Source organism: Podarcis gaigeae (genome assembly GCF_964106915.1).
Source record: "Podarcis gaigeae genome assembly, chromosome: 14".
NCBI lineage: Eukaryota > Metazoa > Chordata > Lepidosauria > Squamata > Lacertidae > Podarcis > Podarcis gaigeae.
The window spans coordinates 49,423,470-49,532,231 of record NC_139690.1 but is presented as its reverse complement, the minus strand read 5'-3'; the positions used below and the strand labels follow the sequence as shown (position 1 = coordinate 49,532,231).

Here is a 108,762-nt window from a genome sequence, read left to right as displayed (position 1 = left end):
CTCTGCCTGGTTCCCTGTAACCTCGCTTCTCGCAGTGAGGGAACTGCCAGAAGGCCCTCGGCGCTGGACCTCAGTGTCCTGGCTGAGCGATGGGGGTGGAGACGCTCCTTCAGGTTATGAACCTTTATTATATATCTAAGACCTTAAAATTCTTATCACAATAGCAAGGGGACCTCAGTCCTTGGGTGCCAGTTTACCTGCAAGAACGTCTTACCCTGTATGTGCCCACTCGGCTGCTTCAGTTGGTGGAGCTGGCACTCTTACAGGTGCCATATAATTGTTGTTCTAGAACAGTGGCTCCCAATTAGGGGCCCGGGGACCCCCGCAGAGCAAGCCCAGGGGAGTCTGCAGCACCATCCCCTGCCAGACACTCACTTATCTTGTTAACAGCCTGGTGAAAGCCACAATGATGATCCTGGGATCACCGAGCCTCTGCTAAACATGTGAAAGAGTTGCTGGATGGTAAGTGAGCTGGGACTGGGCAAAAACCTCACCGTTTCTTTGGGCTTTTGCAATTGGAGAGTCAGACACGACTAAATGACTAAACAACAACAACAATTGCAGAAAGAGAGAGAATGGCTTGCTCCACGGGGTAGATTCACATGCTTATCATTTAAAAAAATGTAAGGGGTCCCTTCTCTTTTTTAACTGTCTACTTTTTAACTAAAAAGAACTTCTAATTGCTTTCTAATTTTGAATTATGGTGCTGGAGGAGACTCTTGAGAGTCTCATGGACTGCAAGAAGATCAAACCTCTCCATTCTGAAGGAAATCACCCCTGAGTGCTCACTGGAAGGACAGATCCTGAAGCTGAGGCTCCAACACTTTGGCCACCTAATGAGAAGAGAAGACTCCCTGGAAAAGACCCTGATGTTGAGAAAGATGGAGGGCACAAGGAGAAGGGGAAGACAGAGGATGAGATGGTTGGACAGTGTTCTTGAAGTGACTAACATGAGTTTGACCAAACTGCGGGAGGCAGTGGAAGACAGGAGTGCCTGGCATGCTCTGGTCCATGGGGTCACGAAGAGTCAGACACGACTAAACGACTAAACAACAACAAATTGCTTTCAACAGCTCTCAACTTTGGAGGACTCTCCCACTGCTTGTAGGTAGGGTTTTCAGTGAATCTCAGCTGTTGAGTTTGGGATCCATGTCTCATCTTGGAGGTCCAACAGGGGAAATAGCTAAGCAAATTGCCACCATGATTAGCACAACAGCTCATCCTCTAATGATTTAGTTTAATGCTAGGGCTGGGCGATACTTTCATTTCAACATCATCATCTATCAGCAGCTAAATACTGGTTTATGCCGATCTATCACAAGGACTGGAATTTATCTCGGCTGCTTCTTCTGAGATGCATGACCCAGCCCTAAACGGTGACCGAGTCTTGGTGTCTCTTGGGCTCAAGTGACAGTTGAGGAGCATCGGAGGCTTTGCTGAACTGCTCAACTGGGGGGTGGAAGAGGCCCCCCCAGCTGAACAGCTCCAGTGCATCAGAAAGCATCCTGACCCCCAAGACTTCTCCAACTTGCACACGAATAGAAGTGTCAGGACTCCCTATAGCTGGGGGGTGGGAGCACTTTAATGGAGCACTTTAATGGTTCGCTTGGGCCAGCAGTGGCTTGGTGCTCCGTTAACTGCTTGATTCAGGGGAGCAGCATCCGCACACCCCTCAGCAGAGCAGTTTCACAGAGCCCCCAACCCGCTGCTGGCTTGTGAGAACTGTTGATGAAATGAGGGCTCTTGTTTTCTGTGGGAAGCTATGTGGCTACATTTTGGAGTAGGATGAAACAGAAGTATGGCAGAATCCTTATAAACTCAAAAGCTGGTTGTTCCTATTGGGTAATCAGCAAGAATAAATTATTATTATTATTATTATTATTATTATTATTATTATTATTATTATCCCACCCATCTGACTGGGTTTCCCCAGCTACTCTCCGAATATGTAATGCATCTCACTCACTAATCTCTTTAAACCAGGGATGAAATTTGTAGCTCCTGTTGCTCGGTCCCTGCTCCTGCCAACCTAGCAGTTCGAAAGCATGTCAAAGTGCAAGTAGATAAATAGGTACCACTCTGGTGGGAAGGTAAACAGCGTTTCCATGCACTGCTCTGGTTTGCCAGAAGTGGCTTAGTCATGCTGGCCACATGACCCAGAAGCTGTACACCGGGTCCCTCAGCCAATAAAGCAAGATGAGCGCCGCAACCCCAGAGTCAACCACAACTGGACCTAATGGTCAGGGGTCCCTTTACCTTTACCTTTACAATCATCTTGTGAAGCTTAGACCACATAACAGCGGTCTTGAAAGACCTACATTGTCTCCCAGAACACTTCTGAGCACAATTCAAAGTTTTGGTGCTGACCTTGAAAGACCTAAACGGCCTCGGCCCAGAATACCTGAAGGAGCATCTCCACCCCCATCGCTCAGCCAGGACACTGAGGTCCAGTGCCAAGGGCCTTCTGGCAGTTCCCTCCCTGCAAGAAGCAAAGCTACAGGGAACCAGGCAGAGGGCCTTCTCGGTAGTGGCACCCACCCTGTGGAATGCCCTCCCACCAGATGTCAAGGAAATAAACAATTCCCTGACGTTTAGAAGACATCTGAAGGCAGCCCTGTTTAGGGAAGTTTTTAATGACTGATGTTTTAACGTATTTTTAATCTTTTGTTGGAAGTCGCCCAGAGTGGCTGGGGCAGGGTATAAATAATAAATTATTATGATTATTACTTAGGTGGACATCCTATCATACTGAGCAACGCGAAGAGCAGAGATGCCAGATAAAATCATAGTGTTAGAAGGGACCCTGGGTATCAGCTAGTTCAACCCCTTGCAATGCAGTGGCACAAATGCCCAGGTCAAAGGCGGTTTCACCACCAGCTTAATTAATATGCAGTCCATGCAAACATCCACTAGGTTGTTTCTTCCCTACTATCCCAGCACATATGCATCAAAAAAGAATATATACTTTTAAAAAAATCCATTGCTTTTCTTACCACCCCCGGAAGCTTTCCCCTTCCCATCTCACTACTAAAACATTCGGTTTTTTTCTTATTTAAACTGGCTTTTTTTTTTAACGCCCTCCTTTTAGTCTAAGCCCATTATCTCCAGCCTTATCAGTTGCTAATTAAGGAGAACAATTACTTCTGTGCCTCATTTGCACATTCTTTTATGAGCTTTTATCTCAGGATTGTATCCCCTCTAGCCTGGGCTTTCTTCAGCCAGCAAGGATTTTAATTCTCTTAATCTTCCCTGTAGTCACTCATACTGCCTACATCCTTCCGCCACTCACCTCTCCATTACAGGGCCCCTAAACTGCTTTGAGCAATCGGCTTCGCAAAGAGAAAAGAAAATGATCTCCGGCGCCTTAAACGCAAGTCAAAAATCATTGTACTTCCCTCGGATTGCTCTCCGTTTTGACAAATGTTCTTTTGCCAAGCACACTTGCTTAATTCATTGGGCCCATATTGGTGCTCTACAGCAATCTATTTATTATGTTGCACACCACCCCGATTTCCAAGCAGTGTGAAACTCCAGCCGTTTGCCCAGGGTTTGCATCTCCTTTGGAGTGAGGCACAGCAGAGATTGTGGTGTCTTTAGGATATATGGTTTATTGACACATATATGCAACCTGAGCCGACGATGGAGGGGTTCACAGCATCAACACCCCATTCATTCTCCTATAGCATGGGTAGGCAAACTAAGGCCCGGGGGCCAGATCCGGCCCAATCACATTCTAAATCCGGCCCATGGACTGTCCAGGAATCAGCGTGTTTTTACATGAGTAGAATGTGTGCTTTTATTTCAAATGCACCTCTGGGTTATTTGTGGGGCATAGGAATTCATTCTTTCCCCCCGAAAAATATAGTCTGGCCCCCCACAAGGTCTGAGGGACAGTGGACCGGCCCCCTGCTGAAAAAGTTTGCTGACCCCTGTTCTATAGCCGCGGCCTTGGATTCAAACAGAAATCAGGCATCCCTCTGTCTCTCTGGCTCCCCAACCCGTTCCTTTCCCACTTCCAGCTTCTAGCTCACATCACTCAACTCTCTGGCTTTATGTTAGGAGCCCAGGTTCCCAGCTTGATAACACAGTAAATTAATTATCTAAATAATAGATAATTAAAAAGGAGGTTTATTGCAAAAACAAACAGATAACTCCGGACGGCTCTAACAAAGACTCCAGCATCATTACTCAAGATGACCCTTCTGAAGACTCCTTCCAGCGTCGACAGAAGATATTGAACTTACGACCCTTACATCTCTTGTTTTGCTTCCTATCTAGCAGCTCTCCCATTCGCCAACTCTTTAGACTTAGTGGATCATCTCCAATCTCTTCCTGTTCAGAGAGGATGCCTCTGGGTTTGTTTGCGCCATTTTGTGCTTCCCGTGAGCTTTGACCGTGTTCTAGCCTGCTCTCAGCTACTGCCTTATCTCAGCCTGCCTGTCAAGGTCAGGAAGAGCCAAAGTCTGCAGCTGCCAGCTCTGCTCTGCCTGACTAACATCAAAGCCTCTCTGTTCCTGGCTGCTTTCTGCTGTTGGCTGCAAACCTTTGCTTGGAGCTGGCTCATTCCTGACACTTTGTCTTTCTCACAGCTTGCAAATTAGGGAGGGGCAATTCCCTCCCCCTCAACAACTTCAAGTTGCCCCCCCCAAAAAAGGGGTGCTGGGCAGATCTTTGCACCCTGGGGGCGCACATACCAAAGACGGCCTGGTGGTAAGGCCAAAGGGGAGGAGCTAGACCAAAAATGATCCAAAAAGTCCTCAGTGGAAGATAACAAACAGTATGTTACAACGGCTCTAAAGGCAGATGAAGGCTGCAGCAGATAAGAATCTACCGGTCGTCATGATTTACTCCTGCCATCGGAATAGAGCCTTGCTGCGAAGACTGTGCATTGGTCAATGTGCACTGATCTACACACAAAAAACAAATTCATGCACAGGCGTCTTCCAAAAACCCATCCCAACCGTGTTTATGGAAGACAATCTTACTCAGCTATGAGTGATTGCCCAAGAAGAAGGAGATGAGATGACAGTGAGTGGTCAGAGAGAGAAGAGGGACAAGACTGAGAAGAGGAAGTGCTGGAAGCTGGAGAGGTAACAGGGTATAGTGAGCAGGAAGAGGCTGTGGTAGAAGGCAGTTCAGACTGAGAAGCAGTAGAGGAACAGGGCCAGGAGACAGAGATGAGAAAAATCCAGTGTGCTGAACCCGGGGGGGGGGGGGTTTACCGAGAGGCATGGTCAGAGTCCAGTCCTGGGTCGAGGGTCTGTAGACTGTCCACCACGGGCGAAGCGGGGTCCAAAGCAGGAAGCCAGGCGTGGTCAGGAACTCCGGAAGAACAGGTCTGGGTGCTGGCCGAAAGAGCTCTTCAACGACGTTGCTCCCGCAACCCGGGCTGGGACCGGGCTGACTGGCCTTTATCTTCTCTGAGGCCAGGAGCGTCCCGGCCCCCAGGAGACCTGCCTCTCCTGGCCTTAAGGCGAGCACTCCTCCTGGGAGAAACCAGTTCCCTCCGCCTCTCTGCCCTGAGCCTCTGCAGTTCAGGAGAGGCTGGAGGGTTACTGGACCCAGGGGGAGACTCACCTTCCCCTGACAGGGCTAGGAGAGGCACACCTGTAGGCAATGGGTCCTCAATCACCTCCGGAGCCAGAGTGGATTCATCTGGTGTCTGCTCCTGAGGATCCGGCACAGGTGCAGGCGCTTCAGATTCAAGGCCCTGCCCCGGCTCAGCCGACCCTGGAGGCGGGGACTCCTGTGCAGGCTGGGATTCCTCTGGTTCAGCCTCTGAATCAGACTCCCAGGCCATCACATCCAGGGAGTCTGTCTCCGGTGTTGCTACCAGCTTCCCTTCCCTTGGTCTCCCAGAAGAGGTATGAAGAGTGTGGAGCAAAGAAAGACAAGATAAAGGAGCCTTAGGCTGCTGTGAAAGAAACCAAGGAAACCAAGGAAGGAGCCTTAGAGAGCCGAGGGAAAGCGGGGAACTTCAGAGTGCTGATAACACCAAGGTTGCAGGTTCGATCCCTGTATGGACCAGCTGCATATTCCTGCATTGCAGGGGGTTGGACTAGATGATCCTCAGGGACCCTTCCAACTCTACAGTTCTATGATTCAGCCCTGCAACTGCCTCATTGGGGCAAGATCCAGTACTTTTTTCCTAAAAAACAAATGTTTAGGGGTACTCTCATTTTCCTACTCATATTGAACTACTGCCCCTCAATGAGGCCAAACTTAGATTCACAAAATGTTTAGGGGTATGCGTATCCCTGCGTCCCCCCAGGAAAAAAAGCACTGGCAAGACCTACTGGGAAGAGTTGTTGTGACCCCTAGAATTGAGCTGTTTTGTTTCTTTGAATAAAGACTTTGAATAAATAAAGGATGGTCAGTGGACACCATCCTTTTTCAAGGCTCACTCCCCTCTCGTGGGAGAAGGTGAATCTTGGCTCTTTCTGGTCGGGTTTCTCATATCCTCCCTCAGAGGATCTTGAGAAAAGGGGCAGGCAGAAAGTGGGTGATGGCATTTGATAGGCCTGTGGGCAATTTGTGGGCAATTCACAGAAGGTTCTGACTCTGGGTGGCTTAATAAAAGCAGCAACGAGGAGCAAATGCTCTAAATAAATTTGGCAGCTTCCTGGGAGGAGGGGTTGACGGCTAAACTGCACCGGAAATTTGTAGCTCTGTAGGGGGGAAGGAGAGGGACACGGGTGGCGCAGTGGGTTAAACCAGAGCCTAGGACTTGCCAATCAGAAGATCGGCAGTTCGAATCCCCGCAACGGGGTGAGCTCCCGTTACTCGGTCCCAGCTCCTGCCAACCTAGCAGTTCGAAAGCACAAAAGTGCAAGTAGATAAATAAGTACCACTCCGGCGGGAAGGTAAACAGTGTTTCCGTTCGCTGCTCTGGTGTGCCAGAAGCGGCTTAGTCATGCTGGCCACATGACCCGGAAGCTGTACGCCGGCTCCTTCGGCCAATAAAGCGAGATGAGCACCGCAACCCCAGAGTCGGCCACGACTAGACCTAATGGTCAGGGGTCCCTTTACCTTTAGGGGAGAAGGAGGGGGGCCTCTGAACCGCTTTCGGCACCCGTCACAAATGACAGTTCCCAGAATCCTTTGGGGGAAGCCATGGCCGTTCAAAGTTCTCCCATGCTGCTTTAAATGTGTGGTGTGATTGTGTCCAGCGAGGGCCTACGGTGGCATCTCAGCGCCTTTGTCCTCTATGATTGTTCGACAGAAGGGTCCCCTCCCTCCAGCTGTGAAGCTGGGCTCTAACAGGATTGGGGAAAGGGCATCCATTGAAGGCCACACTCCGAGTTGAGTCTTTACACCCCACCCACCCACCCCAATAAAACCCCCAGTTTGGCTGTGCCATGCATTACATCGCGGATACCATTATCGCTACGCAACAAGAACGGCTTATTACTCTTAATTAGGTTTGCAAAAGAAAGGATCCTTTCCGCTCGGGCTGGGTGGACACTGCTAAGCCAGCCTGCAAAAGCCGGATAAGCCTCATTAGTGAGCGTCTGGCAGCCGGGGTGATAAGCAAGTTGCGCTTTTCAGAAAGCAAAGCAATTTAGGAAGAATACCAGCCCAGGAGAGAACCAGCTTTCTGAGCCACTGAAACAGAACTTTGGGGCTGTCTTCGGCTGCCCATCACCGTGATGGGCAATTACTGCTATTACAAGTCAACATGAATGAGCCCGTCTTGATCTGAAGGCAGGAGAAAGGCTTGTGTGCTTCCTCTGCATGCTCTTCTGGAAATCAAAGATCAAGGAGCCCTTGCAGAAGCCAAGAACTGGGGCTCTCCCCCTGTTTAGACCCAACCAAATGGAAATTTTATTTTATTTTATTGCGTTTCTATCTCCAAGTTCCTCAAGGTGGTGGCATATATCATTCTTCTCCTTCTCCTCATTTAATCCCCGCAACAAACCTGTGAGGTAGGCAAGGCTGAAAGGCAGCGACTGGTCCCCAGTCACCCAGTGAGATTCATCATGACCGAGTGAGGATTCGAACGCAGGTCTCCCCGGTCCCAGGCCAACACCCTAACCACTGCACCACACTCTCTTGCTCTCAGCTGCTTGGCAGCTAGCTCTATGAAACATCTCCTTCTCTCTCCTAGCTTGTAGCCTCTCTCCCGGAATACACTGGAAAGTGTAAACGTGAATGCAAAAATAAAATAAAATGATTAAGTCTGAGGCTGTCTGTGTATGAAAAGGGATAACTGGGGCAGTGAGTTACATAATAATTTGTATTTATTCTTTCATGAGTGGTAGACAGGGGTTGCTTTATGAGGAGAGTGGCAATCAATGGCAGGTGACTGTTCCTTTGCCCTAATCCGAGCCTCGCAGCCAAGACAATTCGTGGGCCTTCTCTGTAGTTCGATATCATAGCACCATAGAATTGGAGAGTTGGAAGGGAACCCCAAGTGCAGTGCAGGAATGTCTACAGAGAGATATCTCCCCATATCAGCAACATTAATCCTCTTATTTGCCTGCCACATTTTGTAAACCCCCAACTACCGTATTTTTCGCTCCATGAGACGCACCTGACCATAAGACGCACCTAGTTTTTAGAGGAGGAAAACAAGAAAAATATATATATTCTGAACGAAACAGTGGATGTATGATTTTTGTGGTTCATACTGTGGCCACAGACATGTGTGTTTGGGGTATCCCAATGCAAAAATCCTGAGGATCCATGTGGATCCGTGCTTTGTAACCAAGTTTTTGCACCATTGTGGCCCCAGGAAACAGTGGATGCATGATTTTTTTGGTGCAGGCTACAGCCATGGACATGCTATGTGATCTGATGGTGAATTTGGGGTGACCCAATGCAAAAATCCTCAGGATCCATGGGCTTTTACCTCCCCCTTCCCAGGCAGCCTCCTTTATCACTAGTGTCCCTTATCTCCCTCCCAATCGCTTGCCGATCAGCTGCTCAGCGACTTTGTTTCAACACCCCTTCCCTCTTTCTAAAAAAATTAAAAAGCACGATCTGCTTTTCACCCCTGGGCAATTCAGCTCCAGGGACCACGCATTCGCTCCATAAGACGCACAGACATTTCCCCTTACTTTTTAGGAGGAAAAAGGTGCGTCTTATGGAGCAAAAAATAGGGTGATTCTCTGTTTCCCGGGTGTGGCGGGGGGGGGGGGATCTCCTTTTAAAAATCTCAAAAACATGGCAAGCTTTTGAGTTCTCCAGAGTTCTTCATCAGGCAAGATGTTACACCAGTTAGGGAGTGGTTCAATGAGGAAAAATAATTCTCTCTCTCTCTTTCTCTCTCTATATCCATTAAACCCCCAAGCTTCTGGTCCTCATGTTATGCTGGCTGGTGCCAAACATATTGCTCTGCTTTCCTTTGGGCCGCATCAGCAAGGTCAAGATAGGGACAGGTCTTGCTGTATGGGCAGCCCAGGACATCCATGCGCACTGCCCAGGCTTGTGAGCCGGGGAGGTCATTTCAGGGCTACTAATGCAGCGGTTTGACTACACCCCCCGGAGGTGAACTCAGTGCCGGATTTACGTATAAGCTAAACAAGCTATAGCTTAGGGCCCCACTCTCGGGGGGGGGGGGGGATTTAAAGGGGGAAAAACAGGATGTACATGAAGGAATGACCGCCAGGTGTGAAGCACACTTTGACCCACAGACAAGCCACAGCTGTCTGAATACCATGCCCTCCATCTAACCTTTTGCTTTCTTAGTAGTCTGCCGTGCCCTGTCTGTGACATTTGTCTCCTTCGTTTAAACATTGTTCAGGGGGAAAGTGACACGGTGGAAACAGGTGCCAAAATAACTTTGTACCACCCACGATCTTGTGATTGGAAGACGTGTAAAGGGCACAGTCCAAAATGTACCTGACTGGTTTTGCATATTGTGCTAATAAAAAGAGCCTCCGCAGAGCTAGCTGGCAGCTTGCCTGTGCACAGCTCACCTGCATCATCAACACCTGTCTCATGTCCTTCACTTCATATACATTTCCAAAATATAAGATAAAACACAAATAAAATGAAACCTACATACAGCAACAGTGTTTTGTGTTGTGTCTGGACCTATTAGGGTCATAAATTACCATATAGCGTATATTCAACACACAAAAACAAAGGACAGCTGGACATATAACGGGCCCCATTACCTTCAGTAGCTTAGGGCCTCATTAAACCTAAATCCGGCCCTGGGTGAACTCCATTGTCTCTTGAGACAGACGGATGCCAACACAAGACAGAGGAATGAAAATATGGTAATGGTATCTCCTGCAGATGCAGAATACAGCCAGCTCCTTAAGGAGAAATTCCTTCCTGCAGATAAGGAAGGGGTATTAAGAGTCATCTTTTTATCTGTGGATGTGCAGAAATCTGTGCTGCCCGAGAGCAGAATGGGTCGTCAAGGAGCTGCATTTGTGAGCGGAGTCAAGGGTTAGCACTGAAGTGGCCATATCTGAATGTGATGAATCTTTGTTCTGATCCGGCTGGCCTCTTCCACAACCAGATCCTTCTTAGACTTAAAGCTCCTTACGTCTAGACTTCTTTCATCACGTGGACTGTCACATCAAAATGAACTTTTCTTGGGTTTTTGAAAAAGAGCTTCATGCTAATCAGTCCCCACCGTGCCTTTGCATTCATCGACCAGACTGCAGAAAAAGGCAGGAACAAGTTTCTGTCTTGCTCTGCAATTCATAGAACCATAGAACTGTAGAGCTGGAAGGGACCTTATAGTGCTTTACAGGTAATAAATAGCCAGCCCCTTGAATTGTGCCCAGAAACATGTGGGAAATTGCAGTAAAACATAACTATATATAAGTGCTAGTTAGTGCATGAAGGGGTTAAGACCAGAGATGTCTGTTCCTAGACTCAGCTAAATCACACCCCTTTACCTCCTTGAGGGAAGAAGTGAAGCTGCTTTTCTTCCTTTCTCTCTCTCTTCCAGCCATGCAACCAAGAGTTATCTACCTGTGTTCTCCTTGCAGCTGCGTGGAATAACACATGAACCAGACCTTGGGATTTAGTAAGTAAATCATTTTTTAAACTTACATAACAGTGTGTGGTCTGTTCATTGCTAGAGGGGTAGAGAGGTGGAACAGCATTTTAAGGCGGACTAAATGGGATATGAAAGAGTTTAACAGCCTATATTCCACGCTATGTTTCTAGTTAACTCTGAGAGTGTTTTTAACTCTGCTGGGGGCTCTCTCCCACAGGAGAGTGCGTTCAGACTTGTGTTTTGATTCTAGGCAGTCATTATTACTGTCAGTTTATTATTACTGACCCACACGTGGCTCAGATCTATTCCCCCCCCCCATAAAACGGACCAGTAGCCAGTGAAGCTGTTTAAACAGGGGACTAGCACGGTCCCTGTGACTGGTTCCAGTCAGCAGTTTGGCTTCAACACGTTGAGCAGCCCCCCAAAGAGTCTGTTATGATAGCCCAACCAAGACAGAACTAAAGCATAAGTCACAGAGATCATCTTGAAGCAGCACCAGTGACCCCCCCCCAAAGGACATCAAGTCTGACCCGCATCAACGCAGCAATCCTTGACATGGGTCCATCCAACCTCTGTTTAAAAAACCTCCGGTGAAGGAGAGCTGTGACTTTGAAAAACCTTTGGCACATTCACAGATCTTTCCATGTGCGTACCCAGCTCCAGCTGACCCGGTGTGCCTCTGAAGAGCATACATAGCCAAGCAGTTAATCTGGGCAATGGGGTGGAGAGGGAGAAAACCTGTGAAGTTGGCATTCACCCTGTGAATGCTCTATAAATGCTGCTGCCCTGGCCTTTGAGAAGAGAGATACTTGATGTTATTTTGGAATAAAGTGGGAGATGTAAATAGCAGTGGCGACCTTCCAGCATCAAAAATAACCGCCTCCGATCGAGCGCAAGGATAGCCATTCAGAGAGAGGGCATTTTGCAAAAAGCACCAAAATCCGCTAAAAGGTTCCCTTCAAAACAAGGAGCTGGTTCACGACGACGGCGACATGGACCCCGTCGCCTCTTCAAGCTCATTTGGAGGAAAAGGGAGGCAGCCAGCATCTCGCTGCTCATTTCCGCCTCTTCAAATTCGGTCCCCCTGGGGAGAGGTGGGAAGGTTGGGATCATTAAAGTTTCTGCAGCCTCTGACAGGTTGAAAAAGGAGAAGGGAAGCAATTTGGAAAGTTTGAACACAAATCCCTGGTTGATGAGTTTAAAATCCACGGCGCGTCCTTATTTTCTTGCCATCAATTGCCAGGTCGAAAAATCGGATTCGCTTCTTCTGTCACTCTTGTTTAACTCTCGAGGTAGGAGTCGAGACAGCCACCTGACCATCGTTCATCAATCGGCTGCCCATGGACTTAAGGACAGGGGTATTGCTAGGAAGGGACCCAGAGTGTTTCTGGGTGAATTTGGGGGGCAGAGACAGGAGGCAGGGTGTGAGATTGGTTACTGAGTAGGCTATTAATCTGGGGGAATAAATTAAGCTGATTTTTATTTTAAATTACCATTAGGCTGAGTACTAAAAGGAGTAATTAAAGGGGATTTGAAAGAGGATCTCTTGGGAAATTACTAGGGGGTAAATGAATTGAATCGAGGTGATCTGGGGCAGGGCGGAAACTAAGCCAAGAACCGACCTGGTGCGATTTAGATGGGGAAATCTGTTGGCTTGGGCTTCTGTGCCATCAAAGTCTCAAACTGTTCCCACACAGTTCCTCAAAGCTCTTGGAAATCTATATCCAAAAGATGGAACCTCCACACCCAGGGGCAGTCTATCTCTGAGCACTGGATACCGCAGTAAAGGAGCACAAGAAAGACATCACTTTCAGATGCTGCTTTTAGTCTTCCAAGCCATGTTTGCCTGGGCTCCTTCTGGGAGAACACACAAGATGCTGGAGGAGCTTGGCCCTCTGATCTGCTTCTGCTGGGCTGTTCTGGCCTGCCCACGAAAAGGAAATAAACAAAGCCAAGCCCTGTAATAGTCATATAAGCACAGCAACAACAGCAGCAATGGGTAGTTAAGAGACCTGGCTCATAATTCCTCGGGTAGCCCCTGGTTCTTAAAAGTGCAAATGAACTGCCGCACGTGATCTGGAGTCAGAATGGGCCGTGTTCCATCTTTCGGCACAACGGCAATTAAGAAGTCATCATGTCCGGAATGCAAATGGGGCCCTGGTATTTGGCCCAGCTGATGCAGGGCCCTGATTGCTTTGGGAGCCCCCGAGCGAATCTCCGCTTGATTCAGGCAGCAGGAACAGCTCGCTGCGCATCGTAGTGGTGTAAATATCTCAGAATCAGTGGCTTTGGAGAGGGAGAATCTCCATCTTTATCGGTGTGCCCCAAACAACATTGTTACCCTCTCCGCAAAAAAGAAGAAGCAGAGTCATCATTCCACCTGTGTTAGCTCCGGAGGTCTTGTTCCTTGCAGTGGAAACGCTGGATCATTGAAATTTCTGTTCATTTGCAAAGCATCGCAGGGAAGCTTTCAACTCAAGAAGGCAGCACGTCATGCTCTCGTGGGATGTATCATCACTGGAGCAGTCAAGTGCAACGTATCCTGTTGCCTAGAATGGTGGACACACAAGGGAATGTGGCTCCAGCCAGGAGCACTTCCTGGCATACCTGTTCTGGAGCCTCCTCCCCTTGTGTGTGACCAGGTAGACGGGCATGACCCTAGCTGACCCTGTAAAAGGGCTGGCCATGCAGCTGAAATAAATATATATATAGTGGTACCTCAGGTTACATACGCTTCAGGTTACATATGCTTCAGGTTACAGACTCCGCTAACCCAGAAATCGTGCTTCAGGTTAAGAACTTTGCTTCAAGATGAGAACAGAAATCATGCTCCGGCGGTGCGGCCGGAAAGAATGGATCTCCGGAATGAATTAAGTACTTAACCCTAGGTACCACTGTATATATATAAAATGTTCATAACTGCATATATAAACCACATGTCTGAAACCCCACCAAAAAAGTCCTGAGACCATTTTGTCCTTCCCAAATTGACCTCAAATATTTCTCTGCAAGGTCGAAGGAAAATGGAAAAGCCTCCCCATTGTCTTTTCATTCACAAATCCTGTCTTAAGGGTATGTCTGTGTAGGAATAGGGTGAGCCTGTGACCTGGCTCAGGAACCAAGTATTTATCATTACAAAAGACTGGCCAGGCTCCCCAGGGTATCCAATCAAGTGACAATTAACAGGTAACCTGCCAGACAGGAGATAAACAACGCACTCAGATTTCTGTTGTAGACTGCCTTTTCTGTAATGTAGATATGATGTTTGTGGGGGGTGGTCTTGAGCTCCAGGGAAGGCAATTTAAAATGTCTATATAAGGGCGGACACACCTCGGTTCGGGCTCCTCCTCCTCCTGCGTGTGAAGGGGGCACCCTGTTGCAACAGTTCAATAAAGATTGTCTTTCCTGGTAGTCTGACCATTCCTTTGAGATGGTGATTACCCAATTTCTGAGACAATGGGAAGGTTTTTGCAGAGAAACATTTGGTCAGCTTGGGAGTCAAAATGGTTTCAGGACTGTCTTCCTGTGCTGCTTCCGACACGCGGTTTATATATTTATGTACGTGTTTGTTTGGTACATTTATGAACATTTATTATATATCTAAGACCTTAAAATTCTTATAACAACGCCAACAATGCTCTTGGTTTTCTGCTGATGTTAAACACACACACACACACACACACACACACACACACACCAGTTCTTTATGGGAAAGAGAAAGCAAGCTTACAAATTAGAAGCATACTACAACCAGCCCATGCCTCCTGGCACCGCCAAAGCCCCTCTTGGCCTTCCTGACTCAATTTGCAAACACGGAGTCGCTTTTTAATCACCTTCATTATTATTTTTGTTGTCGGAAGCAGACTGGGGGGGGTGTAGGTAGGTGTGGAGCTCCCTCTCCCCTTGAATCTTTCACAAACTCACGCCCTAGAAAAATGCTGTGATCATGGGCGGGTGCGTCGGAGAGAATCACAGATAATAAACCGTGTTGTGGCAGCATGTAGAAGCTCAAGGAGAACCTACAGATGTGGAAGCCCCACCAGCAGAAGTGGCTGGTCCATTTGGGCAAGGGAGCCATTGCCCCATCAATCTCCCCCTGCCCTCCGCCAGCCCCCTCCTGCCTGCCTTCTTGGCTACAACAAGTCCAGGGAGTGGCATGCTTTTGGGAGCTTTGGTTTAGCCTCCCAAGAATAAAGAATCTAACATCCTGGCATCAAAACCCTGCTCTTTAAAAAGTATTTTTTGTATTAAACATTTTCCTTATTGTGGCATCATTCTTGCTGTTTAGTAACTCTAGGGATTAACAACCACAGAGCTAGAGAGACAAAAAGCAACGGAATTGGCAGAAACAGAGCTCTGTGTGATGTCACTTCCCTTGAGTTTTCTGGTGGGGAAAAGGCAAAAAGGTTTTAATCTTTTCTACTTTCTCTTGCCTCAGAATTCAGCCTCTTTCCCACTGAGCTTCTGTCTGGTCTCTGCTCCAGCAGAGACGCCATTTTCATCATCATCATCATCACTTTTTAAATTGTATACCATCTTTCTATCTTACAATACCCAAGGCGGTTTACAAGCTGAAGAAACAAAGAATGTACACCTTATAACAATCTAATGCAATACAAAAATGTGATAATAAAACATTGCTTTAAAATAAGCAACCTACATCAAATAAAGTAACATTCAACAATCATTAGCATAGTATAGAATAATAATATCAGCATATAAAAATTTAACAGAAATCAACTCTTAACAATTACAATAAATAATTTCTAAACTACAATCAATAAAACAACTCTACTTTTGAACTCTATTTTGTGATCTGGAAGTAGAATTTGCCTGCCTTGCATTCGTTACTGCTATGCTGGAATCAGGTGCAATACTTTTATGTAAGTAAACACTGTTTTATGCTTACTTTACGGTCTGCTGTGGGATTCTTTTTTTAAGAGGGGAAAAGGGGGGATCCAGTCTGCTACCTCTGCCTGGATAAATAGAACAAAGTGTATGCAAGAAGCCAAGTTACAGGGAACCAGGCAGAGGGCCTTCTCGGTAGTGGCGCCTGCCCTGTGGAACACCCTCCCACCAGATGTCAAAGAGAACAACTACCACCAGCCTTTTAGAAGACATCTGAAGGCAGCCCTGTTTCGGGAAACTTTTAATATTTGATGGATTGCTGTATGTTAATATTTGTATGGTGTTGTTGTTATCTCAAAGTTTCCTGATTAATGCTGCAAGGGATGGTTTTTTAAACTGTGCTAAGTGTATAAAGTCTAAATGCTAAACTGATTATTTTAAATTTTCTGCTCACACACGTGAATAGCAGAAAGGATAAACTGTTTCTTAACCTGAAACTGTTCTTAACCTGAAGCACCACTTTAGCTAATGGGGCCTCCTGCTGGCGCCGCGCCGCCGGAGCACGATTTCTGTTCTCATCCTGAAGCAAAGTTCTTAACCCGAGGTACTATTTCTGGGTTAGCGGAGTCTGTAACCTGAAGCATTTGTAATCTGAAGTGTATGTAACCCGAGGTACCACTGTATCCTATATACTACCTACAAATCCATCCAACACCTTTAATGCAAATAACAAAATAGATTTTCCTGAGACCAACATCGGAGGCACCTGGTATTACAAAGAGCAGGTTTAATTGAGATTGTAGCTGTCCTCCTAAATCTGATTCCCTTTCTCTCTCTCCCATCTCCCCACTCAGGCCCGGTACACTGAGGACTAGAGTGTTGCTTCCCATCATGCTTGCTTCTCATCTATGAAGAAGACATATCCTTTAGGAAATCTGGGCAGATAGATGCAGGATGGCAAACGTTTGAGAACTTGCCTCATACGAGGGGAAATGATCTGGGACTTGCTAGGCAGTTGTGGTGGGGGTCCGGCTCTCACCAAAGAATATTAAACTTTTCCATCTTCATCTTAGCAGATGGGGAAAGGAGGCACTGGTAGCGTCGGCGCGAAGCCGGGAAATGAAATTACTGCAATTTAGACAATGCCAGCGAGGGGAAAGAGAAAGCTAAACACAAAAACACATTAAATGGGTTTCTGCGTTCGCCTCTGCTGCGGGCTGCGCAAGTCCGCCGGGACTCCGGCAGACCCAGCTGAGCAGAGGCATTTGCCCTCCGTCTACGTGGGCAAGCATCTGATTTCTTACTGGGAAGAACTTAGCGCCGGTCTCCTGTGGGCTGTTCGACTGAGATTCCCGTGATTGAGTTACTGCTTTCTATCCCTAAGGGCTCCCTTCCCTCCCCCCATCACCTCCATCCTTTGATTCTCTTTTAATGAATCTTTTGATTAAATAAAAATGGCATAAACCTGTTTTTAATATGGAGAAGATCAGGGAGAGGAAGCAGAGCTGGGTGGGAAGAGAAGAACTGTAGAGGAAATGAATCAGCTACGCTGTACTCCATGCAGACCGGATCGGACAGGATTGGGTCCCGTGGGAAGGGTGGAAACCCCCCACAAGTTTTCAAAGGGGCATTCAGCTTCAGAAGCTCCTCTGGTCGCTGCCCGAGGCCCCGTCTACACTGTACATTTAAAACCATTTCATGCCACTTCAAACAGCCATGACCTTCCCGCAAAGATCCTTGGGAACTGTAGTTTGCAAAGGGAGCTGTTAGAACCCTTACAGAACTACAAGTCCCATAGAGGTTTAACAGTCGGCCTCTCTTCCTGGGGAACTGTGGGAATTGTAGTTCTGCAAGGGGAACAGGGGCCTCCTACCAAACACTCAGCACCCTTAACAAACTACAGTTCCCAAGATTCTTTGGGGGAAACAATGATTCTTTTAAAGTGGTATGAATCCTCTTTAAATGTATGGTGAAGCTGGGGCCTGACCCACTCCAAGCAGGCTCTGGCAGGCATTGGCAACTCAGCCCATGTCCTAGAAGATGGAGGAATGTGACTTTGACAACCTGGGAAGTGTGTGATGAACCAGTTGTCAATGGCATGGCAGCTTTTTAATCTTTCTTTGCTTGTTTGTTGTGTGTCCACATCAGAGATTTCCAGAGGCGCCAGTCACATTTTGGATGGCCTTTCTTCTGCTGTACAAACACATCCCAGGCTCAGCTTCCAATCGGCAAAAAACAAGGAATTAAATCTCCAAGACCTGTGGAAGATGCTCCATTAGGAAAAATAGGGCAACACCCCACTAACCTCAGAGATGAGTCCAGCTGGTGAAGAGGCACTGGTGTCTCTCCCTCTTACTGTGACAAGCTCCCCTCCGTCTACGTGGCAGGCATCGGATTTCCTACTGGGTCTCCCACCTGACTTGAGAGCAGTACATGTGATAAGGATCTAGGAGTCTTGGTTGACCACAAACTTGACATGAGCCAACAGTGTGACGCGGCAGCTAAAAAAGCCAATGTAATTCTGAGTATAGCATCTAGATCAAGGGAAGTAATAGTGCCACTGTATTCTGCTCTGGTCAGACCTCACCTGGAGTACTGTGTCCAGTTCTGGGCACCACAGTTCAAGAAGGACACTGACAAACTGGAACGTGTCCAGAGGAGGGCAACCAAAATGATCAAAGGCCTGGAAACGATGCCTTGTGAGGAACGGCTAAGGGAGCTGGGCATGTTTAGCCTGGAGAATGTCCCATTAAACTTTAATTAGTTTAATGTAAATGCCCAGTGCGCTTCCATCGTCACAAGTCCCACTACAGCAGAGTATTTCGCACAGCAGTTGAAGAAGGGCAGGAGAGGCAGTATCTTTTCAAAGAGGAGTCTTGGAGCATGCGGTTTGTAACTCAAAGATAAGGTTTATTTACAAAACAAAAAAACAACCCTGGCGAAGAACCACACATCTCAGCAAACACGCCCAAAAAGGGGGAGAAAGGGGAAGAACACACACACAGGAGACTATTTATACAAACTCATGTTCCTGGAAGCCTAATGACCTCCAGCTGCTCAGTGATTAGAGCGTTTCTGCTACCCTTTAACCCTTTGATAGCAACACCCCCTCTCGCTCGTAACACTGAGCTGTACCAACCTTAACTCAAATTTAAACCTGAACAGAAACATTTATGAGATTGCGGACCCAAAGCTTTCGTAAAACCGTCTGCGAGATTTTCTTGGCTTGGACAATACTTTAGTTCAATTAAACCTTGTTTTACACTTTGGCATACATTTTGATAACGGATATCCAAGTGTTTTGTGTGTGCCTTGAATTGACCTGATTTAGCTAGTTTAATACAAGGTTGATTGTCTTCCCACACTCTGATAGGTAGGGAACATTCTCCAAACAATTCTTGTACCAGTTGCTTATAAAATTCCAGTTCTCTACATACATCTGATAATGCATTAAACTCAGATTCAGTTGAACTTAAAGCTATAAGTGACTGCTTTCTTGATCTCCAACCAATTAGTGCATTTCCAAATTTTATCGCCATTCCTGACACTGATTTTCTATCTGGTCCAGCATCTGCCCAACTGCTGTCGGCCCAACATTCAAGTTGTGTGCTGCCCTCTGCTGATAGTTTTAAGCGAAACCTTTTGGTAGTTTGGAGATACCTTAAAACTCTTTTTACTCCTTGCCAAGCATGCATTGATGGTTTTTCAGCTTGTCTACACAGCATGTTGACAGCATATGTTATATCGGGCCGAGTCCACTGTGCAATGTGGAGTAGACTGCCTATCGCTGACTGGTAAACCCCGGGATTACTGAACTCTGTCTGTTGCTCGGCTTGAGCATCCTTTGTGTAACTTAATTCCATTGGGGTTTTAACACCAGCACAGTTGTCCATTTTAAACCTTTCCAGCAACTGCTGGATCTTAGCTTCTTGGCTGAGCCAATAGTTCCCATTTTCATCTTGCTGAATTTTAACTCCTAGATAAACAGATACATTGCCTAGTGATTTTATCTGAAACCTTTCTCCAAGCTTTGTGGCAAATTGTTGTGCAAGTTTATCATCCTTTCCACTGTATAATAAATCGTCAACGAATATCAAGACTGCTTCTTGTTCACATCCCGAGCCTTTTAGATAAAGACACGCATCTGCTGCGCTCTTTCTGAACCCCATGCTCTCTAGAGCATCGTTTAAGCAGGAATTCCAATTACGGGCGGACTGTTTCAACCCATAAATGGATTTGTGTAGGCGCCAGACCTGGTTTGGCTTGTCTCCTTCAAAACCTGGTGGTGGTGTCATATAGACTTCCTCCTGTAAGTCTGCATTTAAATAAGCCACATTGACATCAAAATGAAACAGCTTGTTTCCCTTCGGAAGCTCTGTACTTGTAAACACACCGAGAGACTTCATTGAAGCCATCTCTTTTTCCATTGCTTCCTGCCACTTAACGGCTTCTGAGCTTGGAAGCTGTTGTACCTCCATATAGCTATCTGGCTCACACTGTGCCATATTTACGTATACACTTGTCACCTTAAACCGCTCTGGTGGCTTGCCCTTTGTGGCACGATTTGACCTGCGCAATTGTTCCTCTTGTGCCCCCTCTGACCGTGGGCTGTCAGAATCTGTCTCAGACTTTATACCTGGATGTGCCTCTAGGGATAAAGACCTCCGTTTGGATACCTCCCTTGGGCTTGGTGTTGCAGGCGACCTGCTTCGCTTTTGCTGTCTGCTAGGCCTACTGACTGGCGATGTTGGAACACCCCTAGATTTTGGCTTTTCTACCTTAGGAGAAGAACCTTGTGCCTGGTCAGAATCTGCATCTGAACCATGTGCACCATCCCCTTCTGGCTCACTACTCTCTGGACTTTCATTTTCAGCATAAATGCCTAAATCATCTCTCAAAATGTCAGGGTTAGCATGTAAGTGAGTCCATCCAGATTGCTCACAAAATTCAGCGCTCCTACTGAGGACCACTCTTATAGTATCCCCATTTGGGTTCACGAACCTCCAAGATTTGGCGTGTGGTTCGTACCCACAAAAGATGAGTTTCCTAGCCCTTGGACCTCCCTTTTTCCTTAACGCTTTTGGGATAAGTACATAGGCTGGACATCCAAACACCCGAAAGTAATTAATTTTGGGCTTCTTCCCATATAAAGCAAAATAAGGGGTAGTGCCAATTACAGAATTATATACTCGGTTCAAAATATGAGTAGCCGCCTGCCAGGCTTCCGCCCAGTAACTTTGAGGGAGTTTAGCATCAAACAACATAGAGTTTGCCAACTCTTGCAGAACCCTGTTTTTACGTTCGGCCACGCCTCCTTCTTGGGGGGAATAAGGTGTAGACAGACGATGCTTAATTCCCTTTTTCTTAAAGAAATTCTGCAACACAGACCCGGTAAATTCTGACCCTCTGTCTGTCTGAAAAGCAAGTACTCTAGTACCGAATTCAAGTTCTACTGCATGAACCCAATTTTTAACTGTTTCTGCAGTATCTGCTTTTGTTTTGAGAGGAAAAAACCATGTAACCTTTGTTTTGTCATCCGAGAGACACAGTGCATACCTCGAACCTCCCATGCTAGCAACAGGCATTGGGCCACATAGGTCCATATGCACAAGCTGGAATACTTTGTCAGATTTCCTATCTGAACTGGGATAGCTGCATCTATGAACCTTCGCCCTTTTGCATGCAGTACAATCCAAATACTTAGTACATTTGTTCATTTTGCACCCTTCTGATAATTCAGGTTGCCTTTTAACATACTGAAAATTAATATGTCCCAGACGGCGGTGCCATAAATGGACACAAGAATTATGGGTAGGCGTGTTCACACAACCAGCATGAACCTGTTCAACTTCATCTGGACTTGTCTCAAAATAATATAACCCATCTCTGCATTCCACCTGCAAAAGAGATACGTTATTCTTTGAAATAGTGCAAACCCCATTTTCAAACACAGTTTTAAACCCATTTCTATCAAGTTCTGACACAGACAAAATACACCCCTTCAATCCCTTTAGCACGTAGGCATCAATTTCTGTTTGCAAACATTTCAAGAACACTGTGCCTACGGTCTCTAAGGAACGTTTAGTTGAATCTGCCATTGTCACAACTTTAAGGGTTTGCAAATGTCTGCAATTCTGCAAACGGACACTAGATGGCGCCACCAGGTGGTGAGATGCACCACTGTCGATCAACCAGCGTAGATTGCTGCCTTGGCCACGCCCTTGCATCAACGCCATTACTGAAGCCATGTGCTGTGTGCTGTGGGAGTAGCCACGACCTCCTCCTCTTCTTCGACGTCCCCTGGAACTCCTTGTCTGGTAACTAGGGGTAACGGCCTTGGTGCTGTCTTGACCAGGTTCACGTGTGCAATTCCTAATTAAATGGGAAGGGGAACCACAGCGAAAACAGTGTCTAGCTGCAAAAGCATTTACTGTGTGCTCGAACTCAGCATCAACACTCTTAGGCACAGCATAACTCCCCTTTAAAGACAAACCTCTTTCTCTTTGCCTTTTATCCTGTTCATCTGCAAGCCGAGATGAAATGTATTCAAGGGTTAATTCAGTTGAAGGCATAGCTTCCAAAGTTAGAGCTAGAGTCTCATAGCTTTTATCAAGAGAAGACAACAATATGTATGACTGCTGCTCCATAGAGAAAGGAATGCCCAGCTGTCTTAGTTGATTAAAGGCAGACACCATTTTGGCAATATGTTCTTTCACACACGCTCCCGGTTGGAGACGTAAATCAAACAAACATCTTGTAGCATGGATCTTGGCCCCCGCAGTGTTTCTGGAATTTAGCCGCTGCAGAACCGTCCAGACCTCATGCGTGTTCTTTAACTCAGAAACATAAGGCATTTGCTCTGGTCCCACTGCCAAAACTAGTAGACCTTGGGCTTTCCTGTCACGTTTCTGTGAAGCTGCTGCTGTTGCTTTGTCTTCTGCAGACGCGTCTGCAGCTGCCTGTAAAGGCGGTGCTTCAGTACAACTCCACAACTCTTTTGCTTGCAACCAAACCCTTACTCTAGCCTTCCAATCTTGCCAATTTTTCCCATTGAGTCGCGTAAACGGGACAGAAAAACTTTCCTGGGACTCTGCCATCCTCCCTGGGGCTTAGGAACGATACTCACACACCTGTAGACCGTCTCCCAGCTGCTGAGGTGGCTCCTTGAGGAATAAGACGTCTTCCAGCGAGTACAAACTGCGCAGTGCCTGTTTAAAACTTTTTCTAGGCACGTTGCAGGACTCAAGCTGCTTTGAAGGCTTTCGTTGTCGGCAACCGCTTCTGACTTCGCTCCATTCCTTTCATAAATCACTCTGAACTGCACTCCTTAGCTCCTTCTTGACGTACAAACATCCATAACCTGTCCCATTAAACTTTAATTAGTTTAATGTAAATGCCCAGTGCGCTTCCATCGTCACAAGTCCCACTACAGCAGAGTATTTCGCACAGCAGTTGAAGAAGGGCAGGAGAGGCAGTATCTTTTCAAAGAGGAGTCTTGGAGCATGCGGTTTGTAACTCAAAGATAAGGTTTATTTACAAAAACAAAAAACAAGCCTGGCGAAGAACCACACATCTCAGCAAACACGCCCAAAAAGGGGGAGAAAGGGGAAGAACACACACACAGGAGACTATTTATACAAACTCATGTTCCTGGAAGCCTAATGACCTCCAGCTGCTCAGTGATTAGAGCGTTTCTGCTACCCTTTAACCCTTTGATAGCAACAGAGAAGAGGGGGTTAAGGGGTGATATGATAGCCATGTTCAAATATATAAAAGGATGTCACATAGAAGGGGGAGAAAGGTTGTTTTCTGCTGCTCCAGAGAAGCGGACACGGAGCAATGGTTCCAAACTACAAGAAAGAAGATTCCACCTAAACATTAGGAAGAACTTCCTGCAGTAAGAGCTGTTCGACAGTGGAATTTGCTGCCAAGGAGTGTGGTGGAGTCTCCTTCTTTGGAGGTCTTTAAGCAGAGACTTGACAACCATATGTCAGGAGTGCTCTGATGGTGTTTCCTGTTTGGCAGGGGGTTGGACTCGATGGCCCTTGTGGTCTCTTCCAACTCTATGATTCTATGATTCTAACCAGAAGAGGCATGAAGAAGGTGGAGGAGAAGTCAGCTTCAAGCAGGCAGAGTCTCAGATTGCTTGGGAAAGAAGAAGAAGAGTTTGGATTTGATATCCCGCTTTATCACTACCCAAAGAAGTCTCAAAGCGGCTAACATTCGCCTTTCCCTTCCTCCTCCACAACAAACACTCTGTGAGGTGAGTGGGGCTGAGAGACTTCAGAGAAGTCTGACTAGCCTAAGGTCACCCAGCAGCTGCATGTGGAGGAGCGGGGAATCGAACCCGGTTCAGCAGATTACGAGTCTGCTGCTCTGAACCACTACACCACACTGGTGGTCTTGGAGAGGAGATGACTTAAACAGCTGTGGGGAGACGGGGACCTTCAGTCTCAGCAACTGCTTCGTAGAGGCAAGGCCTACCGGAGACAAATTGCTGTACTCATTAGGCCAGACACTCCTGCGCAGAATGTGGTTTTGCTAATAAAGAGTTAACTCCAACTTGCAGGGTGTGATTTACTGGTTTCGCCAGAAGTGGCTTAGTCATGCTGACCACATGACCTCGAAGCTGTACGCCGGCTCCCTCGGCCAATAAAGTGAGATGAGCGTTGCAACCCCAGAGTCGGTCACGACTGGGCCTAATGGTCGGGGGTCCCTTTACCTTTACCTGCTCCTCCTGGCTCTTAGTTATGTAGACGCCAACGCAGGCACAAGCAGACAGCTCAGGTCCAGCCCTCCAGAAGGAGTTCTTGTTTGCTTGCCCAGTCCAAAAGACAACTCCTGCTTTGCTGCACTGAAGTTGTGCTGAAATATACTCAGAGTCAAGAGTGGATTTCATGCTCTTTATTCAGCTCATAGTGGTGAGGAGGAATGGAAGTTCCCCCAGAATGTCTGCTTTATATACATTATTTACACAATGGGCCCCACGTGATTGGCTAATTCCGGGATTCTCCTGTAGGCCAATCTGGTTGCGGATTCCCTTCCACCTGGAGCTGGATTGGGTGGCTCCTGTGGACCAATCAGACTGCTGCATTCTGAATTCTATTGTTCTAGGACCAATCAGACTGCTGCCTTTTGGATCCTATTCAACTCAATTCATAACATGTGCCTGCCCCATTCCCACATAGCCGGACTCGAGAGGGGATGTTGCTTGTTGGATCAGCCTCTTCACTGTTGCACTCTTGATCCTCGTTTTGCTTATGTCCCGTGTCAGGGAACTGCCATCGGAGCCAAGGGTGGTGGTAAGGCTCCCTAATGACGCTGGCGAGGGAACCAGCAAGGAGAGAGGGAGAGCTTCCGCTGGGGAAGGAAATAGACGTGACGCCAGGGAGAAAAGGGAGGCTGAGGGAGCTTCGGAGGGAAGGCTCCAGGACTCTTCCAAGTGAGACCAGCGGGGAGAGCACAGGACCTCCCCTTGGGACGCCCACTCTGCGCAGAAAGCTTCCGCGCAGAGAAGCTAGGCGGCGACTTAGTGTCAAAGAACTTTTATGTTGGAAGAAATTCAGGAAACGCCCACTGACGGATCCTGCCAATGATTGAGACAGTCACAGAGTACTGACTGTCCAGCCAGGGGAAAGTTTTACCCAAACTACTCAGCTTGGAGCAATTTGCGTCTTACGCACAAGCAACCCCAAACCCCATTACATCCCGTATCTATTTGAGCACCACAACTTTCAGCAGAAAACACAATCCAAATTGGAATTCTTCGTCCTGCAGATCCCCAGCTCTTACAGCTCCTGGCAATGTGGAGATCTGCTGGGGGGGTCTTGCTTGGTTTCCTCCTCGTCTCAGGAGGCTTCAGCTTCAAGGTCTGGGCAGGGCAGAACCATGATAAGAGGGCTGGGCTAGGAGGTCCTCCCTTCGTCCAACTGTGGCTGCTTTGTTTAGCCTCTCACTGCAGCTGCAGCTATAACATCCATTTCTCATCCAGACCGGGAGATGAGCCGCTTCCCTTTCCCCTCAGAGGACACCTGCCAGAACGAACCCCTCTTGGGACCTGTCACCTTGATCCACCTGACAAAGGCACCACCGGCGGGAGACTCCCTGGGGTACGCTCTGCAAAGGAGGCTGGAGTCCCGGAAGGCATTTAAGGACACCCATTCGCTTCATTTAAGGACACGCATTCCCCACCAGAGGGTTCTTCTTCGTGCTGCCTCCATGAGGATTCAAAGGTGCTCTTTCCCCCTGAGCTGTCTGCCAGGAGAGAGCCTACACATGGTTCCTCAAGGAGCAGTGGGACTCCCTTGACACTGCGTGCAAGAGCTGGAAAGGAAAGGAAAGGGAAAGGAAAGGTGTTTCTGGGAGCAGGGAAAAGCTGGCTCATCAAGGACATAAGGTCACTGTGGAGGTAATGCTGAGGCACACCTCACACCTGGAATGCAACAGTGTGCCAATTAGCCTTGCGCCCATGCTCCTTGAACCTTTGCCTCTTGGCTAGAAAACAGGGTTTTCCCCTTACCGTTTGTCCTCTCACAGATTTGGTTACTAGCCATAACACTTGGCTGGAGCATGAAGAAGAAGAAGAGTTTGGATTTGATATCCCACTTTATCACTACCCGAAGGAGTCTCAAAGCAGCTAACATTCTCCTTTCCCTTCCTCCCCCAAAACAAACACTCTGTGAGGCGAGTGGGGCTGAGAGACTTCAGAGAAGTGTGACTAGCCCAAGGTCACCCAGCAGCTGCATGTGGAGGAGCAGAGACGTGAACCCGGTTCCCCAGATTACGAGTGCTCTTAACCCCTACACCACACTGGCTCTCCGAGGACGCAGATGTAATCAAGTGTCGGGGAAGATTTTAGGGAAATACCTGCTAACACATGTATTCGCTAATGCTGGAAATGTGCTTAGATGGAAATACGTCATGTTCAGAGTGGTTTCACTACTGTTTCCAGTTGTTGACTTGTGTTAATAAAAGGAGCCTCTGCAGAACTAGCTGGCAGCTTGTTTTGGAGCATGCTTGCCAGCTTGCTCCTGCACATCTCACTGCATCCAGCCTTCCATTGTCCTCCATTATTCCTACAGTTACAACATAAGAGGAGCCTGCTGGATCAGGCCAATGGCTCACCTAGTCCAGCATCTTATTCTCACAATGGCCCACCAGATGCCTCAATGGGAAACCCACAAGCAGGACCTGAGCACAAGAGCAACTCTCTCCTCCTGTGGCTTCCAGCAACTGGGATTTAGAAGTATTTACAGCTTCTGGAGGCAAAGCACAGCCGTCATGGCTAGTAGTAGCCCTTGATAGCCTTCTCCTCCATGAATTTGGAGCCAGCCAAGTTGATGGCCATTCCAGCCTCCAGAGGGAGGGAGTGCCATAGTTTAACTACTCGCCTGTCATGGCTTCCAAATGTGGGAATGTTCAGGGATGCAGGAGAGGATATATGGTTTGATTATAGCATTTCCAACTTGTGTTAACAAGTTCACAATTTAGCAGAGTACCATTCCCCTTTTAAACTCACAGCGGATGCATTTGCTCAGGCTCGCTAAAGCCTCTATAATAACTGTTCGGGTATTTTCCCTTTATTCCCTCATAAAAGACAAGACACAACACAGTCTTCTATAAAAGTATAAAAAGAGTTTACTCACATTCTGTTCACAATCGGATCCCAGAAGGCAGACTTAGCTTAGAAAAGTAACATAAACCAGGAAACCATCTCATAAGGAGACAGCTCCTTTGTCCTCTCTTGGCTGGAAGCAGATGTTGCTTCTTTGATGCATGTAGTCAAAAAGAGAGAGAGATGGCTGCCCTGCCCTGTGCTTTTGTCATTACCTGCACAGGTGCGGCCACGCCCACCTCTAGTCACATGCAGAGGAAGTCTGTCCCAGCCCAGAAGGAAACAGGAAGTTGTTGTTTTTTATAATAATATTTATTAAAAATTTTGTTTAGACAATAAAAGACATAGATAGTAACATAGTATTTTCCATTATCCACATTTCATTCTCATCTTTGGACTTCCTCAAATCTCTTGTTCCTGCCTTCTAAACTCATATATTTGCTAGCAAATTGCTAACTTGTTTCAATTCATATAGTGTAATTTTCCAGTATTGAATCTCAAATTTTAGAATTTAACTCACTTTTTTAGAACTTTAATTTTAACATACTGTTTATCCAAAATTTATCTTTTCTTTCAATTACATATAAATTTCTTTTCATTATAACTAATTTGTTGGAGCCATCTTATTACCGATCTTACATCTTTCTTAACATTCATACAATTTACAATATTTTTGTAGATAGTCCTTAAATTTCTTCCAGTCCTCCTCCACCAGTTCTTCTCCCAGGTCTCGAATTCTACCAGTCATCTCCGCCAGTTCCATATAGTCCATCAGTTGCATCTGCCATTCTTCCAGTGTGGGCAAATCTTGAGTTTTCCAGCATTTAGCGATGAGTATCCTTGCTGCTGTTGTAGCATACATAAAAAAGGTTCGATCCTTCTTTTGCACACTCTGGCCGACAATGCCTAAAAGAAAGGCCTCTGGTTTCTTAGGGAAGGTATACTTAAATACCTTTTTCAGCTCATTATATATCATTTCCCAGAAAGCCTTCACTCTAGGACAAGCCCACCAGAGGTGAAAGAATGTTCCTTCAGCTTCTTTACACTTCCAACATTTATTATCAGACAAATGGTATATCTTTGCAAGCTTGACTGGAGTCATGTACCACCTGTATATCATTTTCATAATGTTTTCTTTCAAGGCATTACATGCCGTAAATCTCAGACCTGTGGTCCATAACTTTTCCCAGTCAGCAAACATAATGTTGTACAGAAGGAAACAGGAAGTTGACCTGCTGGCTGGACAAACATTCCTCCCCATGTGTAAACATGTTCACTCTAGGAATGTTGTACTTGACTGCTCTTGTGTTTCGCATCCCACACAACTCTCTCCTCCTGTGGCATCCAGTAACTGGGATTTCGAAGTATTTACAGCTTCCGACTCTGGAAGCATAGCATAGCATAGCATAGCATAGCTGTCATGGCTAGTAGTAGCCCTTGATAGCCTTCTCCTCCATGAATTTGGAGCCAGCCAAGTTGATGGCCATTCCAGCCCCCAGAGGGAGGGCGTGCCATAGTTTAACTACGTGCCTCTTTAATAAGTCCTTTCTTTTATTTGTCCCAAACCTTCCAACATTCAGCTTCATGAGTTGTCCACGAGTTGTTGTGTTCAATGCAGTCACAGTGTGCGGAAAGTGGATGCAGAAATATGTATCTTATGTCTTTTTTCCTTATTTAAAAAGCTTTTATTTATACTTTTCAGGTTTAGACATTTCATTACTTTTACAATCAATTTAACATCTCAAAGTTTGACTTTCTTCCCCCTCTTTCTGTGGTTTCTTAAATTTATTTTTAATATCTTCTGCAGATCCAAGTTCATTTAATTGGCTCATTTAATTATCTGCTTTAAATATATACTCTTATGAAACTGCAGGTTATTACAATAATCCTGCCATTGAAAAGCTTCTGGGGGTTTTCCCCATAAAAGTTATTTTGAACATCCTTTTCAATTCATTATATAGGTATCATTTCCAGTAAGCTTTAACCTTACTACAAGACCACCACTTATGATAAAAAGAACCTTCTTTCTTATGTATCTTATGTCAAATAAAATGCATCAAAAAGGATTGAGGCTGTTACTTGAGGCTCAAGTGGTCTCAGTAAGAGTCTGACTTCCAGTTTATCTTTTCAAGCACTGATTCAATTCCAAAACGTACCGTATTTTTCGCTCTATAAGACGCACCTGACCATAGGACGCACCTTGTTTTAGAGGGGGAGAACAAGAAACGGAGCCCCTTCCATTTCTCCTGCCGCTTCGCTGAAGGGGTGCTGCACAGAGAGGGGGAGATTTCCTTTCTCTTGGTCTCCCCCTCTAAAACAAGGTGTGTTCAGTGCGTTCATGGTGCCTTCAGTCGCCTTCAGTGAAGGCAACTCGAAGCCTCCGGAGCGCAGCGGGGATTCCCACTGCACTCCGGAGGCTTCGGGTTCCTTTTGACCTGCTCTTTGGGGCTGGCGGCTGGGGAAGCCCGCCTTTCCCCCACCGCCAGCCCCAAAGAGCAGGTCGGGGCTGGCGGGGGAAGCCTGGGTTCCCCCCACACCCAGACTCAGGGACCACACATTCGCTCCATAAGACGCACAGACTTTTCCCCTTAGATTTTAAGAAGGAAAAAGTGTGTCTTATGGAGCGAAAAATACGGTACTTCCAAGAATTTTGGGTGTCTGGCACCCATGAACTCTGGCACCCACAAGAGAGGACAAAGTCGAACGCTGGAGGGCTGCACTGCTGGGACCCTCCCAGAATGTTATGCATTGTAACTCCCTCCCTCCTTCTTGCAAGGCCCCGACACAGCCCGTCCCAGCCTGCTGGACCTCTCCTATGGATGGTCAACAGGCAGCCCCTCCAACTTCCCCCCTGCTTTCCTCGGGACTCATGAGAATCCCACAGGCAGCTCCAGGTAAGGGGACATTACAATAACCCAGACGTGAGGTTTTACCGGGGCATGAACCGTAGCAGCAAAGACGAAGGAGCGGAGAGGCTTCATGGGAAAGGAGTCTGCTTTTCAAAGCCCTGCTTGGTTGGGAGAGAAGAAGAGAGAGAGAGGGAAGCATATTTCACGGTGTGCAACCGTGACAGTGTTTTCTGAAGGAGGCCAAACATAAGGGACCATTTCTCACGCCTTGAAAGTTAATGACTGATCCTCGGCGCAGGTTTACAATTTAATTGAAAAATGGCAGGCGGGAACAGGTACGATGATTAATGCCGCCATAAATCATCGGGGCGCCAGCACAGCAGCACCACCCAGGGTCTGCGATGATCTGCAGCCAAGACCAGCCAGTAAACCCCGATGCAGGTGGATTTATAAGGGAGAAAACGAAGGGAGGGAAGACTGCTACAAACGCAAGACGCCTTTGCCCTTCCACGGCAAACTCTGCCTGGAACGACTTCTTCGTTCTTCCGATTCCTTATTTACACCTTCTCTTGATGGTGGGCGGTTGTTTTTCTTCGGCTGCTGTTTTTTAATCCCTGCATTTTTGTTTCGTTTGAGAAACCCGCACGCAGGATTCCTGCACAAAAGCAGATCTCCTCTCCTGTGGTTTTCAGCAGCTCGCATTCAGAAGCAGCGCTGCCTCTGACAGTGGCGGCAGAGCTGAGCCATCGTGGCTGGTAGCCTTCGATAGCTTTCTCCTCCACGGAAAGGACTCCACGTTGGTGGCCATTAACGGAGGAGTGAGTTCCATAGTTAACTAGGCACTGCGTGAATAAGTCCTGTATCTACCCTGAATCTACCAGTGTTCAGCTTCATGGGATTTCTTTTAGGCTTCTTCCTGTGGGAATGTTCAGGGATTCAGGAGAGGATATACTGTTTTTTACGCCCTATAGGCGCCCTATGGGGCGAATGCAGGCTTTCACTGAAGCCAGGAGAGCGAGAGGGGTCGGTGCGCACCAACCCCTCTTGCTCTCCAGGCTTCGGGCAGATATCCGCAAGCGTGGGGAGACCGGTGGGAGTTCCCGCCAGGCTCCCAAGGCTTGTGGATAGCAGCCTGTTCTGGGGGCTGGGGTCGGGGGAAGCTCAGGCTTCCCCTGCCCCAGCCCCACGCCTGGGGGGGAAATAATTTTTTTTTCTTTATTTCCCCCCAAGAAACCTAGGTGCACCTTATGGGCCGGTGTGCCCTATAGGGCGAAAAATACGGTATTGTTTGATTATAGCCTTTCCAACTTGTGTTAACAAGCTCACAATTTAGCAGAGTAACATTCCCCTTTTTAAACTCAGCAGATGCGTTTGCTCAGGCTCGCTAAAGCCTCTATAATAACTGTTCTGGTATTTTCCCCTTGTTCCCTCATAAAAGATAAGACACGACACAGTCTTCTATAAACGTATAAAAAGAGTTTACTCACATTCTGTTCACAATCGGATCCCAGAAGGCAGACTTACCTTAGAAAAGTAACATACACCTGGAAACTATCTCATAAGGAGATAGTCCCTTTGTCCTCCATTGGCTGGAGGCCAAGAGGGCATCTTTGGCTAAGCAGATGTTGCTTCTTCGATGCATGTAGTCAAAGAGAGAGAGAGATGGCTGCCCTGCTCTCTGCTTTTGTCATTACCTGCACAGGTGAGGCCACGCCCACCTCTAGTCACATGCAGAGGAAGTCTGTCCCAGCCCAGAAGGAAACAGGAAGTTGACCTGCTGGCTGGACAAACATTCCTCCCCATGTGTAAACATGTTCATTCTAGGAATGTTGTACTTGACTGCTCTTGTGTTTCACATCCCACACTTCCTAACTTTGAGGTTTCTTCCATCTATCAAGCAACATATATACTTTATGAAACAAACAAATGCTAGGGCTGCCATACGTCTGGAATTCCATCCACCTGAAATAGCATCAGGGTGGAATTTCTGAATTTTCGAAAAACCCAGGCATATGGCAACACCATGTCGGAAATGTTGAGCTAAAAAATAACTCAAAAACTTCAATTTGGGGGGAGGTTTTGAAAAATAAAGCTCAACAATACATTGAAAAGCATTGTACTTTATGGGGAAAAATGAAAAATGCATACAGCTGGACAAAACAGTGGGAACTTGAAGGAAGTTCCAGGTTCAGTTGCCAATAAGCCTGAGTGAGAGGATATTGCTTGAAACCCTGCAGAGCTGCTGACAGTCAGTGCAGACACTAATGAGCTATATGAACCAATGGTTTGACTCAGCCTACAATGGGAGGCGTATAGTTAAAGCCATGGTTTTCCCAGTAGTGATGTATGGAAGGGAGAGCTGGACCATAAAGAAGGCTGATCGCCGAAGAATGGATGCTTTTGAATTATGGTGCTGGAGGAGACTCTTGAGAGTCCCATGGACTGCAAGAAGATCAAACCTCTCCATTCTGAAGGAAATCAGCCCTGAGTGCTCACTGGAAGGACAGATCCTGAAGCTGAGGCTCCAATACTTTGGCCACCTCATGAGAAGAGAAGACTCCCTGGAAAAGACCCTGATGGTGGGCAAGATGGAGGGCAGAAGGAGAAGGGGATGACAGAGGACGAGATGGTTGGACAGTGTTCTCGAAGCTACCAGCATGAGTTTGACCAAACTGCGGGAGGCAGTGGAAGACAGGAGTGCCTGGCATGCTCTGGCCCATGGGGTCACGAAGAGTCGGACACGACTAAACGACTAAACAACAACAACAATGGGAGGGAACAGGCCTGCGATTAACCCACAACACATTGCGCAAAGGATTCCTGCATTGCAATATGTCCTAGAACCCTGTGATTCCAGGACAGATTTAACTGTGCAGCCCATCTCCAGAACAAGTCATTTAACAGAAATCTTCTGGTTTTTGTTTGGTGGGAATGACACACCCCACTCCACAAAAACTGAGCAGGGGGAAAACAGAACATTATACAAAACCCACCAAGCACCAGAGGTGGAAAGGTGATGCAGCAGGCAGGAGGAAGAACAGGATGAAATCCACGTTCGGTAATGAAGCCACCTCATACAACTCTAACAGGGACCTCTCCTCTCTGCGGTGATACTTTGCAAATCGGAGCATGAATAAATAACCCCAAGCCCAATCAAATTAACCTCTGGCTGAGCGACGCAAGTCGGGAAATTACCCTCAATTCCAAATGAGATTAGAAAGGGGAGTTTATTCTGCCAGCCTCCCGTGAATCTGACTCCAGAAGGACAGGTGTCTTTTGTGTGACGTAAACAAAGGATTTCTCTTGGGGAGCCAGGCTCCATCCCAGATCTCTCCAGATGGGGCTGAGGATGTCCACGTCTGGTTCCCCACCCCTGGTGTAGACAATACTGAACTAGATGGACCCAGTGGTCTGACAGCTTCCTGTGTAACTGAGCTCTTTCTTCAGAACAATGAGGACTGGCACCTTTATTTAAAGAGGCCAATGGCAGAGCATCCACTTTGCTCGCAGAAAGTCCAGGGTCCAATCTCCGTGTTATAAGAAAATCTGCTCCCTTTCCCTTATGGCAGGCATGGCCAAACTTGGCCCTCCAGATGTTTTGGGACTACAACTCCAATTATTATTATTATTATTATTATTATTATTATTATTATTATTAATACCCCGCCCATCTGGCTGAATCTCCCCAGCCACTCTGGGCGGCTCCCAATCAAGTATTAAAAACAATACAGCGTTAAATATTAAAAACTTCCCTGAACAGGGCTTCCTTCAGATGTCTTTTAAAGATAGGATAGCTACTTATTTCCTTCACATCTGAAGGGAGGGTGTTCCACAGGGTGGGTGCCACTACCGAGAAGGCCCTCTGTCTGGTTCCCTGTAACCTTACTTCTTGCAATGAGGGAACCGCCAGAAGGCCCTCGGTGCTGGATCTCAGTGTCCGGGCTGAATGACACTTCTGGGTTTGCCACGTTCGCAAGCTGAAAAGATGCAACATGAACCTAACGCAACACGAGGCATGACTGTACATAACAACACCATAGCCTTGGGAGCATTTTGTCAGAGGACCTGCAGCCCAGTCACAAATGCATGATTGCTAGATAGTCACAAACAGGGGCAATGGCACCATGGAGTTTCAGAACTCACATATGAGCTCATACCCCCAAAGTTGGTGCCAGGGGAAAAGACAGCTCTCACACTTGTATTTGGAGAAGAAGGATCAACTGACTTGTTGTGGCTTCAATGAACTGTTTATCTGCACATCTGCACAAGTTGCAGGAGCAAGCACACAGCTAAGGGTGTGCAAACAACCGCAAGGTCCAAACGGCGGTTGTTTCCAAGTCCTTTCATCAACAGATTCTGCCAGGCAAAGCTGGTTCCATCCCACGGCCTTGGGAAAGAAGATGGGAATGACTCACATTCCAGATGCCTGGAACAATCAAGTCCCCATTATTGCTCATTGTCGTCCCCCCACCTCCGTCAATGACTACACCAGACCAGAGCCTAATGGGAAGAGGACTTTGCATAACAAGAACAGCGTGAGTCACAGCCACATCAGCTTTCTTCTGGATTTCCTGAATGCAAAATGGAATTTCAGTTTATTTAATATTTTGCATTTTTCAGGGCACAGTCTCGACGCACGTGATTCTCTCACTGCCGGCTTTCAAGGGATCGGCCTGGCTTACAAATCCCTTCAAACTCTGGGCCAATGGGATCAGGGCCCCGAGAGCTGCCACACACCCTCAAAGTTTCCCTATTTTTCAGGGACAGTCCAGGATTTACAGAAGCTGTCCTGGTTTCTGATTTGATCCCAGAATGCTTTTCTTTAAAAAGGTAAAGGACCCCTGACAGTTAAGTCCAGTCGTGAACGACTCTGGGGTTGTGGCGCTCATCTCGCTTTATTGGCCGAGGGAGCCAGTGTTTGTCCACAGACAGTTTTTCTGGGTCATGTGGCCAGCATGACTAAGCCGCTTCTGACGAAACCAGAGCAGTGCATGGAAACGCCATTTACCTTCCCACCAGAGTGGTACCTATTTATCTACTTGCACTTTGACGTGCTTTCAAAATGCTAGGTTGGCAGGAGCAGGGACCGAGCAACGGGAGCTCATCCCGTTGCAGGGATTCGAACTGCTGACCTTCCAATCAGCAAGCCCAAGGCTCAGTGGTTTACACCACAGCGCCACCCACATCCCTGCTTTTCTTTAGGACACCCCTATTTCCATTGGAGAAATGTTGGAGGGTATGGAGTTGTGTGACCCTCGAGCCAAGGAGAGAAGTGTCTATGCAACCTTTAGAAGACATCTGAAAGGTTCTGTTTTTAGTGTTCTGTTGGGAGCTGCCCTGTAAAGGGAAGGGGTTTTTTATGTTTAATGTTTTATTATGTTTTCATATATGTTGGAAGCCACCCAGAGTGGCTGAGGCAACCCAGTCCGATGGGTGGGGTAAAAGTGATAAAATTACTATTATTGTAGAATAGGATATCTCTAATTTCATCAAAGAAATGTTGGAGGGCGAGCCAAGTAACTTCCCAAGTGCCATGAATAAATTCTCCACCCCCATTGTTCTGCCCAGACTGGCTGAGGTCTAGATCCGAGGGCCTTCTGGTGGTTCCCTCCCTGCGAGAAGTGAGGTTACAGGGAACCAGGCAGAGGGCCTTCTCGGTGGTGGCGCCCGCCCTGTGGAACACCCTACCATCAGATGTCAGGGAAATAAACAACTATCTGACTTTTAGAAGACATCTGAAGGTAGCCCTGTTTAGGGAAGTTTTTACTGTTGGGAGTTTTGTTCTGTTTTTAGTGTTCTGTTGGGAGCCGCCCAGAGTGGCTGGGGAAATTTGTTGTTGTTGTTGTTGTTCTTTAATGTGCACGGCAGGCCAGATCACCTGAAGCCGGTTCCTCTTTAATTCCCCAACTTATCCTGCCCCAATTCACTTCAGTTTTCCTTTCAATTATTCTGATTCATTACTCTTTTATTTATTTGTCGCATTCATTGAGTCAAGGAGCTCAGGGGGGAAACATGCTTCTCCCCCGCTTCCATAAATCCTCAGAACAACCCTGCGAGGTGGGTTAGGAATCTGTAGCTGTCCCAAGGTCACCCAGTGTCAGGGACTGGGCAGAGGAGGAATGGTGGAGACTGCCTGACCCTGACCCTTCCAGGGAGGAGGAAGAGGAAAACAGTATAGATTCACAACAGGGGTTTGAGGGAGGTCGCAGCTCAGAGGCAGATCAGGGTGAAAGCTGGGAAATCACGGGAGAGCCAGAGCAACACTGGGCTGACACATTGTCATTAGAAAGTGTCCCAGAGCCTCCATCTCCCAGAACCCGGCTAGCCTTGAAAGTAGGAGAGCAAAGAGCTCAAAGACAGAGAAGAAGAAGAGTTTGGATTTGATATCCCGCTTTATCCCTACCCGAAAGAGTCTCAAAGCGGCTAACAATCTCCTTTCCCTTCCTCCCCCACAACAAACACTCTGTGAGGTGAGTGAGGCTGAGAGACTTCAGAGAAGTGTGACTGGCCCAAGGTCACCCAGCAGCTGCATGTGGAGGAGAGGGGAATCGAACCCAGTTCACCAGATTACGAGTCCACCGCTCACAGAGGTGGACGATGGGTCCACACAGACGATGGGTGGAGATTCACTCGGGACAGTGCCATTATCCAAGAGGCTGTGTTCTATAACCTCTCTCTGTAAAGAATGAAATAAAAAAGGACTGTAAGAAACTTTTCCTTGTCTTTATACTTTCCTGGGCAACCACCCGGGAGATGCTGACAGAATCCTGACACACTGGGAGATTCCTGGCCAGGTGGGGACTTGAACCCTGGTCCAACAATCCAACCACTCTACCGCCCTTCCTCTCACCCACTCCCAAATCATACTTGAATTGTTGTTGTTGTTGTTTAGTCGTTTAGTCGTGTCCGACTCTTCGTGACCCCATGGACTATAGCACACCAGGCACTTCTGTCTTCATACTCAAATTAGGTCCACTTAAATTACTTTATTCCCCCCCCCATTCATATTCTACCCAGTAACCCAGATTATCTCTCTGAGCCTTCTGCATGCAGAACAGACATGCTTTTCCCCTGGCCTGAACTAAGCAGGTACGTTTCTTTCCACAGGGGGCAAAGATGTGCCAATGTACTGCAGTCTCCCTTACACCCCCTCCGGCAATGCTGTCCACCTCTTCCCTCTACACGTAGCCTTGGGCAAAAGCAGCTCAGCCACGACTCTCTTGTGCAGCAGAAAAAGTGCTGCTGGATGCACACACAAAAATTATAAAATAAAAGCAGCCAGAGACGATGCCTAGCAATTTCAATCCGCCGTGGCCATGAGATAACTATTTGTTTAAGAGCATTCCGTGCAGGGCAATTCTATGCATGTCCCAAGCAGGGTCAAGCCCAGGGTTTCTCAAACTAAGGGTCTCCAGCTGTTTTTTTGTACTACAACTCCCATCACCCCTAGCTAGCCAGGACCACTGGTCAAGGATGATGGGAACTGCAGTCCAAAAACATTTGGAGATCCAATTTGGGAAGCCCTGGTCTAGTGGGACTTGTTGCCAAGTAAGTGAGTATATAGGAATTTGCTTAGCACCTTTCTTTTATGGTGTTATTTAACAACAACAACAACAACAACTTATTTATACCCCGCCCAGCTGGCTGGGTTTCCCCAGCCACTCTGGGCGGCCTCCAACAAAAGATTAATAATACATTAAAACACCAGTCATTAAAAACTTCCCTAGACAGGGCTGCCTTCAGATGTCTTCTAAATGTCAGATAGTTGTTTATTTCCTTGGCAATAGATGGGAGGGTGTTCCACAGGGCAGGCACCACTACTGAGAAGGCCATCTGCCTGGTTCCCTGTAACTTGGCTTCTCACAGTGAGGGAACCTCCAGAAGGCCCTTGGCGCTCGACCTCAGTGTCCGGGCAGAATGATGGAGACGCTCCTTCAGATATACTGGACCGAGGCCATTTAGGGCTTTAAAGGTCAGCATCAACACTTTGAATTGTGCTCGGAAACGTACTGGGAGCCAATGTAGGTCTCTCAGGGCCGGTGTTATGCGGTCTCGGTGATCGCCCCCAGTCCCCAGTCTAGCTGCCGCATTCTGGATTAGTTGTAGTTTCCGGGTCACCTTCAAAGGTAGCCCCACGTAGAGGGCACGGCAGTAGTCCAAGCGGGAGATAACCAGAGCATGCACCACTCCGCAGGCAGGGAGGGTCTGATGGAGTGGAGAAGGGAGCTTTAATGAGCTGCCCAGCTACTCTCTCCGTCTGTTCAGTTCCATTGGATGGACCCAGGTTCAAAGAACATAACCTCAGAAGAGTTCTGCAGGATCAGGCCAGTGACCCATCTGGTCCAACATCCTGTTCTTACAGTGGCCAACCAGAAGCCCCTATGAGAAACCCAGAAACAGAATCCGAGCACAAGGTCCCTCCTGTGATTTCCAGCAGCTGGTATTCAGAGACTATTCTGCAGAGACTGCCAGCCTAGCAATCCTGGCTAGGAGCCATCGATAGCCCTCTCCATTATGAACTTGTCTAACCTTTTAAAGTCATTCAGGTTGGTGGTTCTCGCTGCCTCCTCTGGCACTAGCTGAAGTCCTAGTATTAAAATGTAATAAACATGACTGGCAGAATCCAAGACCAGGGAGAGGAGACGGTAGAGGAGGATTGGAAGAAATTCAAGATTTATTTGCAAAAATATTATAAACTGTATGAATGTTAAATTGGAAGCTAGATCATAAACAACTTGGCACCATTAAAACAGATGATGTGATATATGAGGAGAAGTTTAAATTTGATAATGATTAGGCTAAATTTAAAATTTTTTAAGATTTCAAACAAGTTGAGATAAAATGTGTGAAACAACATTGCTAAATTGCTGGATTAATTTTTAAATCAAAAACGCAGGAGTGGGAGTTGTGAGGAAGTCCAAAGATGATAAGAAAATGTGTTATGAAAATGTATTACTGTGTCTTATTTATTTGTATTGTATTTTAAAAACCCTTAATAAACATTTAAAATAAATAAATAAAATGTAATAAACAAAAATCTGCCCTTATTCCCTTATGGGGGACACAAGAGTCCTTATAGAGTCCTTTGCAGGTTCTCCATCGGTTGGAGAAAATAACAGAGGCCAACAGAATATTGAGAAGCAAAGCAGCTAGTAAGCCTGATATTTATTAAAGCTGTTGCAACAGGGTGCTCCCCTCACACGCAGGAGAAGAAGGAGGACCCAGAACCAAGGTGTGCCCCCCCTTATATAGACATTTTAAATTCCCTGCCCTGGAGCTCAAGACCACCCCTCCATACACCATACATACATCACAGAAGGGGTGTAACCCAAGACCACCCCCCACAAACATCATACCTACATCACAGAAAAGGCGGTCTACAGCAGAAATTTGAGTGTTGTTGTTTTTCCTGTCTGGCAGGTTTTCTGATAATGCCTTATCTGATTGCCTCTCCTGGTAGTCTGCCCATTCCTTTGAAATGGTGATTATGATTAGCCACTTCCAGAGTCAAAGGGAAGGTTCCCTCACCCCCTCCCTCCTTGCAGAGGAAACATTTGTTCAGTTTGGGAGTCAAAATGGTTTCAGGGAGTCAAAGTGGTTTCAGGAATGTCTTCCTGTGCTGCTGCAGACATTGGTACATTTATGAACATTTATTATATATATAAGACCTTAATTTCTTTTGTTTCAAAAGATAGGGAGGAAAAACCTCTGCCTTCACAATATCTCCTCTTCCCATTGTCATTTGAGCCAGAGTGAGATCCAGCTGGAAAACTATGCAGTTTGCAACGATGGAGGGAATATGGGAATCACAAAGAGGGGCTGTTGCACTCAGGGCCTGCTTGCAAGCTTCCCAGAGGCTGCACTGAAAGCAGGATGCTAAACTAGAGGGGTCTGATCCTGCAGCCAGGCCCTTCTTATGATTTTAGGAGCAGGCCCAGGAGACTCTTGCAAGCAGGCTGGGCCTTGGGTGCTTTGGCATGGGTACCACCCTGCCCTCAGTTGGCACCAGCCCTGCTAAGGCAGTAACACCTTTCGGCACTGGGAATCCTTCATTCCCAAGATCGCTGCTGCTGCGGCGGCGGCTGCTGCTGCTGAGCCCCCGAGGAGCCAGGCCCACTATAAATCCAAATAAGAAATAACTAGATTTCTGCTGCCGACAGAACCAGCATTGAAAACGATAAAGCACGGCGCTTGGAAGCAATAACCTGTAAACTAATAAACTGACCAGACACTTTGATAGTGCAATCCTCCCACAAGCGGCGAGCCTTAATGGCCGCTCCGAAGCTCAAAGCTGATGCTTTGCTACAGGAGGAGAAAATATCTCCACTCCGAAAGGGGTCCCGGGGGCGTGCTCGGTTCGGCTCCACGCCGAAAACGCGGCCTGTATCGATCCCCACCAATGACCTCCGCCTTTCTCCAGAGCTCGTCCGGCTCCCGAAAAGCCACACTCGACTCCTAAAGTGCTTTTTCCTTTTACTGTGTTGTTTTTTCTTTCTGGGGGAGGGAAGGAAAATAAGTGTGTGGGGGGGAGCATCTGTGCACTGAGTAGTGGGGGGAGAGAACCACATACACCTAAATAAATAACGAGGGAGATCTAAAAATGGTTGAGGCGGCAGGCAGTTCTTATTTGGGGCATCTCAACAGCAGCACAGCCTTGCAAGCCCCAAAAAGGGTGGCATACATTTCTGGAGCCCGGGACGTCTTTATACCTTACACTCGAACCAAATGATAATTCTTGATGGGATTGAAGCTCAGGGAAAAAGAATCTGCTTTGCATGCAGAAAGTCCAAGGTTCAATCTCTGAGCAAAAGGATCAGGTGGAAAGTAATTCAGCAGTTGTCATGGACAGTGCCGGATTTACATACAGTGGTACTGTACCTCGGGTTACAGACGCTTCAGGTTACAGACTCCGCTAACCCAGAAGTAGTACCTTGGGTTAAGAACTTTGCTTCAGGATAAGAACAGAAATTGCACAGCAGCAGCAGGAGACCCCATTAGCTAAAGGAGGCCCCATTAGCTAAAGAACGGACCTCCAGTACGAATTAAGTTCTTAACCCGAGGTACCACTGTATAAGCTAAACTAGCTATAGCTTTGGGCCCCACTCTCTTGGGGGCCCCAAAAAAATTTAAAGGAAAAAGTTGTATTTCACTATTAATGTAAAGGTAAAGGGACCCCTGACCATTAGGTCCAGTCATGGCTGACTCTGGGGTTGCGGCGCTCATCTTGCTTTACTGGCCGAGGGAGCTGACGTACAGCTTCTGGGTCATGTGGCCAGCATAACTAAGCCGTTTCTGGCGAACCAGAGCAGCACATGGAAACGCTGTTTACCTTCCCGCCGGAGTGGTACCTATTTATCTACTTGCACTTTGATGTGCTTTCGAACTGCTGGGTTGGCAGGAGCAGGGACTGAGCAACAGGAGCTCACCCATCGTGGGGATTCGAACCGCCAACCTTCTGATCGGCAAGCCCTAGGCTCTGTGATATACCCCACAGTGCCACCTGCATATTTGAGCCAAATTCACACCCCACATTTCAAAGCACTGTGGCACCAGAATAAACAGTCATGGATTCTTCCCCAGGAATCCTGGGAAGGTGCTGAGATCTGTTAGGAAACCCCTATTCCCCTCACGGGAACTACAATTCCCAGAGCCTCCTGGAAAGAGGGATTGACCATTAAACCACCCTGAGGAATTTAGCTTCAGGAGGGGAATAGAAGGTCCCTCCTAACTCTCAGCACCCTTAACAAATTACAGCTCCCAGAAACCTTTGGGGGGAGCCATGACGGTTTAAAGCAGTACAGTGGTACCTCAGGTTACATAAGCTTCAGGTTACAGACTCTGCTAACCCAGAAATAGTGCTTCAGGTTAAGAACTTTGGTTCAGGATGAGAACAGAAATCGTGCTCTGGTGGCGCGGCAGCAGTGGGAGGCCCCATTAGCTAAAGTGGTGCTTCAGGTTAAGAACAGTTTCAGGTTAAGTATGGACCTCCGGAACGAATTAAGTACTTAACCTGAGGTACCACTGTACTGCAGTGTTTTGTATGTCTGCTGTGAGGAGGATTGTTGCGAGCAAGCAGGACTCGAACCTCCAGCCTTTCCCTCCCTGCGAGAAGTGAGGTTACAGGGAACCAGGCAGAGGGCCTTCTCGGTGGTGGCACCCTCCCTGTGAAACGCCCTCCCGTCGGATGTCAAGGAGATAAAGAACTACGCAACTTTCAGAAGACATCTGAAAGCATCCCTATATAGGGAAGTTTTAAATGTTTGATGTTTTATTACGTTTTTGTATATGCCAGAAGCTGCCCAGAGTGGCTGGGGCAACCTCGTCAGATGGGCGAGGTCCTAATAATAAAATTAGTGTCAGGGCCGTCTTTGCATATGCACCACCGGGGTGCAAAGATCTGCCCAGTGCCCCCAAATTTTGTTAATTTTGTGTGCATGGCATTGTTGTGAATGACAAGCGCCGTCGTTGAGTCTGACAAATGGCGCTGTTGTGAATGACAGGTGCTGCTGCTGACGTGGCGCGTCTTTGGTAAATGAGTTTCAGTAATACCTAGGTATATATGTATATAAGCTTGATCAAAATTACCGTATTTTTTGCTCTATAAGACTCACTTTTTAAAAAGAATTTACTTTTTTAAAAAGTAAGGGGAGATGTGTGTGCCTCTTATGGAGCGAATGCAGGCTGCGCAGCTATCCCAGAGGCCAGAACAGCAAGAGGGATTGCTGCTTTCTTTTTCTTTTTAAAAAAATAATATTTATTACTTTTAAAACTTACAAGAAAAAAAAAGAGAAGAAAAAAGACGATAAGAAAAGACAAGAGAAAAAGAAAAAACAATACAATACAATATATAAACAATACAAAACACAACCTTAACACACAAAACAAAACAAAATAAAACAACAGTTTAAAAACATACACCATACCATTTCATTACTCTATCTTTCATTCCCTTATTTCATCGACCTCCTCTCACCTCCCTTTTTGTATTCAACTTCTATTAATTGTTTCAGCAATTTCTTTCCATCTTTCTCTATTTTTATCATATAAATATCTTAACATATTTTTAACCTTATTTTCCATTAGTGCTAAAGTACTTATTTATACTTAACTTTCACTGCGCAGTGATCCCTCTTGCTGTTCTGGCTTCTGAGATTCAGAATATTTTTTTCCTCCAAAAACTAGGTGCGTCTTGTGGTCTGGTGTGTCTTATAGAGCGAAAAATACGGTATTTATTATTTCATAACAGGTAGATAGTTAAGAGCTTCAGGGACAGGTGCCTGACACCCTCCAGAATTTGTCACCTGGGTGCCCTGCACCCCTTGCACCCCCAGGTAAAGACGGCCCTGATTAGAATTATTATTAATAATATTTCCCTCCCGGTCTGCCCTTTGCGTCAACGTTCTCCCACCTCCGTTACAGGAGGCTCCCTTGGCCCTCTGCCACGTCCTGTGAAGTTTGAAGGTTAGCAGCGTCAAAAATGGAGTGGGACTCTATCTCGGCCGGAGAATAAATTATCCTCAAAGGCTGTTGCCGCTTTTGTTCTCTGTAGGTTTATTGACAGTCAGGGCCATTATCTATGCCAAGCAGGTAGATCTCTTTTGAGGGAGAGGTACGAAGCAGCAGCAGAGGAAACACAGGACTTGCAACACCATTCAGCAGAGAAGGCGACCCAAATCTGCGATCCATCTTTCCCATTCGTTTAAGGAAGGAAATGTTATGAAGGAACCTTTCTGTGGGATTCTGCTGCCCTCTAGTGGCGGCAGAGCACAAGGTTCCTCCCCAGCTTTGTCAAAGACTTTGCCAAACATCTATCTGATGGTTGTCATTGTGGGTGGGTTTTTTTTTTAATGTATTCAGTGTTTTTTATATTGGAAATTTATGTTATGAGCCGCCCTGAGACCCACAGGTATAGGGCCGTGTACAAATTTAATGAATGGAAAATAGAATAAAGCAGTGTCATAGCACTTTAATTAGACTCGGCTTTCCCCCCACAGAGGGACGCAGGTGGCGCTGTGGGTTAAAACCTCAGCGCCTAGGACTTGCCGATCGAAAGGTCGGCGGTTTGAATCCCTGCGGCGGGGTGCGCTCCCGCTGCTCGGTCCCAGCGCCTGCCAACCTAGCAGTTCGAAAGCACCTCCGGGTGCAAGTAGATAAATAGGGACCGCTTACCAGCGGGAAGGTAAACGGCGTTTCCGTGTGCGGCTCTGGCTCGCCAGAGCAGCGATGTCACGCTGGCCACGTGACCCGGAAGTGTCTCCGGACAGCGCTGGCCCCTGGCCTCTTGAGTGAGATGGGCGCACAACCCCAGAGTCTGTCAAGACTGGCCCGTACGGGCAGGGCTACCTTTACCTTTACCTTTACCTTTCCCCCCACAGAAGCCTGGAAACTATAGTTTGTAGAGGGTGCTGAGAGCTGCCTTATTGTGTTTTTAATATTCTGTTGGAAGCTGCCCAGAGTGGCTTGGGAAACCCAGTCAGATGGGTGACTAATAATAATAATAATAATAATAATAGTCAGGAAAGACCCCATTAACTGTTGTTGTTGTTGTTGTTGTTGTTGTTGTTGTTGCTGCTGCTGCTGCTGCTGCTGCTGCTGCTGCTGCTGCTGCTGCTTAGTCGTTTAGACTCTTCGTGACCCCATGGACCAGAGCACGCCAGGCACCCCTGCCTTCCACTGCCTCCCGCAGTTTGGTCAAACTCATGCTGGTAGCTTCAAGAACACTGTTCCACCATCTCGTCCTCTGTCATCCCCTTCTCTTTGTGCCCTCCATCTTTCCCAACATCAGGTTCTTTTCCAAGGAGTCTTCTCTTCTCATGAGGTGGCCAAAGTATTGGAGCCTCAGCTTCAGGATTTGTCCTTCCAGTGAGCACTCAGGGCTGATTTCCTTCAGAATGGAGAGGTTTGATCTTCTTGCAGTCCATGGGACTCTCAAGAGTCTCCTCCAGCACCATAAGTCAAAAGCATCAATTCTTCAGCCATCAGCCTTCTTTATGGTCCAGCTCTCACTTCCATACATCAATAACATCACCATTAACTGTACAGAACTACAATTCCCAGAGTTCCCTGGGAAGGGGGATCCATTCATAGAATCATAGAGTTGAGGATCATCTAGTCCAGGGGTTGTCAACCTGGTCCCTACCGCTCACTAGTGGGCGTTTCAGGATTCCAGGTGGGCGGTAGGGGGTTCTATGGCACATGTTACTGCAGCACTGGTGGCCGGCAAAGAAATTTTACCATCAAGAAAGATGCATTAGTGGACGGTAGGTATAAAAGGTTGACTACCCCTGATCTAGTCCAAGCCTTTCCCATGCAGGAATATTCAGCTGTCCCATACGGGGATCAAACCTGCAACCTTGGCCAGGGCCGTCTTAAGTCCCCGTATTTTTTTCGCTCCATAAGATGCACCTAGTTTTTAGAGGAGGAAAACGGGGGGGGGGGGAATATTCTGAATCAAATGTTGTGTTGTTGTTGTTGTTTAGTCGTTTAGTCGTGTCTGACTCTTTGCGACTCCCTGGACCAGAGCACGCCAGGCAGTCCTGTCTTCCACTGCCTCCCGCAGTTTGGTCAAACTCATGTTAGAACACTGTCGCACCATCTCGTCCTCTGTTGTTCCCTTCTCCTTGTGCCCTCCATCTTTCCCAACATCAGGGTCTTTTCCAGGGAGTCTTCTCTTCTCATGAAGTGGCCAAAGTATTGGAGCCTCAGCTTCACGATCTGTCCTTCCAGTGAGCACTCAGTGCTGATTTCCTTCAGTATGGAGAGGTTTGATCTTCTTGCAGTCCATGGGACTCTCAAGAGTCTCCTCCAGCACCATAATTCAAAAGCATCCATTCTTTGGCGATCAGCCTTCTTTATGGTCCAGCTCTCACTTCCATACATTACTACTGGGAAAACCATAGCTTTTACTATACGGACCTTTGTTGGCAAGGTGATGTCTCTACTTTTTAAGAAGCTGTCTAGGTTTGTCATTGGTTTTCTCCCAAGAAGCAGGCGTCTTTTAATTTCGTGGCTGCTGTCACCATCTGCAGTGATCATAGAGCCCAAGAAAGTAAAATCTCTTACTGCCTCCATTTCTTCCCCTTCTATTTGCCAGGAGGTGATGGGACCAGTGGCCCCGATCTTCGTTTTTTTTGATGTTGAGCTTCAGACCATATTTTGCGCTCTCCTTTTTCACCCTCATTAAAAGGTTCTTTAATTCCTCTTCACTTTCTGACGTCAAGGTTGTGTCATCTGCATATCTGAGGTTGTTGATATTTCTCCGGCAATCTTAATTCCAGCTTGGGATTCATCCAGCCCAGCCTTTCGCATGATGAATTCTGCATATAAGTTAAATAAGCAGGGAGACAATATACAGCCTTGTCGCACTCCTTTCCCAATTTTGAACCAATCAGTTGTTCCATATCCAGTTCTAACTGTAGCTTCTTGTCCCACATAGAGATTTCTCAGGAGACAGATGAGGTGATCAGGCTCTCCCATTTCTTTAAGAACTTGCCATAGTTTGCTGTGGTCGACACAGTCAAAGGCTTTTGCATAGTCAATGAAGCAGAAGTAGATGTCTTTCTGGAACTCTCTAGCTTTCTCCATAATCCAGCGCATGTTTGCAATTTGGTCTCTGGTTCCTCTGCCTCTTCTAAATCCAGCTTGCACTTCTGGGAGTTTTCGGTCCACATACTGCTTGAGCCTTCCTTGTAGAATTTTAAGCATAACCTTGCTAGCGTGTGAAATGAGTGAAATTGTGCGGTAGTTGGAGCATTCTTTGGCACTGCCCTTCTTTGGGATTGGGATGTAGACTGATCTTCTCCAATCCTCTGGCCACTGCTGAGTTTTCCAAACTTGCTGGCATATTGAGTGTAGCACCTTAACAGCATCATCTTTTAAAATTTTAAATAGTTCAGCTGGAATACCATCACTTCCACTGGCCTTGTTATTTGCAGTGCTTTCTAAGGCCCATTTGACTTCACTCTCCAGGATGTCTGGCTCAAGGTCAGCAACCACACTACCTGGGGTGTACAAGCCATCCATATCTTTCTGGTATAATTCCTCTGTGTATTCTTGCCACCCCTTCTTGATGTCTTCTGCTTCTGTTAGGTCCTTACCACTTTTGTCCTTTATTATGGTAATCTTTGTATGAAATGTTCCTTTCATATTTCCGATTTTCTTGAACAGATCTCTGGTTCTTCCCATTCTGTTGTTTTCCTCTATTTCTTTGCATTGCTCGTTTAAAAAGGCCTTCTTGTCTCTCCTTGCTATTCCCATATGGAAAGGTAAAGGACCTCTGGTCCAGTCCAGTTAAAGGCAACTATGGGGTTGTGGCGCTCATCTCACTTTCAGGCTGAGGGAGCCAGCCTTTGTCCACAGACAGCTTTCCGGGTCATGTGGCCAGCAGGACTAAACCGCTTCTGGTGCAATGGAACACCGTAATGGAAACCAAAGTGCATGGAAACGCTGTTTACCTTCCCGCTGGAGTGGTACCTATTTATCTACTTGCACTGGTGTGCTTTTGAACTGCTAGGTTGGCAGGAGCTGGGACAGAGCAACGGGAGCTCACCCTGTCATGGGGATTCGAACCGCCGACCTTCTGATCAGCAAGCCCAAGAGGTTCAGTGGTTTAGACCACAGTGCCACCCGCATCCCTATTCCCATATGGAAAACTTGGCTGGTATGGTGGGAAAGATGAGAATTAAGATCACAGGTGCTGCTGACACTTTTCTGCTCCAAATTGCCTTCTTCAGTCTTGCTCCCTTTTCTCTGCTCTTCCCCACTAGGTCCAGTTGGAAAAGACTGCAAAGTCCTTGGGGCAGGGACCTGATGCTCTTACATAAGCAGGAATTATTACTTATTAAGTATAAGCAAGAATAATTTACTTTAATTTAGATCAAGGATTTAAACATTTTCACCCCATTTTCACCTAAGCAGGAACGGATCCTGCTTAGGTGACTGCAGAGAGAGGTTTGGGATGCAGCTAAACCAGGGGTAGGCAACCTAAGGCCCATGGGCCAGATGCAGCCCAATCGCCTTCTCAATCCAGCCCACGGACAGTCAGCGTGTTTTTACATGAGGAGAATGTGTCCTTTTATTTAAAATGCACCTCTGGGTTATTTGTGGGGCATAGGAATTCGTTCATTATTATTTTTTCCAAAATATAGTCCAGCCCACCACATGGTTTGAGGGATGGTGGACTGGCCCACAGCTGAAAAAGTTTGCTGACCCCTGAGCTAAACTCTCTGCAGAGCTAATGGAAGAGGCCTGGCCTGCTCCCCTTCTGATCTGTGACCCTGTGGAACGGCAGGTTGTGGTTCTTAATATGCAGCCTACTCTGTAGAGACTGGGGGTGGGAATTCCCCTTTGTGGTGCTGTGAATCGTCTTCCTACCTTCACCACTTGGTAGAGCAAATTTTGCAAGGTGGGGGTTTTTTGCGGGGGGGGCGATTTGTACCAATTTAAAAAAAATGATTTGCCCATAAGGTTTCGATTCTATTGGTGTTTGATTACCTTTTTTCTTTTTCTTATAGCTTTTTCCTATTTTAATCAGCGTTAAATAATTTTTAACGATCATAATCCGCAAACCGCCTGGAGTCCCAGTCTGGGGCAGGGCCGGATTTAGGTTTGATGAGGCCCTAAGCTACTGAAGGTAGCTTTTTATGTCCAGCTGTCAACAACAAATTGACCCTGTTTTTTGTGTTGAATACGTGCTATATAATTTATGGACCATATACACAACACAAAACACTGTTGCTGTATGTAGCTTTTATTTTTATCTTATATTTTGGAAATGTACATCCAGGTTTTTTCCCCCTTTACATTTTTTTGGGTCCCCCCCAAAAGAGTGGGGCCCTAAGCTATAGCTTGTTTAGCTTATTATACGTAAATCCGGCACTGACTCTGGGGGAAAGGCGAGCGCAAATGAACCGAACACTAATGAGACGCGAGACCACGAGAAAAGCAAAGCGAAGCAAGCTCCGCTCCATGCTGCTTGCGCCCTGCGCGAATAGGAGAGGGCTTTTTGGACATGCTCAGAGAGCCCCTCGCCCTCCTCGGCTTCGGCTCCGCCCAGGAGGGGGAGGAGAAAGGCGATCCGAAGAAGAGGAGAAGGAGGCGGCGCCGGAGAAAGAGCGAGGGAGGCGGGTTTCCGCTGCGTAAAGAGAAGCGCGGCTGGCGCGCCGGAGGGAGCGCATCGGAGGCGGAGCGGGCTCGGTCTCGTTTCCCTCCCCGGCTTCCCTCGCCTTCCCAGCCCGGGCTGCGGAGGACAAGGCTCGGTCTGCGGCCCCGATCGCGGGGACGAGGCCGCGCGGCGTTCCCGGAGCCGAAGAGTCCGGCGCGAGTCCCCCGGCTGCGTCCCGGGGCGCGCTCGGCGGCCCCCTCGCCAGCTCTCCAGAGGCGCACGCGTTTGGCCAACCCCCGCCCCCCAAATCCTAGGTAGGTGCAACGGCAAAAGAGCAGGTCTGCAAAACAGTCGGCGGGTTGGCGTTGCAAATGGCTAAAATCTTGGGCCGTCATTGTATAATTCTGTAAATGTCTAGGAAGGCGCAACATCCTGGAGGAAAAGGGAAACAGCAGCTCTCCAAAACAGCGCTCCGCCTCCCGACCCACCCGCTGCCTTGCAAACTGCTAGGATTAACTCCGCAGATGCTAAAATTCTAAATAGGCGGTAAAAAGAAAAAGAAAAGCAGCAACTCCTGCTTCCAAATTGCCTTGCAAACTATAAAGGTGGTTGTGGGAAAGCTCTACTCCGGTGTAGCCAGCCCACAGGATCATAGCTGTCAACTTTCCCTTTTTTTAAGAGAAATTCCCTTATTCCGAATAGGAAAGGGAAAAGTTGACAGCTATGCACAGGATCCGGCCTTCTCCCCCCCCCCCCAATCCCACCTGGAATCATTGCCCAGGCTAGAAGGTCCCAAGTCTGTTCTCTAGGGAAGGCTTTCCACCGAGATAAACTGAAAAAGCACTTCTCAGGGTTGTACAGGCCTAGTGGACTTGCCTAAAGAAATTGGTTTTTAGCAGGTGCCGAAAGGAGCGCAGAGAAGGCAGCTGCACAGTTTCAATAGGCAGAGAGTTCCAAAGTCTTATGTTGCTGCCACACAAAAAGATTGGTTTCTTGCAAATACGGAACGGCTGTTCTGTGGCACAGCGTAACAGTGCCAGGTCTGCAGTTCGAAGCTGTCAAGGGTGTAAACTGGCTCCAAGTCACTAAGGGCTTTATGTACTAATAGTCAGTGTTAGATACTCAGATATATAATAACCTAGGTGCCAAATGGGTCCTTAAACCAGGGTTACAGTTGCCAAAACGGAATGCCTCGTTGCCATTTTTGAGCAAAAAGGCTTGATAGTTGTATTTTTCAATACAACTTTTTGCTTCCAGAAATTTATTCTGATTGTGTAGATAAAATATCACTGATAGAATTCTAGAGGATGTGCTGCTTGAAAATAGTCAAGATCCAAGGATCCCCAGGTTTGCAGCTCCAGATGGTGGTGATGATATAATAATAATAATAATAATAATAATAATAAAATTATTTATTATTTATACCCCACCCATCTGGCTATGTTTCCCCAGCCACTCTGGGCGGCTCCCAACAGACTATTAAAAACACAATAAAACATCAAACATTAAAAACTTCCCTAAACAGGGCTGCCTTCAGATGTCTTCTAAAAGTCAGATAGTTGTTTATTTCCTTGACATCTGGTGGGAGGGCATTCCACAGGGCGGGTGCCACTGCCGAGGAGGCCCTCTGCCTGGTTCCCTGGAACCTCGCTTCTCGCAGTGAGGGAACCGCCAGAAGGCCCTTGGCGCTGGACCTCGGTGGGGGGTGGAGACGCTCCTTCAGGTATCCTGGGCCAAGGCCATTTAGGGCTTTAAAAGTCAGCACCAACACTTTGAATGTCTGGCACCTGGGCATCTTTGTTTGGTCGCAAGTGGCTGGTAGCCAGGTACAAAATGTGCCTGGCTAATTTCAAATGCTGCTAATAGTAGCCCCTTGAACCTGGCCCAGTACGAAGTTAGCAACCATTGTTGATCTTTGAGCAGAAGTATTAAATGCTCATGGGGTCTCACTCCTGCCAGCAATCTTGCTGCAGCATTTTACACTATCTGCAGCTTCTGGGTTAAGCTCAAGGGAAGCCCCATGTCAGGTGTGCAGCTGGCTGTTTGTTCCCTGCTGGTTGTGATGTCCGAGCAAAATAACGTTCCCTTGTAGGTGTTGTTTTTGCCAGTTGAAAGCTATCGCCATGGCCGCAAGACCCCTTGTGGACTCCAAGCAGGCTGAGGAGGTGGTGCAGGGCATCCCGACCGAGGTGGTGTGCACAGCCTTCGCCAACACGATCCTGGTGGTGGTGACCCAGTACGGGAAGATGGGGACCCTCGTCTCGGTGGAGCCGAACGTGGTGGCTGACGGCATCAGCAGCCCTTTGCTCACCACAAAAGTCCTGCTTGGCAAAGACGAGGTTTGTTCATTCATTCATTCTTCCGCAATTCTGTTCAGAAAAGCACACGGTCCCTGTCCGCAGGCTTATCAGCCTAAGTAGACACGACACAAAAGGAAAAAAAGATTGGGGAGGGAAGAGGAAAACTGGAGGTTTGTTCATTCTTTCTTCCATAATTCTGTCCAGAAAAGCACACGGTCCCTGCCCGCAGGCTTATCAGCCTAAGTAGACACGACGCAAAAGGAAAAAAGAATGGGGAGGGAAGAGGAAAACTGGAGCCAAATTCTTGCATACCGTTAAAGCAACCAGCTGTGATGCATTTTCATGACAGCTGACGGCATTTACCATTAACTGTAGCAAAAATGGGCTGCCTCTTGGGCCCCTGAGAAATATTCAGGTGACCCAGGCCTCAAGAAGGTGTCTCTAATGTTGTAAGGTAGCCCTTGTTCTCCTAGCTAAAAACTGCTAGACCACATGAAGATGTCTGGATGCCAGTTTAGCAACTGACATCTCCGCCTGGCGTGGCTGCGATGTTGTGCCGGTCTACGGGGCAGCACGGCGCCAACAGACACAACTCTTTTGGTGCCCTGCAAATCAGCTGGCTCGCACAGCACCCACAGAGGCAAGTCTCTTGCTGCTGCGCTGCCCCGCGGACCATTTGCTTTGTAATCTTGTAAGGAACAAAAGTGCCTAGGCATATCGCTGTGGGGACCGTAACCTCGATTTAAGGTGTCTGTGGCGATCACACAGGGTCCCCGGACGTTTAATGGTCTATTGATCGTTGTGCCACCACTGTGCTCGCTTCCGCGCTTCCACCAACCAGTTACTCACTGGTAAAACACTGAGTCCAGTCAGTTGTTAAAACAAGTTTATTTTACAAACATTAACAAGTTTATGGTTTCTCAGATAATATTCCTGTCAGTATCTTAACTTTAGTTTCTTTACCAGCCTATACCTTCCTAATACAGTGGTGCCTCGCAAGACGAAATTAATTCATTCCGCGAGTTGCTTCGTCTTGCGATTTTTTCGTCTTGCGGAGCGCGGATTCCCCGGGTATTAACAGCTTTAAGAAAAAGGAAGCAAACCCGCAAGACGTTTTCGTCTTGCAAAGCCAGCCCATAGGGAAATTCGTCTTGCAAAGCAACTCAAGAAGTGAAAAACCCTTTTGTCTTGCACGTTTTTCGTCTAGCGAGGCCTTCGTCTTGCGGGGCACCACTGTACCTTCTATCTCAACTGTTTGATTGACTCCTCTTAACAAATCCTCTCTTACACCAGACTAGCCCAACCCAGACTTATCTTCTCTGTCTCTTCTAACTCCAGACTGTCTTCTCAGCAACTCTAACTAACTAAAAAAACCTCTGTGCTTAAACCTTATACACAATTAACTCTGCCCCCTGGGTTCCCATCAGTTAGACATTTTACAATTAGTTAACCCTTTCCCTATGAACCCAGTATGATGTCACACACATAGGATGGCAAATGCCACAGTGTCATTTGACTCCTAGAATTTACCGTATTTTTCGCTCCATAAGACACACTTTTTTCCTCTTAAAATCTAAGGGGAAATGTCTGTGTGCCTTATGGAGCGAATGTGTGGTCCCTGGGATTGGGGGGAGGACCCGGGCTTCCCCCACCAGCCCCGACCTGCTCTTTGGGGCTGGTGGTGGGGGAAAGCCGGGCTTCCCCCACTACCAGCCCCACAAGCTTGGAGAGCAGCAGGAAGGCTGCTCCCCGACCTGCTTTGTCCCTTCCCCACCTCCCGCAAAGGAGCTGCCCTTCTCTCTCCTCAGGGAAAAGCCTGCAAGCGCTGCACACATGCTCCTTGCAGCTCATGAAAGGGAACACTGAGCAGAGCCTGGGATGCATACAGGCTCTGCTCAGCGCTCCCTTTAAATAATATTTTTTTTCTTGAATCCCCCCCCCCCAAAAAAGTAGGTGCGCCATATGGTCAGGTGCACCTTACGGAGCGAAAAATATGGTATATCTCAGTATCTAACATGGGTTGATTTGCAGCCCCTCGTCCACATCTGTGCCAAACATCTGGCGACGTCGGTCTCTCAGGAAGCTGGGAACAAGCCGGTTCTCCTGGCGTTGGCCTTGAAGGACAAGAGCGTCGAAGGGATACGGATCCTGCAAGAGGTGATTGGCCGATGCCGGGTGTGGTGAGGTCCGACCTCCAGCGTGGAAGACGTCGACTCGCCGGGACTGTTTGTCTTTCCTCACTTGAGGTATTTACCTCTTTTTGATGGGCCCTGCCTTGGATGTGCCTTTCCTACAGAAACAATAGTTGTTGTTTTTTTAAAAAAATTCAGTATAACAGACCAAATAAGCAGGACACCAACATTGCAAAAGGTTTCCGTTCAACACAGCCATCTTGAGTTCCTGATCTGTGATGAGTGAGTCAGTTGCAGCTCAATAAATTACCTCCATGAAGATCCATTTTGAAGCTCGTCTGTTCTTGCTGGGCCTGTATGAGACTTCTGTGAGAAAGAAGTCGAAACGGCTTTTTAAAATTGTTATTTGCCAAACGTGTATACCGCCTTCCGCCCGAAGATCGCACCGCAGTTCACAACCTAAAAAAATACAATATGGGAAAACACATAATAAATAATAAAACAGACCAATAACCCCCATCCCACAAACTCTCTTCCCCCTTAGCTGCCAAAATAGATCGTCCTCTCAATAAGTCCTTCATCTCAGTTTTCAAGGGGCTATATATGTATATGTAAATGTATATGGTTTTTCAAATTACAGTTTTACAATCGTATATCCAACATACAACAAAAACAAGATTCCAAAGAATATCCTGGACTTCCTTTTTGTGGGTCCTATTAATCATTTCCTCTTCCATCTTTTATAATAATCCAGATCTTTTACATCTCCATTATATCCAAAATTCACCATTAAACTACAAGTGTTATTCTAGTCCTACTAACAGTTTTCACTGTTTACAGTGGTTTTTAAGATTTTTTTTTTTTTAAATTTCCCATTCTTTATTGAAATTTTGGTCTTCCTGATTTCTTATTCTTCCAGTCATTTTTGCCATTTCAGCATAATTCATCAACTTAAACTGCCATTCTTCTCTGGTCGGGACTTTATCTTCTAATAATTTTTTAATATACATTTTTATAATTTTTTAACTGAGAGCCAGATGGGCACTCAAGACCACAATCCTAAATACACTTACCTGAGAGGAGATTTCCACTGAGTTCAGAAGGATTTGCTTATGAGTCAGTGTGCCTAAGATTGCAATTCCAACCCATCCAGTCAAAATGGGTGTTTTTGAAAGTACTTACAAACAGCTGGATTGTACCCATCTAATTTTTAATTTTATTCCTTATCAAATACATGAGTTGCATTTTTGCCACAGCAACTCAAAGCAAAAGACAAGCACGTTTTTTAAAAGTTTTTTTTTAAGTTGGTATCAAATTCCAGTTATATATTGGGCAGGAAATAGTTTGTAATGTGAAAGGGTGCTAAAGAACTTGGACCGCATCCAGACATTTTTTGAAGCTCTATGATATCACTTTGAACAGTCATTGCTTCCCTCAAAGAATGCTGGGAGTTGTAGTTTGTGTCAGGGTGCTGAGAGGTGCTAAGAGATTCCGTTATTCCCCTCCCAGAGCTACAATTGCCAATGTAGTTTAACAATGAATCACTCTTCCCAGGGAACTCTGGGAATGGTCAGTGGGGGGAATAGGGGTCTTCTAGTAACTCTTTTAACAAAGTGCAACCTCTGTCAGTCAACATTCTGTGGCCTTGGATTGTTTTGGAGTTCTCTCCCATTTTCTTTGGTGCTCCTGCAAACTGGATTTCCTCCTTTTTTTCCTTTTTTTTTTTTGGCATGAGTAGTGATGATTTGGGGACATAAGGAATGGCGCTCACACTCAAGACATTGGAAATAGAGGGAATAATACAGTGGTACCTTGGTTCTCAAACTTAATCCGTTCCAGAAGTCGGTTCCAAAACCAAAGCATTCCAAAACCAAGGCGCGCTTTCCCATAGAAAGTAATGCAGACTGAATTAATCCGTTCCAGACTTTTAAAAACAACCCCTAAAACAGCAGTTTAACATGAATTTTACTATCTAACGAGACCATGGATCCATAAAATGAAAGCAATAAACAATGTACTGCAGTCACACAATCAATCAATCAGTAGCTGAACTGGGTTCCAGACAGTTACAAAAACAAAACAAAAAAGCCGGAAAAATGCAAAATAAATAGCAAAAGCAGACAGACCTCAGTGGAACACTCAAATCAGAAGCGTAACACTCAAAACACTGCACGTTCGGCTTCCAAAGAAAGTTTGCAAACCGGAACGCTTACTTCCGGGTTTGCAGTGTTTGGGTTCCAAATTGTTTTGAGTACCAAGGCGTCTTGAGAACCAAGGTACCACTGTACTGTGTTCTATTATTGTTAAGATGAAGAAACCATTCTCTTACAAGATACCTGGCCAACAGTTACTGTGTTTGATGCTTATTATTATAGTGCAAAGAAGCTTATCAAATTGATATCCCTGTTATCTTGGTGTGGGGGCTTAGTAGCATTTTCCAAATAACCGAGCTTTCCTGAATGTTCAGAGCTCCTATTTCTCCACTGGGTTGATGGATTTGCTGCGGATCTGCTGTCCTCTTGTATTGACTCCCGCAGTGATCGCTCTCTGCTGCTTTCTCTGGAGTCGCTGAAAACGCTCATAAAGTAGCCCATAAAAACTCCCCGCCCTCCTAAATTTAATTTTTATTTTTGTAATATAAATTTTTGTTACACCAAGTCAATAATAGCATTATTACCTCTGTTGCATTTGTCAAACGGCCAGCTTAACGACAAGCATTAAAATCCATAGAGGTGATGCATGGTATTGATGCAATGTTTAATCTCCCGACACCTCCAGTAAGTGATTGTTTTGAGTTCATGCAGGCAGACAATCTTTCCTGTTAATTTCATGGTATTGGGGGGGGGGGGGGGAATGCAATCTAATATCTGACATTTCCTTGCATGTTGTCTTCTCTCTCTAAAAGGAATAAGGCCACAATCCAGTACACACCGTCCCGTCAAACACAGTATTGCTTTACTTCAGAGTAGACACGTATACAGTGGTCCCTTGGTTCTCAATCTTAATCCGTTCCAAAACCAAAGCGTTCCAAAACCAAGGCGCGCTTTCCCATAGAAAGTAATGCAAAATGCATTGATCCATTCCAGACTTTGAAAAATAACCCCTAAAACAGCAATTTAACATGAGTTTTACTATCTAACGAGACCATGGATACATAAAATGAAAGCAATAAACAATGTACTGCAATCACACAATCAATCAACAAATCGGTAGCTGAACTGGGTTCCACACACAGACCTCAGCGTGGCACTCAGAGCATGTTCGGCTTTTGAAAAAGGTTTGCAGTGTTTGGGTTCCAAGTTGTTTGAGTACCAAGGCATTTGAGAACCAAGGTACCACTGTACAGTATTGTGCTGCCTAGTCCCCAGTTCTTCCAGGCACATCCCAGAATAATGCCTCTGTTTAGGGCTTTAAATACTAATGTGAGCATCTTGAATTGGGTCTGGAAGTGCACTGGCAACCTATGCAACTGTTTTGAAACATGGGGTATATGAAATCCGGAAGGAAATTCCAGCTAGCAATCTGGCCGCTGCATTTTGGACCAGTTGGAAGTTTCCGAGCTGTCTTCAAGGGCAGCCCCACGTAGAGCGCATTGCAGTAATCCAGCCTGGAAGCTGCCATGGAGCATGGAATACAGTAGCCAAATCGTCTCTGTCCAAAACAGCCGGAAACAGGTATCGCAGTAATAACACTGGATCCAGGAGTAACCCCATGACATGAAACTGCTCCTTCCAGGAGAGACCAACCTTACCAGTTGCATCTTGCTCCCAGTTATGTACGCAGAGAGTAGCAGCCAGACAGCACAATCCTGATCATGGCTACTTAGAAGTGAGTCATCCTGAATTCAGTGGAGTTTACTCCCAGGTAGGAGGAGTTTGGATTCCAGCCTTAATGATTACACTGGGAAACAAAATTTTTGTTGCATTGACACCTGCAGTTCTAACCTAATTTCGACGTGCTGATTTCATATCTGAAGTTGGTTTTTTTTTTTAAAAAAATATTTATTAAGGTTTTTAAATACAAATGCAAAAATAATAAACAATATAACATGTATCATAACATAATTTCATAACTTCTTTGGACTTCCTCACGTCTCCCGCTCCCACTTACATCATTATAAATTTTTACCAGCAATTTATCATCTTATTTGCATTTTTATGTCCCGCTCATTTAAATATAATCTAATAATTCTCCAAAAAAAAATTTATATTTTCCTCAATCTCACTTATCATCCTAATTCCATCTAATTTAGTGGTGCACAGTTATTTTTAATCTAGCATCCTTCTTAACATTCAACCAAATTACAGTATTTTTGTAAGTAAATCTTGAATTTCTTCCAATCTTCTTCAACCTTCTCCTCTCCCAGGTCTCGGATTCTGCCGGTCATCTCAGCCAGTTCCATATAGTCTATCAGTTGCATCTGCCATTCTTCCAGTGTGGGTAGATCTTGAGTTTTCCAGTACTTAGCGATGAGTATCCTTGCTGCCGTTGTTGCATACAGGAAAAAAGTTCTGTCCTTCTTTATCACCCTCTGGCCGACAATACCCAGGAGGAAGGCCTCTGGTTTCTTAGGGAAGGTATACTTAAATACCCATATCTGAAGTTGGTTTTGTTCTGTAAGCTCTAGGTTTTTTTGCAATTCATGTTTTTCACTTTTCACCATAATCTTTGTTTTTCACAATACAAGAATTCAATATTTTATTAAACACATAGCCAAAGTAGTACAATATGAATATAAATGTGACTTATATAGCATTGAAAATGACATGTATATCTATGTACAGTTGAAGGTATGCAAAAAAAATGTATTCCCTTGGGATACACAGTATAAAAGGTAAAGGTAAAGGGACCCCTGACTATTAGGTCCAGTTGTGACCGACTCTGGGGTTGCGGCGCTCATCTCGCTTTATTGGCCGAGGGAGCCGGCGTACAGCTTCTGGGTCATGTGGCCAGCATGACTAAGTCGCTTCTGGTGAACCAGAGCAGCGCACAGAAATGCCGTTTGCCTTCCCGCCGGAGCGGCACCTATTTATCTGTTTGCACTTTGACGTGCTTTCGAACTGCTAGGTGGGCAGGAGCAGGGACCGAGCAACGGGACCTCACCCCGTCACGGGGATTCGAACCACCGACCTTCTGATCGGCAAGTCCTAGGCTCTGTTTAACCCACAGCACCACCCACGTCCCCTCTATACACAGTATACTGGGGAACAATTTTTTTCATTTTCTGTTGCATGAGATTTCCCCCCAGTGTTATGTTCAGGTGGCTCTCCATCCCAGAAGCTGGGAGTAGACTTCAACTCTGTCTCCCCTGCAGCGTGCAGTTGCGCCTCACCCGAAAATTAAATCTTGCAACTCGCTTGGAAGACGGAGACGCCATAATCACTGTTGTCACTCTGCCTTCGGAGGCTGCAGAGGGACCCGAAATCTGGCAGCCTCTTTCTGGCAGCTGATGCGTCCAGATGCAGTCAATTAAACGGGTGTTTTATGGCGCCTCTGCAAGTTACAAATTGGACAAGCGATTGCCAGGAAGGAATTATGTGGCACCTAAGCGTCCATCACCGCGCCGTAGCAGCGCCGTAATTCAGGCCGAGACATGTGCAAGGCATAGAAAAGCAGGCCCATCGATCTGACGGTCTCTGCAAGGCAATCTGTCACCTTGCTGGTTCTCTGGAAGTGGTAGCTTTGGGATGCGTTTCGAATGCCGGGAGAACCGTTGAGGTTATGCAGTGATCATGATTGACAGGTGAAGTGGGAGCCTGCTCTGCATCTTGACACAAACGTAAGGGGAGCCTGCTGGATCAGGCCCATGGCCCGTCTCGTCCACCATGCTGTTCACACACAAGCAGGATCTGAGCACAAGATCAACACACTTCTGGGGCTTCCAGCAACTGGTGTTCAGAAACATTACAAACTCCAAGTTTGGAGGCAAGGCAGAAGAGCCATGGCTGGGGGGTGTCGCTAAGCCCTCTCCTCTATGAATTTGTCTAATAATAATAATAATAATAATAATAATAATAATAATAATAATATTTATTTATAGCTACTAGCTCTTGTGTGGGACAAGGGTGGCGCTGTGGGTTAAACCACAGAACCTAGGGCTTGCTGATCAGAAGTTCGGCGGTTCGAATCCCTGTGATGGGCTGAGCTCCCGTTGCTCAGTCCCAGCTCCTGCCCACCTAGCAGTTCGAAAGCACGTCAAAGTGCAAGTAGATAAATAGGTACCGCTCTGGCGGGAAGGTAAACGGCGTTTCCGTGTGCTGCTCTGGTTTGCCAGAAGCGGCTTAGTCATGCTGGCCACATGACCTGGAAGCTGTACACCGGCTCCCTTGGCCAATAAAGCGAGATGAGCGCCGCAACCCCAGAGTCGGCCACGACTGGACCTAATGGTCAGGGGTCCCTTTACCTTTACCTTACTAGCTCTTGTGCTTGGGTCCTGCCTGCAGGATTCCCACAGGCATCCGGCTGACCACTGTGAGAATAGGATGCCGATTCCTAGGACAGCTCAGTCGATAGAGTACAAGACTCTGAATCTCATGGGTTCGAGTCCTGCATTGGGCAAAAGATTACTCTCATGGTCCCTTCCATCTCTGTGATTCTGTGACTAGATGAATCCTTGGCCTGATCTAAAAGGCTCTCATATTATTCATACAGTGGAACCTTGGTTTTTGAACGCCTCGGCTGCCGAATGTTTCGGAAGCCGAACACCGAAAACCTGGAAGCTTCCGTTTTTGAACGTGCCTCGGAAGTCGAATGGCTTCCACAGCACGTTTTTTTTTTCTTCCTATTTTCACCATTCACTTTGCCAACAACCCTCTGATTTTCGAACATTTCGGAAGTTGAACGCACTTCCGGAACGGATTACGTTTGAAAACCAAGGTTCCCCTGTAATCATTACTTCAGAAATCACCAGAGAGGATTTTAGGAGAAATTTGAGGATCAAATCTGTTGAACAAGGGAAATAGCAAGTGACACTCAGTAGGCTGCAAGTTCTTCTGCTTGGGAAGCTGTCTCGCATTCCAGAGCACAGCTGTCTCGTTTCAGTGCTGTCCAATAACAAAGATGTCCCGGTAGCAACGAAATCCGTCTAAATTTCACTGGAACATCAATTCAGATGTCCCCACGATTAAGCACTTCCCAAACTCAAACAGTGAGGACTAGATTCTTGCTTTTGGCAACAATTTGGATTCTTTGGCATCCAAATACGATGTAGAGATGCAACCCACTTGGATGATGATTTTATTAGACACCAAGTGCCGGGAGGTAGGTCTATGATATACTTAACGCCTTTCCCAAGAAGAGTATCTTGAGAAAGCAGGGCAGGGGGGGGAGGCGGACTGGAACAGCAAGTCTGGCTTCCTGTGAAACATCAAACCAGAATGAAGGAAGAGGGGAAGGAGCAAGGTGTAATCAGCAGCAGAAAACTGAAGGCAGGAGGAAGTACAGTAAATGGCAGTCAGCAGGTTTCTCTGCTGCCAGTCAGTGCTGGTAATTACTGAGCAAGATGGAATAATGGCCTGACTTGGTACAAAACGGCTCCCTTTGTTCCTAAACTGTTTGCCCTCTCACACAGCCCTGGAACTGGCTGGGCAGGGGTGGGGTTGGGGAGCTGAAGAAACTGATTTGTGGTAGGCTCAGAATGGACAGAATAAAGCACTTCTTTACACATGTATATGACATTTACATACACTTGTTTACATATATATATATATATATATATATATATATGCTTTCGTATATATATATATGGCATTTCCGAAATTAAAGCTGCGTCCTCTTCAAACTTATCTCCCAGGAATGCTACTGCAAACAAACACAGTTCAAAGAACTTCTTGTCCTGTTATTCACTCACTGAACAAGCCCACTCTTTCTCCTGTAGAAATTATTCTGAATTGCAGTATCTGTAAATCTAAGGTTTTTCAGTGGTTAGAAAGAATTAATACTATATGTTTAAATCACATTTAAAACACATGGCTTTCTCCCAAGGAATCCTGGGAACTGTAGTTCCACACGGAATTACAGTTCCCAGGAGTCTGGGGTGTAAGTCATATGCGTTCAGTGTGCATTGGCAGAGCTTTATACCATGTGGAGCGGCCCCTTGTCAGCTCACACCTCCAACCAGACCCCTTTTGCCCAACATTGTTCTCAAAGATCAGCTGTGTGCCTTGCCACCTAAGTCAGCCAGTAGGCAATACAGTGGTACCTCAGGTTAAGTACTTAATTCGTTCCAGAGGTCCATACTTAACCTGAAACTGTTCTTAACCTGAAGCACCACTTTAGCTAATGGGGCTTCCTGCTGCCGCCGCACCGCCAAAGCACGATTTCTGTTCTCATCCTGAAGCAAAGTTCTTAACCTGAAGCACTATTTCTGGGTTAGCGGAGTCTGTAACCTGAAGCGTATGTAACCTGAGGGACCACTGTACTAGCAAGAGCATTGCCTTAAAACTTAATAGACCAGGGTTCAAATCCCCACTCGGCCGTTAAGCTCCCTGGCTGACCTTCGGCCCATCACAGCCTACCTCTCAGGGTTGTTGTGCGAGGATAAAACGGTGGAGTTATGTGTGCCACTTTGATCAACTTGGAGGCACGGGAAAAAGAAAAAGAAAACAACAAATAAGCAACAATTGTCTCCTTCTTCCTTCGCCCCGGACTTGACTTATCCAGGAAATGTGGAAAGAATCGCCATCCCCGTCTTGGCCGGGCTCTCTGTTCCGTGCGTACCTGTGCCAGGTGCGCACGGCGCCGCGGAAGGAGCGCCCAGGTGCCGGGCGCCGTTTGGGGGCCATCTCCAGGGAGACGCGCAAACAGCAAAGGCCGGCCAGGCTGGGACTGAGCAGGAGGGAGGAGGAGGAGAAGGAGGAGTCTCTGGGGAAAGGAAACCAGGTGGAGGTACGGCCGAGGGAGGGCTCTCCGGGGCCGGATGGGACGAGAAGAGGAAGCAGCCGCGCTGGGAAAGCGCCGCGCTTCCTGGAGCTGCGCCTCCGCCCGTGCGCTCCTGTTGCGCGCCGGACGCAGGTGAGTAAGGGGGCGCGCGGCCGGGAGGAGGAGGAGGAGACCTTCCTGGCCCGGGGGGCAGGTGGGGCGAAAGCGGCCCTAGAGAGAGAGATCTCGGCCGGACTGGGCAAGAAAAGCAGCAGGCAGGTCGCCAAACGAGGCTGCCCCTCTTTAGCCCAAACTTGGAAACGCGCCGCGCTCCTTGGAGACGTTTGGGAAGTTCTATGGGAAACGGGGAGTTTTCTTTTGATTGTTGACGTTTCTGTAGCGGAGCCAGCTGGGGTCGTTGGTTTACTTTTGGGGATTTAGTTATAGCCCACCTGTTTCTCCAAGCGGCGTCCGTGGTTCTCTCCTCATTTAATCCTCACAACAACCCTGTGAAGTAGACCGGGTGTCTGTGGCAGGTCCGAGGGTCACCCACTGAGCTCACGGCCAAGTGTGTACATTTGAACCCTGGGCTTCCAGGCCGTAGTGGTCGGGGCCACTAATCAGTAAAAACACCGTGGTTCTCATGCTATATCCCTCCTCTCTCTCTCTTTCTCTCCCTCTCTCTCTCTGAAAACCAGCAGTGTGTAAGGCCAGTCTCCCCATCTGCATGGATTTCTATGCCACATGACACCCCCCCTTAAGTCTCCCCAGCCCTGCTTTCTACTCAAACTGGCTTTCCGATCTAATTTCTCATAGCCTATAGATCTCAGTGGAGGCTGGCCCATTCAGAAGAAGGGGGTATAGCCCCACCAGTCTCAACTCGGTCACCTCTGTCTCCCTGCTTACAACCAGTTCAGGGAGTCGCATAAGCTGTCGACCTCCTCCTCCTCCATCTCAACATCGCCCTTACAGAGGAGGAGGATAGGGATAAAATTAGAATTAGTTGGCTCTCTAGTCTAGTGCCATCTACTGCTGGGCCGCCTTGCCTCCCCCCACCCCAGGCCTATGGGGCTCCAGCTGTCACTGGTCCCATCTTTTCCACAAGCAACTAGCTTTATAAGGATTCAGCCATAGAAAGTTTGTTTGTGTTGACATGTGCACTTTCAATCCTATAAACGCTTGATGTTTTTAGAGTTCTTGGAGAACTTTGGGAGTGTGGCTTTTGTTTTTAGAACAGAAATAGTATACCACAACAGCACTACTTTTATTTTATTTTTTAAATGCAACGTGCAACAGAACTCGAGTATCGCAAGGTGAAATAATTCCTTTATATATAAAGTTGCTGTAGCATTTGTTCTGGATGTTAAATACATTGTTTACCTTTGTTATTAAGTTGGTTGGGTTTGCCTGCAAGGAAAAGGCGGGGCATATATTTGTTTTGGAAAATACAGCAGTGCAAAACTCTTGTTTTGAGAGCTAAGTTGGACACCATAAGAGTATAAAGAACATATGAAGAGCCTGCTGGATCCGGCCAATGGCCCACCTGGTCCAGTATCCTGTTCTCACAGTGGCTAACCAGATGCCCCTGTGGGAAACACTCAAGCAGGACTCGAACCCAAGACCCTTCTTCCCTCCTGTGGCTTCCAGCAACTGGTATTCAGAAGCTTTGCTGCCTCTGACTGTGGAGATAGGGCAGAGCCATCCTGACTAGAAACCACTGAAAGCCTTATCTGTCTGCTCCTCTTTTAAAGTCATCCAACTTGGCAGCCATCACTGTCTCCTGAGGAAGTGAATTCCATAGTTTATGCAGTACATGAGGAAGTAAACCAACTGAGTTTAAAAACCAAAGTCTGACACTTGAAGCCCAATCCTACTCAGAAGTAAATCCTCCCCCCCCCCCCCGGCAGCTCTCTGAGGCTTAAAGGTAAAGGGGTCTCGCTTTATTGGCCAAGGGAGCCGGCGTACAGCTTCCGGGTCATGTGGCCAGCATGACTAAGCCGCTTCTGGCGAACCAGAGCAGCGCACGGAAACGCCATTTACTTTCCCGCTGGAGTGGTACCTATTTATCTACTTGCATTTTGATGTGCTTTCGAACTGCTAAGTTGGCAGGAGCAGGGACCGAGCAACGGGAACTCACCCCGTCGTGGGGATTTGAACCGCCGACCTTCTGATCGGCAAGCCCTAGGCTCTGTGGTTTAACCCACAGCGCCACCCGCGTCTCAATAGGCTTACTCGTAGGTAAATGTAGTCCTAAATTATGAAGTCCGCCCTCAGTCATGTTAAATTGAATTCCAGCATTCTCTATGAAGAAATGTTTTAGGTTCTGCAGGCACCTTCCATTCGGGAGGAAGCAATGGCCGTCTTGTATAAAGCTGTGCGAACACAAGGGTTTAAGCACGGAAAGAGGTAATTAATTTATGTTAAATGATATTTAGGTCCCAGTCCTGATATCTTTCACTGAAGAAAGAAGGGCAGCTCATTAAACACCCTTTAATATGCTAGCCATCTGCTTGTAGTTGATTAATTCACAGATTGAACATGAAGAATATGTTATCTTGATGCAGGTGCCACTTTGAGGCTCTCTAATAAAATTATGGTTTTTGGAATAAAATTAAGCAGGTGAATTAATTTATCCCCTCGAGAAGTGTTTCAGCATTGTCTGAATTGAGTGGCGTATATAAGATGTTTTGAAAAATCCGTGTAAGGGCTTTGGGGGGCTTAATCCAAAGAAAATTGTGTATGCCTTAGGCTGTGCATTCAAGATGTACTTAACTGAAAAGCCAGCCCCATGGGAACCAGCGGCATTTGCTTCTGAGTAAACACGTTTTGAGGCTTGATTCCTGTCTCCTTGGTTTCAGTGGCGCTTGGTTCTAAAGATATGTTTGTGTACCACAATCCTTATTGGGTTTACCCAATAGAAAGGCACACTGATTTCAGCTGCTTTGGTTTGAAGATGGCACCATGATGTTCCAAAATGTGGCTTTAAATGAGACTTGGAGGAGAGTGCACTTAAACTTTCTGAAGCCTAAGTTAAACTCTTGGAGTTGGCATAGCCCAGCAGGACTGTGCTCTGTGACTTTCATCCTGAGCCTTTAATCACCCCAACCAATCCCCCAAAAAAGAATGTTTTAAAAAACTTTTCTTACAGGGATCCCTGGCATGCTGTGAAGTGCACTGCTAATGAGATCTCAGCTATCTTCTGCTCTGAATTCGCTTGGAAAAAACCCTACATTTGCCTCTGTTTGTATAAATTGACCTGTGCAAATCTGCGATAAGGAGCTGTGCCCCAGGTTTTTAAGAGCCCGTAAACATTGATCGCCGAAGAATTGATGCTTTTGAATTCTGGTGCTGGAGGAGACTCCCATGGACTGCAAGAAGATCAAACCTCTCCATTCTGAAGGAAATCAGCCCTGAGTGCTCACTGGAAGGACAGATCCTGAAGCTGAGACTCCAATACTCTGGCCACCTCCTGAGAAGAGAAGACTCCCTGGAAAAGACCCTGATGTTGGGAAAGATGGAGGGCACAAGGAGAAGGGGACGACAGAGGACGAGATGGTTGGACAGTGTTCTCGAAGCTACTAGCATGAGTTTGACCAAACTGCGGGAGGCAGCGGAAGACAGGAGTGCCTGGCGTGCTCTGGTCCAGGGGGTCACGAAGAGTCAGACATGACTAAACGACCAAACAACAACAAACATTGGCTTGCCTTCAAGTCCAGTGACGAGGGCTGAGTGATTTCCTTAACGTCAGCTGAAGGTACAAAGCTGCCTTCTGTCATGACAGACCATTGCTCTGTTGGGCTCAGTATACTCTGCTCTGGCTGGCAGCAGCTCTCCTGGATTTCAGGCATACAGAAATGTCTTCCCTGCTGCCTCTGACCTGAACTTTTCAGCTGGAAGTTCCAGGGACCAAGAGCAGATCCACAGCATGTATTTAAAGCATCTCCAGCACACATCAAAGAATGTAAGAATGGGCTGCTGGATCAGCCAATGGCCCATCCAGCCTAGTGTCCGCTTCTCAACAGTGGCCAGCCTGTGGGTAATCTGCAAGCAGGATTTGCACACAAGAGCGCTCTCCCCTCTTGAATATTCCAGCATCTGGACTTCAGAACTGGACTTCAGAAGCATTGCTGCCTTTAAAGCACAGGGCTTCCCCCAAGGAATGCTGGGTACTGTAGTTTGTTAAGAGAGCTGAGAATTCTAACTCTGAGCATAGCTGTCAAGTGTCCCTTATTTGAAGGGACAGTCCCTTATTCCAGTGCCATGTCCCGCTGCTGTCCCTATTGATGGATGTCCCTTAAATTTCAAAGGAAGCAGCTCCTCTCCCTCCCTCCCTGCCGGCCAGGGAGGAGGGAGGCTCCAACTGTGTTGCTTGGCTGTGTTGCTCACCCAATAAGAAGTCTAAGAACGACTGGGGGGTGGAGCTTGCATGCCTTGTGTGTGGCTAGTTAATGCAAGCTGAGGGGTTTTTTGAATGCTGGATGCCATTTTGTTGCACGTGCTGCTGCCAACTTTGCAGTGCAAAGCCAGGCTGGGGAGCCATCTTGAGGCTGCATAGGCCTTGTGGTGCATGTGATTCAGATTCTATTCAGTTGAACCTCTGGTTACAAAGTTGGTTGGACATTGTTCTCGAAGCTACCCAGCATGAGTTTGACCAGGCTGCAGGAGGACAGGAAGACTGGAGTGCCTGGAACAGGTGACGCTGCAGGTCCCTTATTTTGGCTGCTGGGCCCTTATTTTCAAGGCTGCTGGTCCCTTATTTTCAAATCTGTAAGTTGACAGCTATAACTGAGAGGGGCAAGCCACAGCTCCCAAGTTCCCCATTCTTTGGGGAAGTTATGTGTTTTGTATGTGCATTGAATATATGGAGTGGATTTCTTCAAAACCAGAACCATTACTATCATATAATAATAATAATAATACAGTCATACCTCATGTTACGTCCGCTTCATGTTACGTTCTTTCAGGTTACGTCCCGCGGTGACGCAGACGCACAAAATGATGTCATGCGCATGCGCAGAAGCATTGAATTGCAACCCGCGCATGCACCACCCACTGCGGGTTGCGCTCTTTTCATGTTGCGAATGGGCCTCCAGAATGGATCCCGTTTGCAACCAGAGGTACCACTGTAATATAATAATAATAATAATAATAATAATAATAATAATAATAATAATAATAATAATTTATTTATACCCCACCCATCTGGCTGGGTTTCCCCAGCTACTCTGGGCGGCTTCCAACAAAAGATTAAAAATACATTAAAACTTCCCTAAACAGGGCTGCCTTCAGATGTCGTCTAAACATCAGATGGTTGTTTATTTCTTTGACATCTGATGGGAGGACGTTCCACAGAGCAGGTGCCACCACCGAGAAGGCCCTCTGCCTGATTCCCTGTAACTTCACTTCTCACAGTGAGGGAACCATCAGAAGGTCCTCGGCGCTGGACCTCAGTGTCCGGGCTGAACGATGGGGGTGGAGATGCTCCTTCAGGTATACTGGGCCAAGGCCGTTTAGGGCTTTAAAGGTCAGCACCAACACTTTGAATTGTGCTTGGAAATTACTGGGAACCAGTGTAGGTCTTTCAGGACTGGTGTTATGTGGTCTCGGCGGCCACACCCAGTCATTGTTGTTGGGCTCTTCAGCCTGGGAAGGTAGCCATCTAGGAGAAGGAAAACTCTGATCTTAACCCTATGCTGCCTTGCAGGACATATTCAGGAGAAGAAAAGACTAGGGAGTAAACCTTACCCAAATCTGGAGCAGTTTCCCTGAGACGGTTGGATGGCCCCTTGTACAGTGGTACCTCGGGTTACAGATGCTTCAGGTTACAGATTCCGCTAACCCATAAATAGTGCCTCTGGTTAAGAACTTTACCTCAGGATGAGAACAGAAATCATGCTCTGGTGGCACGGCAGCAGCAGGAGGCCCCATTAGCTAAAGTGGTGCTTCAGGTTAAGAACAGTTTCAGTTTAAGAACAGACCTCCGGAACGAATTAAGTTCTTAACCTGAGGTAGCACTGTAGGCCTCCTTCTGGCAACTCCTGCAGCTCAGCTGGTGCCAAATGTCTTGCTCTGTTTTCCTTTGGACCACATCAGTGAGGCTGAAAGGGGGTCTTGTCGTCTGGGCAGCGCAGGATCTCCAGACACACTGCCCGGGCTTGCGTCCCAGGGAGATCACTTTAGTTCTGCAAACGCAGCAGTTTGACTTCACCCCCGGAGGCGCACTCCATTGTCTTTCGAGACAGACAGATGCCCACAACATTACTATTACTGCTTATTAACCCGCCCTTCACCCTAAGGCCCCAGGGCGGTGTGCAATTAAAACACAACATGAATATTGAAACACAATAGTACACAATGCCGAGGAACAGATTAAACAACTTAAAATTGCAAAAATAATGCAGGTCTTTAAAAAAAAAATACACCTCAAGTGTCAAAATCCTATGGCATGCAAACCCAGGTCCGCTACTATTGCAACCGCTCTGCTGGTTATCTAGGCTAGGGTGGATAACTTCTTTTTTATATATAATATTTTTTATTAGTTTTATGAAATACAGAAAAAAGAATAAAGAGCATATTATAAAAGTAGAGAAAGAAAGTTACAAATTTTCTTGTTCTTTTTTCCAAATCTACTGGACTTCCCCGCGTCCTCCCAACCCTGCATTCTCTGTGATACATAACATCAGCAATTTGTTAACTTGTTTCAATACTTATTGTATCTTTCATTTTATCATGTTACCCAATTTCAAATATATTATAACCCAAATCATGTACGTTTTCATTTTAACACAATAAAGTTGTTTCATTATTCTATCTCTGACTTCTTGTACCTTAATTTCCATTTCTTTAGTTTAACATTACTGAAGCTAGAATTTCCTAAAAGGTGCGTTTTTTAACATTCATACAACTTATAATGTTTTTCCAGATAGTCCTTAAATTTTTTCCAGTCCTCCTCGATTGTTTCTTCTCCCAAGTCTCGGATTCTGCCAGTCATTTCGGCCAGTTCCATGTAGTCCATCAACTGCGTTTGCCATTCCTCCAGTGTGGGTAAATCTTGTGACTTCCAATATTTTGCAATCAGAATCCTTGCTGCTGTGGTGGCGTACATAAAAAAAGTTCTATCCTTCTTAAACACCCTCTGGTCCACCATGCCCAAGAGGAAGGCCTCTGGTTTCTTAGGTAAGGTAAATCTAAGTACCTTTTTTAGTTCATTATGTAGGGTGGATAACTTCTGACCCTCCAGGCGCTACAGAACTATAAGTCCCATCAGCCCCAGCCTGCATAGCCAGGGTTGATGGGAGTTGTAGTTCAGCTGCACCCAGTGGGCTGCAGGTTCACCAGCACTGATCTAGGCCCCCATCTGGCAAGTGGGAGCAGTTTTTCCCCTGCTGAAAGTGTTGGCCAGGTGATTTTGAAAGCCTGTGATGAGATGATTCTGTGCCTCGCAAGCCATCTTGTTCCTGGCAAGCAACTATTTAAAAATAATAACTGGGTGCCTTGTTCTGCATTAATCAGAGGTTGAAGGGCCTGTGCATCTGGCCTTGCCTGCTGTTCCTCTCATGACTGCATAAGCATTTTAATTCAAACACTCTGGGTGCCCTTCCGCTGGTCAGTGCTGGCTGTGGAAGCTCTTGCTGCTCTTGGGAGAAGGTGTGAGATCCCTTTGCGTTTATGGACTCGGATGAAAGCACTCAGAAGCCCTGGCGGTGGGAGGGCAGGAACCCTAGAGAACCGGCTGGAAGATTGGCAAGAACCCCCTGGACCTGCCCTGCTCATAGCCTGCTCCTGTCTGACATAGCTCAGAAAGGTTGAGATTCAGTTGACATTCCTGCATTGCAGGGAGTGATAGCTCAGTGATGGCACATCATTTCTCACTCGCTGGATCATCACCTTGTCGCCGTGAGTGGGCTCTCCAAAAATTTTACACATCACTTGGGAAGACAGGTGAACTCATGCCAGTGTACTGGAAGAAGCAAAGATCACTAGTGTTGAAGCACTGATTCTTCAACATCAACTTTGTTGGACTGGTCATGTTGTGCTGATGCCTGATGATCGTCTTCCAAAGCAACTACTCTATTCCGAACTTAAAAATGGAAAGCATAATGTTGGTGGTCAACAAAAGAGGTTTAAAGACTCTCTCAAGGCAAATCTTTTAAAAGGTAGTATAAACACAGACAACTGGGAAACACTGGCCTGCAAGCGCTCCAGTTGGAGAACAGCCTTTACCAAAGGTGTCATGGGTTTTGAAGACCCTCAAACTCAGGACGCAAGGGAGAAACGTGCTAAGAGGAAGGCACACTCAGCAAATCCACACCATGATCAGCTCCTGCCTGGAAACCTATGTCCCCTCTGTGGAAGGATGTGTGGATCCAGAATTGGCCTCCACAGTTGCTTAGGACTCACTGTTAAGACTGTGTTTATGGAAGACAAATTAGAGGAGATGGATTTACAATTTAATATTGCGACAGGTGGAGGCACCTGTTCGCCGATAAACCTTGGCTTAACACCACCAACAAAACTTCCATCTTATTTAACTACCTTATCTGTGGTGATGCACAGGTATGCCTTTATAAAGGCTAGATTCAATGTTTTCCCATCAAATGTGTTGGGTAACAGACTCTCCAACGGACAGATCTCACTCCTCTGTGACTGTAAAAGTGGATCTATAGAATCGTTATATCATATAATCTTCTGTTGTCCATTACATTCGGCTTCACAGTCCAAGTTTCTGGCCCCATATTTATCGAGAATTGCTGACAGACCTCAGGAAGCCCAAATAATATACTTATTAAATGACGAAGACACAAGTAGATCCCTTGCAGTCGCTAGATACCTGATTAATGTCTTATTTCAAAAGAGGAGAAATGGATCACTGTATGACTCTGACAGCTTAGCTAAACTTAAGAACCATCAATACGTGCCAGAACTAAGACGCATATCCCCCAAAATCTTTGAATTGCGGTTTACATAGAGGGAGCTTATTGTGTATAGTGTTTACTTAATTGAAGTAAAATTGGTTTTATATGGGTGTTTTAACTTGGAACTATTTAAATTGTATTGTTTATGGATAAATTTTGATGTATTGTTTTAGATATGGGCCAATGGCCGTAATAAATCAATCAAACTAACTAACAAGAAGAAGAAGAAGAGCACATCATTTCCATGGGGCCAAAGGTGTAGTTTGTTGTGTCACTGATGGTGTGTCCTATGGAACACAACAGGCGCAACAGCAGAAAATGCTTTTTGGTGGGTCACTGTCATACAATGGTCTTTATCACTGTGCTGCCTTATCAGGTCATTCCTGCAATCTACCAGGTCTGTAGAAGGAGGAGGAGGTGGCTTGCCAGTTAATCAGGTGCAGAGTTCTTCAGGTCTTTACCAGCATTTGAAATTCACCAGGCACATTTTGCAGCTGGCAATCAGCCAGTTGAGACCAAGTGAAGTTGCCCTGGGGTGCCCCTGATGTCTCCACCATCTGGAGTCACATGCCTGGAGATTCTTAGATCTTGACTATTTCCACACACTAGCAGCACATCCTGTAGAATTCTACCCATCATATTTTATCTGCGCAATCGGAATGAATTTCAGGAACCAGAAAGCCAGGTTGAAAAATACACCTTTCGAGCACTCTGGCTGCAAAGTGGCAAGTGGGCATTCCATTTTTGTGACTGTAACCCTGGTTTTAGGAACCATTTGACACTTCGCTTACATATCTGAGTTTCTAACGCCGGCCTTTACATACAGTCATGCCTTGCATTCCGAACACCTTGCAAGTTGAATGTTTTGGCTACGAACACCGCAAACCCGGAAGTGAGTGTTCCAGTTTGTGAATGTTCTTTGGGACCCAAACGTCTGATGTGGCTTCTGATTGGCTGCTGGAGCTTCCTGCAGCCAATCAGAAGTCACGCCTTCGTTTCCAAACGTTTTGGAAGTCAAATGGACTTCTGGAGTGGATTCCGTTCAACTTCCGAGGTACCACTGTATCAGAAAGCCACCAAATGCAGGGCTCTATCTTTTCTTCTTCTTTTTAAATAGGACTATTTAAATAAAAAAATAATTCACGCTAGTATACCTGGGAAGTCTCCCATGTTGTGGTCTCATGTTGATAAGGCGGCTTGGCCAAGCAAAGTCAGAGGGAATGATTAACCAGGTTCCTGCTCAGGATTGGGATCTAAAATGTATATGAAGCTTAGCACACTCTTACTGGAAAGCAAACAAAGGTTTAGGGTGTGGTCCTACAGCTTTGCTTATTTACTAGAGTTCTAGGAAGCAGTGGGTGAAAGGCTTGTTTCTGAACTACGATGTCGCTGGGTAAGATTCACGGGAATCCAGGCAAAACGCTCTCTTGTTTTTAACAGCATGTTTTCTCCGGCTCTGTGTGTTTGCAACGAAACAGGTTTTTCGGAAGGCAGGTTTTTCAACTGTTGGCTCCCCTGTGATGAAAGGTTGCGGCATTTGGGATTTTTTTAGTTTAGAGGGGAAAGCGTGTAAATAGGGGGCACGATAGAAAAGCGTCTGAAATTATACGTGGCGGGTAGAACGTGGACGGGGTTTTCTCACTTCCATAACACTAAAACTCACAGACATGCAATGAAGCTGAAGGTTGGCAGATTCCTGACAAGACAGAAGTACTGTTTTGGAGGGACAGGGGGCAGGTGTGGACTCCCTGGTCCTGAATGGGTTAACTGTACCCCTGAAGGAGCAGGTGCGCAGCCTGGGAGTCATTTTGGACTCACAGCTGTCCATGGAGGAGCAGGTCAGTTCTGTATCCAGGGCAGCTGTTTATCAGCTCCATCTGGTACGCAGGCTGAGACCCTACCTGCCTGCTGACTGTCTCACCAGAGTGGTGCGTGCTCTTGTTATCTCCTGCTTGGACTACTGCAATGCGCTCTACGTGGGGCTACCTTTGAAGGTGACCCGGAAACTACAACTAATCCAGAATGCGGCAGCTAGACTGGTGACTGGGGGCGGCTGCCGAGACTACATAACACCGGTCTTGAAAGACCTACATTGGCTCCCAGTACGTTTCCGAGCACAATTCAAAGTGCTGGTATTGACCTTTAAAGCCCTAAACAGCTTCGGCCCAGTATACCTGAAGGAGCGTCTCCACCCCCATCATTCTGCCCGGACACTGAGGTCCAGCGCCAAGGGCCTTCTGGCGGTTCCCTCATTGTGAGAAGCAAAGCTACAGGGAACCAGGCAGAGGGCCTTCTCAGTAGTGGCACCCACCCTGTGAAACGCCCTCCCATCAGATGTCAAAGCAATAAACAACTACCTGACATTCAGAAGACATCTTAAGGCAGCCCTGTTCAGGGAAGTTTTTAATGTGTGACATTTTAGTGTATTTTTGGTCTCTGTGGAAGCTGCCCAGAGTGTCTGGGGAAAGCAGCCAGATGGGTGGGGTACAAATAATAAATTATTATTATTATTATTATTCAGAACAGATCAAAGAAAGGACTTTTTCACACAGGGCCTTGTTAAACTGTGGAACTCACTTGTGCAAGAGGCAGCTGCAGCTGCCAACCTAGATGGTTTAAAAAATTAGGAGGAGATGGAGATCAATGGCTGCTAGTCACAATGGCTATGTCTTATATATATATCCACTGCAGTCTTCGGCCTGTTTACTCTGAAGTAAGCCCCATTGTGTTCAGTGGGTACATACTCCTAGGAAAGTGTGCCAAGGAATCAAGCCCAAGGCTTCCCATCCACCTTCTTGGCCTGTTTCTGAGCATTTGTTACTTCGCCTCAGCCGATAATTTTTTTTTTTTCAGCTTCAGGGACTGTGATGGTACATATTTATACCATCACAGGTCAGGGTGTTCCCAAAAGGTTGCATTTGTTGATGTTCTGAAACCTGATGCGAGATGTTGCAAAATGTAAGTCTCGAGATGAAATGTGCTCGATAAAGGACATCTGGCTCACAGCTCCTCTTCCAGGCTAGTTTTGGCCTCTGCAAATGTTAGGAGGATGTGGCAGTCCAGTCCGAGATTCCTTGCAACTGAGCCTTCGGCTTCATTAAAAACTTGAGCAGAACCTCAGCAGCAAAGGACTAACGAATCTCGCTGATCAAATGCTGATAGGGCTGGATCTGAATGAGATAAAGACCGGTGGGGGGTGTGGAGGTGGGAATTGCTATGGTTCAGGGTGGATAAAGATCAACGATTTAAATAATAATAATAATAATAATAATAATAATAATAATAATAAGATTTTTAAATTTAAATCCAATTTTATTTATTTAAATCCGATTTTTTAAAATTTAAATCAGATTTTAAAAATAAAATGCTTTGGGAGGAAAAATCTTTCTAAAGATAGTTTTCTATTTAAATTACATTATAGTCCAGAGGCTATTCATCAGGAAATAAGGATTTGTTTTAAGTTTTCATGTGTGCTAAAACTCAGTCTCAGTTAAAAAAAAAAAAGTTTAACCACATCAGTTAAACATGGATACATATGCTATAATGTTATTGTTTTAGTTAAATAAATTGTTTAAATTGTTATTAAGGAAATGACTGTTTTCCCCCTTCCAATAAAGTACAGCAGAAAAGTTGTCCTAATATAAACAGTTAACTTATTAAACCTCACCACAATCCCACAATTATCTGTCTATGTATTTCTAAAAGTGAAACCAAATCGGTAATTTTTGGTATAACTGTAAAAACTACTCTGAAAATTTATTATTCCAAAAAGGAAACCTTCATCTGATTGTCAATATTAAGAATATACCACCCAAGAATGAGTCTTTCTGTTAAAAAAATGATTTAAATCAAGTCTTACTGACTAGTGATTTAAATCGATTTGATTTAAATCAAATCCACCTTGGTAGAGAATCTGTCTTGCACACAGAAGGACTCAATCCAGGTAGGACTGGGAGAGACAGACCTGAAACCTTTCGGCATGGTTTACCTCACCTGGACCGGTTCACTCCCACGGAGATCGCTCCACGGGCCGGATCGCATCTGCGCAGACGCGATTTCCAGTGCCACGGAAGCGAGTCCCCTCTGCACTGCGCCAGTTTAATGCAGCGCGCGGGGACTCACCGAGCCGGCAGCTCGGTTTGGGGGCAGCTTGTGGGCCATTTAAACAACCCCTGTGGGCTGCTTGTGGCCCATGGGCCACAGGTTGCCGAACCCTGCCCTAGAGACTGTCAAGAGCTCGTCCTACACTCAAGTAGGACCCTGGCAGAAACACATGCCCGACTGGCATGTTCTCTCCCTCCTGATCGATTGTTCGGGAGCTTCAAAAGCTTTCTTCTACCCGAACACCACAGCGACCAATGCCAACAGACATTGGCACACTTAGGGATCCACAGAGTGTTTGCAGTTTGTGTAACAGACCTCAGCAACTCAGCATTTTGGCTAATCTACTTTATTTACATATAAACACACACGGAGCACTGCAACATGGCTCCCTCTCTCTCTAGCATCAGACAGCAAAGAGGAAAAGAACAAAGGACAACAGTCCCACTTCACGGAACACAGTCACACAAACATCCTGTCTCCATCACTTCCCACTCTGTGGAGTCAAAACATATACCGTTATGTGAAAGACAACAATCCCATGACTTCAATCACGGAGCAGGAATATTAACAGAGACTACTCCCAGTATAAACCAACTGGCAATGATCTACCCAGAAAAAAATTGTTGAGCTATTATTGGGAGGGGGGGGGGCAAAGCTGATGAGCTTTTTGGGGAGGGGAGGTCAGCATGGTTGAGCTTTTTAGGGAAACACCGGCTAAGACCGCTAAAAAAAAAGAGCAGGCAAATAGAAAGCGCACACAGCGATTGCAGCTAAACACAGACAAAACGGGGGGGGGGGGAGAGAGAGACCTCTTCCAGCTGGCGATCGTAAGGGACCCAGCGGTCATAAAGGAGCACGCAATCGACCGCAGTTAACAGCGGACATCAGGGGACTGACCTGTCGATCTCAATCAACTGGTTGGACATCCCTGGTTGTAGACCATGGGTAGGCAAACGAAGGCCCGGAGGCCGGATGTGGCCCAATCGCCTTCTCAATCCGGCCCACAGACAGTCCGGGAATCAGCGTGTTTTTACATGAGTAGAATGTGTGCTTTTATTTAAAATGCATCTCTGGGTTATTTGTGGGGCATAGGAATTCATTCATTTCCTCCCCAAAAAATATACCTAGTCTGGCCCCCCACAAGGTCTGAGGGACTGTGGACTGGCCCCCTGCTGAAAAAGGTTGCTGGCCTCTGGTGTAGACAATACTGAGCCGGATGGACAAATGGTTTGGCAGCTTCCTGTGTGTTCCTCGGTTTGGCAGCTTCCTGTGTGTTCCTCGGTTGCATGGATGCAGTGGAAAGACCATGCAATTCCGGTGTCTCTGGATTGCAGTTCAGACTGGTGGAGAACAGGATCAGCAGAAGGCATTTTTCCTCCTCCGGAGAACTGGTCTAACCAGCATCCCATATTGACACCAAGCAGGCGCCTTCACCGTCCTCTTTTCAGAAGAAGAAGAAGAAGAGTTTGGATTTGATATTCCGCCTTTCACTCCCCTTCAGGAGTCTCAAAGCAGCTAACATTCTCCTTTCCCTTCCTCCCCCACAACAAACACTCTGTGAGGTGAGTGGGGCTGAGAGACTTCAGAGAAGTGTGACTAGCCCAAGGTCACCCAGCAGCTGCATGTGGAGGAGCGAGGAAGCGAACCCGGTTCCCCAGATTACGAGTCTGCTGCTCTTAACCACTACACCACACTGGCTCTCACACATTTCTGTTTCAACCAGCCTACCCAGATGTTTAGAAAGCTGGTGCGAGTTTTTTTTAACCTCTCTTTAGTCTATTGCTATTCTAACTTTTGCGAAAGTCTTACATGGTTGTTAACTTTCCTTGTTGAAAATTTTGTCTCATCTTTTTTTGTAAACCGCTGAGGTTTTTTTGACAACCAAGCAGTGTATAAATCTTATGACGTAAAGGTATTCCTGCTGTCCCTACAATCCAGCCTCCTGCATAGATTTTGGACCACAACTCCCATCTTTAATGTTGGCAGTGGCTGATGGGAGTTGTAGTCCAAAACTTCCAGAAGGGCACCACACTGCATTCCCAGGACTTACTGTAAGTTAGGTAGATGATGAATAGAGCTCTGTCTGTTATATGGTAATGCAGATTGCTGCTGTTATGTACTGAAGTTCTCCCTCTGGGCCAGCAGGGGGATACTGTAGATAGTTACGCAAATGAAGGATCGAAAGTGACGTTCAGTGATTGGATAGTTTGTATGCAAATGAAGGATTGAAAGTGACGTTCAGTGATTGGATAGTTTTAGAAAGTTGCTACAGTTACGATGTTCTGGATCTCTATATAAGCAGGCTGACTGAGCTCTTCAGTTCAGTTCTATTCTGGCCTCTGAATAAACAAGAGCTGTTTGAAGAATCGCTGTGTCGTCTGATATGTTCGCCCACAACTTAACAGCTGCTCCTATTATATGGGCGCAGAATGCATTTCTCACTGGGAGTACCAGCAAATAGTGTGCATTGAATCGGTACTGCAGCTTTTTAATTGCTAGACTCTAAATGGGAAATACACCAATCTTCAGATCGCTCAGTCAAGATTCAGTGGGCTTACCTGTTATGGACTGATTGGAGGCAGAGGAATGGTGGGAGGAATCGGCTAGGGCACCCCCAAGATAAGGTGGCTAATAATAATAATAATAATAATAATAATAATAATAAATATTACTTATACCCCATTCATCTGGCCGGGCCTCCCCAGCCACTCTGGGCTGCTCCCAACAGGATATTAAAAACACAATAAAACATCAGACGTTTCGGTATTTATCACCCCTGTTATACAAAAGTCTCCAAATGGGTCCGGACTTCAATGTCTAAAGCTCCTGGTAGAGGACAAGGACCCAGAGATCACGCTAAGGGTGGTCAAATTCTGTGCGACTGCTATAAAACTTAGGGAACAAGCTGTATTACCAGAATGATTAAGGTTTTAAATGACAATTTTAGGTTATATTTTAGTGATTAAGAATTAACATACATATTTTTAACTGCTGCTACATCTGTATTGTCTCTGTTATACCCAGTTTCAATTCAATGTATCCCGGTTGTGTTTTATGATATTCCTGATATTGTAAGTGAGCCAGAACTGGTCTGTGACCGTAATAATAAATTCATTCATCAAACATTAAAAACTTCCCTAAACAGGGCTGCCTTCAGATGTCTTCTAAAAGTCAGATACAGTGGTACCTCGGGTTACATACGCTTCAGGTTACATACGCTTCAGGTTACAGACTCTGCTAACCTAGAAATAGTACCTCGGGTTAAGAACTTTGCTTCAGGATGAGAACAGAAATCGTGCTCCGGCGGCGCAGCAGCAGCAGGAGGAGGCCCCATTAGCTAAAGTGGTGCTTCAGGTTAAGAATAGTTTCAGGTTAAGAACAGACCTCTGGAACGAGTTTATTTCCTTGACATCTGATGGGAGGGCGTTCCACAGGGTGGGTGCCACCACCGAGAAGGCCATCTGCCTGGTTCCCTGTAACTTCGCTTCTTGCAGGGAGGCAACCGCCAGAAGGCCCTCAGCGCTGGACCTCAGAGTCTGGGCTGAACAATGGGGGTGGAGACACTCCTTCAGTACTGCCTGCTCTGACTGGCAGTGACTCTCAAGGGTTCCAGGGAGGAACTCCTCCCAGCCATGTCTGAAGATGCCCAGGGTGGAAACTTGGTGCCCCTGGCACGCAAGCCGACTTTTAGAAGACATCTGAAGGCAGCCCTGTTTAGGGAAGCTTTTAATGTTTAATAGACTATTGTATTTTAATATCTGTTGAAAGCAGCCCAGAGTGGCTGGGTATAAATAATAAATTATTATTATTATTATTATTAGAAACAAAGAAGGTGGGCACTGTGCCCCTTGCTGCTTCCTTTCCCATGACATCAGCCTAGTGACTTATCTTTGTAGCCCAGTTAATGTTTACTTGCTGGACTGTGCCCGGCGGTACCTGCTTGGCCCCAGGAGCCGTTTTCTCTGCCAGCTAGGATTCCCAGGGGGGAACTGGTGGCTATCTGATCCTTTGCTCACGCCTGCCTCTTCTGCCTCTCTCCTCCTTTAGATGCAGGTGTCCCTCGTGCTGAGCTCTGAGCCGCTGCCCTGTGGGACCACCCAGCCCCCCGGCAGTTGGGGCTGCTTGTCTGCATCCCGAATTCCTCTGCCCAGCATTCTCCCCGCCTCCCCGTTCTTCGGAGAGCACGAAGAGGAGTATTTTTAGACGCTGGTGTGTTCCTCGGCTGAAGATAACTGAAGCTCTTCTCCTGCAAGGGCGTAAAACTGTGGGGTGAGTTGCACGTGTGTTGCAGGGGGGAGAAGGAGGGAGGCTCACCTGAGAAGGTAGCCGAAGTGTGCTTCTGATGGGGGTGGAAGAGGTTGCTGGAAATACCAGGACGATTTTTTTTCAATTGCTCAACGGTGTGCCTAGGTGGGACCAGGGAAATATTAAGGCATGCTGCTGATCTCCAGAGGAGCTTGAATGGGAGTCTTACCCTGTTACGGGTGCGAAGTTTGATCAATTTAATTGGTGAATTAATGACTGAAAGCTCATGTTGATTAGTGTGGGCAACCTTTAATGGATGAAGTGGGAAGCTTAGGGCATGATTGTTCCCAGAGTGTGTAACTGTGTTACTTACATGTGTGTATGTGAGAGAGAGAGAGAGAGAAAGAGGGAGGGGGAAGAAAGAAAATAAGTGGTTTATGAAGTTGGAGCTTCTTTCTGAATCTAAGAAGCACCTGTTTTGAGTGGTCGGTGTTTGTTTATTTCATAAAATGTATATACTGCTTGGTTGCAATAAAACCTGACCTAAGCGGTTTACAGAAAGAACGAAACAATAGAATTTTAATAAAAACAGATAAGAACAACTATTTAGAAAAAATAATTAGAATCACCGATAAACCCAAAATGGATTAATACACACATCAATTTTCCATGTACAGTGGTATCTCTGGTTGCGAAAGGGATCCGTTCCGGAGGCCCGTTCGCAACATGAAAAGAGCGCTACCCGCAGCGGCGCATGTGCACAAGCGTGGGTTGCGATTCACTGCTTCTGCGCATGTGCGTGACGTCATTTTGCGCTTCTGTGCATGCGTGAGGGGCGAAACCCGGAAGTAACCCTTTCCGGTACATCCGGGTTGCCGCGGGACGTAACCTGAAAGAACATAACGTGAAGCGGACGTAACATGAGGGATGACTGTATCTGGTTTTAGCAGGCATTGAAATGGCGTCTGGCTGATGTGTGTAGGCTGGGAGTCCCAAAGTGTGGGTGCTGCCACGCTAAAAGATCAATTTCTTCCAGTAATAGAGCAAATTTTGCTTTAAAAGCAGCCTTAACTCAGGGTGCTCCTGGGCTGCTACAATTTTCATGTGGGTATCAATCACATACCAGGAAATTCATCTTGGGCAACAAAAGTTGATTTGGAGCTCTTGTACAGCAATCCTGCTCCTTAGTTGCAATAAGGAAAGCGATGGCAAAACGCACTGGGATACCATTTGTTCCGTGCAGTTTCATCTGACCTCCCCAGAATTAAATCACAACAAATGCTCAGGAAAAGCTGGCGTTGTCTGATCTCTTTGGAAAACTCTAGGGGTGAATCCTCAATGATCAGGTCATCTGGGACGGACTGAATGGTTACAGGCCCACCTACAATCTATGAATGAGTTGGGTGGGCTCTTTAAATCATTGGCTGTCCAAATTGTTATTGGTCCTGCAGACATGAATGGATCAGTTTTATTTATTTATTTTTTAATCAGCTTATCTGATTACTCCTCCAAACTCCCGCTCGTGGTTAATTACATTTATATAAGAGTCACAAAGGTGACGGAGATCTGGCACCATCTTAAGAAGTGTGGATGAAGGAGGACTTCTAGGAGTTTCCTGTGTGTAACAACAAAGCTGAGATAGCTCCGTTGGTAGAGCATGAGACTCTTAATCTCAAGGGTCATGGGTTCAAGTCCTGCCTTGGGCAAAAGATTTGTGCATTGCAGGGGATTGGACTAGAGGAGATTCATGGTCCTTTCCAACTCTACAGTTCTATGGGGGGAAACCTATTAGGGAAAGGGGGACTTTTCCACCCCAACCTCCAGACCTTTCCATCTTTTGGGAAGACTCCTTTAAGCAGCTTGCCACGATTTTGCTTCTCACAAGGAGGCAGAACCAAGAGGCATAAATAGAGAGCAGGACCAGAAAAAGCAGCGCCACTCCTGATAAGCAGGAACAGTTGGAGCATCTGAGAATGTCCACACCCTGCCCTGTTTCCATGCTGGTAAACAGGCTTCTGTGCCGGCCCAATGTTCTCGCACACATTTTGCTGCGAGATCTGCTCCGCAGCCTCTGCTGTGCTCAGTTTCTGCAGCAGGATCTGTTGGTAAACGATTCACTGGTATCGCTCGTTCCTTCTACAGCATGGATAAAAATCAATGATGTTGATAATAATAATAATAATAATAATAATAATAATAATAATAATAATAAATCAGATTTTTTAAAATCTGATTTTTAAAATTAAAATCTGATTCTTTAAAATTTAAATGGATTTTTTATTTATTTAAATTGGATTTGTAAAAGAAAATGCTTTTGGAGGAAAAAATCTTTCTAAAGATCATTTTCTACTTAAGTTACATTATAGTCCATAGGCTATTCACCAATTATACCAGCAGGAATGCCTTTCTGTTAAAAAAAATATGATTTACGGTAAATCAAGTCTTACTGACTAGTGATTTAAATCGTGATTTAAATCAATTTCATTTAAATCAAATCCACCCTGCTCTCCAGCACGTGCAGAAACTGCCTTCTTGACCGTTAGATTCACTATTGGGAGCAAAGCAGCAATAAAATTGCATTGGGAGTGCAGAACTCCAAATCTCAACGGTTCCTTTCAGCCTGGCCCAGGTTGGGGTGATGGAGAGATTTGGTCCAACATCTGGACGGCCACAGGTTCCCCATCCCATAGTTATTTGAAAACTGCATTGTGGTTGATTTGCTTCTTATTCTTCAGAAGTAAATACAAGAGCTTTATTGTGTCTTGAATATACCTTTGCTGGAGGCCGGATCTGGCCCGCAGGCTGCCCTCTATTGCTTTAGGACAGCCTTCTCCAGATGTTTTGGACTACAACTCTAATCAGCCCCAGCCAGGGGGCTCTTGGACACTTGCTGCGGTTATTGGAAATGTTGGTGTGTTTCTTCTTTAAAGGAGGAGTCCCAGAATAGAAGCCTTGATAAATGTAAGGAATGACATCTAAAGATGGAACCGTGTCGTCCACCGCCTAAAAATACACATGTATTATTAGTTTGATGCTGGGAATGGGACACCCTGAGAAATCCTGGCTCTGTTGCTTCTGCTGGCAAAAAAAATCATTGTCTTTTGGGCTTAGCAAACTATAACAGGAAGACCACAAAGAATGGGGAAAGGTGCAAAGTATTAATATAATAACAGTATCTTAAAAAGCAGAGACATCACCTTGCCAGCTAAGGTCCGTATAGTTAAAGCCATGGTTTTCCCAGTAGCGATGTATGGAAGTGAGAGCTGGACCATAAAGAAGGCTGATCGCCGAAGAATGGATGCTTTTGAATTATGGTGCTGGAGGAGACTCTTGAGAATCCCATGGACTGCAAGAAGATCAAACCTATCCATTCTGAAGGAAATCAGCCCTGAGTGCTCACTGGAAGGACAGATCCTGAAGCTGAGGCTCCAATACTTTAGCCACCTCATGAGAAGAGAAGACTCCCTGGAAAAGACCCTGATGTTGGGAAAGATGGAGGGCACAAGGAAAAGGGGACGACAGAGGACGAGATGGTTGGACAGTGTTCTCGAAGCTACAAACATGAGTGACCAAACTGCAGGAGGCAGTGGAAGACAGGAGTGCCTGGCGTGCTCTGGTCCATGGAGTCGCGAAGAGTCGGACACGACTAAACGACTAAACAACAACAACCACCCTACCTACCTGGCTGGGTTTCCCCAGCCACTCTGGACAAATTCCAGCTGAATGTTAAAAACAATACAGCATCAGACATAAAAAACTTCCCTAAACAGGGCCGCCTTCAGGGTCGCCATCAGCCAAGAAAGCCCTGCTTCTAAAGAATTCTGCAACGGATTTTGGTTGTCGCCCTCAGGAGAATTTCTGCAATCCAGGGGGCTAGTGAAGAAAACGAAGCGAGAGAAACAAGAGTTGAAAATCTTGCTTTATCTAAAACCAAAGAAGCGAGAGTCACTTCAAGCGGTGGTTAGAAGGAGATACAATCATGCCTGCTGAACTGCTGAATAACTGAGTTTCCTGTTTAGAAATAGAGGGTTTGGGAATATATGGTGTTTTAATTTGCTGAGTCAGACCCAATGGTCCATCTATTTGTTTATTTTATTAATTAAATTTGTATACCGCCCTTCACCCACAGATCTCGGGACAGTTCACAATATCATACATACAATATAAAAAGACAAAGATTGCAATACTGTTAAATCTGTGGCAGCTCTTGAATAGCTTCTGTTGTACACCAGATAGGTTTAGGAAGACATAACATCTTGGTTAAGTAATTATCTCAAACAGAGACAAATAGTGTACTACATAAATATACATTTAAAATTAGAGGGAATTGGCAGGAAGTCAGTGGAACTAAGAAGAAGACTGCAATAAAGTGTAACAGATATTGACAATTATTTGATGTTTATTTGTTATGGGTGGTTTTGATTTTGTGTTACAGTTTTTTTTCAAAAAGTTCAATAAAGCAATTTAAAAACAGAAACAATATCAAAAGACAAAGTACATAATAAAAACAAGAACAAGAACACACACAAGCCAATTGTTGTTGTTTAGTCGTTTAGTCGTGTCCGACTCTTCATGACCCCATGGACCAGAGCACGCCAGGCACTTCTGTCTTCCACTGCCTCCCTCAGTTTGGTCAGACTCATGTTTGTAGCTTCGAAGACACTTTCCAACCATCTCGTCCTCCGTCGTTCCCTTCTCCTTGTGTCCTCAATCTTTCCCAACATCAGGGTCTTTTCCAGGGAGTCTTCTCTTCTCATGAGGTGGCCAAAGTCTTGGAGCCTCAGCTTCAGGATCTGTCCTTCCAGTGAGCACTCAGGGCTGATTTCCTTCAGAATGGAGAGGTTTGATCTTCTTGCAGCCCATGGGACTCTCAGGAGTCTCCTCCAGCACCAGAATTCAAAAGCATCCATTCTTCGGCGATCAGCCTTCTTGATGGTCCAGCTCTCACTTCCATACATCACTATAACACAAGCGAATAACACCCCCCAAAAAAGAACACATTTAAAAGAGGTATAAGATGTTAATTAGCCAAAAGCCTAGCACCTAAAGGTATATAATGAAGGAACCAGATGAACCTTCTCGGGGAGAGCAGTCTACCTGCGGGGAGCCACTGCAGAATAGGCCTGTTCTCGCATCGCCACCCTCTGGATCTCTGATGGAGGAGACACATGAAAAAGAGCCTCAGAGGATGATCACAGGGTCCTGGTAGGCTCCTATGGGGAGAGGCGATCCTTGAGATATTGCAGCCCCGAGCTGTTTAAGGCTATATAGGACAAAACCAGCACTTTGAATTGGGCTGAGAAACTTACCGTATTTTTCCTTCTGTAAGATGCCCCCCCAATGTATAAGATGCCCCCTATTTTGGGGGACTCAAATTTAAGAAAATGGCCTCAACACTATCCGTGTATAAGACGCCCCCTAATTTTTGACACCCTTTATTAGGGGGAAAATCCTAGTCTTATACACAGGAAAATACAATAATTGCCAGCCAGTGCAGTTGGGCCAGGATCAGGGTAATATGCGGAAAAGGGACGCAGGTGGCACTGTGGTCTAAACCACTGAGCCTCTTGGGCTTGCCGATTCGAATCCCTGCGACGGGGTGAGCTCCTGATGCTTGGTCCCTGCTCCTGCCAACCCAGCAGTTCGAAAGCATGCCAGTGCGAGTAGATAAATAGGTACCACTTTGGTGGGAAGGTAAACAGCATTTTCGTGCGCTCTGGTTTCTGTCATGGTGTCCCATTGAGCCAGAAGCTGAAGTTTCCAAACCATCTTCAGGGGCAGCCCTATGTATAACGCATTGCAGTAGTCTAACCTAGAGCGTAGACAACAGAGGTTAGGCTACCTGTCCATATAGGGGCACAACAGGGTCACCAGCCGAAGCTAATGGAAAGCCCTCTGCAGCAGAATCACAGCAGAACAGAATGCTGGGGACGACTCGTTTATAATTAGATTTATAATTATAAATTATAATTATATTTTGAGAATGATTTCTGTTCTTATGTCGCTGCATTGTTTTGTACTTTCTGGATATCCCTGATCATATTATAAAGTAAAGGTCCAGGTTATATATATTACTTTATATTATAAAGTCCAGGTAAAGGTAAAGGACCCCTGACCATTAGGTCCAGTCGTGGCCGACTCTGGAGTTGCAGCGCTCATCTTGTTTTATTGGCCGAGGGAGCGGGCGTACAGCTTCTGGGTCATGTGGCCAGCATGACTAAGCCGCTTCTGGCAAACCAGAGCAATGCACTGAAACACTATTCACCTTCCCGCCGGAGCGGTACCTATTTATCTACTTGCACTTTGATGTGATTTCGAACTGCTAGGTGGGCAGGAGCAGGGACCAAGCAACGGGAGCTCACCCCGTCGCAGGGATTCGAACCGCTGACCTTCTGATCGGCAAGTCCTAGGCTCTGTGGTTTAACCCACAGCGCCACCCACGTCCCTATTATAAAGTAGTCGTGTTCTATATTATAAACCAAGCACTGCTAGCAGTTGTTTCTTTTTGTTTCCCAATGTATTTCTAATCAATTAAAAAATTAGTGTGGCACGAGCAATTTTTTATTCTCAAAGTGTGGTACAGGAAAAAAGAGAAGCACTGCCTGAAGGGCTGGACATTTGTGTATTAAACCAAATTGGGGGTGGAAAACCTTTGGAAGTCCTTGTTTATGTTTATGGAGGACAGGGTCCCTCAGCCCTGACCTTTGGCCCTGCTGGCTGGGGCTGATGGCAGCTAAGCATCCAGCAACATCTGGGGAAGCCCAGGTTCCCCATTTCTGATTGCGTGTTTGTGTTCTTAAACCAAGCAAGCTGTGACTTCTAGGAAAATGACTTCTCCGTGTGGAATTGCAAAATAGAATCTGTGTGGTTTAGTGGTGGAGAGCGTTGGGCAGAGACCACGAAGAAGCAGGTTCTAATCTCTGCTCAATCAGCAAGTTCACTGGGTAACCTTTGTCTAATCTATCTATCTCTCTCTCTCTCTCTCTCTCTCTCTCTCTCTCTCTGTGTGTGTGTGTGTGTGTGAGAGAGAGAGAGAGAGGGGGGGGGGAGAGAAAGAGCTTAGCTACTTTGCAAGGTTGTTGCTGGAAGTTTGGGTGCAACTCAGCTTGCTGAGAGGGGTTTGCATGACCGGACACTGAGGTCCAGCTCCGAGGGCCTTCTGGCGGATCCCTCACTGCGAGAAGTGAAGCTACAAGGAACCAGGCAGAGGGCCTTCTCGGTTGTGGCGCCCGCCCTGTGGAATACCCTCCCACCAGATGTCAAGGAGATAAAACAACTATCTGACTTTTAGAAGACATCTGAAGGCAGCCCTGTTTAGGGAAGCTTTTAATGTTTGACCTTTTATTGTGCTTTTAATATTCTGTTGGGAGCTGCCCAGAGTGGCTGGGAAAACCCAGCCAGATGGGCAGGGTATAAATTATTATTATTATTATTATTATTATTATTATTATTATTATTATTATTATTATTGCAGGGCTGTGTGAAACCTTCAGCTTCCCAGGCCATCCCAGTAAATCTGTGCTGACTTCTCTTTGTCTTTTTGATGTTTAGTGTGATAAATCTTAGGCTGCATTCATCTTTACAACTTCTTCTGCTCATCACTTACTTCAGCCTTTCTCAACCAGTGGGTCCCCAGATGTTGTTGAACTACAACTCCCATCACCCCTGGCTAGCAAGGCCAGAGCTCAGGGATGATGGGAGTTGTAGTCCAACAACATCTGGGGACCCTCAGGTTGAGAACCACTGACTTACTTTCTCTGGACCTTGAGGCAAGAGGTCATATTGGAACTATCTTCTGAGAACAAAAGAGCAAGCATGACGTCTTTGTTTCTCCAACTAGATGGTTAGCTAACATCTCAGACCCCAGCGAGAGTATTGTGTCCAGTTCTAGGCACCACACTTTGAGGATATTGATGAGCTGGAAGGGTGTGCAGAGGAAGGCAACCAGGATGATAAAGGGTCTGGAAACACAGGCCTTATGCGGAACAATTGAGGGAGCTGGGTATGTTTAGCTTGGAGAAGAAAAGAGAGGTGTCATGACAGACACCTTCAAATATCTAAAGGGCTTCCACATAGAAGATGGAGCAAGCTGCTTCTCTGCTGCTCCAGAAGATAGGACCCAAACCAACGGATTCAAATTAGAAGAATGGAGATTCCAACTAAACAACAGGAAAAATGTTCTGAGGTTAAGAACAGTTTGACAGTGGAATGGACTCCTCAGAAGGCGATGGACTCTCCTTCCTTGGAGGTTTTAAGCAGAGGTCTGATGGCCAACTGTCATGGATGCTTTTGTTGAGATTCCTGCATTGCAGGGGGTTGGAATAGATGACCCTCAGGGTCCCTTCTGACGCTACGATTCTCTGATTCCTGTCAAGAATGTAAAGTTAAAGGTACCCCTGACCGTTAGGTCCAGTCGCTGAACGATTTTGGGGTTGTGGCGCTCATCTCGCTTTATTGGCTGAGGGAGCTGGCGTACAGCTTCTGGGTCATGTGGCCAGCATGACTAAGCCACTTCTGGCGAACCAGAGCAGCACACAGAAATGCCGTTCACCTTCCCGCCAGAGCGGTACCTATTTATCTACCTGCACTTTTACATGCTTTTGAACTGCTAGGTTGGCAGGAGCTGGGACCAAGCAACGGGAGCTCACCCCGTCGTAGGGATTCGAACCGCCGACCTTCTGATCGGCAAGCCTTAGGCTCTGTGGTTTAGTCAGGGAAAGCTGCACTGGCAAATAGACAGTTGAAAATATATATATACACAAATAAAGCTGTATTCGACGGACGGAAGGATATATGATTTCTGACATGACTGAGAATTGTAGTGCCAGGGACAGAGAACTTTAAAGCGTTAAGATCAGAAGGCAGAAAATATGAAAACAATGTGAAGAGGTCCAGACTATGGGGAGCCTGGAAAAATTAATAATTACACTTTGAACTATAATTGGTCATTTTTTTTAGTTTATTATTTTTAATTGGATTATGATTCGAATATGTTGATTGGTTGTTTTTATTGGAAAATCAATAAAAATGATTTATTTATTTTTTTAAAAAGACCATAGCGCCACCCGCATCCCTATCAAGAATGTACTTCCTGTTATAAATGCAAGCTTTCTTCTTTTATACCAAGTCTCAGTCTGAATACCATTCAAGTAAAGGTGTGCTCCAGGCAAGGATCCGTTTAACGAAGCTGCGTCTAAACTCTGCCGTGTCTGCCATTCTGACCTTGGACAATAAAAGGGTGCAATAAAAGCTGTCATTGCGAAGAGCCGAGAGCAAACACAAAGCTCTCTGTTCCCTGATTCTCCCCCGTGCCTCCCGCAGAGGTGTCATAGGTTACCTTCTTATCTCCCGATAGCTCACCTTTGCTCTCTCTCTCTCTCGTCTCTACTAGATGAACAACGCAACGCTTGCCAACGCGTCTTCTCCCCCCGGCAGCATGTCTCCTGCCACGCTGCGCTTGGATTTCCTTCCGTCGGCGGTGGGCTCCGGCCCCCTGGTCGTAGGCGATGGCTCCCAGCTAAGGGCCGACCAGAACCACTCCCAAGACAGCCAGCATCTCTTCTTGACCACTTCGGCGGCCAAGGTGATCTCTGGCCTCTTTGTGTGGGCTGCCCTCGTCATCACTTGCCACCAGGTAAGTTGGGGGAAGCTGGAGGCCCCAGGCTCTCAGAAAGACCGTATCCTGCCATAGGGACGTGCCTCAGGCTCCGAGATCTTTAGGGGATGCACTTTTCTCAGTCCTGCCACCCAGAAGGGCAGGCTTGGTGGAGATATGGGAGAGGACCTTCTCAGTGGCTGCTCCCAAACCACTTTGGAACTCCCTCCCAAATAAGCTAGGCTGGCTCCCTCCTAGTTGTCCTTCTGCCGGCAGGTGAAGACCATTTTATTCCTTTGGGAACGGACTGTTTTTTTTAAAAAACGGGCTTCTAAATAGTGCTGTGTTGTTATTGAAATATTGGTAATAAAAACATTTCATTACCTTTTAACAATTATCTTGTACGCATACCCCTTGACATTTTGTGAATCTTTGTACTTTTGTCCCATTTACTGTACTTGTTTCCCCCGATTTGAACTATAAAATGGTGGTTTTATTGAGTCAAAACGAGAGTACAGTACCCTTAAACAATTTTTTAGAAAAGTATGTATTTTTAAAAATACTTTCTGTATTTTATCTGTGCTGTTTATATTTGTGTAAGCTGCTTTGAGTCCCAGTCTGGGGAAAAAGCACAACAACAACAACAACAACAACAACAACAACAACAACAACAACATTATAATTATATAATAATAGGGCTTTTTACAGTTGTTTACCTTCCCCAAGTTCATGCCCTCCAGATGATGTTCAACTACAACTCCCAGCATGCCAAGGGAAGACACAAGTCTAAAATAATAAATTTTATTTATACCCCGCCCTTCGCGGCCAGAGCCGGGCTCAGGGCGGCTAACACCAGTAAAATTACAGTAAAAACATAGTGGGGGGGGGGGGAAACCAATTTAAAATACAAGTTAAAATGCAATTTAAAATCCAGCCTCATTTTAAAAGTAGCCCATGGATCAAAACCATACAGGGAGGGAAACATAAGGGTCAGACTGAGTCCCAACCAAAGGCCAGATGGAATAGCTCTGTCTTGCAGCCCTGCGGAAAGATGTCAAGTCCCGCAGGGCCCTAGTCTCTTGTGACAGAGCATTCCACCAAGTCGGGGCCAGTACTGAAAAGGCCCTGGCCCTAGCTGAGACCAATCTAACCACCTTGCGACCTGGGACCTCAAAAATGGTTTCATAATAAACACCGCTTAACAGCAACATATCTTTGTGTTTTGTTTTTTGGAAGGTGCTGCAGCAATTTAAATGGGCTCCTCCTTACGAAGCATGATTCCTAGGAACCAAGGAAGCTGCCTTACACTGAGTCAGGCCCCTGGTCCATGGAGCTCAATATCGCTTACACTGACTGGCAGCAGCTTTCCGGGGTTCTGGACAAGGTTCTCTCCCAGCTCTGCTCGGAGATGCCAGAGACTGAACCTTGGACGTTCTCCATGCACCACAAGTGCATTGCATGCTTTGCATTCCAATGAGCTGTAGGCTTGTGCTTAGAACAAGATTCTAGTCCTCATGTTCTAAAGACGAGGCTGATTAACAAAAGAACATTGGAAATAGCCTTTTGGCAAGTGGATGATAGGTGTGTCTAGCTCGGTGTTGTCCACACCAGGGATGTCTCTGGAGGTTGCAGACTCCCAACTCCCATCTGTCTCAGACGATGTGGCTGATGGCTGAGGATAATAATAATAATAATAACTTTTTATTTATACCCCACTCTTCCCAATTCAAAAACCTGGCTCAGGGTGGCTAACAACAAATTTAAAACACTTTAAAACACTTAATTATAAAACCAGCATAAAATACAGTATAAAAACATGAATAACAATAAAATTCAAAAATCAATTAGTTAATCCCCAAGACTAGCTGGCTGAATTGGTCCTACTTGGGCCAGCGAGGAGGCCAGGGGAGAATTAGCTGTGGGGTCTCAGAGCGGGTGATCTTCATAAAAGGGGAGGGGGAGGGAAGAGAAGGGGGAAAAAAGATCAGGCTGAATTCAAATTAAAGGCCAGGCGGAATAGCTCTGTCTTACAGTCCCAGCAGAAGGAGGTTAAATCCTGAAGGGCCCTAGTCTCATGGGACAGAGCATTCCACCAGGTCGGAGCCATCACTGAAAAGGCCCTGGCCCTGGTGGAGGATAGTCTGACTTCCTTAGGGCCCGGGACCTCTAAACTATGGTTATTCATGGACCTTAAGGTCCTCTGCGGGGCAGACCAGGATGGGAGAAGCTTGCTGTCTTGCAGACATGGGCAAAGTTGGCTCTCCAGATGTTTTGGGACTACAACTCCCATGATCCCTAGCTAACAGGACCAGTGGTCAGGGATGATGGGAATTGTAGTTCCAAAACATCTGGAGGGCCGACTTTGCCTATGCCTGCTTGTGTTTCTCTGGAGTAGATGCCCTGCTTCCCACAGCCTTGCCCGTTTCTTTTCTTCCAGATCTTCTTGCACCTGAAAAGCTACACCATCCCCAACGAGCAGCGCTACATCATCCGTATCCTATTCATCGTGCCCATCTACACCTTCGACTCGTGGCTCAGCCTTTTGCTGATCGGGAGCCACCAATACTACGTTTATTTCGACTCGGTGCGCGACTGCTACGAAGGTGAGCCGGGTTTGGCGGTTCGGCCTAGGAACCTGGGCGCCTTGTTCTGCGGCGGGCTGATTTTGCACCGCTGCCCGCCGCATACGGCAAAAAATGTGCGCCCAGGGCTGTTTGATCCCGAGCAGCCTACACATGTTGAAACGCCTGGGTTTCTTTTGCAATAAAGTTCAGGAGCAAGGAGTTCATTTCTCTTCCGAGAACCCTTCTGTGATGAATTGCACAAGATATTCTGCGTGTGGCTCAGAAACACTGTGGCTGAGGACAGGCGCATCTTAGAGCATTGGCAGCATCCTTATCTTCTTCGGTGCAAAGCACACCACTTCCTCTCCAGGGCTGAGCTCTGCAAATCCTCCTGTCTCTCAACATAAATTTACTTTTCCGCAAGCATCCAGCAAAAGTCAACTGTGGACGGCATCAATTGGCTAGTACCAGTGTTGTCGCCAAGATATGTTTCAGCTCTTTGATGCAACAACTAAGGAAGCCTTTCTTTCTGAGGAGCAAGAAATGGGGTGGGAACATTGCACGTTTTGGCAGAGTCAAAACCTCTTTTTTGGTGTGTGTGGGGAAACAGGGAAAGGGAGAAATTCCAAAAGCAGTCCAATGAGGACTGGGTTTGCTTAGTAATGCAGGTGGACAGTGGTGAGGCTCTGAGAGGGTATGCAGCGGCTGGAATGCTAAACAGGGAAGACCTCACGCTGCAACATCTTGTTGCAGGCCACACTTACCGATTTTTTTTGCATTGCCCATGAGTTTCACAGTCTTCAGTCTGCCAATAGAACTGCTTTTGTTTCATCTTTTAAACACCTGCTGAAAACGTCCCTATTCTGTCAGGCTTATGCAGATGATTAAAAATACGTCTTTCCATGATAAGTTAGCTGATCTCTAACTTTTTATATGGTTTTTATTGTGTGGCTTTATGTACGGCTGTTGCAAACCACTCTGATATACTTTTCATGAGCAGTGGTAAATATATATACAGTGGTACCTCGGGTTAAGTACTTAATTTGTTCCGGAGGTCCGTTCTTAACCTGAAACTGTTCTTAACCTGAAGCACCACTTTAGCTAATGAGGCCTCCTGGTGCCGCCACGCCGCGGGAGCACGATTTCTGTTCTTATCCTGAAGCAAAGTTCTTAACCCAAGGTACTATTTCTGGGTTAGCGGAGTCTGTAACCTGAAGCGTCTGTAACCTGAAGCGTATGTAACCCGAGGTACCACTGTATATGGTTTTGTGTGGCTTTATGTACGGCTGTTGCAAACCACTCTGGTATACCTTTCATGAACAGTGGTAAATATATATATATAGATAGATAAATTGTAGGGTGGACTGTTTTTAACTGCCATTCTCTCTCCTTCTGTGTTTCAGCCTTCGTAATCTACAGCTTTTTGAGCCTTTGCTTTGAGTACCTCGGAGGGGAGAGCACCATCATGGCTGAAATCAGAGGGAAACCCATTGTGTAAGTTGCCATATTAGGCTGCTAATGTGGAAATGTCCACTGCTCCCCATTGGTTAGCATTGTCTCCCTTCAGCATACCCTTGGCACTCCTAGCCTGTATTGATGGGGGCTTGTCTTATCTTTTCCTAGGTCTAGCTGCCTCTATGGAACGTGCTGTTTACAAGGGATGTCCTATTCGATTGGATTTCTCAGATTCTGCAAGCAGGTGAGGTTCACAGGAGAGGCACTGCCTATCGCTGCAGTTGGACATTTTTCATCTCTGATGAAAATAAGACAGTGTAACCTCAGTTTTCAAACTTTTTTTTTTTTGGTTAAATCATTTTTATTAATTTTCCAATAAAAAACATCCAATTAACATATCGAATCATAATAATCCAATTAAAATAAAAAAACTAAAATAAAAAAGACCAAATTATCATCCAAATTATAATTATTAATTTTTCGGGACTTCCCATAGTCTGGACCTTAAAGCATATCTTCAAATCTTTTAATCCATTCCGGAAGACCGTTCGGCTTCCGAAAAGTTCAAAAACCGAGGGTCAATGGCCTGGCTGCAAAGACAATGGAAAGAAATGAAGAACAACGGCTCAGAAGCCGTTTGGCTTCAGAAAATAATTCGAAAACCGGAGCAGTTACTTCTGGGTTTCCGGCATTCGGAAGCCAAAACATTCCAAAACAGAGGTGTTCGGGAACCGAAGTTTGACTGTACCTTCCAGGGAGCTAGCTGTGTTAGTCTCTTGTGGCAAATGCAGAGAGAGAGAGAGAGAGAGAGAGAGAGAGAGAGAGAGAGAGAATAATAATAATAATAATAATAATAATAATAATAATAATAATAATAATTTATTATTTGTACCCCGCCCATCTGGCTGGGTTTCCCCAGCCACTCTGGGCGGCTTCCATAAAAACCAGAAATACACTAAAATATCACAGATTAAAAACTTCCCTGAACAGGGCTGCCTTAAGATGTCTTCTGAATGTCAGGTAGTTATTTATCGCTTTGACATCTGATGGGAGGGCGTTCCACAGGGCGGGTGCCACTACCGAGAAGGCCCTCTGCCTGGTTCCCTGTAGCTTTGCTTCTCGTAATGAGGGAACCGCAAGAAGGCCCTCGGCGCTGGACCTCAGCGTCCGGGCAGAACGATGGGGGTGGAGACGCTCCTTCAGGTATACTGGGCCGAGGCCATTTAGGGCTTTAAAGGTCAACACCAGCACTTTGAATTGTGCTCGGAAACGTGCTGGGAGCCAATGTAGGTCTTTCAAGACCGGTGTTATGTGGTCTCGGCGGCCGCCCCCAGTCACCAGCCTAGCTGCCGCATTCTGGATTAGTTGTAGTTTCCGAGTCACCTTCAAAGGTAGCCCCACGTAGAGCGCATTGCAGTAGTCCAAGCGGGAGATAACTAGAGCATGCACCACTCTGGCGAGACAGTCCGCGGGCAAGTAGGGTCTCAGCCTGCGTACCAGGTGGAGTTGGTAGACAGCTGCCCTGGATACAGAATTGACCTGCGCCTCCATGGACAGCTGTTTAGGGCTTTAAAGGTCAACACCAACACTTTCAATTGTGCTCAGAAACATACTGGGAGCCAATGTAGGTCTTTCAAGACCGGTGTTATGTGGTCTCGGCGGCCGCCCCCAGTCACCAGTCTAGCTGCCGCATGCTGGATTAGTTGTAGTTTCCGGGTCACCTTCAAAGGTAGCCCCACGTAGAGCGCATTGCAGTAGTCCAAACAGGAGATAACAAGAGCATGCACCACTCTGGCGAGACAGTCTTTGGGCAGGAGGGTCTCATCCTGCGTACCAGATGGAGCTGATAAACAGCTGCCCTGGATACAGAACTGACCTGCTCCTCCATGGACAGCGGTGAGTCCAAAATGACTCCCAGGCTGCGCACCTGGTCCTTCAGGGGCACAGTTACCCTATTCAGGACCAGGGAGTCCTCCACACCAGCCCGCCCCCTGTCCCCCAAAAACAGTACTTCTGTCTTGTCAAGATTCAACCTCAATCCATTAGCCGCCATCCATCCTCCAACCGCCTCCAGGCACTCACACAGGACCTTCACCGCCTTCACTGGTTCTGATTTGAAAGAGAGGTAGAGCTGGGTATCATCTGCATATTGAAGGACACCCAGTCCAAACCCCCTGATGATCTCTCCCAGCGGCTTCATATAGATGTTAAAAAGCATGGGGGAGAGGACGGAACCCTGAGGCACCCCACAAGTGAGGGCCCAGGGGTCTGAACACTCATCCCCCACCACCACTTTCTGAACATGGCCCAGGAGGAAGGAGCGAAACCACTGTATAACAGTGCCCCCAGGTCCCAGCCCCTCAAGACGGTCCAGAAGGAGAGAGAGAAACAGCCTTGCCTCATCTTGTAGCAAAGGATTTAATGATTTTCCTTAGACAGAAAGCATTTATCGTCCCTTGGAAGCTATGTGCAAGCATTGTTGTTGTTCTTGTTTCTACAGATGTGCAAAAAACCCCAACAACAACCCACACATAATACTTAGGGGGGAAATTTAAGAGAACTTTAAGAGAAAGGGTGGACAAGAAATAGAAACAAATAGTGCCAGGATACTGGGACTTACAGGCATATGTGGTGGGACTGCCCCAAAGTAAAAAGGTTCTGGACAAAATTAACTTCTGAGATCTCATTGATAACTGAAGAAATGATTCATTCCTCCCCTTGTCTCTTTTGAATTTATTTGTGCAATCGGTTTGAGACTTGAATAACAGTAGTTTCTCATCTTTTGATTGCGGCCCAGGCCATGATGGCCAGCTTTGGGGAGGCTTTTTATCTCAATACCCTGGATTACTAGTATTCCAAACCTTGGCAGATCGCCTTTGGGAGGGAAAATCACATAAACTAAAGGGCTCAAGGGACCAAAATGCTCAAGGTCTCGTCTTTACTGTTTGGATTCATTTTATTTCAGATACGAATGCAGTGGCTCAGGAGCCTCTGGTCCCATGGGTCTATGCGAGTGTTCAGAGTTATATACAGGCAGCTCTCAATTTAAGATGGGCTTATGTTTTGGGGATAGCACCTAAAGCCATAATTTATAGTCAAAACACACTGGGTTCCGTGGTGGGTGGGACTGCCAAAGGTTCTTTTACCCTGGATGCCTGCCACTACTGCCCTTTTTATTTTATTTTAATTTGCATCACGCATAAAGCTGAATGCACACAACTTAAATGCACACAAGTTGCCTCTGGTGGTAGGAAGCGTGTGACTGTGATGCATTTTCACTGCCTTAATGTGCTTCAGCTGTGATGGTCCAATCTTTCTAGGCAACGCTGCAGTTCTGCATTGTGAAGCCTCTGATGGCGATCATCACAATCATCTTGCAAGCCTTTGGGAAATACAACGATGGCGACTTCAAGTGAGGAGACGGGAGGGAGGGTGTGGGGCAAGGGTGGGTGGTTTGTATGGTCTGGGGTGGTTCAACGCCTTGACAGTTTTCCTTGGAAGAGGAAAAGCTCAGGGCAGCTCTCAAAAGGCAATTGAAATGCACACACAAAAAAGCAGCTCGAAACCAACACTATACAGTGGTGCCCCGCAAGACGAATGCCTTGCAAGACGAAAAACCCGCTAGACGAAAGGGTTTTCCGTTTTGGAGGTGCTTCGCAAAACGAATTTCCCTATGGGCTTGCTTCGCAAGACGAAATATCTTGCGAGTTTTTCCGACTTTTTTTTCCTCCTCCCCCCTTTCTAAGCCGCTAAGCCGCTTATCTGCTTATCCGCTAAGCTGATAAGCCGCTAAAAGCCGCTAAGCCGCTAATAGCGCTAATCCGCTAAGCCGTCAATGGGCTTGCTTCGCAAGACGAAAAAACCGCTAGACGAAGAGAATCGCGGAACGGATTCTTTTCGTCTTGCGAGGCACCACTGTATTATTATTATTTTAATGAAGCAACAAACCATTTTTGCTTGGTTGACCCACCGAAAAATTTAAATGATTAAAAGCTGCTAAACTGCCGCGAGAGAGGAATGCAAATGGCCGTGATTTGATTACATTTCACGAAACCATGTGGTTTCACTGCATCCACAATGAATAGTGATTGTGGACCTCTTTCTCCAAAGGAACCAAGGCTGCTTGAATCTCCTTTCTATATACAGTGGTACCTCGGGTTACATACGCTTCAGGTTACATACGCTTCAGGTTACAGACTCCGCTAAACCAGAAATAGTGCTTCAGGTTAAGAACTTTGCTTCAGGATGAGAACAAAAATTGTGCTCCGATGGGTACAAGATGGGTGACACCTGGCTTGAGAGCAGTACATGTGAAAAGGATCTAGAAAGGAGCTAAAAAAGCCAATGCAATTTTGGGCTGCATCAATAGGAGTATTGCATCTAGATCAAGGGAAGTAATAGTGCCACTGTATGCTGCTCTGGTCAGACCTCACCTGGAGTACTGTGTCCAGTTCTGGGCACCACAGTTCAAGAAGGACACTGACAAACTGGAACGTGTCCAGAATGGTCACCAGAATGGTCACCAAAATGGTCCAAAATGGTCCAAGGCCTGGAAACGATGCCTTATGAAGAACGGCTAAGGGAGCTGGGCATGTTTAGCCTGGAGAAGAGGAGGTGATATGATAGCCATGTTCAAATATATAAAAGGATGTCACATAGAGGAGGGAGAAAGGTTGTTTTCTGCTGCTCCAGAGAAGCGGACACGGAGCAATGGATCCAAACTACAAAAAATAAGATTCCACCTAAACATTAGGAAGAACTTCCTGACAGTAAGAGCCATTCGACAGTGGAATTTGCTGCCAAGGAGTGTGGTGGAGTCTCCTTCTTTGGAGGTCTTTAAGCAGAGGCTTGACGACCATAGGTCAGGAGTGCTCTGATGGTGTTTCCTGCTTGGCAGGGGGTTGGACTCGATGGCCCTTGTGGTCTCTTCCAACTCTATGATTCTATGATTCTATGATTCTATGACAGCGCAGCGGCAGCAGGAGGCCCCATTAGCTAAAGTGGTGCTTCAGGTTAAGAACAGTTTCAGGTTAAGAACAGACCTCCGGAACAAATTAAGTACTTAACCCGAGGTACCACTGTAACTTGAATCCATATTCCATGTGACAGCCCTTAAAAATTTGAAGAGGGCTATTGTATCTCCTCTCAGTCGTCTCTTCCCAATTCTCTCGACCGTTCCTCATCAGGCTTGGTTTCCAGACCCTTGATCATCTTGGTCGCCTTCTGCACACATTCCAGCTTGTCAACATCCTTCTTAAATTGTTGAGGGGGGTTAAATGAGAAGCATGATGGAATCAAGCACAGTCCCTTAAGTGACTTGGTGAAAGGAGAGGGATCTAAATCATAGAATCATAGAATCATAGAGTTGGAAGAGACCACAAGGGCCATCGAGTCCAACCCCCTGCCAAGCAGGAAACACCATCAGAGCACTCCTGACATATGGTTGTCAAGCCTCTGCTTAAAGACCTCCAAAGAAGGAGACTCCACCACACTCCTTGGCAGCAAATTCCACTGTCGAACAGCTCTTACTGTCAGGAAGTTCTTCCTAATGTTTAGGTGGAATCTTCTTTCTTGTAGTTTGGAACCATTGCTCCGTGTCCGCTTCTCTGGAGCAGCAGAAAACAACCTTTCTCCCTCCTCTATGTGACATCCTTTTATATATTTGAACATGGCTATCATATCACCCCTTAACCTCCTCTTCTCCAGGCTAAACATGCCCAGCTCCCTTAGCCGTTCCTCATAAGGCATCGTTTCCAGGCCTTTGACCATTTTGGTTGCCCTCCTCTGGACACGTTCCAGTTTGTCAGTGTCCTTCTTGAACTGTGGTGCCCAGAACTGGACACAGTACTCCAGGTGAGGTCTGACCAGAGCAGAATACAGTGGCACTATTACTTCCCTTGATCTAGATGCTATACTCCTATTGATGCAGCCCAGAAGTGCATTGGCCTTTTTAGCTGCCGCGTCACACTGTTGTAAATGCAATGATTGTCTAATGCTTGGTACCTCCATGTGTGTTTTATGCTTCCCAGCATTCACAGTGGCTACCTCTACATCACCATTATCTACAACTTCTCCGTCAGCCTGGCTCTCTATGCTCTCTTCCTCTTCTATTTCGCCACCATGGAGCTCCTGCGACCTTTTGAGCCGGTCCTTAAATTCCTCACCATCAAGGCAGTTATCTTCCTCTCTTTTTGGCAAGGTGGGTTTCCGTCTTTCCGTCTCCTTCAGAGGCAGCACCTCCTCTCTTCTGACTGAGCAAGCTCTGGGGGAGAACCAGTGCTGTGTAAACATTAAGAGGGTTGGGCTGGGACCCAGCAGGTCAGGGTTCGACTCCCCACTTGGCCATGAAGTTTCTTGAGTGAGCTCTTTGGAAAAAGGGCTGGAATAGGAACGAAGGCTTTTGAGACTTGGCAGCTAAAGCCAAGGACGTACCTGGCAAAGGTTGGCCCCCGCCATGGGCTCAGGCCCAAAGGGGCATGAATATCATGCTATTTCCCTGCCCCAGAAGGGAGGAAATGGAGTATTTGTGCCGTGTAACATGGAGGTTCCTCTACCACTATTAAAGTACAGTCAAACCTCGGTTTTCGAACATACTGTATTTTGCGCCCCATAGGACGCACCGGCCAATAGGACGCACCTAGTTTTTTTTTGGGGGGGGGGAAATAAAGAAAAAAATGTTTATTTCCCCCCCCCAGGTGCGGGGCTGGAAGAACCAGGTCGGGGAACAGCGGGAAAGCACGCTCCGCCTCCCCGCTGTCCCCCGAGCTTGTGGGGCTGGCGATGGGGAGAAGTGTGCTGAGCCCGGGACTGCAGGCAGCTCTGCGCAGCCACCGGGAGCCGGGCGGGACTTCGCGCCCCGCTCCCGATGGCCGCGCAGAGCTGCGCTGAGCCCGGGACTGCAGGCAGCTCTGTGCAGCCCTCGGAGCCGGTCTCCTGAGGGTTGCGCAGAGCTTCCTGAAGCCTGGAGAGCGAGAGGGGTCGGTGCGCACTGACCCCTCTTGCTCTCCAGGCTTCAGCGAAAGCCTGCATTCACCCCATAGGATGCACACACATTTCCCCTTCATTTTTGGAGGGGAAAATGTGCGTCCTATAGGGCGAAAAATACGGTAATTAATTCCGGAAGCCCGTTCAGCTTCCGAAACATTCGACAACTGAGGCCCGGCTTCTGATTGGTTGCAAGAGCTTCCTGCATTCAAGTGGAAGCTGCGTCGGATGTTCGGCTTCTGAAAAACATTCGAAAACCGGAACACTTACTTCTGGGTTTTCGGCGTTCAGGAGCCGAAACGTTCAAAACCGGAGCCATTCGGGTACCAAGGTTTGAGTGCAGCATTGGTGGCAGCAGGGACCAGCATTGCACCAATCTGACTCCAGGAAATTTGTCCTACCAAAGTGAGAGGTCAATGGAGCTGTGAAGGGGAGGGGAGGGGGAAGCCAGGTTGTTCATTGTCCCTAAGGTAAAGGTAAAGGGACCCCTGACCATTAGGTCCAGTTGCGGACAACTCTGGGGTTGCGGCGCTCATCTCGCTTTATTGGCCGAGGGAGCTGGCGTACAGCTTCCGGGTCTTGTGGCCAGCATGACTAAGCCGCTTCTGGCAAACCAAAGCAGCGCACGGAAACACTGTTTACCTTCCTGCCGGAGTGGTACCTATTTATCTACTTGCACTTTGACATGCTTTTGAACTGCTAGGTTGGCAGGAGCAGGGACTGAGCAACGGGAGCTCACCCCGTCGCGGGGGTTCGAACCGCCGACTTTCTGATCGGCAAGTCCTAGGCTCCGTGGTTTAACCCACAGCACCACCCACGTCCCTTTTCATTGTCCCTAGGGGGGGCATTATTGTTTTGATTGAATTAATTACTTGTGTTTTGTCTTGTACTTTATTCTGTGAACTACCCTGGAATCTCTTGATGAAGGGCGGTATATTGAATGAATGAATGAATGAATGAATGAATGAGGGGATAGACAGGCTGAGGCTCAACTGGGCTCTCTGGCACTGCTTGCAACACCTGGAAAAATTTACCCACGCACGTCTGTGTTTAAAAGTAACATAAAAAATGATGAGAGACTAATTCATCGTTCACCTCATCTGCAGATGCCTCCCTTAAATACTTGAAGAAATACAGTCATACCTTGGTTCTCCAACGCCTTGATCCTTGAACATTTCAGTTCCCAAACACCGCAAACCCAGAAGTGTTCCAGTTTGCGAACGTTTTTCGGAAGCCAAACGTCTGACGCGGCTTCTGCTTGAGTGCAGGAAGCTCCTGCAGCCAATCGGAAGCCGCACCTTGGTTTTCAAACAGTTTTGGGAGTCGAACCGCCTTCCAGAATGGATTAAGTTTGAGAACCAAGGTACCACTGTATAGGGAGCTGCCTTAAAGTGATTTAGGTCAGAAGGAAAATGAGTTGATACTGATTTATATTTATATGTAACTTTGTATTAATGTCACATTTTAATATGTATATTTTTGCAATATTTTGTTTGAGTCGTTCATTGTTGCTTCTGTTTTGTACACCGCTTAGAGCTATTTTCCATATATTAAGCGGTATACAAATGAAATAATAAAATCAAATAATCAAAAATCAAACCTGCACTGACCGGCAGTCGCTCTCAAGGGGTTTAAGGCAGGTGCAAGGGATGGGCGGGGGGAAGGCAGCAATACAGCTCTTTGCCAAGGGCACAAGGGAGTCTGGGCACATCTCTGGCTAAAACCCTGGTGGCAAAATGATGTACCGTACCTCACGAGATCCTGGTGACATGCAGAACTGTTCCGTGGACCTGTGGGAAACCCACATGTGCCAACAGGACTTGACAAGCCACCTAATGCTTGGGTCGCTGATAAATTGACAAATATTCCCTTTGCACAGGGATGTTGCTGGCTATCCTGGAGAAATGCGGGGTGATCCCAGAGGTTCAGATCATCGATGGGAACACGGTGGGAGCCGGGACGGTAGCAGCCGGCTACCAGAACTTCATAATCTGCATCGAAATGCTGTTTGCTGCCATCGCCCTCCGATACGCTTTCACCTGCCAGGTGTACAGGGAGAAGAAGGAAAGTGCGACATGTGAGTGTTCTCAACAAGGTTGTGTTCTTCTGAAGCTAGCCTTCTGCCACCTGGTTCCATACAGATGTTTGGGGCCGCATCTCCCAAATTGGCTGGGGCTAATGCAGTCTTAAAACATCTGGACAGCACCAGGGTGAACGAGGTCGCTTTAAGTCAGGGCTTCCCAAACTTGGGCCTCCAGCTGTTTTGGGACTACAATTCCCATCATCCCTGACCACTGGTCCTGATAGCTAGGGATGATGGGAATTGTAGTCCAAAAACAGCTGGAGGGCCAAGTTTGCAAAGGCCTGTTTTAAGTGTACAGGGAGATGGGAGGCGGAATCAGAGGAGCAGAGAGAAACCAAACCTGGAATTGTTTGTTTCTTTCCTCTTATCGTTACACTATAATTCATAAGTGCGAAGGATGGATGAATAGCAGTACTCAAGTAGAGGATGCGCTTGTGTGAAATAACCCAGTAACAGGGCTCTGCACCCTGGATTCAGCACCAGATATAAATATTGCATATTAACTGTATTTGCATGCTTTTGTTTCTGATGTATACCGTATTTTTCACTTTATAGGACGCACTTTTTCCCCTCCAAAAATTGAGGGGAAATGTGTGTGCGTCCTATGGAGCGAATGCAGGCTCCTTGGCTTCAGCGATAGCAATGCTAAGCCTCTGAAGGGCAGATGGAGCACTCCCTCGGTGCTCCAACGGCTTCGCGTGGCTATCCCTGAAGCCTGGAGAACGAGAGGCGTCGGTGCGCACCGACCCCTCTCGCTCTCCAGGCTTCAGGGACAGCCGCACGCAGCCCCTCTGGCGGGGAGAGGCTGCACGTGGCTATGGCTTTTTTAGCCCCACACAGCTTCTCCCGGGAGGGAGAGGTTGCGTGGGGCTAAAGAGGAAGCCAAAACAGCCAGCGGGATCCATCCCGCTGGCTGCCTTGGCTTGTGACATAGCCGTGCGCAACCCCTCCGGCAGGGAGAGGTTGTGCGCAGCCTGTACGCAGCTTTTTGGGGCTGGGGGGGGGAATAAGATTTTTTTCTTGATTTCCCCCCCTAAAAACTAGGTGTGCCCTATGGTCCGGTACGCCCTATGGAGGGAAAAATACGGTAAATGCTTCTTGGAAACAGGGTTTTTTCTGGCCGAGGGGAAAGGAGAGAAAAAAGACTAAATTGGTCAGGAAATGGGTTTTAGAGAAGGAATCTGGAGCTGTATTGGCAGACTGGCACCCTCTTCTTTGACTGAGGTTACCTTGGCCTTGTGATGCCATCTCCTCCTTTCCCTTTATTAAGGAGGAAACCAGCTTTTAGGTCAATAAAGAAATTTAAATAAAAGTCATCAATCTGAAGGTGAACAGCACTTGGCTCTTGAGATATTGAAGGAGCTTTTCATCTTTTAAGGAGGTGCTGTCTGGCAGCTGACGCTTAGGAGGAATTCAGTCTTTTTCAGGGAACAGTGTTTGGAGTGGAGGGAACAATGGTGTCATTTCCCCCCAGCATAGGTGCCAACTCCCTGGGGCCCTGGGTGCCATAGCACCCACAAAATTCCCCATAAATGCGCCGGGCACCCACAAATTTAGGTGCCAGGGCCATGCACATTGCATGGCACCCACGACACTGGACACCCAGGGTCGTGGCACCAAGCTGGCCCTCCTGCCCCCCTAGATTACTATAAAATGGAGAGGGAGGCATGGTTTATAACGTGTGTGGAAGGAAAAGGCTAGAATCGTTCTGCTCTGAGGGCCTTCTGGCGGTTCCCTCGCTGCGAGAAGCCAAGTTACAGGGAACCAGGCAGAGGGCCTTCTCTGTAGTAGCACCCGCCCTGTGGAACGCCCTCCCACCAGATGTCAAAGAGAAAAATAACTACCAAACTTTTAGAAGACATCTGAAGGCAGCCCTGTTTAGGGAAGCTTTTAATGTTTAATAGTTATTGTATTTTAGTGTTTTGTTGGAAGCCGCCCAGAGTGGCTGGGGAAACCCAGCCAGATGGGCGGGATATAAATATTATTATTATTATTATTATTATTATTATTATTATTATTATTGTTATTATTATTGTTATTATTGTTATTATTGTTATTATTATTATTTCAATAGGGCCAAAGTAACCGGAGACTGGGGCAGAATTCTTATTTTAACATGTTTTGGGTCTTTTTGAACAACTGGTGGCCCCAAAATACTAAACGACTGGTCCTACATAGTGCTGCTGTTTATGATCTGAACAGACAACTTTGTTTTCTGGTAGTTTTTCCCAACCTGGTGCCCCCAGATGTCCAACTCCCACCAGCCTCATTGTGGTCCAATGGTAAGGGTTGATGGGGGTTGTAGTCCAACAATGTCTGGAGATCACCAGGTTGAGGAAACTTGCTTTTTGAGAAGGCTTTTCTTAGTTGCTTCTTTCTAAATATTATTATTATTATTATTATTATTATTATTATTATTATTACCTCACCCATCTGGTTGCGTTTCCCCAGCCCCTCTGGGCGTCTCCCAACAGAATATTAAAAACATGATAAAACATCAAACATTACAAACTTCCCTAAACAGGGCTGCCTTCAGACATCTTCTAAAAGTCAGATAGTGGTTTGTTTCTGTGACATCTGATGGGAGGACGTTCCACAGGGCGCGTGCCACCACTGAGAAGGCCCTCTGCCTGGTTCCCTGTAACCTCACTTCTCGCAGGGAGGAAACCGCCAGAAGGCCCTCGGAGCTGGACCTCAGTGTCCGGGCTGAATGATAGGGGTGGAGACGCTCCTTCAGGTATACTGGACCGAGGCCGTTTAGGGCTTTCAAGGTCAGCACTAACACTATTAATTGTTCTCGGAAACATCCTGGGAGCCAATGCAGGTCTTTCAGGACAGGTGTTATGTGATCTTGGTGGCCACTCCCAGTCACCAGTCTAGCTGCTACATTCTGGATTAGTTGTAGGCATGTTTACATGATTACGCTTCTCTCGTGTCCTCCTCTTGTTCCCAGCAAACCTTGCCCCAATGCAGAGCATCTCTAGTGGTCTGAAGGAGACCATGAGCCCCCAGGACATTGTCCAGGATGCTATCCACAACTTCTCCCCAGCGTACCAGCAGTACACACAGCAGTCCATGCAAGAGGCTGGCGAGTCGGGGCAGAACGGGCACGTGGAGCCCAAAGCCGATGGCCAACACATCAAGAAGAGCAAGAACATTGAGAAGAGGGTGCTGATAACCTCTGACGACGAGCTATAGGGCACGTCTCGCAGGTGGGAACCATGGTGGGCTTTGTAGGAAAGACCTCCTTGCCACCTTCCAGCTCAGTTGCTGCGGACAGAACCGGATGTCAGATGGGCTGGCCAACGTGAGAGAAAATGGAGGTGTCGCCACCAATCCCGTCAATTGGCTATTGCCTCGAGAAGGCTCAAATACTTGGAAAGTTGGTTTCTCAAGCCCTCCCACTTCTTCGCGTTTCCTCGGCCTTTGCGCTCAACCCATTGCGTGAGCCTTTTCCTCTTGCTTTTGGGGATGCGCCATGAGGGCACAAAATGGCAGCATGTTCCGGAAAGTTCCAAGAGGTTCTGGAAGATGGCTTAGAATGCTTCCAGCCTCTCTCCTATTGGCTGAAGCAAAGATAGTGTAGTGGGGACGACTTTTCTCAGTTGGACTCTGAGCGACAGCTCTGGTTCCAAGATGGGAGTGAGCTGGGGACTGGCTTGGAAGAATGGGGAAAGGCCAGGATTGCGGGACCAGAAGTAATGGTTTTGAATGAAAACTGTGCCCCAACAGCAATATAGTCTGGGTTTGGTCCCATGGGAAGGAATGAAACAAACTGAAGTTTTGAGTGGGGAGCTGCAATGGCTACAGCTGAAAGCAAGCAGAAGTGGTGGAAAGTGGCAAGTGGAAAGTGAGGAACTCCTTATGGAGCAAATGAAGACTTCAAGGATGCTTAAAAATTGCTATTCCTGGTCCGTTTTTGGTGCTAAAGGAAAAACCTTTTAAAAAAAAAATCAAAAAAAATTTTTGGTGTGTTGGTTGAACCCAGATCTATCTCAGTAAAGCCATTTTAGCGAGACTGATCTGCTATGGATCAGGAATTTTGGCCCTGTATCGGAATTGAAACTGTTTCCTGGAGAGGAAAGCTGAGGACAATTTGACCACATAGTAGAAAGAATGTAGGCAGAAATCTTTGCTGGGTTTAACACAGACACACACTGTGTGGGCTCAGTTCTGGCTCCCACCATTGTGGAAATTCCACACATATAGGGGGCAGCATAAGAACTGCCTATGGCTCTCCCCTTGGAATGTAGAACATGTAGAAAGGAAGACTAGCCTATGGACCTCTAATCTTGTGCGACTCCCAGCTCCCCATCAGCTCCAGAGAGCATGGCCAATAGCTGTAGTTTCTGAGTCACCTTCAAAGGCAGCCCCATGTAGAGAACATTGCAGTAGCCCAAGCAGGAGATGACCAGAGCATGTACCACTCTGGTGAGACAGTGCGTGGGCAGGTAGGGACTCAGCTAGCATACCAGATGGAGCTGGTAGACCTTGGATGAGGAACTGGCCATCTTCATGGACACTCATCCAAAATGACCCCCAGGCTGCCCACCTGGTCCTTCAGGGACACAGTTACTCCATTCAGGAGCAGGGAGTCCTCCACACCTGCCCACCCCCTTCCCCCAGAAACAGTTCTTCCATTTTGTCGGGATTCAACCTCAATCTGAAGACCGCCATCCATACTCCAGACACTTGCACAGGGCGTTCACTGCCTTCAATGGTTCCGATTTAGAGAGGTAGAGCTGGTTATCATCCACATATTGGTGGATACTCAGCCCCAACTCCCTGATGATCTCTCCAAGTGGCTTCATAGAGATGTTAAAAAGCATGGGAAGGGGGACAGAGCCCCGAGGCACCCCACAAGTGAGAGCCCAGGGATCCGAACACTCATCCCCCCAACATCACTTTCTGGACATGGCCCAGGAGAAAGGAGCAGAACCACTGTATAACAGTGCACCCAAAACCCAACTCCTCTAGATGGTCCAGGAGGCTACCAGGGTCAATGGTACTAAAAGCCGCTAAGAGGTCCAGCAGAACCAGGAAACAGCTTTCACCTCTGTCCCTAGCCTGCAGGAGATCATTCAAGATTCTGCTTGAACAGCGCAACTTCTCTATGCAGTGATAAAATGTATGTAATGCTTTCTTCTCTGGATGTTGCATCTTTTACAGAGAGGTCAGAGAGGTGGCAACTGCTGGGAGTGTAAACTTGTACATTTTAAATTATTTATATAAAAAGGCTTCTAATAAAATGAAGAGGGGGGGGGGAAACATTTCTGTGTGCATTGTCAAATCACTGTTAAGTATTTCCCTAGCAGGCAAGCCCGTTCTCTGAATAGGAATCCTCTGTAACCCAGGAAGGCACAACCTGGGACTGGGAGGGATCAGGAAGCTGCCAGGAAGCCCCAAGGTTTGCAGAAGTACAAAGAAATATTTGTGGGGAAAAGCTCAAATTGTTCCAACCGAGTCAGAACTTCCTGAGCTCAGGCAAGCAAGACACTTTAGTACAGTCATACCTCGGCTCCCGAATGCCTTGTTCCGGTTCCTAATCTAAACGCGGAAGTGAGTGTTCCGGTTTTTGAACGTTCTTTTGTAAGCCAGATATTAAATACAATAATTCATGAAATACTAAAATATTAATATTGCTCCTCACTCACCCTAGTCAGCAAGCAGCAGAGCACATTTCCTTGCAGATTGTTGGGAGCAAGCTGATGATTAGACTCCTTTAAATTAAGCAATCCAGTCTGGCTTGCTCCTGGTAAGTTTCCCCTTTATTTCCTAATAATAATAATAATAATAATAATAATAATAATAATAATAATAATAATAATTTATCATTTATAGCCCGCCCATCTGGCTTGGTTCCCCCAGCTACTCTGGGGGGCTCCCAACAGAATATTAAAAACACGATAAAACATCAAACATTACAAACTTCCCTAAACAGGGCTGCCTTCAGATGTCTTCTGAAAGTCAGATAGTTGTTTATTTCCTTGACATCTGACAGGAGGACGTTCCACAGGGCGGGCGCCACCACTGAGAAGGCCCTCTGCCTGGTTCCCTGTAACTTCCTGCAGCCAATGAGAAGTTGTGTTTGGGAAGTCAAATGGACTTCTGGAATGGATTCTGTTCGACCTCCGAGGTATGACAGTATAT

The 108,762-nt window shown here is 46.6% G+C and overlaps 2 protein-coding genes across 4 annotated transcripts; both read left to right on the top strand.

Moving 5' to 3' along the window:
• The first annotated feature begins 49,331 nt into the window (after positions 1–49,331).
• Positions 49,332–54,123, top strand: PSMG3 (proteasome assembly chaperone 3). The gene is made up of 3 exons (XM_083711913.1): positions 49,332–49,690; positions 51,485–51,715; positions 53,708–54,123. Exons 2-3 carry the CDS (start codon positions 51,500–51,502, stop codon positions 53,858–53,860), a joined length of 369 nt encoding a protein of 122 aa, XP_083568039.1. The 5' UTR covers positions 49,332–49,690; positions 51,485–51,499; the 3' UTR covers positions 53,861–54,123.
• Positions 54,124–62,689: 8,566 nt separating this feature from the next.
• Positions 62,690–107,873, top strand: TMEM184A (transmembrane protein 184A). Of its 3 annotated transcripts, none has more exons than XM_083711675.1 (10): positions 62,690–62,820; positions 79,734–79,955; positions 89,323–89,565; positions 91,964–92,129; positions 93,494–93,584; positions 93,714–93,789; positions 96,866–96,957; positions 99,575–99,744; positions 102,409–102,606; positions 105,566–107,873. In XM_083711675.1, exons 3-10 carry the CDS (start codon positions 89,323–89,325, stop codon positions 105,808–105,810), a joined length of 1,281 nt encoding a protein of 426 aa, XP_083567801.1. In that variant the 5' UTR covers positions 62,690–62,820; positions 79,734–79,955; the 3' UTR covers positions 105,811–107,873. The 3 variants fall into 3 exon arrangements, with proteins under 3 accessions (XP_083567801.1, XP_083567802.1, XP_083567803.1); XM_083711676.1 differs by lacking the exon at positions 62,690–62,820 and adding an exon at positions 72,943–72,975; XM_083711677.1 differs by lacking the exon at positions 62,690–62,820 and having other exon boundaries at positions 79,664–79,955.
• The last annotated feature ends 889 nt before the right edge of the window (positions 107,874–108,762 follow it).

Excerpts from the sequence above, each read along its gene's own strand:
- PSMG3 (XM_083711913.1), top strand. The coding sequence starts at position 51,500 with ATGGCCGCAAGACCCCTTGTGGACTCCAAGCAGGCTGAGGAGGTGGTG. Across the intron at positions 51,716-53,707 it reads TCCTGCTTGGCAAAGACGAG|CCCCTCGTCCACATCTGTGC; the intron begins GTTTGTTCATTC and ends GTTGATTTGCAG.
- TMEM184A (XM_083711675.1), top strand. The coding sequence starts at position 89,323 with ATGAACAACGCAACGCTTGCCAACGCGTCTTCTCCCCCCGGCAGCATG. Across the intron at positions 89,566-91,963 it reads TCGTCATCACTTGCCACCAG|ATCTTCTTGCACCTGAAAAG; the intron begins GTAAGTTGGGGG and ends CTTTTCTTCCAG. Across the intron at positions 96,958-99,574 it reads TACAACGATGGCGACTTCAA|CATTCACAGTGGCTACCTCT; the intron begins GTGAGGAGACGG and ends TATGCTTCCCAG.